Source organism: Achroia grisella, unplaced genomic scaffold, assembly GCF_030625045.1.
Source record: "Achroia grisella isolate CSIRO2021 unplaced genomic scaffold, CSIRO_AGI_Agris_v1 utg702, whole genome shotgun sequence".
NCBI lineage: Eukaryota > Metazoa > Arthropoda > Insecta > Lepidoptera > Pyralidae > Achroia > Achroia grisella.
The window spans coordinates 3,172,504-3,316,682 of record NW_026712999.1 but is presented as its reverse complement, the minus strand read 5'-3'; the positions used below and the strand labels follow the sequence as shown (position 1 = coordinate 3,316,682).

Sequence of the window (144,179 nt, the reverse complement as noted above, 5' to 3'; positions counted from 1 at the left end):
GAGAATTTATTCCAGTGTCGTCGTTACTCTAATTTTATATTTTGTAATAATCCCCAATATTGTAAAGTAATTAAGCAGATTTCGCCATTAAGGCTTACATTTAAGACTTTACGTAAGATAAATTAAACTTAATGCTTGAACGCAATAAGAAAGGATTACGGGATTACATTGTTTAGTAAGATTTTCAAATTTAATAAGAATATTATTTTAAGAAAATCCATCTTATTCTTACATTTTTTAGTATCATACAATCATGAAGAAATTAACTTGAATCGTGACATAATTAACATGAATGCAACACCTTAATAAACTTCATTATTTTATCGCAATCAAAATCAATACAGAATTTTCATCATTATGAAATATCCATGAGAATATTAATAAATTTATGAAATAGTTTGATAGGTGTCCTATTTTAAAAAGAAAAAATAACTTCGAAAACATATAAAATTAGGGAGCCAAAATTAATTATTATCATTAACTCCCATGAGACATATATCAGACTATCCAGAAACTTGATTACGCCACTTCATCGCTGGTACGTAATTGTATTTTTCCGAAGTTTGACTTCGGAAAGACGAGCGAACTTCCTTCCAATCTATCGAATAACCTCGGCAAACCTCTTTACGGCACTCGCGCCTCTGTAAATCAATAAGCGGTGCTCACTTCCTACGAACTTGGTAAACTCTTCCACGCAACTAAGTACGACTTATGTGACTGGTGACTTGTTGTAATAAAGAAATATTTTTGGTTTTGATTATTTTATTTTTCTACTCGATGGATTTATATTATTTTGTTTAATTTCGCTATAATTTGCATGTGTGAGACTACAAATATTCGGTGTGGAAACCTGACCAGCGCCGTTATTGAGTCTGGGTGTAGATAGAGATATCGCGACACGTGTTTCGCCTCTGAACGAGACATCATCAGGCTTTGAATAGAGTTCGGGTACAGCTCGGAAGCCTAGTGTTGACTCATCGGCGACCAAACCGTGACTGAGCCACGGTTTTGAGTCAAGGTTTGGTCAATTACAAAAATGAAACATAAAAAACAAATATTGTGCTAAATGTTAAGTTCACTAACTACATTTTTTAAAATGCGATTATGTGATAATAAAATATTCCTGCGTACATTACTAAAATGTAAGCAGGAATATTTTATTGTAAGCAACAAATAGAAACAGCCTATGTGACCGAAAACTTCTAATAATCAACCAAATATTTTTGATAGTTTTACTAAAATGATTCCTTCGATACAACTTATATGACTAATGGCTTGTAATAATAAACTAATATTTTAGTTACTTCACTAAACTGATGCCAATAAATTTAGTAAACTGTTTCGGGTAACTACGAGAAGGAATGGCTTTTTTTACTTTTGGCTTGTTACAGTAAAATAATGCATTTAGTTAATTCACTAAAATGGTGTTAATGAAATTTTAATAATTATGTACCTACGAGTACGACTTATGTAACTAACTGATTCTCCAATAATGAAAACACCGATATGAATCAAACTAATCCTAGATAATGTTGTATATGTAGTTAATAACGAAATATAAGCAAGTCAAGCAATGCGATGACAGCAATGCTCCTTACTACTCCATCTACGATACCAATACATTACCTTTTTACAAGGTATTAAATATATTTTAGTTTTAAATATATTGATTAAGTTTTTACAAAATAAGTAACGCTTATATGTAACATGTAATAGTATAATCACATATTACGATATAATCATCTGCTTCTTCCTTATCCAATTTATTTGGCATAATATGTTTTTCTCTTACATACATCCCTATTCGCAGATATCTCCTTATTTACTCCCTTTCTTACCATACAATCTTTCACACAGTCCATCCATCTCTTTTTTAGCCTTACTCGGCCCTTACAACCATCCACATTCATATGTAACTCCTTCCATAAAATATTACCTTCATTCCTACGCATTACATGCCCATTCAGCATATGTATGATAGTAGGGATATATAATAATTATTTTCTGTCCTGACTGGTCTGTCGTGTACTGCGAACTATGAACACCCGTATTTCACAACGTATGTCATACCTGAAATATCGGAATGTATGTATTCCTGGTATCTATCCATGCGAAGTCTGTAATTGTCTTATATTCATTTATTGATATAGTGAAACCTATTATGAACTATACTATTGGTTTTTTTTTTGGACTACTCTAATGCTGGCCATTATAGCTTCACTGGACTACGAGTGCAGTACGAGTGCACTCCAAAGAAAAGGAAGGTCTTATGGAGCGGCTGAAGGCCAACTCCCGCCTGACGGATACGACTTTAGACTGAGGGCACCGTTAGGGTTTCGAACCTCGGCTCAGGCCGTCGTAATTTCGATCCCCATTTGAATAGGACGGGGATCGATCAGTTAGGAGATTTGTACGTTTTGTTTCTGTGTACTGTTGGTTTCGACATAAACAAATAATTACATGTCATGTAGTTACTTATTAAGAACTTCATAATTCAACCACTGGAGTTTTTACATATCTCATTCTACAAAGTTAACAAGACATTCCGGTTGTACATTCCCACCTTTGTGGCTGGAATCTACGTCGGTCTACCGCGGTGCTTAAACAATCGACGTTAGACGTATGTATGTATGTAGTCGCGGTGAATAGCTGCTTTGTAAAACAAACTTCTACGTATTTTTCAACAACTTTAAACCAAGCGGATCGTTTGTTATCTTTTAAATTAAATATATTTTTATCTCATAAAATTAGCTTAGTATTTGAACTATTTGCAAATCGGTAAAGTCCTAAAAGTTTTTATCAAATAATGACATTCACACTAATAGCCTAGGAACGCAAAAATAAATCATCAGTTTTACTGAATAGGCTGTAAAATACTTTTAGTTGTATTTATTTATTTTCGATAACAAAAACACTTTGTACGATGTATATATAATGCTGTGAACGTGTAATAGATGCATACTCCTCGCTACATAATTAATTTACTAATCAATAATAAAAATAAAAAAATAAACTACTTAAAATTATTAAAGTAATAATATCACTATTAAAAAATAGGGTTTGATGGTAGAAGGCTGTAAATCTAGAGTTATTATGTATTTATTAATACTGAATCATAAAAACGAATTCCAAAAATTCTTTTTTTGGGGTGGGGTGCTATTTACATACACTTACTGACTTACTGAATATACACACATAATCTCATCTATTCAACTCGTCAAACCGTTTCGGAGGACTTTTGTTACAAACACTATGATAATTTTATACATTAGAAGATATATGTCCTAACTTTCTCTGAATAGCTCTAATAAAGAGATCCGATATAATAACAAACACTGAATTCTCTAGTCTATATGGCCAGTGTCTCTGGCGAATTAAGAGTTACTGCTATCACGTACAAGAGTTAGTGATTCGCAAGGCGAAATAATTAAGTTTGCTGTATACACCCCGCTTGATTCTGTGTAACTTTCTGTCGCATTTGAAGCGAAGCACGATCGTTTAGATTTATATTGAACTTGAACAGTTGTATGATGTTCGCACTCAATAATTGTATTAGTATGTACACTACATTTGTTTCATTATTTATATTATTCTTAGATCTTAATACGAATAATTTTATGGCAAATAAAGATATTTACCTCTCTCGACGTTTCGACTAGATTGCACTAGCTGTGGTCACGAGCTGACTGGAGTAACAGCGATGTCAATGTAGATAGGTTCGTTTCTTAGATTCGTTTCTTTTTTATTACATTAGTCATCCGCTTCACCTATGTACCTATTTGTGGATATGGTGTAGTTAGGATTAATAAATCTAATTGAATCCGTGAAAGTGAAAGTGTTTATATTATTTTTATTTCAATAAAATATTTAGTTTTACGTATTATTAGTACATCACGGAATCTTGCCACGTTTTATTTTTTTGAGTTCCCGATATTTCGGCACTGTTTTAACCGCTATAATCACGGGTAAACCTAAAACGTGATAAGATCCCATGGTTTACTAATTATATATATGAATAATGGCCGCTTCAATTTTAAAACTGAATATAATATTATTTTTGTTTATATTTCTTCGCTTTTGCATAACTTTTTTATAATAAATGCATATTTTGTATAAACAAGTTACATACACATTAGTAAAAATTCCATCAAATTCCGATTAAGCCATTTCTGAAATCATATGTTATACTCGTAAATGAGATATACAGTACATTAATATTTTAGCTACCTTGCAGTAAAACAATCCAAAGTTCGATGACCGCCGACGCAAACTATTTCTAGATAAATCAATATACAGACCGATCTAATTTTAGTACCTCCATGTACAGTTTTGCCTATCATAGAAGTCAAATAGATGTCAACTCTATTGTTCTCTAATGGAAGATAAGAGGTGTATGGATGAATGTCCTGTAGTTACTGATGTTGTTAACAGTAACGACAAATAGACAAGCCAAGTTTTTAAGCCAAATGTTACTCGTTACTACAATACCTATCGTTCCGTTACTAGTTACTTTTGTAACTACAGATAACTATTTAATTAGTGCGCAATAATTATTCCTATTTTTAAACCCCACTTGGTACGTTCTTGTCTTGTTTTTTTTTTACTAACTCTGATATATATCGTTGTATATACATATGTATTGTTGTTGCCTCTTCCCTTTGTAAATGTTGTATGTTTATACATATTTATATATAAAGGTTTAATTGTATTTTGCGAGGAGAACAATAAAGAATTTTCATTTCGTTTCATTTCATATACATATGTAATAGGTTTTTCGCATAAGATCTCAGACTCTTAACTATTTTGTGATAACGTCCTGCCACCGTTACCTTTGTCTTGCTTATTGCAATGACTTTTTTTGTTATTTGTCGTATAATTCATAAATGATAATAAACTATCTGTCTGTTTGTAACCTTTCACGACTAAATTAATAAATATACCATACCTAAATTGAAATTAACGTGAAGATTCATCACAAGGCCGAATATAGGCTATCTTGTATTTCAAGACAGACTAAATTGCAGATTATAACGTAGCTTATATAAGTGAAGCTCTAATTAATAGAATATATAAGTATATATTCTATTAACAAAAGAGTTCTCATTTCATATTTAAATAAATGGCCGTATAAAGTTTCCTTATTAATTTCCGTAATTTATTTCCATGGCGTATTTGTAATAATTAAGTAGGACTTAATTTGTGAGGCGTGAATTAGTCACCAGCTGTGAGGTTGCTCGTCCGTAGAGATATTTTCCGAATCCACTGGGTGAGTTCGAATTACTCATAGTCTCTAATTAGATACGATTTTATGCACTCGAAGTAAAATCGTATTCTAATTCAAGAGGTAAGGGACCTTTTTATGAAACTAGATTAATAACTGAGCTGACGGCCCACCTGATGATAAGTTGCTACTTACCGTCAGCTAGATACATTGGAGTTATAATAAAAATGTAATAATCTCAGGGCAATTCACACAGCGCCATCTGGACCCAAATTAAACTAACTAGAGCTTGTGTTATGAGCTCAACAATCATACTCATGAATTCAAATGTTTATACCGTGCGAGGAATCGAAACCGCGACTATCGGAAGTAAGGCGGTGTGCTAAACCGCTAGACTCCCGAGATAGTATTGAATGAAACGAAATAATAGTTTTCACTTACGGCTGTAACGATCCATTCTATTTTCTATTCTATTGGTTTGTATTCTACCTCTTTTATTTTTCCCGTTTGCTTTCTCTCTCTCTCGCATACATCTATGTATCTGCATCAATTACTTAACCTATCCAATCCCACATTTATATGATGAGATATCAAGTTATCATGTGACTCCCGTAGTATTCCTTATACGTTATTCCGGAGGATTAAAGTATCATGCCTTATAACCTAACCTCATAACATATAGCAAATTTCAATCGTAATACACTTACAAAACAAGCCGATTGGCTGCTGAAATAAATTAATAATACGAGTAAACACACTCATTTTTAAAATCGAGTTCCAATCGGGTTGTAATCGATAACAAAAAGTATCGATCACTAAATTGAGGACTCCAACAGTTCAGTGAGTAAAATAATCGACTTAAACTTGGTCCCGGCGAATTCATTCATTTAATTAAGACCCCGAATGAGTTTCTGTAAGAGTTAGCGAGTTCGCGTAAACTAATCACCGCGCGGAGTTTTGTGGTTTCCCTTTTATTGTGATTTGGGATGATGTAGATGGGTCTGATATGGAAGGGTGCCCTAAAGTTAGCGTATAACGAAACGGGTGTTAGGTAAAGGCCGAAATCCTCCAAATTATTGTACATATATCAAGTATATCTATATTATTGTATGAAGGATTATATATAGCAGTAAAATTTGAAGGCCTCTGTAGTCTAACACATTCTCTTACTTCTGATTGTCACGGGTTCGATTCCTCGAAGTGTCGAAACATACAGATTCATAAGTATGATTGTTTGTATAGGTCTGGATGTTTTCTATGTATATTCATGTACAGTATTTATATCAGTCGTGTAGCACAAACTCTGCTTGACTTGGGACTAGATGGCGCTGTGTCAATTGTTTTGAAATGTTATTATTTAATTTAAAAATTTAATTCATTATGCACGGGGAGTACTTTACATAATTTGAATAAATTTTCATAATCATCATTTTATATAAATATTTGTCCATGTACAGGAATTAATATTCAGGAACTTAAAACTTCTTCATTAAGTAAGTATCTGTTATCATGAGAAATAGCCCTTTAAATGTACACCCACACGAAAATAGATTCCAAATTAAATTTATTTTATAGAATGAAATTCCTATAAAATAAATTTAATTTAATATTACATTATGATCTACAGGCCGACGCTTCTGTAAAATAGAATTTATTAGGCATACTGGTCCTTGATGGTGTAGCGGATTAAACTAATGCATCACATTATAAGATTTCTGGTTCCATATATGCAAAATAGAAACATTCGTATTCATATAAAACTTTGAATGATACGGAGGTCGTCATGCAGACGTAGTGTAGCAGTTTAGCATACCACCTTATTTCCTTATGTGAGATGGTCGTGAGTTTCATACAGATGTATACATTAGTAAGTTTGTATTTCTATGTATATTATATTAAATAATTAGCTAAAATACTCAAATACATTTTTCTTAATAGGCATTTTTTTTTCTATCAATTGTTTGTTCCCATAACACAAATTATGTCAATAATGATTTCGTAATTATTTTTCAGTCTTTACTTTTTTTTACTACATTCAAATATATAATAGTTATACGATACATTTTATATCTCAAAATTATATAAAATTTAAGCGGACCGGACTGAAAATCGAAATCTAAACATCTAAACAAGGCAACATACCTTACTCACCATTGTACTATGGACATCGTCAGAGTTATTACATAAATAACTATGCACAAATGGTGAATATGAATTACCATCAGACGGACATCATAGATCTCCAAAACCTATTAAGGTCACCTCGAACGGCTCAGTGAAAACGTCACAAATCTAATTCGGTACGCTTTTCCGTCCGTCCGTCCGTGCGGGCATAAATCTAGTAAGACGGGAAACCGTCCCTAATAAATCTCGCAGTGGACACGGAATATTCATGAGGCACCTACATTTGTATGTGCTAGAACGAAATATTGGGGAGTCTCCACTCTTTACTTTATAAGGGACGGCCTGGCAAATTGATTTTCACTCCTGACTTATGTACTATCTTATAGTTCGTTCTGAAAATATTCACATAGCTTCATAGACTAGTAGTATATATATAAAAAGTCGCAGGTACTTGCAGATTTTGAATTTGCAGATCGCCAGACTACTGATAATGATTAAACGACAAGTGTAACTATAGGATCTATACGGCGCCATCTATTATTTTATATAAGAATTAATTAACATTAATATTTTCAATATTAATAATAATATTCATATTTCAATTTCAAGTAATTATTTGCTTTTATGTTTTAGTATTTCACCCAACTTTCGTTAGTATTTTGATACATGTATAACAACATATTCTATGAAAAGTTCATGGTTATTCCTCCAGCCATATTTACGTGGAAACATTAACAATCTAACAGACAATTTCTTTTCCCGCGGTTTTATTATATGTACCACATATAATATAATAGAATATATGAAGATATTGAATATGAAACTTTTACATCACAGTTTATAATGTTTTCCTAGCTTTTACCCCTGACTTCGTCAACTTACTTACTCAAAAAAGTGATGCCACCTATCTTCACATTTCATTAAGACCTGGTCGATTGATTAGCTCTGAAAAGGTAAAAAGACATACTTTCGTATTTATAATATTAAGAATAACTGTAAAGATAATTGAACTATTTTAACTGACGATAAAATGGAGCTCTAATGAGAACAACTGGCGAATAAATTATGTAATTGGTTACTTCACAAAAGTAACAATCTTGTGCATAAACAAATTTTTAATTACTTAATAATGTGATAAAGTTTTTATAAATAATCTGGCAGAAAATGTTTTTGATATTTTTTTTAATATTTCATGCCTATTGAGGCAAAATATAATGGAATATTATAATTTATAGTCACAATTCATATAGCCAAACTATGTTTATCACAAAATAACTTTAATTTGATTTGATTTAGTTCATTTGAATATATTTTCTTTAATTGAAAGACTATTTTTAAATACTCAATAGAGAAAGTGTATATTGATTATGAAATAGCCGTAACAGAAAATAAATTCACAAAATATTTTAATAATAATTCAGGTAATTTATATACAGTGAAATGAGTTTACAGTTTTTACTAACGAAGGACGTTTGAGTGTAGCTTGCAAAATGTGCATGTAAATCGCTGATATCCAAGTTTGGCTCCCAGCCAGCGCTAACTACGACTGATACAACTTGTTAAAGCAAATCTAGAGCGTCCATTTCTTATTCTTAATTGTCAGTACAGATGGCAATTTTACTTGAAAATTGAAAGTAATTATTTTGGTTCCTCTAAGCCGTTAAATGTTAAATCTTGTTGAAAAGGCTTTCAAACGGCCATTCTAGTGTTGCCAGCTTAGTAGTTTCACACTACTTTAATTCATTATATTCATTATCTGCGAGACATATAAATATAATTATAAATTAATCATCATTAACTTATAAGAGTAATCTTAGAATATATTCAAAAGTGATAAGTGTCAGATATAATATACCTTTTAAATCTCTCAACTGTTCGTATAGCATTTAGACTTTAAAATGTTTAGAATATTCAGAATAAATGTATATATTTAGTATATATTTAATGAAGTGTAAGTGAAATTTCTTTAGCTTATATATCAAGCATACTCCTTTTTTGAAAAGAAATGTTATTTTTATACCGAATAATTTATTGGTTTTTCTAATGAATTAATTAACATACGTTTTAAAATTTTGTGATTTTCCAATGGGTTTGGTATTCGGCCTAGTGCGCTTACCCAATCATTGGCAACGCTGTTTCAGATAAGCTAGTAACACACTGTAATTTATCTGGTGTTACAGGATATGGGCTGCGGTCCTCACTAAACATAATATGAGCAGCATGTTTGTTTCCCATTAAAATCAATTTCACAGCAATTTTGTGCACATTATACACTATATCCACAACTACCATTCCGGTGGATTTTTTTATTAAAATTGAAATTGATAGATATTGACTACCATGTTAGTCTCATCCTAATTTTATCTCAATAAAGTCAATTTTATTTTGGCAAATATTTCTAAATTAATCTGTATAGAGAACTATACAGATTAAGAGTTCTCTGTATAGATTAATTTAAGATTTGATTACGATTGAAGGGCTAGAAATACTTAACCAATGATCTTGGCGATAACAAATTTTATTCAAATTCGGTAATTTTTTATCATAAAAACACCCACCATGTACCATATCAAAACATGTACCATATCAAAATAACTAATAGTACATGAATACTAAAATAAAGTGAACAAGGTTAGGCTTTAGCTCTCTGAAATGTCTCACATTACTAAAGTATTGCAAAATATATTCCAACCGTGAATAATTGAATTATGACAAAGTATTAAAATGTATATTGTATAATGCTCTGTATAAATAGTATAATAATTTGTTAAATCATACTTATTGAGCAAAGCCCATTACTCACTTAACGATTAGGTAAATAACAAACGTGCAAGATAATAGTTGTTTTAGCACGGAATTTTCATTTAATGTTAGACATAGACACCTATATAAGCATAAAATCGGCTTAGTCCCGTTACAAAAATCTTCTCCTGTCACTTTATATTTCGGTCTGACTCTCAGGTAACAGATTAATAAATAAATGAAATTAATTGAAGAGACGCTAGTAGATTCGCTCTCAGGTGCATTAAATACTCATTGAAATGTGGCTGTGTCTGGTGTTATATTAACCACCACGTCAACTGGCAATAACTGCAATATATAAGCAATAATACGAGCTAAGTTTCTTCTCAATTCTTCTCATCTCGAAATTATTCCGAACTGACGCTAGATTTGATATATCATAAGAGTAATGTAATAGACCAACATGAAAAAAAATAATAATTTGAATAGTTGACAATATCTCAAAATGGGGTGAAGGGGTTGTAACTATTTGTAATACTCGCTAACAGTCATGCTCGCTATGAAGTTCAAACTTGTGACGGTGGTGGGCCGGGTCAATGTGCTCCCTCTAATATGGTAGAGTGCAAGAATGGCTGGCTCATCCGTCATACTCATGAACGGATGTTGTTTGTGGGACTGGCTCTGGACTGGCTTCGGTGATCTAGCAGTTTAGCGTACAGCCTTACTTCCGATGGTCGTGTGTTCGATTTCTCGCACGGCACAAAGATTTGTATTCGAGTAGTATGATTGCTTGTATCAGTCTGGGTGTTTTCTATATATAATATGTATGTATTTACAAAAAATATATTCGGATCAGTTATCTAGTACCCATAACAGAAGTTTTAGCTAGCTTAACTTGTGACTAGATGGCGCTGTGTGATTTGTCCTGAGATTAATATTATCATTGTTGTCTCATTAATTCACCTTTATTATTATTATTACTAAAAAATACTTCTGACTATCCCATCAAGGATTACAGCCGTCAAGGTACATACGATAGGTAATTAACTATATGTATTGCATGATATTATGTGTCAACAAGCGGACCGTATCATTGGCCGAACATGGACGTCTGTCTCACAGATAGATTACATTTCAGAAACTACAGCACAGCATGATTGGATCGAACATTGCTTTGAGCAATTTGTATTCGATGATTGTCTGACTGTGTTTGCTTCTGCTCCTGCCTATAGTTGCATTTAAATAAAAAAATAATTAATTTATGTAGAACATTTTAGCCACTTAAAAAGAATTAATACGAAACTCATTCATGTAGGATATTTTAACCGCTTATGAATGTCAAGTTTTTTGTATTTTTTTTTATCCTACTACCCTTTGCAGTTCCATCGTATACATAAATAGTAAAAATGGGAGCATTAAACACTCAGTTATAATGCTCTAACCAAACCCAATTTATTAGTTTAAAAGATTTTGTTAAAAACTTTCATCAGACAGACCTACATTTGTATTCTGTAATATGTCTACCCATTAGCTGAATAGGGGTTATGTAACCTATTACGGCGGGTTTCTTAGTATAAAAGTACTCATTTTAATTCCCATGATGCCTTGTTAATATGTGACTAGGGAGGGTATATTAGCATAAATATGGTGTAGCTCGTCGTAGCTCCGTAGCCCGTAGAACATCGTAGCACGCCGTAGCACATTGTAGCGCGTCAGCTGTATTCATATAATATGCTATTTTCAGCTATTACGACTGTATTTCTTCTTACAAAAGGCAGCCTATGTCTTTGTGATACGATCTACATTTATAACTTTTTTAGCTGTTTACTTGTTAAAAGGTTACAATATAACAGACTGATAGTCTGACTTATTAACATTAACTAATGATACATAAGTAAATCACAGACTCAACTTGTTCATTGCTTTATTTGACAACTTAATTACAAATTATGAAGTTTCTCACATTTTCCTGAAGCTTTTACATATGTAACTAAAAATATATTTATACTTTAGAAGTTCATGCATCATTCAAGACGTGTATGATATTTTTGTACAGAGATTACTTTTGAAAACCTACTTAAATAACATTATTTAACACTAGGAAAAGTTTTACCTAAGGTTCTCACGGGATCGAAAAATAACGTATAAGGCGAATTAACAATAATTTCATTGGTAGTCGTTCAAGATACAAAATACAAACATAATATCATTCCACACTAACATCAATCATTCAAACCTTGATATATTATCAAACTCCCGACTCAATCTCAGGCGCAATCCTAAATCATACATCAAAAAGACGCCCAATATTCCGCACCCATTCGAAAAGCCATAGAACGATATTTTCGCCGGACACCTATACATTAACTTCCGACCTCTCGAAACCAGTCAATAAATCAGCGGAGTGAGGCAAAACCAGCAATATACCGAGAAGCAATCGTAAAAGGTAAAAATACATCATTCAGCAAACACTAATCCATTTAACACGCATACGTGCCTCTGAATTTATAACCGGTAACCACGACCCTATAAATCTCACTCGCTCAAGCAGCACCATGCTTATATGGACACTGGAAACGTCATATTTCACTTGACAACCCAAAGTTTATTTTTATTATATGTATAATAGTTACGAGATTTCGTTTTCAGTATTCAATACGTAAGTCTTATCAGATGTGGATTGAATTCCTGAATTTATAAATCTTAATAACAGTCTAATTTAAACTTTAAATGACTGTGTATATAGTCTAATTTCGACCTCCGAACGGCCACTATTAATAATAAAATCATATCTTCTTCTATCATTTCCAGTTTTTCGAGAGTAGAGGAGAGAATGGCGGCCTATGGACAGCGACTCGAACAAAAAAGATATTATACGAGCAGCCAGCGAACGGAACGGACGAGTCGTGCGTATGTACCTAATACTTCCTGATTGGTCGACAGAGGTTTAACAGTTACGTGTTCACAACACTAGATAAAGGCTGTACCAAAGATTGGTTCAATAAATGAAATATAATATTGATACAGGTAGTTGGTGTATTTTTTTTAGAACTGAAATGACCAGAACAGAACGGTACGGATCGTATTGACAAATGTCGATGATGATGTGAAGGTAACGCTTAAAATGCCCACATGTTACTGGGTATATTTGAATCCAACGAGAGGCACAAGCCTATTGGGTCTCTGCACTTAATTTAGATTTTCTTATCGGTCTTTGTTTCTTTACACAATGCAATACTTAGATAAATCTCGTAACTCTGTATATTTTCACTAAAATTCATAATTACAAATACCCGATATAATTTTTAACTAAGGTAGACTATAAAAAACGGTTTGTGTTGATATCTTTGTCCTATTTTCGCCAAGCAGCCTTTTAGTTGAAGGGTAAAAAGGACTATACTAATTGTCATTCCAGAGGTAGTTCTCTATTATATTAAAATCTTAGTAGATATATTTGTATATATCATGCCTCATCAATAATGTCAGTACCTAATCTGACACTACAATCGTAACACAGTTTACGTAGATCAGAGGAATGACTTTTTAAAGTCTACCTCTGGTAATACAATTAGTATGGTATGTAAAATATATAGGGCTCTTCTATATGTTACATTCTGTGTTTGTACAGACCACGATATATTCTATGATGTTAGAATATTCACAGTAAATACATCACGAGTATCACGTACTCACACAGAGTACGGCTACGATTATTCCCCGCTGTGCTCCATTGTTGTATCCCATTAAACGAGCCACTCTTGCATATGTACATCAGGCACGAATAACTCATTTAATGTACAGAGTCAATTGTATATATTGTTACCAAGAGGTAGCAGCTACAATACAATAATAATAATAATAAGAATTTTTGGGAAAAAAAAAATAATAATAATAGGTTGCTGTCTCCTCTCTCTAAGAGGGGAGATGAGAAGTTTTGTAAAATATTAGTAATAATAAACTCAGGACAATTCACACAGCGCCATCTATTCCCAAGTTAAGCTACTTAAAGCTTGTGTTATGAGTACTAGACGACTGATAAATACATAGATTTTTTTTGTAAATACATACATCTGATATGTGTGTATTTATTTAGATAATACCCAGACCGATACAAACAATCATACTCATGAATACAAATGTTTGAACCGTACAAGGAATCGAACCCGCGACCATCGGAAGCATGGCGTTGTGCTAAACCGCTAGACTACCGAGACCGTCTATTTTGTATAAAAACGTTAAGACAATTAATTTATTATTTCACTTACATATACTTTTCAAGCTTTGAAACCATAGGTAGGTAAGACTGTTATAGTCAAATCAGAACTTATATCTTGTACTCAAAAATAAACATGATTATATCAAACTCCTAGAACATACATTTTATGTCATAATTAAAATTAGATTTAATATTTACTATTCACATATTTACTCCAAGTTTATAGTTAAAAAGTTAGTAAACTATTGCGGTAAATCGTAATGTTAACATTTATTGATAGTCTCATTAGGATGTTTTATAGCCGCATACCTATTGTCATAATTATAGGGAGTCGCAGAACATTTATTATGGGGGCGTTTTACATAAACGAGTTTGTAAATAATGTAAAACGATGTCGCGAGCGGTATCTGTACATCATTATGATAACATTAATGTTTATTGAAAAACCAATACATCACGACAATAAACGGTGGCACAGTGTTACTATCGTCACAGATAACATAATATCTATCGTAGAAGAATATGCCAAATTCATTGAAAAAAAGAAAGAGAAAGAAAGAAAAATATTTTATTCAGTGCAATGTAAAAAGATTGCTATCACTTTGTTAATAGGACATATTTGATGGCCTCGGAGGTTAAACGGTTAAGCATACCGTTTTACTTCCGATGGTCGCGGGTTCGATTCCTCGCACGGTGTGTATGTATCTTATATTGTGTTTTCTATGTATATTACTAGATGGTACTGTGTTAATTCTCCAGGGTATTATATTTATAAATTAATGGTAAAAATGTTAATATAAAACACTATTTAAAAAATTAACTGCGAGAGCAATATAGCTTAGTGGTTAATACTACTCCGATTTAAAATTGAAGGACGTAAGTTAAATATGTACGGCATTATAAATATTGTATGAAAACTTTAAAAACCAATTTTATATGAAAAAATATAAATATTTCTTTACGATCTTGTAAACTGTCGAAGACGGTAATATATATATATCTATGTAATATATTCAACATACAACACAACAAAGATGATGCAATAGAGCACTTATATTATCTTCTTTCTTTCTTATGTATTAACTTCTGCAGAAACCTACTACAAATATATAGAGCAACAAAATGATAACTGTATTGTGATTCTTATAGACTGTGAAATTACGTAAAATAATTTACACATTAAAAAGATAAAAACATCTTATGTAGCTTATCGCCAAGTAGTAGTCTATTCCAATCAAATTTAAAATGCAGAGGACGTAAATGTAGAATAAGAGTGATTAGACTTGCGTGTAGTTGCCATATAATAAAATGGAATATTGCTTATATATATAAAATATATTTAATATATAGAATAATATAATATAATTCTATATATATTATTAAATATATAATATAATTATATATATAGATTATAAAATTATATTTTACTTTCTGTTTTCTGATCAAAATCCCAAAATAAGTTTTCTGCTGTCTAATTTATATAATTCGATGTGTACTTTATAAATTTACCTCCAATCTTTATTCTGATTGCCATGAAATTTTGTTTTTTTTTTGTTCTATCTAAAAACCTGTTATTGGCTTTCTCTAAAAATGTAATTGTTGTTGATTACTGTATTGGTTTGTAAGCTGCTAGTTTTATATTTTCATCTTATTACTTACTGTATACTCTACAGTCAGAATTAAATAGTTATGTAACAAATAAATTGTATCACAACAGTTTGCCATTCCAGTTAGATAAAAAATATATTACTATTATTAATAAACATGCCAGTTCTAAACATCCACCTGCGTGTCTCCACTATCCTTCGGAATTCAGAGACACGATTCACTGAAACATGCTTTTAGTGCTTAATAGAGGCTTTGACGTCCTCCATTACACGCGCGCTACTACCAACGCTACAAAACGCCTCCCCGTTTGACGTAAAACTTGGAATTCATGATGTTTTGTAAAGATATAATTATACTAGTATTCTCACATAGCCCTGTCTGTATAACATATAAACAAATAGTTTATATATAGATGGAGGATATACATGCTGATAAAGTAAGTTTATATTATGTTATGTATGTAATTTTATTTTATTTGTCAACTTTATTCATTGCAAACAACACTTTATTCATTACCAACAGATAGATAGTTAAATAATCTTACTATATTATAAATGTGAAAGTATGTGAGTATAAATGGATGTTTGTTACTCTTTCACGCAAAAAATACTGAACGGTTTTTCATGAAACACGAAATATATAAGTGTATACATTATATTAAACAATATAGTGATATTATCTCAATCAAGGGACTACCGTAACTGGTCTGTTAGGTATTATAATAAGTTGTTAAAGTTTGTAAGTTATCTTCATTGCCAAGTTGAGAACAAAGTTCGTGTGTGACTTTAGTATGACTAATAAAGGGCTACAATTGTTGTCATAACAAATACATGTTTGTAGTGCTTTGGGAAGTGAAATTTGTGAAATTCAATTGTTTTAGATGGTTTAACATTATTTGTTCTTTATTATAAACCAACGGCGTTACAACCTGATTTAAATTATGTATATAGTAATATTAAAGCTAAATCCAAATATTAAATGGATGAAATAACTGAACAAATGAAATGAATGAATAAATAAATGAAATTTATTATCCTTGAAAATGGAGATATACCATTGATTGACCCTGACTATTAAGTCAGCCGCATCTAGTCCCACGGTTAGTAGAACTTTAGCTATGGGTACTAGACAACTGATATAACTACTCAGTTTTTTTTTAATACATACAGCATATACATAAAAACACCCACACTGATACAAATAATCATACACATGAATACAAAAATTTGCACCGATCGAGGAATCGAACCCGCGACTATAGGAATTAAAGAGGTGTGTTAAACGCTAAACCACCGAGGTCGTCTAATATAATATTATAACTTTAGTCAAGTACCTATCTATACCTAGTTGTATCTACCATGCACCTTACAGTACATCCCTGTCGCCAAGTCTCCCTGCTTGGCGTCTGTTTTCTCTTGGCTTTTTTCAAGTATTCCATTTTCGCTGGAACGGGACTACGCGACGGTTTTTTAACTTAATGAACGAAACTCCGACTGGAAACAGGTGCTTTTACCTTGTTTTTAGTTACCATTTTTTAGTTCTCCCGGGTAATGTAATGAGATTACCTCGACGTTGAGTTTTAAAGAATTTCGCAAAATAACAGATAATAAATGTCAATAAAATTTAGATATTGTGGATTTAAAAAAAGTACGTAATTATCAAATGTTATGTTGTTAGCTTTCCAGATACAGAATATAAAATGGAATGACAATTCATTAAATATTAATTGTGACAAATGTGATAAATATAATAATTTTTTTTTTATTTTTCATATCTGTAAATAAATTTATTATATTCTTCACTAAATAAAAAACTATCATGGAAGAATAATCTTATATATATATATAAATCTCGTGTCACAATGTTAGTTACCATACTCCTCCGAAACGACTTGACCGATTTTTATCAAATTTTATATGCGTATTCAGAAGGTCTAAGAATCGGCTACTATCTATTTTTTATACCCTAAGTTTCATAGTGATAAGGCTTGTCCACCATTAAGATTTATTTTTTATTTTTTGGACAAAATTTTTTATTTTTTTATAATATCCCATTAAAAAATTGATACAACACTAAATTTTCAACCTTCTATCACCAACCCCTATTTTTTAATAGCGGTTTTAATTTATTGGGCATAACAACGTTTCAATCAGCTAGTAATGTACATATATATGTTTCATAATTCTGAACGCAATACTCGACGTGTTCACATGTACAATAATATCATCACAACTGTTATCCCGGACGTCCGGGATCAGAGGCATTGTCAGTTGGTGACGTCATGGTGTACATAACACTTGACATGGTCATATTTCCCTTGATATAGTTAAATTTTGCGGCGGACTGTTGTATAAATGTTTGGTTTTGTTGTCAATATTTACTTCACAAAAAGTTAGTCAGAATTATTCATTGACACATTTATTTTTGGTGTCGGTTAGACTTTAACTTACGACTTTATGTTAATGACCCGGATAATGAACTACTACGAGACTATGACGCTAAATTAATCATTCTTATTCTTATTCAATAATAATAAATCGGATTGGAGAATGATCTAGAAGTAGGTCACATGATAAGAGAAATGGACAAGAATAATAACGGAATGGTATCCACGATATTAGAAAAATAGCCAGTCCAATATGGACTCGAAAAGGAAAGGACGAAACAGTATAGAAATCTTTAGAGAAGGCCTATGTCGGAAGACAAGCTGCACCGTTTATCGATTAGATACATTTATGTATTAATATTAATCATATGTAACAAGGAATAATATAGCAAGGAAGGCATTTTATTTTTATTTTATTAATTAACCTAGAACGCAACTTACGTACGTTACATGTAATGTAACTTCTTAAAGCTGAATGTCCCCAACCCCTCTTCTTACAAAACATGTCACTATGATTCTCTACAAGCACTAATTAAACCCAAAGAAATTTTGTTCATAGAATAAGGTAACTAATACAAACGTTTCACATTAACAGATTTTCTTTAAACAAGAGTCTTTTAGAACACGTAACCGACAAACTCAATCTTCACCAAAAAGGCCTATCTTTAACTCATTCATATGAATAATCCAAGATAGCATAGGAATTTGAAAAAAATATACAATACATTATAATTATAAGACCAGAGTAAATTATTTACTTTATATTTACTGTAACAATAGAGTCAGCCATGTACAGCGGAACGTAAATATTTACGGCAAAATTTCAATTAAAAGCATTGCTGTTGCCCTCGTTTGTGTGAGGGGAGACGTGAGGTCTCTAAATAGAGATAGAACGAACACTGAAGAATAGCCACATCGTAATTGTATTGTGCGCACTCACTCTTCTTAAATAAAGATCAATAACCTAATCATGGTATAAAAAAATGGAACTTCACGAGTACCTACGTACTAGTATTTAAATTAAAAAATGAAATTACCTCCAGCCGGGCAAATGCTGAAGGAGCACAGTTTCAGCGAGACGTAAGTTTTCCAGATCCTTGTTTTTCAAGTTTCAATCTATTTAATAGCGGTGGAAATGAAATGCCGACTGCGACTGTATTCTGAGCCGTACGATAAATTTACATATTCATGTATTTTTTTTTACATTAATATTTCTTCTTCATTTTCTTAGTCGGACACACTTAAGAGAGTGGTCATGGCTTACATTACAGTATCAGTGGATTATCTTCATTGTCCTCCTTGGTGATAGAGCTCCCCAAAATTTGACTTCATCTGGTACGGTATTTGGCTGTCCAAAAACATTCCATAATGGACTGCTCTATAGCCACTTTTACAACGTCACTTCATCACGTTGGTGATCGATCCCGAGATCGTTTGCCCTTAACGAATTAATTTTATCACTAACTAATACTTACACACTCATGTAAACTCCAAATAACATCGATGTACATAATATATTTCTATTTACGATTGGAATGCATATATTTACAGTATTCTCGATATCCCGATGCCTAAACATGTAAAAAACAAATTGAATGGAAGAAATATTTGCTTTTCTCCAATACTTTACTCTGCACAATGCTAACAAAATATGTAAATAAAAAAAACATCTCTATGGATATCTTTTTAATGAAAATATTTAGTAAACAAACCTGGGCATGTCTATCCAAATTAATACATAAAACACGCAAAAACATAATATATAATAATCAATTTTTTATTACTAACTGTAAAAAATATGTCAAAAACACGGCAGAATGACCTTTGGTCATAGTCTATTCGTAATGACAAATTAAGAAGTACAACGAACATAGCATTATATGTTGACAGGAATTCCTTTTTTATAAAACATACCAAAAATGTTATGAATATGAAATATAAATATAAATATGAAATATAAATTTGTATAGTAAACAAAATGCTTTAGTCTAAACATCTAGTAAAGGCTTTAAGAAAGATTGATAACTCTCACAGAAACTACAGATCCATTAATTATAATTTAAAATGTTGCACGAAACAAAGCAAAGACACTATAATGGGGTGCCTGAAAATAAAATTTGAAAATGTAAATTAAGTCTTTATAAATGTTAGCATATCATTTTAAACGGCGACTGACACTTATTTTTTATCTCCGTTTCAAAAAGAGGAGTGTTATACTGTTTGACGTGTCTGTAAGTCTGTGTATCTGTCTGTGGCATTGTAGCTCTTAAACTAATTGATTGTTGTTTAAAGCTAACGTAATCGATTTGGTTCGTCGTCTCTTCTTATTCAACGTTACTTAAAATTTGCATGCTTGAATCTTTTAAACTACGCAACGGATTTTGAAGCGGTTTTTTTAATAGAGTGATTCAAGAGGAAGGTTTATATGTATAATGCATGTACACCCGTGCGAAGCCAAGGTACGGTGAGTAGCTAGTAATTATATATTACAGAAGAAGGTTTGCAACGAAAAGTAAAAAAAAAAGCTAGTAAACAATCTTCATAGAAGAAAACTCATTATAGGATCGACCATTACAGTTAATAGTGGTGTAATTGTTATTATAATACATTAAAAGTCAAGCTGTGAATTTTCTTCATTATATACGTGCAAAACTACCTCTTGGTATTAAATAAACATATTTATTTATTGAAGAAAGAAAGAAAAAATATTTATTGAGTGCTTTTCAACAATGTTACAATATAAATTATTAATACAATATTATTCATGTTGCATAGCACAATTATGATATAATAAAATAACATACAATATGAATCTTATTAATTATAGCGACATGAAGTGTATTAGCATATTTCGATAGATATATTCTCTACCACTACGACATTTGATAATATTCCCTTTGAAGGTTTTCCATTTGACGGCGCTAAATCGGCACCGCGCTTACGTTAATGTATCGGCTGAAATAATATTTACGCTGCAAAAATATTTTAACGCAGCACGCGGAAAATGTTGCCACCGCATTTTTCCAACTTTCGCTGAGTTGTTTCCTCTTTGCTTACTTTTTTTTAATTTGCTGGGAAGTTGCAGAGTAGATTCGTAATTCGTTTTTTAAAATATATTTCGTAACGGTCTCATTACAGTCGATTCATATCCCAGTTTGCTGTATTAATCCTTGAAAATATAAATATAAACTAGTGTATATTATAAGTAAAGTAGTAGGTAGTTTATTAATAACCCAACTTAAGGTAATCCACACAGCGCCATCTAGCTAAGCAGAGCTTGTGTTACGATTACTAGACAACTGCTATAATTACTTAGACATTTTTTATTTATACATACATACAACATACATAGTACACAAAGAAAATATATAGACTAATTAATATGTAGTTGTATAAGTAACTAATATTTGTATTTAGATTATACATTGAATTAATGAGAGCTTAGATAGAGTGGAGCGTTGCCTTTATATTGTTACTCGGACTTATACCCTAAAGGTCGTTAATATAAAAATCTGGCCGATACCGAAAAGTAAACAAACTACTGTATGTTCATTAATATTTATGACTGATTGTAAAAAAATAATCCGAGAAACGGCGGTATGCTCGCTCCCTGCGCCTACCTAGACCCGTGAGGGACAATAATTGAAAGATATTCTTAGGGGAGATGGTTTTTATCCTCAGCATAGAGTGGATTTGGATGATATAATATACAACTCCAGATCCACTCTAGTTAGGTTAATCTTTTTGTTGTTGATTCAATTATAAAATATAAAAGTGTAGAATTAATCTCTTCCCTTATCTCTAGTGATACTAAAAACAATCCACACAAATAGAATACCAAAGACAATCAAGAAATTGTACGACAGATTCCACAGTTTCCGAGCGTGGCGCAGTAGAGGGTTTTATTTGTTTTATCCTAGAATCGATATGAGACTTTGCCAACATGGTAAGTTTGGATTTAAAGTTATAATAATTTTAATCCTTCAGTACTGGAATATGAGGCAAAAGAAAGAAGATCAAAACTGAATAACAAAAGTTATGTCGAAGAAAACTTAATGCTTTGATTGTATAGGTAAATTCTACTGATTTATATAATGTAGAATACGAATTTTAGGCATTTCAAAATAACGTCTTCATTCATTCAATTGTGTAAAATTAGATAGTAGCAATAATCCATTAATAACATTATTGACTGTCTTACTGGAAAAAGTAGTTGAATAGTCATAAATAATAAAAAAATAAATTTTAATATAAACAATTACTTAACATAATCGTAAAAGTATTAATTATCAGCTGTGCCCGCAGTTTTACCTACGTGAAATTTATAGCCCATATGTTATTCTGATGTATAAGGTATTTTACTGTATATTTGTACTTTGATGAAACATCAAAATCCGTTCAGTAATTTTAGCGTGAAAGAGTAACAAACATCCATCTATACCCACAAACTTTTGCGTTTATAATATTAATAAGATATTGCAATTGCAAATATCAAAAAAAAATATGGTAACGATTTAATTACACTCTATGTACGAGTATGCACATTATTTACGGTACTTCAGAAATGTATGCAAATATTTCACATTTCACTAGTTTTAACAAATGCATTAAAGTACCTATTACGGCTGCCAACGGCAGTGAAATAGGGTAATATAAATAAAATTACTTACCAAACTTAAAGATGTATTTAGTGGTAGCGTATATGACACAATGTGGCAAAACAATATAATAAAAAATATATGTCAAAAATTGTATATAAAAATATATGGTTTAAAAATAGAAATATCTATAAAAAGAGGTCTGTCGCCAACAGTACCAGTGAATTGACAAGTATTTGAAGTATGCATCGCCATTAAAAGTTATCTAGAATATTATTGTACAGTTTCCTGAAGTTGGGATCCAATACTCATTGTCTCGATTGGAGAATTTCCACAACAATTTTCCGAAGCTCAACACTCTTGATAATGTTCCGAAGAGTTGTCTCGTTTATGTCTCACACAGATGTAAAACAAATTAAAGAGTACCTCTGCTTTCTGTCACCGAGTATAAGCTGTGCCTGCAATTCAGCTTCAGAACAAATGGTTGTCTGGTATGAAAAGAAATAGTGAACATACTACTTTTATTATATGAGTTTTTTATTAAGTGAAAATGTCTTCAAAAGACCGTTCCCCCGTCAGAAGAGTGACGAAGGGGTGTATGGGATTCTTACCCACTAAAAAACCACATAGTGCACCTACGAGCGCCATTTCTATTCTATTCTATTCTATTATATATATATATATATTATTTTTCAGCTATAGCTGGTTTTTTAGAGACAAGGACGGGTTTTTTACCAAGTCACATGTTCTCATATTTTTATTTAATCAGTAGGAATGTTTGGAATTGGACTATTATTAAAAATTTTCTGACTATAGAGCATGTATCTAATACTGTAGATTTCTGGTGTTCAATGAAGAATGTTTTATTAAGATGCAGTTTATTTAATGAGTTGTGTAGAGAATTTGGGATAACGACAGTAGAAGATAAGATAATTGGAATTATATCAACATTCTTTTGGTGCCACATATCTTTTATTTTTTCGGAAAGAGGTAAGTATTTTTTAATCTTCTCGTTATGTTTCTGGTCGTAAGGTTTTCGGTGTTTGGTATAGATATGTCTAAAAGGTGAGTTGTATTTTCTTGCTTAAAGGTAAGTGTTATATCAGGTCTATTACATGTTATTATTATTATTATCATTATATGTGATGGTGGCAATTACTGTTATTTATTCATTTAATTTTAATGCACATGACACTATGGTAAAAGTACATATGGCGGACTTAACACCTTACTGCATTTTCTACCAGTTAACCATAGGTTGTGTAGAGAGAGTTGAAGGGGGTGCAAATATTATGAATGAGAAATATGTGTATACACAAATATATTATTTTGTTGATACCAGTACTGGTATTATTAAATGACGTAATAGGAAGGACTGTCAAAGTCACAGTGACACATTTGACATTGTGCGAAAAAAAGGCACATTTCGCCGCTGAGTATTTTTGAATCCACCATGGTAGGAGGCTACCCTACTGTCATTTCTCGCATCAATTTAGTTTGTTACATATACCTCTATCAACGGTGAGTCAGTAAGATATACAAATTGAACAGTTGTTTGGTATCTACAAAATGTCAGTTTATGAATTTTTAGATCTTAGGCGGGTACTAAACCACTATGCCACTACGTCATCTACATGTATGTTGTGTAGAAAAAGGTGGTCTATATATAAAATTTTATTTCCACCGTTACTTCCATCCACTACGCATCCTGAAAATATCCGTTTATTATGATTTAACTCGCAGCCCATTGAATTCGAGGGACAAAAGATTTACTCCCGACGAAATACTTTGTTGAGAAACATTCTACGATCGATGGCTCCGATGTTTTGTTTAAGTTTCTTTTGTGCCGTACTCATTGTATTTATCCTGTCTAGTTTTTTTACTCTTTATTTATATACTATGTTATATTTGTACAGAAATGTTTAAACATGTCAAAACACGCCTATTTTGTTTTGTTATTTATTTAACATATGGCAACATCCTTTCTATTTTTTGTTTCGTTGTTTTTCATTATTTTATACTTATGTATTATTTCAAAACAAACGTTTCCAAAATACAACACATTTAGAAATTGTTTTACTTGTCATTATCATAGATTTTATTAAAATTGTATTTCAATGGACTAATAAACTTCACAAGCGCGTAATGATATAACAAGTTTTAGGATACCATATTTATAATTACTATAAAGTATCCAAATAATATTCCACTATAGAGGTTAGCTCTCTATTGTTTCTGCCTATTTCTATAACATATAGCTGCATATATAGTTACTTATTTTTTTATAATTAAACAACTATATAGATATCAATAAAATTTGGCATCAACATCTATACGTCAAATTTTATTGATTATAATACGAGGACGGCCTTTTATTTCTAAATAGTAGACGAAGTCGCGGATACGAACTATATATTAGAATAATAATACTTACCTCAACATGTCCTCCGCAAGGCGTCAGAATTTGTGCAAAACGACGCTTCGTAAAAAGATGTCGAATACGTGACAAGACTGACCCCAAAGGCAAGCATATCGACGAACTTGATACAGGAGATGTCATGCTCGTACCATCGATTGTGTCCCTCATATTTTCAAAGGAAATATCAGTCCGTTTTCCTTTATAGGTATATAAAAAACAACTTTCTGTACCAACCTATTTAGATCTGTCAATTCGCGCGAAAAAGTTCATGATTCCCAAATAATAGAGTCTATTTTTGGACACTGGCATCTCCTCTGGCCTTCCTTTTAACCAGTACAATATCTCACTAAATAAAAAAACCTCTAACGTCACGATAAAAATTCGCAACAAAGCCAGAAAGGGCCTTTACCTTCAATCGTTTTTATATCAAATTCAACCTCTACCTCTATAGAAATAAGATCTATAAAAAATACTTTGTGCAAGTTGAAATGTAACAGCGAAGATGTCTGATAAAGCGGGCTCTATTGAAATCGGAAAAGGGTCCGAAAAGGTTGCCGCTTTCCAAACTGAAGCACCATTTATTTCGATCTTAAGTGACATCAGTTGCTACAAGCAGAGGATATTTGCAACGTAGTCCATACTTGCAATAATAAGTGCCGTCGTACACACAAATACAACATCCAAAATTTTTTATCATTTCATTATGCAGCGTTGCTGTCAAAAACAGCTGACAATAAGTCTGAAACACATAATGAGTTTAACAAAGGTAAATTTTAGAGGTACAAAGTCGTCGATTTGGTACGAAATAGCAACGCAAGAGTAGAACTATGGATGTTACATCATAATGTGATATCCATGCTGGCTTCCACATGATGGTAACATGAACACGAACAGCACTATGGGCATCACGTTAACATGTGACGCCTGTGATACTAGTCATGTGTTATCATTCCGAATACTAAGATGCCTATTATCCTGTAATTTCACTTTATTATTATTGAGTCTCACCATATCTGGTGAGAAATGATGGCGAGATCTATGTAGCGCGCTGATGAATCCGTGGTTATAAGTCTCCGGGAACTCAAAAGCTGGAAGTGTGTTCCACTATTTCGTACTACCATATCTCCAACCTTATACCCAAATACAGCTTATAAAGCGAGCTGTTTGACGTCTGAAATAGACCAATGTAGACGACGCTAAGGACTTTTTACAAAGTCTGCCTCGGTTAAATTACGCTAGTTTAAACTATAATATAGTCCTATTCCATAAAAGAGCTTTTCGCTTGGTGTAAACATGTTATAGAAGAAGTCATTTGCATCTGTACTTATTGATTACATTAATGTCCAGAATATAAAACTATTTTATGAAAACATAGTAAACCGAAATAATAGGTCTGGAAAAGTAATTTTCATTCTAATTTTGATATTGACCTGTATTCTCTAGACTCTGTAATTTGTAGTTTAAACAAAGACATAAACTGGATTATACTGTATTGTAACTCTTAGTAGTTGTCGCCTAGTAGTTTATATTCTGCCATAATTGATTTAAATTAAAAGTTTGAACATTATGAAGTTTCTATTATCAAAGAATATACTTCTTTAATCACAGGCAATGGCAGTCGCACAGGCAATAAACGAAAGAGTTTATATGTCTGTGTATGTCAAATACGTGTAAATATGGTAGTGTGTATAATTTTTTTATTCATTTAAGATTACTTATTTATAATCTTAATAAAATAATAGCATTCTGCATTCCTTCTCCACATAAATTATAAGTGTACAAAATTTCATACTGATCCGTCTGCTCAATTTTCGGAAAAAAGGGTACAAAGATTTTGCTTTACATATTAATATACGATTTGCTACAGAGAACATTTTCTTTGTACTATCAGTGCCACTGTATATTCCCGTTCACAGCTCCAATGCGACAGTGCTTAAAAGGTTCACTGGAAACGAGGCTGTGCCCTTCATTTCATTTCCTTTGCTTTTTATTCGCAGCTCACTGGATTCGTACACACGAGCTCATTTTCTGTCCGCAACCGTCACGATATTATGTTCTTATTCCTATACAATAAAAAAATTAAATTACTTTTTAAATTAAGGCATCATCAACCTAATATATTATCATCCAAATTACGGCAGTGTCTTAAGATGAAGGTTTACGACCAATGTGTGTTGCCAATAATTACTTACGGTATGGATACATGATCACTAACTATGAGTCTCATAAATAAGCTCAGAGTTACTCAGAGGGCTATGCTTGGAATTTTTCAGAGTGATCGTATTAAAAATGGCCTGAAGAATTGCGACACTCAAGTGGCAATGGGCAGGGCACATAGCTCGTAGGACAGATAGCCATTAGGGCGGTATAGCCCTCGAGTTCGAACTCAGCAGCGATTATTTTATATATATATATATATATATATATATATATATACATATATAAGTCATTAAGTTTGAGCACCTGTTTGTAACCGGGGCGGACCACTAGTTTTTAATAAATATTTATATTTTCTTCCCTCATTACTAATTTGCTCAACTAATAAGGATAACTACAAACGCAGGGTTCATATCGTCAAGCGAAAGTTAGCCTTCAGCCGCTACATAGTCCTTCCTTTGGTTTGGAGTGTCATCTGCACTCGCTCCCTATCGTCCGGTGAACTAGAAGTAAAACCCAGCTACAGCCAACAGCATTAGAGTAGTCCGTAAAAAACGCAGCGTTTATATACGAGTGTTAAAATGTATTTCCGAGCTGAACACTTTAGGAATTCGAGGTTTCAATAAATTTGATTGATCCAAATGTTAACGATTCTGGAAGCGGATCTCCCTATTTATTTATTCCGAAAGCGTAAAACCGGGTCTCGTGATAATTATTCGACGATCCATTAACCATATGACTATTGAATACGAGATATATAATTTAGAACACGCACCTTTTTGATACTAAATTTGATTTCTCACAATATAAAGATCACAGATAAAGTCCGAAACGAGCATGTAAGGAGCAGCTTCGGAGTGGTACCTATTACTGAAAAGCTTAAAGAATGTAGACTTAGGTGGTATGGACATATTCTGCGTAAATCTGAAAACCACATTGTGAGAAAGTGCCTTTCCATGGCTACAACAAAAAGAGGACGAGGCAGGCCACCAACTACCTGGTTGACAAATGTCCATAGGGACATGAAGGAGTTGGGCCTGTTAAATGACGATGCTTACCAGCGAAATGTATGGCACCCCAGGATTAGAAAAGCCGACCCTGAGTAACGGGAAGAGGCGAGGATGAAGAAGTAGAAGAAGAAGTCTACCAAATAAATATAATTATATTTGATGCCTTCGGTTGTCTACCGATTTAGCACACCGCTTTACTTCTAATGGTCACCGGTACAAACCGCACACGGCACAATCATGAGTATAATTGTTTTGTCGATTTAGGTATTTTCTATGTAATATATGTACGCATTTATTATATAAAAAATAGCATATGTATGTAAATATACAGATATAAATACACCAGTTGTTAAGCTCTGCTTAGCTTGGCACTAGATAGCGCTGTTTGAATTGTCTGCTTGAAATATTGTTATTATTATATATTCAACTTAAATAGCCAAACATTTTCATGTCATCAAGTATTATGCCCGCCATTTAGGTATAGCTAAACGGCGGGCATAATACACTGTAAGCCTAGACAAAGAGACTGGTATACCAATCTCTTTGTCTAGGCTTACATTATTAGGTTCAGTTTTGAATGACCCGTGTCGTCGACGCCGTTCGATTGTGGTCAGGGATTTAAAGTTGACGAGAACCATCTTACGAGTACGAAACTTTTGACCTTCGGTACGAGAACATTTTCATCCTTATACAAGTACTAGTGGACCCGCGGAATTTTGTCTGCATTACACTTGCCTAATTTTCATAATATCGTATTAAATTATAGACTATGCGTTATTCTGATGTATAAGCTGTATTATAAAGTTTCATCTAAATCCGTTCAGTACCTTTAGCGTGAAACAGTAACAAATATCCATCCATACTCATAAAATTTCACGTTTTAAATATTAGAAAGATGTACAAGATTTTTATTTTCTTTACCATCTAAAAGATTTATTATTTTTGTATTCTGTTATAAAATACAACTGTTAGTTATTACTAAAGTTAGTTATCACTCATTAAAATACCGACTTTAAAACTCAAGTTATGTATATTCATAAAGATTTCGTGAAAACTGAACAAAACCATTTTCCAACATTTATTGAGGAAATCATTCAAATTGAAACGTAAATTACAAAAGGCTTTCGTTTAAATGACCTTTTAGACGATTAACTGCTTTTCGCGTTTTATATGTGATACACGGAAAGCGATAATGTAGCTATAATTTCTATATATACAAAGCAATATATCCTGGCTTTTTTAATACTAAAATATTTATTATATAATATTTTCCTTAATTTGTCTCAAAACCTAAAATTACAGTACCTAGTGTATCTACTATGTGCCCGCGACTTCGTCCGCGTGGAACAGCATAAAATATTTAATACGTATAATTAGTAAAAATCACGGGATCTTACCACGTTTTATATTTATTTGCTGAGTTCCCGATATTTCGGTAGTATTTCAACCACCATGATCACGGGTAAACTGATAATCTAACACAAAAAAAACAAAAGATAAAGTTTTAGAATTCTAGCTTCAAAAATGAGGAATTAGCATATAAACTTTTATTCCCTATTTTATTTCACCCCTTAAAGGGTTTAGGGTAAAATTTACTACAAACTTTGATATCACGTATATATATTTAGTATATATAAAAACTAAGTTCTAAGTTTCCAAAACTTTAAAAATGATAACACTTCCATACAACCTTTCAACTCCCCTTACAACCCTTTTATCGCAGTAAAAAATAGCCTATGTCCTTTCTGAGGGTCTAGACTATTTGTGTACCAAATTTCATTTAAATCGATTCAGATGTTTTGGCGTTAATGCGCAACAGACAGATAGAGAGAGTCATTTTCGCATTTTTAATATTAGCGGAACTGACAGACGCTACAGCGTCTGATAGGTAAAGTAGCTTTATTTTCAAACCATACAGGAACTTGTTTAAATATAGAAATTTTCATTAAAAACATTTATTCATTCATAATTTAAGAGCTGTTCTTTTGTCGGTGGTGCTCCCGCCACCTTCCACGATCTTCTATCAGTCTTTTTAGCTGTTATACGACACGACTCCAACTTTTCCATTAACTTGTTTGATATGAATGTGTCATTAGAATCAGTCCACATAAAAGAATTGAAACTGTAACTATGCTAATTACCAGAGATCTTCTCAAAAATATCATTGCATATCATTGTCGCAGGAACAAAGTCTTTACACAAACACCACGATGAGATTAGCACAAAAAAAACTTCAGTTTCGATCCCATAATGGACGTCGGAGTTAAAAGCTTTAATGTTACTTTAAAAACCAAAGTATTCATTTAAAAAGCACTCCGATAGAATATAAAACGGTCTCATTTCGTATTGTAATACAGAACAGCTGTTCATGATTACTTGATAGACGTTTCGATATTTGTCTTCTCTTAAGAAGTTTGTTATTTACACGTATACAGTTTTTTTCAGAATAGTATTATCATTGTTAATACTCATTTTTATGATTTTCTACCTAATTTATTGTTAATCCCTCAGAGAAATTTTACTAATCACTAATATTATAAACGCGAAACTTTGTGAATATGTATAGATGGCTGGATGTTAGTTACTCTTTCACGCAAAAACTACTGAACTGATTTTTATATGAAAGTTTACAGTAATATTAATAACATTAGGAAGTACTATTATTAGAAAGTTACTGTTATGAATTGAGCTTATTTTGTAAATTATATAGTTGAGCAATATTTTTAATAGGGAAATTTTAAAAAACCGGCAAAATTAAAAAAATTCTATTAAAAAGTAACATCTATGGTCTCCCAATCAAACCACAGATATTACTTTTAATAACAAGAGTGATAGCACAGATAACATAATATTACATAGTGATAGTAATGAAAGATTTTATAAGTGACGAGGTATATAATATCAGAATAATATACAGAATAAAAATAACAACTTTCCAAATTAATAATTAGCAAGCGAATAAATTTGACATTTAGACAATATACTTTTCAGTAAATGTATTTGTGTTATATGGCTGTTGTAAATACAAACAGGTTGATAGCCTACATATCTATTCGGCACTTTGGTTGTGGAATAATAAGTTTAACATTTAAAATTAATACTGTTGTAGTTATTGTAAGATTATAGCCATGTGTCTCCAGCGTCATACGTTACGCTGATAGTGTCTTTCTAGAAGAACAGATACTGTCAGTCTCCAGTCAATCACCCCGTCAGTATATCTGTCGTGAATAAAGTCTGTAATTGTGAGTTATTGGTTTTTCGTAACTTGACCACGAGCTGTTAAAGGGAAGTAACGTTTGTCATAGTTTAATTATTAAATCCATAATCTATCTAAGCAATTGTTTCTTATTTCTAAGATTATAGAATTAACTCTCACTATGTAAATGTATTATGTGCAACTGTGATGCAATCGAGAATAAATAGCTATGTACTAATGTACTATTTTGTATTGTTGTAGCACACACATGCAGGTTTACCCATATTGCATTGCATTTGTTTAAATAATCGGTTGTGTTATACAATTTGTAATTAAGCCTATAGGTGTGTACTAAGATACAAATAAATTCTTACGAATATAAATTATTATCTATCTAAATTGTATTTATTATTGTATATATCGACTGAATATCTCCATCAATATCAATTTAATTTCAATAAAATTATTTATATTTCCATAAAATTTTATAAATTTAGCTACTTCCTGGAATTACTTCTAATTCCATTATCTCCGATTAGTATAACACGTGTCCCTTTTGTACTAATCACGAATAATTAAATTTCCTTATAGAAGTCCGTTCGTCCCTATCAGCTGAATTATTACAGTTCCACAAGTCATTTACTCGCATCTGTTACCTTTGAATATATTAAGTAACTAGCTGTACCCCGTGACACTACCCGCGTGGATTATAATCAGGTTACAATAAACAATAAACAAAATAGACAAGTGCCTAGAGGCTTCAAGCGGCTAGGAGCAACGTGAAGAAAATAATTATTTTTTGTGAAAATTTTATGAAATAAATTGTATTTTCAATAACAATACGTTTTTGCTTTTTTTCGACGCTTTGTACGTAAAAAGCCATTGCTTTCAATTTAAATACAGTGAACCAAAATTGTTTGAAAAATTTATATTAACGCCATTGTTAAAAGCTTGTAACATAACTTACAATCAATCTAAGAAACTTTTAATGTGAATAATTTTAAGTTTATTTACTACATATAAACATATGTCGCCTATGGCCTCCATAATATGCAAGATATTTTATGCAAATGAGTTTATAAGGGGAACAAAAGGATTATTTAAACTTGTCAAAACAAACGATCGGGAAATTTCCATTCTTAGATAACGTAAACATTTTCAAAGATAACACATTCAGCGAATTCATTGAGTTTGCAACACAAATAATATCAAACTGGGAGTTGTTTAACTAAGAAATAGTTCTCTACAATGGTGTAGGCAAACAATTCCCGTTTATTTAGTTCCCAACTTCATGATGTAATAGTATGAAAATCAAAGTATTGATACCTGTTACTAATCAGACAGATCGAAGTGTTACCTAAGCAGACTGTATACAAGGTCTACTTTACGTTGTACGCCACGCAGCTTGCTTTGTAAGTTGTGTTTCTGTTTGAAAAATGAAATAAAACTGTGACATTACAAAGTAGGTGCCATGACAAGTTCATGAACAAGTTCGCTTATGTAGCAGTATCACGAACGTCACATGGTCATGTAGTGCCTGGGGTACTCTCTAAGCGTTACCACAGATAATACAATATTACATGCGTCTTGAGAACTAATGAGGTTGCCACTTTCCAGCAGGTAAGCTGGCAACTTGTTTTCCATTCCAGTTATATAAAAAAAAAATTGTAGATAGACTTTTATTTGGTTCAAATATTAAATGAAAGTACAGGATGAAAAATTAAAAGAAAGTACAAAAAAAATATATAAAAATAAAAGCATGTACAAAACAAAATAAACGGTCTTAACCCTAATGCAATATCATCCAGAAAACCTTTGAAAAGAGAGCATGACTAAAAATAAATAACGCCGCCTTGTACATTAGTGGAAATAAAGCAACAAAAGAACACTAAATGTGATTTACATACAACTATGTAAATATATATAAAATATTATTATCTAAAGGTAAATTGTACAAAGTTGTCTATCCATTTGTCAATCCCATTTCAGTTGCAAAGCAGCTATGCGATTGGATATAGAAGTTACAGGGTACGCAGCATAATGTCTTAGTTCTCTGGAATGGCAACGAATGGGGGAAGAGGATTGTTGGTTGACATGGTACATTCATTGCTATGAATGTACCATGTCAGGTTTACCTCCACGCCATTCCCACTGGAAGCCATCCTGATAAATTGCAGGTGAATTAGTCACGATTGGCTAACTGACCTGACCTCATGTTCGTCTTATCATCCTCCACTGGTGCCATCGTAAACCATCAGTGCAGACGGACACAACTTTCCATTATCATCTGTTAAAAAAATGGTAATAAATGTATATATATAGATGGATGCCACTTACGAACATGCTGTCTGTAAGGTTTTTCATTCCAGTTACATACAAAAACACTATTATTTATGTATTGTGCTCACAAAAAGTGATAACTTAATATTGACACAAAGATTCATATACTCATTAAACTTACAAAAACTAATTGATAAAATTATCGCTATATATAGTCCAAACAAGTACTTATATCATAATGGTTAGAAATAGACATACAAAAATAAAATTTCCTCGAAAAATTAATTTCCTACATAAAAAATCCACAAAATTGTATTCCAATCAAAGTGTAAGTAATGTGAATTTCACACTTCGAATAACTCAATAAATAATAACCATTATAAGTAACGTCGTAGGCGACGGCGGGCAATGGGCGGAAATTTGTGAAGTTCAAAACGAAGTATACGGATGAACGTCTGAGACGCTCGGGACTTCGTTATAGACAGAGATGGAAAAGTTTATGAAAATAAGAATAAGTACAGTGGCACACTTAACCACTTTGAATTTTTTTCCTATGGATGGGTAGATGGGTCGGTAGGGGAAAATATTAATACAAAAAATTAGACGTTCATAAGTAGCTTAAATGTACAATCAATTTTACAACTGCGAAATTTTGTAGTGAGTGGAAATCACAATTTTTTTAAGTGTTCAACCGGGAAAAATAGTTGACGAAAATCCTGATATCACCAAGGTGCATGATGACCAAAAAAACATGATGTGATTTATAAAAAATATATTGCCGGTAGATATATAAATTTGACGACCTCGGTGGTCTAGATGTCATGTCACACCAATTTATTTCTGATGGTCGCGGGTCGATTGCAGGTGCGAACATTTGTATACAGGAGTATGATTATTTGTATCAGTCTAGGTGTTTTCTATGTATATTATGTATGTATTTACAAAAAAATCTAAGTATTTATATCAGTTGTCTAGTACTCATAACACTAGCTCTGCTTCCCGTGAGACTGGATGGCGCTGTGTTCATTGTCCAGGGTTATTATTATTATTATATAGTAATTATTGAATTTCCTCCCATTGTATCTCTGTCGGAAATCAACCGAGGGGCGCGTTTCGTTGAAGCGCGAAATGGGACGAGCGAGTTGTTAACTCGCTCTGTCTTCTAACAAAAAGGAAAGCTCCACTTCGCCATTGCTTTAATGTGTCGTTATTGGTATTAGATGTAGTGTATTAGATTCCTACTGTTTGTCGCTAACGACTACCATTTGATGATTCGTTGTTTGTTGTTTAGATACATCATCATCTCGTTATCCTCAGTGGCACAGTTGTTAACCCATCGCTTTAATTCCAACAGTCGCGAATTCGATTTCTTTTCTCAGTGCTAACATTTTTTATTATTTGTATCATTCGGTGTGTTTTATATGTAGGTATATTAAGTAGGTATTTTAAAAAATGTAACTGTATGTAATTAACTAGTGCACATAACACAAACTCTGCTTAGCTTAACACTAATGGCTATACTTACACATGGTGTGGGATATAAATAAAAAACAGCTAGACAGTAGTATCTGTCTGTTGTATATGACTGTTAGTAAACAGTTATAATCATGAAAACAAATGTTTGTGCCGTGCGAAGAAACGTCCCCGCGACCATCGGGACTAAAGCAGTGACTAAACCGCTGAACATCAGTGGGCGTCAAAATGTTTTGTTTAGTGTTAGTACTTTTGTACTTACATGTTCTTACTGTGCGCAACAAACAGTGTTTATTATTATTATTATAGCACGGACGGGATTAAAATTCAATCGTATTTACAAAAAAAGTAAAAGAGTAGAAAGTATCTACTTCCAAGTAATGTAGATAGTAATTCGTTATAATAGTGGACTGGTGCTGGGTAGCTTGTTACCCAACGAACTGTTACATTAAAAACACACGTTTGTATTTCACTACGGGTTATGACTGATTGTTGGTGACAGATCTTTTATAAGTTTTTATTATTTTGAACTATATTTTTTATGTACAATATTTGAATTTTATATTTTTTGTATAATTGTATAGTTGTGTCAAATATATTCAAAGCATTGGTGTGTAATTTATTTTTTAACTATTAATTTATTTTATCGTAAAATAAGACATTCTGCCATTGCCAACTGTATTTCTGTTCAAACGAATTCAAAACTAAAGTTGCAAAACAGATTTTTTTTATATGAGTTGATTGGACCTTGGTACGCCTATTTTCTAAATATTGTATATTGTTACTTGCATATTTTTTTATTTAAGATTCAAGATACATTTTGTTTCTTTTTTTAATTAGAAGAATTGGTCCAGTTTTTCATCATGGCTGTAATTAAACATATATTATAAATAATATCGATCTCCCATCGAGTTTATTTACAACTACTATGTACCTGTAGTTACTCCTTTTTTTTTCTTTTTATATGTTTATATGCAATGGTGAATAAACTATTTCGACATATATCTTTGTAAACTGTGTTTCGGCGATAGGGTGCAATTAGGCAGTGCAATACAGGATAAGATGCACTATATCCTAGTCCTTCTGTGTTGCCAACACATAAGTATCACGGGTGTCACACGATAACGTGATGCCTACCTTGATGTTCATGTATATAGGCGAGGATTACCACTTACCATCAGGTGGACGTCAGCACGGATATATCATATCATGATATAACATTTGTGGTACTACTCTTGCGTTGTTATTTCGTACCAAAACCATCTTACAAAGCAAGCTACTTAATCGACGAAGACATCTTTGTCTGTCATTCCAATTACATTAAAAATATATTAGGTAAATTATAAAGTTATTACATAATTACATATACAATAAGCAAATAATTTGTACTATATATTTGTGGTATAAGGTACAAGTTAACAATATGGTTTGTAACACACTTATGACAGTTATGCGACCCGTATGTTTTCATTGCAACCTACTTATTTACTTTATAACAGCTAAGAGTTTCAGCTTGCCCTACTACCGAGAGGATGAAGTTTGAACGTTAATAAGTATGGCTTTTAGTAATTTCCTTGCTTTTATCGTATATTACAAAAAAAATGAGTAGGTTTAAAATGTTACAGTGACGTAAATAAAATGTTGTTTTAACTATGATCTAGTTTCAAACTTTTTAATGTAATGGAATGAAAATAAAAAATGCCAATATTTTTATTATAGGAATATACAAACAAGGAGAGTATGCTCAGATATGACGACCGATAGAGATCAGTGGAAAAGAATGACATACTGCGCCGTCCCCAAACAATGGGATAAAAGGCAAGGCAATGATGAGTAATATACAAACATATATGTATATACAAGCATAGAATACCGAGATAAAGATAGATTTACCTAAATAGTCTTTGTACGAAGTCGTCTGCGTTTTGCAGGTTTGCTTAAGCCATATTTAAGTTGGAGAATGAAATAATGCTCTGAAATTACAAGATAAGTGGCATGACATCTTAGTCCTCTGAAATGACAACACATGAGTTGTATCACGGGCTTACATGTTAATGTAATGTTGTAATGTAAGTTAATGGTACCTGTCAGGATATCTGAAATTGAAATTCAAGAGAGACGAACTTCTGAGCATTTTATGAATCAGCATGCGGCAGCCGGCTCCAGCGTGTGGCAGAGAGGGAAACTCCGACCAGTAACAGGTACTCGTGACCCGGGTGTAGGATTAAGAGCCCCTTGCCAATGTACGCCAGCTTGTTTTTTTAGCTTGTTTTACTCATATTATAAAGGCGAAAATAACTCTTGTCTGTCTGACACGCTTTTACGCCAAAATTACTGTACCGATTTAAATTAAATTTAGTTCACAGATAGTCGAGACCCTGAGGAAGGACATAGACGTACTTTTTAATACGAAAAAAGGATTGTAAAGGTTTGAAAGGGGATACAAAAGTTTGTATGGAAGTATCGTCATTTTTAAAGCTAGATGCTTGAAAACTATTTTTAGGGTGTTGATTAAACATATATAAAGATGACATATAAAGTTTGTAAAAAAAATACCCTTAAGTTAGTAAAATGAAATAAAAGTTTGTATGGAAATTCGTCATTTTTGAAGCTACAACGATGAAAATTTTTTCTTTGACTTCTTAGCGTTAGATTAAACACTGCAAATAGTTTATTAATATATTTAAGTATTTTATTTGTATAATAACTAGCTACTCGCCTCGGCTTCGCACGGGTGTACATGTATTATATATATAAACCTTCCCCTTGAATCACTCTATCTATTAAAAAAGTTTCAAAATCCATTGCGTAGTTTTAAAGATGTAAGCATACATAAGGACGGACAGACAGCGACAGCGACTTTATTTTATACTATATAAGGATGAGCCTAAATGATTAAAAATGCTATCCAAAGGCCATTCTACAGGAAGAAGTCACGGGCACAGCTAGTTACATATATAAAAACTAAATGACTGTGAAATAGAATGATGTAATAAACGAAGAAACAGCCAGACTGTACTTCACTTTAGAGTTGCTTTCATTTGCATGGAACGTGTACCAATCTGTGTCACAACATGGCCGCACTCCGCTTAAATGGAGGACTCTGCTTAATTGGCGACTCTAATACGACGTAACACGCGAATGGAAGCTACCTGAGCGAGATAATTAAATAACTTCGAAGATTGCCATTTTACAATTAACGTAGCTGTATTATAATTACATAGGTTAATACGCATAGTAGCTAGTTAGCATTATTGTTATAGGAACCAAGTGTACTTAAAGAAAGATAGGTTTTGTAGAAAGTTCTCTGCCTGAGTACCTCAGTCTCACCGTTGATTAGTACGCTACATATTTTGGTCTGAAGGAGATATGGTAGTAAAATTTCAGGGTTCAGAGATATGATAGCCCTCAGGATTAGGTCTAGTTTGGTTTTGGATGGTTTCACACACCCATCTCGCAAGTCCAGGGAACTGCTTGGAATTTTCATCTCTGCCATGCAAGCAATGCATGGACTCGGTGAATACGTCAAATTCATGGATAGTTAAGAAGCTTGTAGAAGTCTCTCTTGACTTGGTTCGTCGTTTATTTGGTTGCTCAGTCCGCACCAAATAAGTGAAAAACTCGTGAGACAGTCTCGCTGGTCTAGCAGTTCAGCACATCGCTTTACTTGCTGTGGTCACGGATTCTGTTACACATATTAGTGCTGTGATCACGCATGATAGCTGTTGGTAGACCGTTTTCCCATATTATAAATATGTATTTACGAAATAACTGTATCTAAGTATTTGTATACGTTATCTAGTATCTTTAGCTCTACTCAGCTTGGGACTAGATGATACTATGTGAATTAAAAAAAAACTTGCAATAAAGATGCACCTGCTTGTTTATCATTAGTTGAATGAAGAAAATTCAAATACCTTAGGTTTGGGAGTTCTGAAAATATTAAAAAATGCATCATATAATCTTAGTTATATTGCACGTTGCTACAATTTCTGCTGCTTTATTTACTTTCCAAAATACAGCTTTCGCAGCAAGCAGTGAATGTTTACGTTGCCGCGATGTATTTACCTAACTCCATTCGCATTTGGCCTAGGCAATGGCGGACGTAATTACACGTCATAACTCTTTATTTTCGTATGTACCTATGTCTGTACTTATTAATTTATTTCATTTATTTAGTGTTACATAAATAATAGGACATAATTTAAAGGTATTACCAAAAATAGTGAAAGAGCTAACATCATGAGCAATAGATGGACATTTCATCATTCTGTTTCACAGTTTTTTGTTACATATAAGCTTTATATATATATGGAAAAAAGCTGGCCTTTTCTACATATATTTCGCCTATATATGTATGCAACTGCACCAATACGCACACAGAGATGTGACTGACTGAAATATCTCAAGAGCAGGAAGTCCCGGCGGACATTCGTAAATAAACATATAAAACTTGAATTTTGTTTGCTTCATTTTATTTGATATGTTTTAATCTTATTTCTATTATAAACGCGAAAGCTTGTGAGTATGAATGGATAGATGTTTTTTAATCTTTCACGCAAAATGTACTGTGGGCGATAAAGGAAACCGCAATTGTCGTAAGATGTATATATTGTATATAATAATATATTATATAAAGAAATACTACTAACTAGGGCAAGTAATCGAAACTGAAGGGAACAATAGAAAGAAGTGACAATTTAGAATAGAAATTGGTATTTGAAATATAAAGCCTAAAGTGGATCATAGACTAAATAAGTGGCCTGATAAGACTTTACAGTAGTTTTATCAAGATCTTTCAGCAGTTTTTGCATGAAAGAGTAACAAACATCAATCTATACTCACAAACTTTCGCGTTTATTATTTTATTAAGATCAACAACATATTTCAGTACCTTGTAAAACTGTAATGTAATGTATCGTAGAGTAGTAAGGCGCATTGCAATCACCTCAATACTTGACTTGCGCATATATAGTTACTATATATTCAAAGTTATCTCAAATTAGTTTGATTAGATATCCGTGGTTTCATTATTATAGAATCAATCAAAAATACAGACGGTTATAATGAACAGATGATGTACCCTGAAATTCACCTCCATTGCTCACCCTTCAAACCAACCGGAGCATAACTGCTAACCGTCAGAAATAGGTTTCTATCCCACATATTACAACCTACGCTGATAACTTTGTAGAAAGGCGTACTCTGGTTAATTTCATGTAAATAAATTTCACGTTCGACTAATCTCATTTTACGACTCCCATATCACTCATCAAATTAATGATTCAAATTCATCCACGACGTAATTAGTAAAATGATCAAATTTGATGTTATTTATCACTTTACTTTAACCTGAATCAATGGATTTTTTTGGTAATGTATTAGTATTATATTTGTTAAAATCTGTCCTCAATTTGCCAGAAAAAATATTCAAAAGTCTTATAAAAAATTTTCTTTAAAATTCATAGCGCTGACAATATTATCAGATTGCACAAAGATTGAGTGCGTAGCTGTTTTTATGTTGATTGTCCCATGCATATTCCTTCTTAATGTGTATTTACTTAGAACAACATTTATTTAAAAGGGCAACACTTTCTTGCTAGTCTTGTGATGAGTCTGCGTTCCAAATGAGTGGTAGGTAAAAACATATATTCATGTAGGACATTTTAGCCGCTTATAAACGTTAAGTTTTTTGTAATAATAAATTTTCCCTACCGTCCAATTCAGTTCAGTTCAGTATACATATTCAATTGAGAAGAACTACCAAGAAATTCAACTCAATATCTTTTTTTAAAAGCCAGTTTATATATATTACATACTTATATAGGCAGACATATCAATTCTAACAAAAATCCCGCGCATGAACAACTATTCCCATATTTATTTGCCATTTATTTGGTCATCTAATAAATTAGGTTACACCAATTTCTGTAATTCTTCCGCACCCACCCCTCCTCCTCCTTCCTCACTTCCCCACTCCTCCCTCACAGCTGATCACATTTTAAAAATTAAAACTTCGTATTTTCATACTGTAATTGAAATGTGACGTCACGAAATCTGAGTTCCAAGGGTGGTAAAGGGGTCCAATATTTCATGATGTTTTTATATAAAGTTTGTATTACAATGTCATAGTTTGTTGGTTCCCATTTATGTGGGAAATAATTTATAGGTGGCCTCTTACGTACCGGTATAAGAACCTTGAAGATCGAGGAAAACGTCTGGTTATATCCTCAGGGAATTGCAAAACTAATAGCCCACCTACATATAGTATATCTTTGCATCGCTAATACATATAAGCAATGCAGAGATGTGTATAAATAATACATCGACTAAAGATTTGCGATTTCATCGATATTAAATCGAATAAGTCTCAAATGGTAACTTTGAATACACAGAAAGGAATTTTTAGTACACATGTATAGGTGTAATAACAAATAATATATATACGGATTACAGTCGATTCATTCAAAGTAAACGTACATTTGCGGGCTTTGTTTTTTTTTTATTTTATATGAAAATAAATCAACAATTAATTAATTTAAGTATCAAAAAATGCTTTCACACTATAAAAACATTTTTCTCACAACCACTTCTAAGTCTATTTTTGAAAGGTCAGGTTTAATTTTGCATTTCTATACTAGTCTGCAAGTATTTAAAATAATACAAATACGATGAAATTTCAGAGATGCAATCAATTTAATGAAAGCTCAACCGAGAACTTCAAGCTTTACAGTAATGGCTTCTATCTGCATTAGACTAGGTACGAGTATTACCGTATTCCGCTCTGCTAAGCAGTTACTTAGCAGAGCGGCAAACGGTTATTACTTCATTCCAATATCAAATGGGTATAAAATATTAGAATGATACCCCTAATAAAATATTCCTTGTCTTATAGATGAAAAACAAAATACTAAGTACTTTAAAAAAAAAAGAAATATCTTCATACTGTCAAAGTATATGCTCAAAATATAAATTGTTAGTAATGTACAGGTTGAGATGATGTGATTACAAAAATGAGAAAAGGTCTGCAAGATTGTTCGCGCATTCCTGTAACTCTGAGGTTAAGAGAAGGAACAACTTGAGGTTTTTAGCAGGTAGGAAAGCGGCAGTACCTGTCTACCTACCCTAGGGCGGGCGGTTCCCAATGAGCATTTTCGTCAATTTTATAAAAAGAATGTTGAGGCGATGTATTTTAACAAAATGCGTGTGGATATGGCTGATATGCCCAAGATTCCTTCTTAACTCACCATGGCTGATATTGTTGATTACAATATCAGCCTGACATCATATCACCAATTGAGTAAATTTTAAAAATTCCTTTCCTAAGAGAGTTTAACAATGTCACACCCAATAGAGTCGCATTTAAAATAGAGGAAAAACTGTGACAAGAGATTGGAACAGTTCCTAAACAAGATACGTATCTACGTATCGGTGGAGGCAACCAACCGATAAATTACGCCAGACTTAAACTAAATTCAGGCAGTGACATGCAATCTTAATTGCCACGGCGGTATTCCAATTTACAACTATTCGAGTCGGGCTGGTTTATAGGGTAATCAGTTTTAAGCCCAATAACTATTCTCAAACAGTTCAATTTTGTCTAGGTAAATTAACTTTCAGGATAGGGTATGGAGATTGTTATATTCCTGAGCGGGGTTTAATACTTCTGTCAGACTTTGTACAGCTTTATTATTGTGGACAATAATAAATTATTTTTGAAAATTCTATATTATGTAATTTAAAGTGCCGTTGTAAAAAAAATAGGTTATATTTTCTTACTGTAGGTATGTACGAAACACTCACTGTGGGCTGCAGCTAAATCTTGTTCTTTTATTATGAGTTATGTGTAGTGCGTTATAGATTGACAATTTCTTTGTTTCTTTCCCTTTAAAATATAAAATTAGTTCCTAAAAAAGTCTAGGTGGCAGCAATGGGTCAGACAAAATTACCACGTAGAGTTTATGTACTAAATCACCTTTGAAATTACAAGATACGAGTGCATTTTAGTCCTTCATAATGGCATAACGTAAGGTACTAACATTATTATAATGACGCTCTTCGTGTATGCAGGCGACTGTTGCCACTTATGCCATTCACGTCTCAATCTTCACTTTCTCAGGAGTACACTATATATCGTTCACACATTTATGTGGTTGTAGCCCACTCATACTTAAACAATATAGGAAAGTATACACTATCCTGAAAAAATAAAAACCATCGCTCCCAAAAATATCCTTCAATTCTTGTCCCTGACGGGTCTAGGTAACTTTTAAAAAACGAGCACAATAGATCTATGCAGGTCGCAGTGCTACAGGTTCAAGCACCTGACAAAACCCTCAATAAAGAAATACCATCAGTTCACTTACCACCGTCTTGTTTGCCATTTTACATAATAGAAACTTGGTCATATTATAGTCACAAAGAAATAAGTACTTATACAAATAATGATAAAATACAATTTCATTTAACCGAACTTCATCACATTATCCGCTATTTCATCATCACTGTATTCGCATAATTATACCGACAATTTAATTCTGTGTCATGCTAATAGGTTTCGGTTCGCGCCAGAAGGCAATTTCACAAGACATGTCAGTTTCGATGATATCTTTGGTATTTAAACTGTATGTGTGGACCATGAGGCACAGGATAGTTTCTGTAATGCTGTAGTTTACAATTTTATTAAATATATAATATAGAAGTACTGTAAAGGTAACTTTAAAAATGCACTCAATTGTATTGTTAGATCACAATTATTAAACTTTTTATTTTTGGTACTTTAAAGTTATATGGAACAAGCTGAAAAATACCTAGACATATATATATATATGTATCTACCTATTGAACTCCCTGTTTAGTGACTGAGAATCAGCAATAACAAATAAATAAAAGAATATGTGTGTCAAATACTTAGTAGAGTGTGTAATGTTTTTATTGGATTATTTTTTTGTGCATAATTAGCATACTGCTAATATTTTTTTTAATTATACGATCCTTCTCTATATAACTTATAGTTGTGGGAAATGTCGTACCTCTCCGTCCGCAATTTTCGTCAAAAGGGTCACAAAGTGTTTGCTTCCGGTATTAATATAAGGATTAGATCTTTTTTATAACTAAGATAATTATATCCATCTAAATAAATTTATAAATAATCACAATATATACAAGAAATAGGTACATCAAAAACATAGGTAGAGTAAGTCACCGGTTGCAGCTACAAATAATTATAAAATAAGTAAAGTTCCTAAAATCTAACCAATACAATCAATTACTAAGTCCTTACCCGACCTACGGTCTGAAACTACAACTAAATTATAAATGAACAAATACATTACCGACTCTAATCCTAATGGACTCCACGAGGTCAGATTAATACTAAATCAGCAACTGACTCTACAATAATTATTTAGATTTAATATTTAACATAGGAGGGAGAGAGAAGGGATACTGTTAGCAATGTTATGACAATTTATCTACCTATCTAATGGTAGGTAAAGCACCTTGATGTAATATTACGATAAGGGGGAATAGGACTGTTAGTAATGGGGAATAATAACCCCATTGCTAGCAATGTACCATGTCATGTTGATCTCTACGCGGTTCCCCCTAGAAACCATCTCGGTACATTGCCATTTGCCAAAATGGGCTAACTAACCTGACTCCATGCTCATTTAATCATTCGTTAGCGCGGGCGAGTTCATCATTTCATTCATCCATAAAAAATATATTGCGGTAATAAAAAACTACGAGTAGGTATAGCACAAGTACCATAAATAAAACCTGTCGAAACGAACTTAAAAAATCAGTTGAGTATTATTTAATATATCACTTAAAATACATAAAAAAACGTAAACATATGTATTGTATATCATAGTTAAAAAAGAGATCATCGCAGCCTTACTTGGGGTTTACTGTTCGACTTCGACCACAAGGGTCACGAGTTCAAGTCTGGTCGACACCAAAAAAACTTTGTATGTTAATTTATATTCCTAAATAAACTCTGCTGTTATAGAAACATCGATAATAAACAAAGTTAATCAATCAGAGAGCCAGCGATATACTCCTCATCTGCCACGTTGGATTCTATACGCCAACAATTGAGAAACACCTTTGATTACCTTCTTTAGAATAATAATCTTGAAGATATATAAAATGTAGGTATAATACAAGAATGAATTCTCAGAAATTTTGAAGGTAAAATATATTTTACCTTCAAAATTTCCGAGAATTTGCCAATTGCAAATAATAATAATAAAATCCAAGAATAATATGTATTTAATTGAATAATCTATAAAAAATACGTCACTTTTTTATACCTTTAACATCGAAAACGTCAAACAAAAATGAACTGTAAAGACCTAGTATACATTCATTCAATTTAATTCTTATCAATATATGTATTAAGTTAATTCCCCGCTTCGCATTGATAACCTCTGACCGCAGAAACAGCGATTGCCTCTGTACTAACAATAAACCACAGGGGAATTACTCAGTCCTTTTATACAGTAAGATCCCTAGAAGGTCTGGAGTAGCTATTATGAGGAATGAAGATGATATCGGTTTGTATAAAAAGGAAGCTACAAATCTGAAATGTATCAGTCAACTATTGTTGGAATAACATAGAACTTGGTAAGTAATATTAGCTTTTTATATGTCTTGTAATTTGATACACTGATAGCGGACTTATTATATAAATCGGCTGAATTAGTGTATGGTGGCCTCGGTGATCTAGCGGTTTAGCAAACTTTATTTACGATGGTCGCGAGTTCGGTTCCTCGCATAGTATAAACATTTGTATTCATGAACATGATTGTTTGTAATATATATTTATTTACAAGCGTAAGTTAAACCATAATTTTTATTTGTATTACAGAAAAAATGCAGTCGCTGTACATTTTTGCTGGAATTTTGGCGGTAGTTGCAACACAGGAGTACATAGAAATCGACAGGTATGTTTACGCATTGTTGTTTAAAATGAAAAAAAATCTTAATACATAATGATATTTTTTAAATAGATATATAATGTGGTCCATCCTCCTGTGCTAATGGATACACTGGAAGTGTGACCAAGTCAGGTCAGTTAACCCATCTTGTTGAATTTACCACAATGGTTTCCAATAATACCTACTTTCTGTCTACCTCGGTAATGTACCACTGGACTACGACTCACATCGACCTATTCTATATATTTATCTATAGGTATATAATTAAAATATCAAATAATATGACGACCCACCTGATTGTAGTAATCCTTGACTACATACAAGAACTACGTTGACATCACGTTATCATGTAACATTAGTGATAACACTCAGGCAATACTATTGGACTGTGATGTCATGCCTTTTATCCTATAACTACACTGCCTAATTTACTCCCTACAACCAAAACACAGCTTACAATGCAAGGTGCTTAGCGGCTGAAGTGGGTGAAACTCAGGGTAGGATTTTTAGTTTAAGTAATGGTCTCTTTCGATGGTCGCGGGTTCAATTCCTAGCACGTTGCAAACATTTGTATTAATGAGTATCATTGTTTGTATCGGTCTGGGTGTTTCCTATGTATAATATGTATGTATTTACAGAAAACTCACTAGTCTAGTATCGATAACACTCTGCTTACCGTGGGACTAGATGGCACTGTGTTAATTGTCCAGGGTAAAAAAAGTAAGTTTGGATTTCATTTTCAGATATCCCGACTGGTACGTTCAACCGCAGGAAGAACATTTAAGACACCGTAGACAACTGTCCGTAGACAAGAGTGGTGATGTGACGTATGCTCACGGCAGTCCTAACAATAAAGTATTTGGGACACTGGGTTCCAGGGGTGAAAACTTATTTGTGAGTATTTATGTAGATTGTTTAATATCTTGTTACTTACATAGACTTATTTTACTTTCTCTAAACACCCAAAGGCAGGCTAGAAAATTGCTTAGCAATAAAACCATCTTTTAGTGTCTAGTTAATGTATATTTGCTATTTTAATTATTTTCTGTATTTTATGCAATAATGTTGTATAAATGAATAAATAGACAGTTTCATACCTATGTGATAAGATAGAGGTAAAGGATAAGGTACTTGCGGTCACTACATATAAAACAGATTTTTTTGTATGTAAATAGGATATTATACAATACTTAATATTATATCATATATAAATTTATCAAGATTCATTGATAAATTTTGAAGGTTCCATTTGTAATGATTACGACATAAGATTGAAATAGCTATTTTAATTACGCCATGCCAAATAGTCATTATTTTTTTTTATTTTTAAAATATTTTTTACCGTGTAAATTACTTTTTTTGTGAAATAGAAACAGTAATTTGATTTAATTTGTGTATCAGGGCAAGCTCGGATATCAGCACAACTTCATCAATGATGATCGTGGTAAACTAACGGGCACGGCGTATGGTACTCGAGTATTAAGTCCTTATGGGAACAGTAATCACCTCGGAGGTCGGGTCGACTGGGCTGGCAGACACACGGCCGCTTCCCTGGACGTAAGCAAGCAGCTTCATGGTCCTACGTCGGTGAGTCTTGCATAATTTTTAACTCCCAACACGAAAGAGGGTCTTATGAGTTTGACGTATCTGCGACATCGTGTTAAATGAATAGTCCTAATAACGAGACCGGACTTGTGTTACGCCGTATACAAAGCGCTAGACTAGGCTAACTCCGGCAATTGCGCTCGTAGATACATCGTATGGCTTTTTAGTAAGTTTCCCACACAAACCCTCGTCACCAGTCCGGCGTACGACGGTCTTTTAAAGATTTTTCCAGACGAAAAAAAATCTACTAAAAGATAGCACCGATTATAATGTGGTTTCGTTATTTAAACACTAACGGAATCGAGATTTTTCTTGGATACAATATATTAGGTTATTTTATTCGGAAACTACTTAATACTCTTATAATTTATCTTAGATATCAATCACACGGAACATCTAAAAGAAATATCTAAATATTTACTTTTTTTGCGAACATCATTGTGTCCCAATTTGGACTGAAGTCATGAGTTCAAATCTGGCTGTCATCAAGAAACTTTGTTATTTTTATTTATTAATTCCTTTGGATTCTGAATAATGCTTCGAATCTTGAATACTAAATAAAAGAACAATCACCGAGGAACAAGGTAGGCTCTCCAGCTCCTATTCAAATAGAGACCGATGCAAATGTGGGTGCATAATGTGAGAATGCATCTGACTACCCTAGTTGCGATAACAGTTGTGAAGTTATATAGTTGCTTAAAACTCATCAATCCACCTTGTAAGTTAGAATAAGATCAGGGTTAGGAGAAGTTAATTAAAAAATCTATTATTTTTACAGATTCAAGCGGCCGGCGGTGCTAAATGGCCGATTGGTAGGAACGGCGAGATGTCCCTTCAAGGTACTTACAACCGTTTTGGTGGTATGCAGGACTATGGCGGCAGACTAGGTTATATTCACCGTTTTTGAATGACTATAAGGTTAAAAATTCACAAAGCGCCATCTAGTCACAAACTAACGATAGTTTGTATTTTATGAATTATGCTTTTAATTTTGTATTATATAAATATATATTTAAGACACGAATTTAATGTCATCCATAAGTCACACGAATGTCATGTTTTTTTTGTAAATGTGACCAAATTTATGTACCCTCGTCACACTTTGTCAAACAATTAACTGCCTCCTCACGTACGACATCATTTATGGATGGCCTCATATAGCAAGCCGAAAGCCAGTGATAGTATTTCTACTGAAGATAAATAATTTTTGAGTAAATTAGGTTATTGCCTCTTTTGACGTTCAGTTCAGACTAAGTTGCATTAACCGTGATCACGAGCTGACTGAACATGACTACAGCAATCTCAATGTTGTTAAGTGTCAACAATTTTCAATTTTTAAACAAGCATACGCCCCATCTGATGGTAAACACCGCACCCTATGGACGCCCGAAACACTAGAGGTGTCACGTGTGCGTTGCTGACCCTTAAAAATCTTAATATATCATTGTTGAAAACCGCATGCTGTAGTCTCTCGAAAAAACCTCGGCAGGATCATTCCACAATCTAAATATACGCGAGAGGAAGCTCCTCGCGGGAGGAAGAATAATAATTTACCACAAAATTACTCGTCTTCAGTCCAGATTAACTATATTAATGTATACTAAATGCAAAAGTTTATTAGAAATTTTATATTTTGATCCATATATTTCACGCATATACAGTAAATTACAATAAATTATTCGAATAAATAAATGCTATGAATTTTATTTCAATCTTTATTTCCATCGTAGTAAACCTTAACACTAAATATATACAAAAATACTAAACTACAAGGTACGTCATATGTGTAAAACAATATTTAGTCTTTGTATAAAACGCCATAACTATAATAAGGGAAATAAACCCTAAATGCAATTTCTAGTCAAACTTTTATATAAGAAACCAAATTAAACTCCTATGCCATAGACATAAATTGAAATAGACTGCTGTATTTTGTGTGCAATTTCTGCCTAAATAAGCAAAAACATATTTAATTGCACTACGATTAAATATCGACTCAGACTTCTTATATTAAATCAATGTTAAAACTTTTTAAAGGCACAACTCTTTACAATTATATAATATGTTGTTTAATAAAAAACCAACTACCAAACAAAAAACTAATCGTGATAAAATTAATACAAGATCTTTTCCATGATATAAAACTTTCGATCGATTACAAAAATAATGAAATCTGTTCTGTATTTGATAGTAGTTAGATTGAAAACAAAATTTTAAAAAGTTGTAAATTTGGTTTTAATAGAAAAAAATAAAAAGCATAATGTTCGTTATGGATTCAGGTTCTTTCCAAGTCTATATCAATCTATATCTATATGTTACGCAATAAAATTAGGATCAAATCAAAATGACATCATATGATGGTATTTGTCACAGTATATATCGGTTTTATATCTACATATTTTTCTCCTTATTAAAAACTACTACAAGCAATCTTCTTTCAAATTAACCAAAAAAGTTTGATATAAAGGGATAAAACAATACAATTACTAGTTACAATTATCAGAAGTGTAACATTCTTATAAAAAGGAGAGATTTCGTCTCAATGTGACATTTCATAAATATTAAACATTATTTTGATTTGGTACTAATAGAATAGCGCTAAATGTTAGCTTAGTGGTCTATTAGAAATGTTGTTGTCAAAACAATCACTGAACTGTAAGGGCATTTCCGAGTATATCTTATTTAATCATGTCGAATATTCGCAAATAAATAAATATTTCAGGATGATAATTATGCTTTATTGACGGCTGATGGTAGATTTAGATCAAACAATGTTTATTGTAAACCTTCTTAGAGATTATAAAAATCACTGTAATGTACTGTTTGCAAACTAGGCTTGATTTACTTTAAACTAATTGTTTATTTATGTGACTGATGATGACTGACAGTCCACATGATTGTAAGTGCTAAAATTTATCTCTTTATATTCGACATGATTACTCAAAATACAGGAAACATACACACACACTGCACACAAAAATTCTAAATCATAATTCACAAGTAAACTAAATAAAAAATACAGAATAGACAATAGAAAGCAAAACAAAATAAAGCTATTTAAAGTTAACATAATATAATCCTATATAAATATTTCTTCACTTACCTAAACGAAAATTATCTACAAATTATAAGCGTTAGTGTACTTAATGTAATAAAAATTTATTTTTAAATGTATCAAACTTGTATTTTGACAAAAACAATATATTGATAGTTTAAACCGAAATGCTGTCGCTTCCAGGAACTTTATGAAAGAAAATTAAATTATGAGAAATAATAAAAAGAGAATGGGTTAGAATTTTAAGCTGTTTGGTTACTTTATCTTTAGACTTCTGATATAAGGAATAAATAAAAAGTAAAATTTCCGTAATAATTTTCTTATAACAATAATTAATATAATTATTGTTATATACTGTATATACAGGTTGTAATAATGAGTCGGTTTTGGGAGGAAGTATCAAAAACAGAAAAGTTACTCAAAATAATCCGTCATACTTTTAAATAGGTGTAGGGAAAGTACTATATTGTTTTAGCATTTTCAATTAGTTTTCATTAGTAACTTATTAAATAAATCTTAGTTCTTAAATTTAGAATAAAAAAAATTTTATAATTTACCTTACTGAACGGAAGGAAACTGCCTTGCGGTACATATAATCGACTTACCAATTCTCAATCTTCCTTAATATGAGAGATATCTTACTTTATATTAACACCAATATTTGTATTAATTTAATATAACGTATTACCTTTTCTAATTTACCATTCAGTTCTATCCAGGGCAGATAAACAATATCTGGTACTACCATTTCCAAAATGAAGACTTTCCTTTCACAAAAATTAGCTATCAATATTTAATGTACACTTTCACGGTATATCTACATGATGATTGATTGTTGAAGACAATTAGACCCTTATATTTTAACATATCAAATAATTTTAGTATTTCTAACACAAAAATAGACAACGGCTTCTAATTACACCTATAATATTACTCTAAATTTTGATATCTAATTTCATATTAGTTAATTTAGATACTAATTCGCCGAATGTCACATTTTTGTTAAAATACCCGAATTTATTGGAAATCTATATCTAAATTTGTACTATCACTTTTTTATATGAGTTAACTAGGTGTTACCCGCACCTGTGCTTGCGTACATTTTTTGATAATCTGTATATAACACGGGCATATTATAAATAATATATAAATTAATTGGCCGACCTTCTCAATGCGAAATGTTACATGTATTAAGACTTTCCAAGCTGATTAGATAATAATTACAACACAATTCACATGCACATAAGTGGTAGAAAGAATGTTGTAGGCAGTGTTAAAATGTATTGGAATAAAATGGATCATATTACGACAATTACCCAACAATTTCAAACATATTGCCTTCACATTGGATCAATGGATCATATAGCGACAATAAGACAATAATTACAAACATACAGCCTTTACATAATTTAGTTCTGTTATATTTGATCATTTATTAAGTGATATTCTATCCCGACCAATGGTGTCATATTTATACAGAGATAATCCTATAAGATATATATGGGACATAATTCTTTATTTAATCAGATTAAACGCAGTTAAAGCTGCAATTATTACTGCAACTGCAACTGTCACATGATATGTATATATATATAATCTCGAAACAATAAATTTCAATCTATTTAAATTTAGAAATATTTGCAAATGTTTGTTTTAAAATAAGTTGCATATTTAATGAACAATCTTAGCATGTTTTTATAAAATATCCATAATAAAAAAAAACCAAACAGGTTTTGCCATTATTTATATATTACTGTATATTCTTATTTATTAATTTACACATACAATTAGATACAAAAAGATTTTATTGTTCCGACACGTTTATCATTTTATATCTTATTTTGTTATGTCAAATTCGAAGAAAATATATGCTAAGATTGTTTATAAAAAACACATGAAAAGCAGTATATACAAATTTATTTACATAATACTGCATGCATTTGATATTATTTATTATTAAGATTCAAAGTATTGCAAAACACATGAAATGTTTTCAATCCCTTTGACTTACATACCTACACAAAATAATGTTTTTGACAATTTAATGTTAATAAATTTAGAAATTGTAATAAAAAATTATACCACTTTTATAACTAAGAATTCAGAAAATAATGGCTCTACTGCCCATAAATAATTTAAACTCATGATTACGATAAAATACGGCATTATATAAAATATTTTAATTGTAAAACAATTTATACACCAATATTCGTGTGTTTTGTTTTACAATTTTTTGTGGTAAAAAAATTCTATATAACAAAAATATATATAATAAACCTGAAAAACCTGCGACAACACAAAAAAATCTATAAAAATTCAAACCCGGTTCAAAGAATAAAAACATACATAATTTACTATCAATACGCAAATATATCAAATTATCAATGCTTCTAGAAATTCACTAAAATCTGTATTCACACAAACAATATACACTCAGACACAACATAATTACTTTTACTATAATAATTAACAGAACAAAAAAACTACTTTAAAAGTGTGTGTAAAAAAAATTAATACATCCTGATCTCTCTCATATTGTATCAAAATTTAAAAACACTAAAATTCCTTTGTTTCATTTGACTGTCCAATAAATAAAAAAAAATCCAGTGGTTATAAGTTATACTCAATCATTAAATATTCATAACGAAATAATATAGTTTTGTATATTGACAGGTAACACAGACACTTATACTTTTACCATGAGTTTGATACTCATGGTAAAAGTATAAATGCCAATATCTAAATTTATCTCTAAAACATAAGGTTCAATTATATTTACATTTACATTCTTATAATTACAATCATTTTTGCATCAAGCATTGTGTAATTTTAAGAACCATAATGCAATAACTTTGTAGTTTAAACTATTAATCCAGAAGCTAATTCAGAATTTACCATGCTAATCGTGATAGAATCATGCAAGTTATAGTTATTTCAAACGGAAATAAATGATGCCGGCTCGCACGTTGAGTTTATAAACAATAATATTCATTGCGTTATTTAAAATACTATAAAATAAATATTATTTATGTACACAAATATAGCAATGCTTATTACTAAACTGCAGTTAAAGAAAAATTACATATTTAGGAAAATCGACTTTTATTGCTTTGATTTTAAAGTATAATTTCCCAAATTTGTAATTATTTAGTTGTTATATTAGCTAATTGACAATTCTGTACACTTATATTTCTCATTTGAAACAAATTGAAATCTAAAATTTTCCGATGATCCATTTAATAGTTGCAATTACATACCACATATCTTGAATTTGCGACTATAAAATATTTAAAATGTAATTTCATATGAAATATTGATTTTAATTTATTACAATTTTAATAATTATTAGATGGCCTTACATAATAAGGCAGGTGACTCGGGGCTTATGTAATGTTGTTAGTAACAAGTCTCAAATTGTAACAGATTGTGCGATTTTCTATGAGTCTTATAAAAGTTGTAAAAGCAGTACGGTTTGCAATTACAACTGTGAAATGGTCTGTATATAGTTACAGACTTGTAGATTTTTATCTGTTTCATATGACAATTGTTAATAACATTTTTACATAATTAAGTCAACGGTAAGTATAATTTAGAAGTTAAGGGACCGGGGCTTCAATGCTGTCTTCCTTAAATACTGATGTGCTAATTTAGTCAGCTCCAGTTGGTCTTGGGTCTTGCCACATGCGAAGGTCTCCCATTTATCATCGTCCTATAAGATATATTTTAATAAGTTTTATATTTTAATATATTTATAGCAAGATTAGGGACATAAACATTTCGGAATTATAAACACATAAGTTAGGCTCAAAAAAATATGACTATTCAGGAGGGCTGGGAAAACTGCACCCAGTGGAAAGATTTGAGTACGGTTTTAAAAGTTATAAATCAGTTACGCTGTTTTTGAGATTAGCGCTCACAAATGAGCAGACAAACAGATTAAATTTGTAACAATCAATCGTGTTCTATTAGGTTAAGATAGTCTCTCAGACAGTTCTCATTTACCTCCCATGCACAGACAGTAATCAGTTATATTTTTATTCTAATAATTTAATGAATGTGTCAAATTTATGATATAATATTTTATTTATGTTTACTTTGTTAGTAGAGGACAGTTTTGAACTAAGGTGCTATGGTCATGGTTGTTTTTTTTTTTTGTATTAATTTACTAATAAAGGCTATAACAGAATAGCAGGCAATGTAACAGAATGACTCACTGTCCCCTCCGAGTTATAGACTGTTTTGTCTCGATTATTCCTTATAAATTTTATTACAAGCAGCAATTGTAATAGTTTATTATTTGCGTCAAATAAAGATGATGATTATTATTATTACATATTCTGTGACTCCATATTTGTTATTAAAGAAACTGAGATACAAACCGACATAAGTACAGCGATAAAGGAAGTTTTGTCCTCCTGTTCCTTGGGCTCTTGGTCGAACTTGATAGATCTTACGGCGGATTTCTTTACAAGTATCGGCTCACTCGACATACGCCGAATCTAAAATGGATATTATAGGTGCAAATATTGTATTACGATTATATTCTATTCTACCTAAGGCCATATTTTTTTTAAATTTCGATATCTAAATTACAATGGCAAGGCATGAGGCAAGGCAAATGCTTCGACAGCACGCGTAATACGAACATCTGCTTGATTGTAATTCTAACTATATAGAATGGCTAAAATCAATTCAAAGCTTGAAGGTTTTTTATCATGATTATTGTAAATATACCAAAAAACTTAATATATCAGTATTCTACTGTTTTTATGTCACGTCCATGGTGTGTGTGGAATTGGGGAATATTCGGAGTGATATGAACTAGATTTTCATTGTTCAATCAACAGTGTATGTGTCACAGGGTAGACGAGCAATACTGAATGTTAAAGCCTCTATCCTTACATATCACATCATCTATATCTTCAACTGAATAGTCGATGTAGGCAGGCGATCGTAAGGGTCTATATTAACTCCTTCTTGCAGTAAATAATACTTTTCTCAGTATATTGCATAAACACATATTTTGCAAATGTGTTTACTTTCAGCATTTTTTTTCAAGTAAACTACTTTATTGTTTTTAAAAGTTTTAATATTAAAGAGTTTTATGTAAAGTTCACTCTAGTTTTACTTCGGTAAGCCCACTTGATACGGTGTTTATATTATACGAAATATAAATGACATTCCCATCTTTACAAGATACTTTCTGTATCTAATAATCTGAGAAGTTTGTAGTATATATATTTGGAAGTATGAAATAGGATTTAACCGATTGATGATTTATTAGTATCTAGAGTGATATTTATGCATATTCTCGACATAATAGATTTTAGAATCAGTTCAGAAAAGTCAGACAATACTTGTTACATACAAACCGATTCAGTCTTTAAAATATACTACAAATAATACTATGAAAATCAATTCACTCAAACTCAATTACTATTTTCAAAACATATAATCATGCAAAATAGTTAGAGATTTAGGGTAGAGTTTTAAGTACAAGATAACCCAAATTACTGTATTGATATTTTGATTATGTTAAAAACGATTGACAAGTACATAAATGACTCGTGCATAGGTTAATAAGAAATAACAAAAAATAATGTATAAAATACGTTTATTGAAATAAAAAATGACATTGGATATCATTTGGACTTTGTGGATTGGATTACAAACAATATTGACAGTGACATTAGACTACTATAAAAAAATAGCAATAAAAAACACAATTTGTAATACAAAATGTTGCTATAATACAAAGAAAAAAAAACTATCACTACAGAATAAATTAAAACATTTTTAACATAAATAGTAACAAAAAACAATCGATTCAACAAGATAATAATAAATAAGCTTCATAAAATTAAAAATATATATACGTAGATTCAACACTGGTCTGTCAATATTGTGGACTGGAAATTGGTGAGGATCGGATCGAATAATAGGTAGGGAACACCAGGTTTTGGAATAATGTCATTTGCTTATTTCAAATAAAGTATCCTTAAGTATAGCTGCCGTTAATATAAAAAAAATGCTATAAATTTAACAAATAAAACGTGAAATAAATATGATTCATACACAACCAATGTGACAGCATAAAGAAAAATTTAGAGAAATTTTATCGGACATTATAAATTGTTAATATTTTAAACGCAAATTACAAAGCAAAAACTACCATTATTAGACATTTCAAAGAAATGAATACAGGGATAGGATGGGTGACCTAACTTAGGGATTTGTTAGTACCTAACATTGTTTTTCTCTGTTTCGAAATTACGAACCATTCTGCCTAATCTTCTTTTTAAATACTGCAAAGTCCTAAATGCCGTTTTGAGGCGATTTTTTTGTTACTACGCCAAAAATATTTTTAAATCTAACACCTAAGAAATTAATACTTGCAATTCTTAAAAAATCAAAGCTTGTACTTTAATTCTAGTAACTCTAAAACAATTTGGTGCATGGTAAACTTGAGGTATACTTTTTATATTAAAAACTAACTCTAAATTATTTTTAAACCTAACACTTTTACCAATATATTAATTAATTCACAACGATATTCATTTGATGAAATTTTCATCTTTGGTTACTTAAGTTCTAATCTCGTTATACGTTAAAATTAGTTTGGTGCACTTATTTATTAAAAAACATACCATTACAGCGACATGTTATGTATTATACAACGCTATAGTTACTCGAAAACCGATATTTAATACAATAAAACAAAGATATTTTTTATTAGAAATATACAATTAATTTTAAAACAAGCATAAATTCTTATAAAACAATCAATTTATATTTGTCGATGGTCCATGATGATGGACAACAATTGGTTGTCGGTTTATGAGGTGTCATAACAATAGTCCATATATCTCTATATGTACTTCACATTTAAGTAATTTATTCACTTTTAACAGAAAATCTACTTCAGTCTATTTCGTAATTATTTAAATTTGGTTCTGTACCTTGAACAATGCTATTAAAATTTAAATATTCGTTTCTTTTTAACTTTCGAGTTCGTAAACACGATTTAATGTCTGTTGTTACCAATTAATTATATATATATATAAATATATATATCTTGTATATAAATACAGAACATAATTAATATGGTAGTAATTAGTTATATTCATTTTTTTGTATTGGACGTTAATCTGTTTAGCTATGCTGTCAAATTTATTGTAATATTGGATATTTGATCTTGAAAGTCAACGAAAACCAAAAACTAACGTGATTTATAAAGTCAAGAAATAAAAATGGATTTATATATGGGATTACACAATTTATTACATTTTGTTTTATTTTAAACTGTTCACCAATACTTAAAATAACATGAATACTAAGCTTATCGATTCCCTTATGTCCAAACCCAGTATTGCCGTTTCAAAAACTTTGGTAGAAATATTAGATTTTACAAATATTACTAACATTAATATTTTGCAATTACTTTATATTGTATTGGTCTTGCGGCCTTTGAATATAAAACTGCCATATATATAGTTTTTCTATATACATATGATTGAATTATTACCAACCAAGTCATACAAAATATTTTATTATTTTTACTTTCAGTAGACCATTATACAAGTCAGTTTAATGTTTAATACTTTTAAATATTAGTAATTTTATTCAATAAGCGTATCGCTGATAAATGACTATGATACAATGACTTCGTATTACCACAATGATAAATGAGACAATATAATCATTCATAATTACTATTAAAAGCGTAATAATCATTTGAAAAGAAATCCCCAGTCTGATTTGAATCTTTATTCTCCGTTTGCCACCACTGATTCTCTTTATCCGCATATTCATTCGGCCGAACGTTATTTGTTAATATTTTATTAGTTAATATTGCGTCTATACGCGATGTAGAAGGCTTTTGACTCGTCACTTTATATATATGGTCGGCTAACGCGTTAGCTAATACTTCTTTAGGCGCTATCAGATTCGAATCGCAAGAAATATCGTTAGCACTTGTTATAGTTCTCAATCTATCCGCGTTTAGTCTAGCAAAACTTCTAGGCGATTCTACATTCGTTATGTTTTTAAATACACTAGAATTTTGCAGTTCATTGTCGTATACCTCTTGGTAGATTAATTCGTTAGGATAGGTGTTAGGTGAAGGATTAGTACGGAGTAAGGACCTGTGTTGTACCTTTGTTTTTTCGCTGATGACAGCTTCTATGTCAATATCTTCGTATTTGCTCGTATCGGGTGTGTTGTCAGTGCTTATCAGACTGTGAAGACTCGTGGATTCTTCTAAAATAGAATTCTTGACTATCGACGGCGGAGAGAACATTACAGAGCTGTCGCCCGCTAAAGTTTTGCTCTGTAACAAGAGAAATAACTTTGTAAATATATTTACGCCATGTATCCGAAATTTGATTATTCTTTATTGCACAATAAAAAGTGTACAGAAGGCGAGCTTAACGCCATATGGTATTCTCTACCAGCTAACTTTTAGGTAAAAATAGAAAATATTGTAGGGCCAGTGTGGAAGTGACATTAATACTATATTATATAAATAAATATATAATACAAACACATAAATTACACAGAATAAATAAATATTGTAACGTTTAATTAAATTTCATTCAGTAGTTTTTGCGTGAAAGAATAACAAACCATCCCATTCATACTCACAAACTTCCGCGAATATAATTTATTTATTAATTGTATGTAATCAATAATTATAGACAAAATATTTTAACAGCAATCCCTGCACTAAACTCAAGGCTTGTGTCACAGGAATCAGTAATGATTAAATAAGAAACTTTAACTTAAAACAGGCTATTTCAATTAATATTGATTAATTTTGTACCTAGTTGAACTGGAACCTGTTTTAAGTTGAAGTAGGAAGTAATTTACAAAGAATAATATTAATAAGATTTAATATACTGACCGGTGTCTCATTAATGAAGGAGACATCAGGCACGAGTGCGTGTACGTGTGAGTGCGGCGTGCTAGTAGCGGCGGTCCCCCACGCGGGCGCTAGTGCTTTGCGAGCTCGCTTGTGTCCTCCGCCGGTACCAGAACCTGGTACGTTCTCTTTGCCCGCCTGAGAACCTTCAGAACACCGTCGCTTGCCGCTGCCTATACCGGAATCGTTTACCTGTTGATACATAAACGACATTGTTATTTTCTATCACATTGAATAAAATTAAACTTTAATCGTACACAACACTACCCAGTGTTGTCTTTAACATTGAATAAGTTCAAATAGAGGTAAACTGTAAAAAGTCATCTACATGGATAAGTATTTTAGCTGCCATCTAATTGCTTTGTAAGGTGTATTTTGATTGTGTGATTGCAATGACATTACAAAGAGGCATCTATCAGGTGAATACCTGTCTGATAGATACATAAACAACATTATCCACTATTTTCTACATTGTAGAAAGTTCACTAGAAGTATACTATAAGAAATCATATGCGTATTTCAGCCCCCATTAACTTGCTTTGTAACATACAAACCAAGATGATGGGGGGGTGTTTCGGTTGTGGGACTGTAGACAGTGAAAGTAAATTACAGGATAAGATGCATGATGCATCTTACTCCTCTGGAATGGGAACGCATGAGTCATATTTCATCACGGTTGTCAAATAATAATGATAAGTGAAACTGCTTTGTTTTGTCCACACCTTAAATTTAAACTGACAATAGCGGCATGTATATTAATAATATTTATGGGCCCATATGTTTGTATCAACCTGAAGAGGTTGATACAAACATATGGATAATATTATCAATTTATTAGCGAAGGCTAATAAATTGATAATATTATCCAGTCTCAAGTAAATATTTGTTTATTACATTTATGGTGCTGTTCATATTTATAGTATACCATCATTTATTTAAATTGCATAAAAGATAATTTATAATAATTCTCTCATTCTCATTTAATCTAAATCAATCTTAAACTTATGTTTACTTCAATTTAACATAATCTTAAACAATTAAATACTATTTACCTGAACATTACCAGCATCTTGATCAGCAGTGGATGATAACAGTGAATCGCTCAAATGCACAGTGCTATCAGAATTCTCTTCCCTCTTGATCATCTCAGTGATATCTTCCACTAAGCGGCCAGGGCTTGATGGTTCATACTTCAAACCAGATTTCTTGCCAATTTCTGCCATTGCCAATTTGAACGGAGTTGGCGTCCTATAATAATAATAATTAAAATTTAAAATTTATTGAAGAGAAACATACATAATAATTATTATATATTAATAATAATATTGTAGATATTTGTGGTATATACACTGCTTCACTTGATGATAGTTTGCATCTATGAGTATGTCTGTTTATATTGGTATTATTCCAAAATCAGAACTGACTACAAATTCAACTCGTATTCTTTTCAAATATTGTTTACAATAATACACATTAATATTATTATTTACACATAGTGTATAATAAACTTACTTGGGAGTGTTATTCCTCAGATGCGAGTTAACAGGCGTTAAATTGGCAGGAGTTGGTGTATGTAAAAGCGGACTAGTCATCTGACTCCATTCCTGAAAATTATGAACACATTTTTATTTATAATTTCCTTATGTAGATACTTATTTCATGGTCATCAAAGTAGAATATAAGAGACACTTTATGATCAAAGACAACTGTCGAATGTTTCTATACTAAGTCTAGTTAAGAACCTTCCATCAATGGGCGCTTTTATAATTTAATGCGTGACATTATATATGGGTTTGAATTAAACAACGGTCGGAATTTGATCACAAGTAGCGAAGGTCGGAACGGTACTGGAAGCGGTGGTCAGGTTTCTACACTGAATATTTGTAGTCTCACACAAACAATGAATCTACATTATTCTGTTTAATTTCGTGACCCACATGGTAGAAGAATTAAACAAAATAATGAATAAGGAAACGAATTTCCGCAAAATAACACCTAATTCGATAAAATATGTTCTTGTTAAATGTTATTTTCTCAGACCTCTTTAAAAAACATTATGTACCACTATTGATATCGTTTAAAATAATGTTAAAAATAGATTAATTACCTTAGCATGTCTTAAAGGTGTAGAATCAAACTCTTGGAACGTGAGCGGCGCCGGTGAGTTGAGGAATTGAGACGGACTAAATGGAAGAGCCTTTATCGGTGTAATGCCACTGTCTCTAGATTCCAACCTATTTAACGTGTCTTGCCATGACTGAAATTAAAATATTTATGTATTAAAACAAAGTTTAAAGGATCCTGAGAAGATAAAAACCATCACTTCTAAGAATATCTTTCAAATCTAGGTAGCGAATTTAGAAAAAAGAAGGGCACAATAGATTTATGCAGGTCGAAGTACTACAGGTTTTAACAACTTAGAATAACCCAAAAACCTCAATAAAAAAAATACAAATTTTCTATAAACAAGTAAATAATAAAAGATCGATACAATACATTAACTCACATTAGGGTTGGGCGTGCTTTGTGTTTTCTTTGCTTTCCGTCGTAGTATAGGTGGAGGGCTGTTCGTTTCCAACGTCTTCTTCTTAGGCGATGTGTATACCGAGGGAACAAGTATCTCTTTACTCGTTTCCGGTTGTACTGCATATGTTACTGAAATAGTACCAGAAATTATATTAAATTAATATACTGATGTATTGTTAAAATATGTTTCGATGGTCTTCCGGTTCAACACACCGCTTTACTTCCAATGGTCGCGGGTTCGATTTCTCTCATGTTCCAACAATTTGTATTCATGATTATGATTGTTTGTATCGGTTTTCTGTGTAGGTATTGCGTAAGTATTTACAAGAAAAAATGTATTTCATATATCTATCAGTTGTCTAGTACCTATAACACAAGCGTTGATGCGCTTGGGACTAAATGTGAATTGTCCTGGATTATTGTTATATTCAAGTAAAAATTGTGTAATAGAGAAAACTTAAATTTTTTCTACACTATACTGGGGTCCCGTGTATTGAGATGCCGCTCAATTATGTTAAATAATTCAATATATACTTTTGTACTTCGGAATTAAATTACAAGGTACGGAATAGTATCACTGAAGTCACAAATTTATTCTGTAGTGATGTTCATCTATACAGGCAAAATTAATTCCATTTACATAAAATAATAAAAAAAATTACCAGCGTCTTGGTTGGCGGTAACGTTATCCGACGTCTGTGCGAAGTAGTGCTTCAGAGGTGAATTTGATGGCAACGATTCTATATTCACGAATCTGTAATATGAAATATAATTATAAATATAACCTATCATCGACAGAGAGAACCGAGGGACAAAAGATGAGTATTAAAATGGGTGATTTATGAATCTGAATTTTGTATAGAATTACTTGATTAGGTATGCATGGATCTTCATCATAGCATTGAAGATGCATCCATACTAGGCCTTGATCTGGTCTAGTGACTTACTACCCCCACTTGGTCCAGATGAAACAGATATGTTGATTAAATTTTTAAGGAAAGTAAGGCTTCTGTAAAAATGGCTAAGACTTGCTCTCTATCACGTTATATTCAAATATACACACTTTGTAAAACTTTGTGACTTTGTAAAAGTCAACGGTATTTCAATGTCACCTATTTCAATAATCAAGCAGCGTGCTTTGTAAGATATATTATGGCTAAATGCTAAAATAAGACAGTGAAAGAGGCATAACATATTAGTCCTCCAGAATGGGAACATATTAGTGGTATCACAGTAATCACATCATAACGTGAGCATGTAGACTATTGCATTCACCTCAAGTCTACAGTTGATAATCTCTCTACACTGTCTAATAAAGCAATCATAAAGGTTACTTACTTAAAAGGCGATTCAACAATCTCCATATCTGCAGGCACTAGTTCCCTCTCCGGTGTTTTAGGTTTCTGCTGTTGCAAATTGTTAAGTTGGTCCTTCAATAACTGTCTAAAGTGTAACATCTGTTTGGACGGCTGACTGGTTGTGGACGAGTTGCTCTGTGTCGATTCATTGAGGGGATCCGGCCATTGCTGCTAAAGAAGAGGTTGAACACATTGTAGTACAACAATATAATAAAACAAATGACTAATATATTTATAAACATCAGTAAAAAATAAATAATATTTTTGTCAAAACACTTGGAAAATAATAATTGTTTTGATTGTATATTTTGTATGCTAATAATATATTTCTGTTATAATATTTACCAAATATTCTATGGTAAAATTAGTTCCATTTCTGTCATTTGTTATATAACTATTCCGATTTTATACGAAATTTGTGGTGTATATTTGGTAATCTGAGAATAGCTTGTAGGCTATTTTTATACACCTTGGTGATAAAGGTGGCCCTAAATTTATAAGGAAAACCAATGTTTGCTGCGTCAGCTGTTTCCAACAAAAATGCTTCGAGACTTTGGTATGTGAGTGTTAACAACTTAATATTATAAAATGTAATCATATTACTAAGTGATATATATATAGTTGTAAAGTTACTAACAAGTAATAAATTTTTCGAATAGTTAGTGAAAGTCGAAGTAATGACAAAATGAAAAAAAAATTAATACAGACACCAAAAGAATACTATTAACATTATTTAAAACATTAGTTGTTATATAGTTTATAAAAGAGAATAAGATGTGGAACAATGAAAGCAACTAAATGCACAAGCCCTTGGTACCCACAAAGATGTTGTTTATGGAATGGAAGTTATGTTACAAAATGAATGAGAAATAAACACAAAATGTGGCATTGATATCAGTTGAATATTATCATGGCACGAAAATATATTGCCAAAAATGCATTTTCATGATAACAAAATTGGTAAGTAACTGCATAACAAATTTTGAACTGTTCATACTAAATTGATCACGTGACCTGAAACGTTTTCTAAATCCCTTTCAAATTCCCTTTGCTTATTTATTAAGGTGGTTCAGCTTAGAAGTCTTTAATCCTGTATACATTGTATTAAGGAGCAAATACCAGAGGTGGATAACCTGCAGGACTTCAGGGTTAGTAGAGGGTCCAGTATATATGATGCAGTTCCAGTATCTACTTAAAAGTCAATATAAAAACAACTGATATCAATATCCAGACAATTAATGAAATGAAAAAGACAAATGAATGACAAGTAAAATATTATATGATATTTTGATAGGACATTACTTTATCTACTCCTTTTTAACTTTGGACTCTTACAGTTCCACAGCCTTTATACTTATAGAGGTGTTGGCACTGTAAGGGTTGATGAATAAGTAATAGCTTTTTTTATTCTAACATTTGTATATAAACATACAACTTAAGACATATCACATAAGTAACGATATATACCTATATATATCTCAATATATTTAGTCTGTTGTAAATAAATTACTTGTCGAGCATAATATTTTTAAGAAAAATGGATTTTCAACAGAATTATAAATTACTTAAATGTAGTATATTCAAATGAATAATAAAACTAACGCAACTTACAGTATATATAAAAATAATAAAAAAATAAACATCCATTTTTCTGAAACATACATGTTCTGTCACTTTGTCTAATAGTACAATAAAAATCATATTAAACCGTTATTTATTCTAATAAACTTATAACAAATTAAAACACATGAAAATTTAAAATTAATATGTGTTCCAATTATTATTAATAATTTCAAATTGATAGCAAAAATAAGAACCATAGACAAAATGACAATTAGAAAAACAAAAATAAAACATAAAAAGCATAAAGCAAACCACTAACATCGTTATACACCGTTTGCACTTTTGGTTCGGGCGCACTAACACTTTCACTATATACACTAAAACTATCGTATGTGGGTACTCGTGGCTTTACCCTCGGCTGCCTCCGTCGCAAACTCTCGAAACTGTCTAACAGGTCCGGCTCGTATTTCCGTCGCATTGTTGAGTTCCAGTGGTTTTTTATTGCATTATCCGTCCTGAGAAATTAGAAAATATACATCAAACATAATAATAATAACCCTGGAATCCACAGAGCACAATCTTAGAAAACACATGCACACACATATTCTAGATTAAATCATAGTATCTTTTTATCTATACCCACGCATCGCCATTTAACATGTTTAAAATAAAACTTAAAATTGAAAAATGAGATCAAAATAGCTAAATGAATCATTATTAAAATACATTATTCTAAATTTGTATTGTTTGTTACTTTTTTACGACTTAAATAAACCTGATTAAATTTGGCGATATTTGGAATAGGGCATAGCCTACATTTTATATCAGTCAAATATATCTAAAATTATTTCTACTACAGCAGTACGTCAGCATCTCATCATTCCGATGAACCAAGTTTTTAAATGGCGACATCTGTACTCTATCTTATTTATTATTCAACGATCGGATTTCTCACCTGCCAGGCAATAGCTTCGCTATCTTAGCCCACTGGTTACCAAGCTGCTTATGAGCTTGGTATATAACTCGATCTTCGTGTTCTGTCCAAGCTGTTTTCTTTATTGAGGGATTGAGATGATTGTGCCAGCGCTCTCTGAAAATTTAATGGGAAAATGCTTAACATAACATACCTCATTATAGCTTTTATTACTAGGATAGTAGCATATATTATTATGAGGAAGCATGTAAGAAATTGGGTGTTGTTAAAACTGTTTATGTCGCAAAAAAACTGCAGGCCACAAAAAAAGGGCTAAATGAGGGTGACCAATAATTTACCTTTAAAAAATACTTGTGTACATCTATTGTATTTAAAAAATATATTAATACAATTTTATTTTACATAATACATAAATTTTATTTTACATAATACATAAGATTAAACTTTAAATTATTAAAATCAATTATTTACAAAAACAACGTAATTTTTATGATTATTTTGCAGTTTGATAGTCTTGTAACGTGTTTGAAAAATCACTAAGCGATTTTCTTAGCAATGCTTTCGGCTGAATTTGAATTTAGCGTGTAGATTAAAAATAATTTTGTATATAGATTAATCTAGACTATTCCTATTCTATAGGAGTAACTCTACTTTTACTCCTATAGAATAGAAGTAGTCAATCAATTAATCTAATCAATTCTCATTAAATTAGTTTACTTTACCTGCATTGTTTCCCTATCCTGCCCTTGAGATGCCGTGCAATTAGCGTCCATTTTTTTGGTCCGAATTTGGCTACCAACTCTACGACTTTTTCGTCTTCCTGCAATAATAAACATTTTATATAGCAACACATTTTTTTTTTAATTTGTAAAAGCTGAATGCCTTAAAATGGCAATGAACAACGCAACCAGCGGCCCTAAACAATTCGATTTGCTTCGTGTAGATCGTGTTTAATATAACCCAACAAAAAATAATCCATTAGTAAAAATAATCACATGGTCGAACTTGACACCTAAATTTCGCGAAATTTTACAATCACGAAATTTCTTTCCCTTCAGATTTAATTGTATCCAAATTATAAGATATAGATAAGCGCATCATATACGTTCACCATGTAAAACCATTTTAACGATCTGTCTTGGGTTTTCAGTGGACCGAATGCAACAATATTATTTGTTGACGTAGCCTTAAAACTCAGAATTCGTGAAGTGATTAAGAAAATAGACCCCGCCATTTTGAAAGAATCCATATCTGTATCGATGTTCGTGGTGGACAGATATCATTTATTATTTGTCAAATTTGGCTTTTTTTAATACTTACAATAAAAAATTCTTGTGTTTTGAATTACAAAACAAAGTTCTTCTTGAAAACCTCTTTATATAGGCGTCTGGATTAATTTCCTTAGTTAGTATGACAAAAGTTTTTTTAATTAGTAACGTATCCCTTTATAAGTGTGGATACAGATGGATTCTTGTATGTTAGCTTTGGAATATTTAAAAAAAGGGAAGTGTTTCGAAGAATATTAATATAGGAGCCAGTTGTTGCCGCTTATCACAATAACAGGAAGGTCCCCCTTATCACTTTACTAATTTATTGCGTCATAGAAACCAAAGACAGTTCTGACCGAGGAATATTGTGTATACATTTTCATATTCAAAATATTCTTAACGTGACAATGCTATGAAAAATTACTTTATATTATTTTCTTACAGCAGCGTATCAAATCGCTACATCATACTAATACACAGCTCATTAATCTAATCTATACATATAATAAAACTGTAGAATTCGAGATAGTTAATAGATTCGAGAATGCCTGTACATAGAAAAAAACGCCTAAAACTGAATCACGGGGATGTTAGAAGTGAAATAGAACATAACAAGATTTTTTTATTTTTTTTATGTATCTCTATCTGTTTGCGGCATCACCTAGTTATTAATATAGTTAATAAGTCATTACCTCTCTCGACGTTTCATTTTAATTCGGTTATTTTTTTACAGTAATCTATTTTTACATATTAATGTATACATGTAAAAAAAATATCTTAATGATTGACTTATAAATATGTGACTGACGAGCTAATTGTGCGCTGTATAATTAAGTAGGTAAGGCCTAAGGATAGTAGTTAATAGTTCTATTTACCGCATAAGTGGGCTGGCATGAAAATAAATAGAAAACAGATGTCATTTATACAACAACGCTTTGTATATCATTTTTCCGTTACAATTAAGCCTATATTCGAATAGCGTGATCAGGTAGGTATAGAAATATTTAACGAATATTTATAATTGTCCATATTGTAATCTTACAACTACTTATATATGAAGCACGAAATATATTAAAATATAAAATGACGTTAATCACGCAATACAATTTAGTAAAAACTTTATAACAAATGTTACAGATAAAATTGCCAATAACATTTTTTCCGGCTTGTAACAGCATACAAACCTATAGTAAGCCTTGAGGATAAAATAATTACCATGGCATATAGACATAGCATCAAGATCATTCATTAACGTAATAATTCCAAAATATAACATTGAATAAAAATGAAATCGATCGCTGTCTACACAAAAAGAATAATGATAATTGAAACTATCAATGTAATGGAACCCAAAAAAAATTTTTGTATATTGATAATTTTTGTCTGTTTATCTGTGCAATTGTGGGCGCTAAACTCAGAAACGGCTTAACTTTTCAGGAAATTATCTTCACTTAATATTATTTTTTCTCATATTCCAATTGGTTTACAAACAAAAAAGTTATAGGAATACCAAGTCGCAGGGCTTAGTTTGTGTTGAATGAATAATAATATGGACCTGGAATGGACAATTCACACAGCGCCATCTAATCCCAAATTAAGCAGCGCTTTTGTTAGGGATACATACTTATACATAGAAAACACACACAGTAATACAAACAATCATACTTATATATACAAGTGTTAACCTGCGAGGAATCCGACCCGCAACCATTAGAAGTAAACGGATCGATCAAGATAAACGATTCCTATTTCAAACAGAAAGAACTTGAAAGTTTTGGATTATGTACGAACCATTTGAGAGTTTAAGTTGCATACAGTATAATTATTTGATCGACAGGCAATGCCAACAATAAGTATAAAATTGCTTAATTTCATTCCTCAATAAATTATACAAAAATATAAGAACTTATTACGTCATTATATTACTTGGCTCTCAAGTCGAGACCTTGAAGATTCTCGGAACACATCTCGAGATAGATTTCTGCTGTTGCTGTGACATACTCGTATCATTTACATTAAGCTTAGCTTATCATTTTTTTTACCTACGTAAGTAAGTTACATGACACTAGTTGTTTGTCATTGTTCTGTGTGAATAAGTTTACTTTATTGTGATTTTTTCTAATAAGAACATGGTGGCGAATTATATTATATATATTCGGTTAATAATAAAATATAATATTAACAATAGCCATAAAACAACAATTTAATAAAAAAATAAAACCGACAATAAAAATAAAGTACATGTGAAATTCAAATTTAGTTGTAATACGTACCGGGTGCACAGTATTGAACACAAATAAGTAGGGAACAATCATTTATATATTAAAATATAATCTATACCTCTTTTACTGCAAAAAACAAATGACAATAAACTTTTTAAATATATATTTTTTAAACAGCAAATACTTGATATTATATATATATTATATTATTAGTCTATAATAAAATATATATTATATATATATTTTATTATAGACAAGAAATAATTGAAAAGAAATATCAAAGTACAATGTATGTAAAAACGCAAGACCGTATTTTATTCAAATGCGAGTGTTAGGTGCAATAAATTGTGAGATAATTTTGTGCGCAATCGTCGTATATACAGCTGAAGATAACTATTTTTTTTTCTCTTGGACAATTCACACGACGCCTTCTATTTGTAAGCTAAGCAGAGCTTGTATTATTGATAGGTACTACACAACTGGTAGAAATACATATACTTATAAATACATAATATAATTACATGCATGTTTCCTGTTCGTTCCTCTTGTGATGAGTCTGCATTCCGAATAAGTGGTAATAAAAAAATGTGACTATTCATAAGTGCTTATATTAAGTTTATTTAAATCACAAAGATAATAAAATCAAATCAGTTATAAATCTATTTGTTTGCAGTGTGCAAGGAATCGTAGCCGGAACATCGGAAGTAAGGCGGTATGCTAAACTACCGAGGCAGTCAATTGCTATTATTAATACTAATACTCTGCAATCTTAATATTCCAAATCGCCGAGACTACTTAGTATCCATTAATACCTACAATGATATAATGTCAGCTGATCAGACAGTTGTATTTCATATTTTTTGTACCTCCCACGCCACGCGTCCACCGGCTCACCTTGCTGTATAACGAATTTTCGCACGATACAGATGATTCTCTCATTGCTTTTTTTTTCCTTAAGCTTTTTTAATACCATTGAGAAAGATAGAGGCCCTGCAAGGATATTTGAGACCCGAATCCTACTAATATTTATGAATGCGAAATTTTGTTGGGATGAATGTTTGGTATACAAAAACTACTGGACGGGTTATTTAAACAAATTTTATACATAGGTATATTCTAGACAAATGCATAGAATACTTTTAGCCCGCTGCAGTGAGTATATACTAAAATAATAAATCGAAACGATTTCATTTGGAGTTTAATTTTAGTTTGAGGTTGTTTGTAGTGGATAAAATAAACAAAATACTTGATAAATTTTAGAAACTTACAAAGTTTTACAACAGATCTTTAAATAAACTACATTATCAGAAAGTAATAAACGACATACGCCATATTTAAATAAGGTTTTACTTATTATGACTTAGATATTTCATTAACTCACGGCGTAATTTTCATAAAAAAAAATAAGGTAACTGACAAAACTAATTGTAGCATTCTTTTGTCGCTAGCTGATTGCATAAAACGACGGTTGATGTAAAGATGTTCTAAGGATAGTAAATGTTTGCAGACATTTGTCAAGATGAAGAGGAAACGACAACGCATTTCATTTAGTTGCTCAAGACTGCGCAAATAGTAAATCAACTAACAAGTGGAAATACAATTTGAAAGGACACTCAAGAAGAATTCAAGAATTCCATTCTATAAACTTAGAACTAATAATAAAATAATAATGGGGAACAGAGACCTTGTTACCATTTAAGAAACCTAACAGATCAATCTAAATGCGGTTCCCTCTGATCACCAATCAGACCAACCAATAGTGGTCAATTTACACAATGGACTAATGATAAATGACTTCAGACCATGCTCATCCCATTATCCTCCACAGGTGCCCCGCTAGCGGATGCCGTTACCGCAAGTGTGTAAAACATCCTTATTCTTCAACTGAAAATTTCCAGTTTCTTTTTAAACAAAATATCTCGAAATAATGAGATTAGCACATGGACTTTGCACAAAGACATCTCGCCCTTTTCTGCCAGCCGCAAATTAGCTTCTTTATCTGTGGCGGTTGGACTAGACTATGACAACGTAATTACAGAATCCAAAGCAAAATATCTTAGTTCACCGGGATGGTTACGCGTGAGGGGCACTATGAGCAATATATGATGATGAGGCGTTGATGATGATATGATGATGGCTTAAAAGGTGGACCGCCAACATGATTGCCATTCTAGATACAAAAAAAAGACAATAGTCAATAGATAAATTAAACCTATTATTAGACATTGACGTTTATATGTAAAGGGCGTATATGTATTTTTATTCGTCACTCATACATAGCAATGATTACTATGTTACAAATGTAGAGTATAATCAATTATTTTGATCCAATTAATGAAATTTTATTTTAATTGGATACGCAATTTGGTAATGGATTGTACGTCATAAAAACTTTATGGTTTCCGTATAATAATAATTGTTCGTGTTTTTAAACCAATGTTCACTATAAAGAGTAATCATATACCACATATTACTATTATGTAAAAAAATATCTCTTCTTTTACCTTCTGATAAAAATAAAATTACATATTTGTGATATAAAACATAATCAACTTAAAATCATTGTTTATTTTTTCATTTTTACGTTATGTAGACTTATATGTACATATTACTTATACGGGTGATAATATGTCATCATAATACATAAGTTTATTTAGCAGTAGTTTTAAGCTAATTCAAGCTAATAATACTATTCATATATAATTACTACTTGCCTAGTCATTAAAAATAATAACAAACGAATATTAAAATATAATTTTAAAATAATTAACATGTGGTCTGAGACATTCATCCATCAAACAAACACGTGGAACGAAAAACATATTTGACCCAGTCAAGGCCACTAAGGATATAGTTACAAACAACTAATATATGAATACACTAAATTTAGCAATAAACATTACGTCAATTAAATTGCTATTAAAAAAACTTGAAATATTGGAAAGTGAAAGACATGACCGTAAGTACACCAACATAAACGACGAATTTTATAGTTCCCTAGAGCTAGCTTTGAGGGTGAACAAACTCCAGTCATTCTCTATAAACAATGTTTACGAATACTAAATAACATTTACAGGAAGGCATTGTTTTTAAAATTGTAATCAACAGTAATCCAAATATTGGAGCGTAAATAAACCTAAATTAGGAATATCCTATAAAAATATATATCACCCGAATTTATCAACTGAAACAGCCAGTTGAATAGCCAAGAGTAGATAAAACTTTGTAGACACAATAACATTTAGGCAATTATAACGTCTAGGCATTGACGGTTAGGCAATCTGCTTCTTAGTGAATTGGAGTATTAGGTATTTATGCCCGCAGTGGCATGTTACAGTTAGACAATGTGATCATAACCCAAAATATTTAGTAATAACAAAGTGTCTATTGCTGCGAAATAAGTTTGAGGCAATGGTACTTACAATCTGCTCACCACTGAGCAAATAACCACTACGTTAGTACGTTTTGCTAATTTTTATGAGGCATATCTGTATAGGTATGTACTTCTAAACATTCTTGGGTTTAGAGTGCCTCAACTTCCGCTTTGGCGAAGCTATAAAAAGTCGGCAGATCTTCAAACAAGAAATGAATTTAAAAACAAGGTTGTTTTCACAATATGTTATCCTCTGCTATAAATTAATTCAAATTTTATACGGTCATTCAAGTTCATTATTAAATATTCAAGTACCTTTAAGGTATTATTAAATATTCAAGTACCTTTAAGGTACACGCACATCAAATTTTTATAACACCTAGTTGTTTTTCTACTGTAGTCACGTATGAAATATCTTAAAGAAGAATACCTATGAGTTTCATACTGTTTAATTGAAATAACATAACAAATCATCATGACTAATATCCCTAATGGCAGACATTAACAGAGACATTTTTAACTATCGCAGTTGTAGTGAACGCAACACTCGCCCACATTTCATGGGGTAAATTTGAATATAACGTGGCAGTGGGTGAACCTACTCGCCTCTCTCAGATAAATTTTTGGTATCATATCGATGTTGAACGGAAATAAATAATTGAAGTAAATTACTCGTATATTTTATTACGGTCAATTTCCAAGTTAAACTCCACAATTATTTTAATATTAAGCATGATTGGTTGGTTAATGGTTTCAATACTACAATGTTTATGTAATGTATTTAATTATTATTAATATGTTTCAAACAAATTTGTCTTTTTTAGTCTTTTCTATAAAATTCATATAGATATTTTCGCTAATTGACAACCTATTCCTGTATTACTACAGTACGAAATATTAATTTAAGATATAAAGTTGTTAACTAAATATTTATAAGTACATGACAAACAAGTGGATTCAAAGCCAGTTTTAGCCAGTATACAGTATTATTTTTATAACAATTCTCCCTCTTAAAAGATCTTTATTACTTTGGCACACCTAATCTACATTCTTATAGTTAAAAATATAAGAAAGAAAACCGGTTCACGATGTTATAGATATGGAAATTACTTTTTTGTCAATTTCTATACATAATTTATATGCAGATCTGCGATTGCAGGTTTTCGTTTATTAATAAAAAAAAATTGAGCTGTCTTATCTCATTGCAGTCATTACTTCAGGAAATTTTACTCCATTTTAGTTCTATTGTTTTGTACAATGTTCTCGTATGGCTGTCCGGTTTTTAGCTAAAAACCGTACCAGATGAAGGCAAATTGCGAGCAGCTCTGTCACCAAGTAGGGCAGCGAAAAGACACCATCATGAAAGCCACGACCACTGTCAAGAGTGTACGTCTAAACAAGAAACTATGCACTCTGCGTATAATATAATATACAAAATACAATAAATTACCTTATGTTATAAAAAATGAGAATAGATTATCCGGTATATTTATTATCCAGTTAAAACAAATGTGGACAAATAAAGCCTAAAAAACTAAACTTGCAAAATGTAGATAAGTAATAAAAAAACGTCCGCCTCTCTTCCACGTTGCAACACCTAAAAGGTGCATATTATGTGTGTGAATTAATTAATATACCATAATTGTGTAATGCAACGTAAATAAATAAACCCGGACTGGATTACTAATCCGGGCTACATTCGCTTGAACCGGACCGGTTTATAAAACGCGGAAAGCATTCAGTGTGACAAATGCTTAATAACGCCAAAGTGTACATTGTAGTGGATAAATTTTGTATATATTTCATTCATTCATAACACGGATGTTAAATTTGAATTCCTAGAATGGTAATATCTTCACGTAGGTTCACCATTTATGACATAGTAAAATTACAAGCATAAGTTTGTATTGAAATATACATATTAAAATTCCTTGAGCGAGTTCGCAAACAATGGTTTGGTCATAAAATCTTAGAAAGTACATATGCCATTCTGATATTTTAATCACACCACAGATTTTATATCGATCGCAATTTTTTTTATTATTCAAGATTTTCTATAAGATGAACGTGTTTAATTCAGATTAGGCTACTTATATGGTCTCTGATCTATGTGTAAATCTCTTCAATTATGTGGGCTGAATGCATCGAATCGGATATAATACTCAATATTATAAGACCTACTTGTAACACTGTATTCTGCAAACAAGTGAAAAAAATAAGTGATTAAAGGGTAATTGTGTAAGTTTGTAATAACAAGAACTTAGTACTAGAAAAGTTCGTAATTCTACGGACAAAAATAGGTGCATAGGTACGGAATTACATATAGAACCTGTTAGCACTTGTTCTGTCTATGTCGTATCACATGGCATGACGATATAAGTATTAATAATAATAGCCTAGAACAATTCACAACGTCATGTAGTCCCAAGTAAAGCATAGCTCGTGTATTGGGTACTAGACAACTGACACAAATATGTACTTAAATATATTTTCTTGTAAATACATACATAATATACATAGAAAACATCAAGACCGATACAAAGTATCATGAATACAAATGAAACCTTGTGAAAAGTAGTACCTGCGACCATCGGAAGCAAGCGGTTTGCTAAACCGCTAGACCACCGAGGCCGTCAAGTAGATATAAATAAATAAGTATAAGCGACCCGCCCCAACTGTCGCATAAGGGCAATATAAAATAAGGTTTTTTATCTCTTTAAATAAAATACAGCTCATATCATTTGCTGGTATTGTAGGTTTCTATAGGTGAAAGTATATTTAAAATCGGCAAATAAATAAGTATTTTTTCGTTTCATTCATAACAAATATAAAATTCAATTATTTCCTTTTATAATAACCTTATTCTGGATCAGGATGTTTGTTATTCTTTCACGCAAAAACTACTGAATGGATTTTTATGAAACTACAGTAATATACCTTATACATCAGAATTAAATATAGGCTATAAATTGCACAATGAAATCACGTGCACAGCTAGTAGTTTATATTAGTGAACAAATCAACAATAATATCGATATTTTAATCTTGTTTTTTAAATACACATGTAAGAGGATAAAATAGATACTGGCCACCTATTTTTGGTATGAGCGTGTATGTACATATTTTATGAGGCATTAGTCTATGGCTATAAACATTAGCGTGCATACTCTATGTTCAGCAAGTGCAATATGACGGTGACTGACCGATGAGTCAGATGCTTCCTTCCTTAGAATCGTAGACTTAGTGGAACACGTTTATGATAACTAGCGATTCACTTTCACCTTCCTTGATGCAATTAAATATTTCTTTATATGTAGTGTAACTTGGTATAATTTAGTGTTAAAGGTTAAAAAAGTCATGCCTCCGTATCTTAACCTGTTTTTTTGTAACTGAGCATATTTTTAATAATAATAAAACTAAGCCATACGCCATGTAACCTCCATGCAACGATATACAGCTCCATGGTATTCAATGAATTTCAGCTATTAAGGGATATTTGTTTTTTTGTAATAAGACATAAATTTCCTGTTTTAATACAGAAACAGTTGTACAACATCTTAAGTCATGCAAGTCAAAAACTTAAGATATTACATAAATACACATTAATTACCGATCATTTAAGGAACGTCTCTGAGTGTGGTCGTAAGAGATTTTATTTGTATTGAAAATATACCGTAGTAGTGATATAGTGTAGATTAAAATAAATATTACAATAAAAAATATAAAGCAAATACACAGACTGATTCATTCATTGCTAGAAACTATTGCCATAAGCAATTCAAATTACCACGCGTCTCGCATGAATCGGATCAAGACACCTTAATTAGGATGAAGGGGACGCATGAGAAAAACTAGGTTCTATTATTAGAATACATCACAAGGTTAAGACTGGTACCAACCTCCTTGGTCCAAGGACCCTTGACTAGTTCGGGGTTGACGACCTTCGTCCAACGCTGTTGGCACTGAACGTCTGATCTGTCGGAAAACTGGGCCGCAATCAGCTCCCAGTTCTCACTGTACATCCTCACGTAATTTTTTAACCTCTTGTCCTGGAAATAAAACATACATTCCTTTAATCTGTGGTCACATAATTCGTGCCGGCAAAGAATACAGTAACAGCATTCCGATGTCTTTTCAGGGAAACGTAGTTAGCAATCTGGTTAGTGATCAGGTCAATATTTTCTTTTCTTCATACGAACTTATTGTAGACTTGTTACCATGGCAAAATTTTAGTGTTATACATGTGTTATTATATTTACAATAAAATACAGCCCTAGTTTTTTAATTATTAAATTAAAGACAAAATTAGAGTCGTATCATATCAGGATTTCAAAAGCATGATGGAAGTTCATGGAAAATGACAAAAGCTCACCGACAAGTGCGGCTCATAAATTGCGTGTCAATAAATGAATTAATGAATTTTACAGTTTAACAATACAAAAATAAAATATTTCTACTTTAAATTCTATTACAATAGATATATTTTTATTTTTACGGCTTGCAATTAAATACATATTTTTCTTTATTTCTAATTAATGTTATCTAATAAATTTTATTCATCTACCGATGATATTTATATTGAGGTGACGGTTACCGCTTTCCATGAGGTGTGCTTATGTGGTTGCCAAGCGGTCTTCCTTTGTCAAAGATGAGATATGGTAGTGAAATTATGTAGCACACAGACAACATTATAGTTATCATAAATGCCATCACGGTCGTAAGGGTCCATTAAAACTTAGTCTAACGAAATTCTTGATTTTTTACTCTTCCTCCCTGACCGTCCTTGTCGCTTTATTGTTATTTTGTTTAATATTTAACATATTTAATTTTTTATTTACTTAATAGAGTTTTAAGAGAACCTCTCCATTATTCGTGGATGATGAATCATAGATGTCGGTTACCACTTGACATCAAGTGCGCCGACAGCTGATTTGCCATTTCAGTCATATAAATATTATAAGAAAGTGTAACAAACCTCCTCCTTCGTCCATCTCCCTCTATTGATATTCTTCCGCGACCCAGTACTTTTGGTTGTAGCCGGCACATCCTCGTACACCGCAGAATCCTCTGAATACTCGCTCGTCTCTGAGTCATAGCCGCTTCGTCTGTTGACAACATATAAAGGAAATATAAATGAAGTTCAATCTGATATGATAGTACCGCTAGTTCCCATAACTAACAATGAGTATATTTGAACCAGATCTAATGAGTATATTTGAATCCAAGATAGCAGATGCCGAGATTCAATTTTAGACCGAATTAATTTTTTATTTATTATCGGTGATCGGTGAAAGAATCACGCGGCAGTCATTCAGAAATTGACACAAAGTATTTTTGGTAGCGACCAACTTGGAATTTTAAAAAAGTACAATATTTAAATAAAACTTAAAACTAACAATCCATTAACGCATTTAATTTAGTTGCCTTATAGGACTCTCAACTCACTCGACTCTCAACTCGCGCAAAAATAATTTTGATTTTCTTTCTTTAATTTTTATTAGTCATTATGAAAAATATTCTAACATTCGATACCTACGTTTTGTATGGAGCTATGGAATTTCATCTTAAGTGAAGTCTGTTATGAATTTACATATACGAGTAAACAAATATAAACCTCTATTTTAGAGGACTTCTCTAAAAGTTATTTATGTAAGGTAACAACCTTTTGAACCGCATACAATAATTAAAACACTAAACCATTTAGTTAACACTTCAAAGTTCAAAATTTACATATTTTACAACCTGTTTGAAATAACGATGGCTCTCAAAACAAAAGCTCTATTCATTATCAACCCTTCATTATTTTACCCAGGATGGTGGCAAACAGGCATTAGTTTCTACTTTATCAATCCTTATCTGTAGATAAGACGAGAAACACAGTTTTGTTTTCTGAAACGAAGGTCTTCAAACAGACAATGGTAAATTATTTCTACTTCTTCCTGGTAATATAGTAATGTTTATGTGAAAGTAGGTAAAGAAACTATATCAGGTAACCGTTAAATGAGGTTGCCGAGTAAAATTTCTTTAATATATCACACACTTTATTATATACAGTGTCACCTTAAAAAATACAGAGTTCGGAAATTCGACATTACAGCAATTGATTAAAGAATATAATCCAAAATTTGTTAATTTTAAGTTAATGCTAATTATTATTAAGTTTGCGCCGAACAATGAAAGAAGAAAGATAATAAAGTACTATGAGAATGAAGTCAGGTTAATTACTCATCTAAACTATGTAATTCACCAGGAATAAACCAAGATTAGTCGACCACGTGGAGATCAACTGACATGGTATTTTGCGAGCAATGAGGCCACTAGTACCCATTGTAAAAAAAAATAGTGTAATTACTATTTGATAGATAAATATTATTATTTTATTAGTCAGTATTTTATTTAATTAACTATTTTAACAACAGTATTAACATTACTGAAAATCCAAAGCGGTAATGTAACTCAATACAATTCATATACTTTATATAATTGAAGTGTAAGTAGATAATTTACACATAACAATTCAAGATACTTTTGTATGGATTCTGTGATTTTCGGCAGACTACAAACAAAAATAACAATATGACTCGTGATTTTGTTCAATTATCCTTAAGGCACAAGATAAAGGAATGAAATAACTATGTTCAGTATTCAGTCAGACAGAACCAATTTACTTAAATACACCATTTTAAATAAATTGATCCTGCCTGAATAATGAACTTAGTTATTTCATACAATACAATATGAGTATTTCAATGTAACATTCGTTCATTGGCGCCAAATTATTTTCCATTTCGTAAAAGATTACCTAAAAAACGACGAGTGTTTTGTTCAAGGGTTCTATACAAGAGTATTAATGCAAAACAATTTTGAACTGTATCCTTATTGGTACAAGGTATATTATTCAGTGATTTATCAATAAAAAGCCACAGGAAACGAAGGATCTACTTTACTAGCGAGAAACGAGTTCTCATAATAAGATGTGGAAAAATATCCCATACCGGTTTAATATCAATAATTCCTGATTCGACTTTCGATGAGGTAAGAATGGAAATAAAAAATGTAGACAATTTATTCATAGCTACATACTATCAGCTGATGAAGAAACTGGTTTATATTCTCATTCATTGTAGAGAAACATATATTATGTTGAAGGTCGCAGAATAATTGAAAACGCCATAAAAGTAAGAAATTACGACTATTCGATTTAATTATATCTTCATTATGTATATAGTTATATACATAATAAAGATACAATATAATACACACACACACACATAATAAAGATGTATAAACACTGGTAACACGGTATGCAGTAAACGTGAATTATTGTAGATGTATCCTATATATTAATCAAAGATGACCTATTTGTGTACCAAATTACTTTCGAATCCGTCCGGTAGTTTATATGTGTAAAAGTAATCAATATTCACTTATACATCGTCAGAAACTTACGCATTTATAATATCATTGAACATTATTCTTTGAGTATTGTTAAGTTATTTTAAACCAAAACTACATTAAAAAAACTTTTATTCATGGTGATGTAAGTTAAAAAAAGACAATGAAAATTATCACTTAATAATCACTATATTAACTCGAAGCAATTAAAGAGTTGCATTAAAATAATATCTTAAACGAAATTATATTAAAAAAATAAAAGAATTTCAAATAATCGAACAACATAGAACAACTCACTCATATAACATCCCGCCGAATTATCCGAAGAGAAATACGAAGATAAACCACTTCAAACGACACTCCATCGTCAATTTGTCACATAAAAATACATAACTTACACATTATCACTAACAAAATATGAAATTGCACAAATCTTATCGTTAATCCTCGAAGAGTTCCCGCCAAAAGTCCCAAATCACATTTCTACATTTATAAGCGACTCATGCGCATCAAACCTCACGACGAACTACATTAAATAAAATGAAGAAAAATTCCCTTCCCTTGTTCCCACACTCACACATTAACATTCACAAACACACCTACACGGACCACATACGTAAGCAAGACGTATTAAGGGTGAAAGGACAAAAACCCTGGAAGGGACGAAAAAGGGACAGTAAATTATAAGAGGTAGGCGAGCGAAAAGGATAGATTGTCAGGTACAAAAATCATACCCCGTAATGGGAACGTGTGACGCAATACAAGCGAAGGAAAGCAGGTGTAAGCAACTGGTATAGAAAAGGAACAAAGAAAATCGATTTTATACTTTTTTTATTGGATAGGTCAGAGTCCGACAAATGTTATGTTAGCATAGTACCATGGTAAGTAATCTACCTAAGATATACAACTAGCGACCCATTCCGGGTTCGCTCGGAGTCAATTACGTAAAACCGTCAAAATTTTTGTAGGCAAAATACATCGCATCCCATGGTTACTTGTTGATAATATAACTTCATATACTAAAAGATTTTTAAAATTGAACGAAAGACATTTTGAATAAAATATTTAAAAGTTAAATTAGTACCAGAATAAGAGCGAATTTCTGAAATAATATACCATCATACGTTCAAAAAAACGTACAAAAAAGAGTGTTTCCACCCATTTCGCAATGTGCGGCGGATGTTACGGTAATTTCGAACGGGAATTCGGTCTTGCCTCTTGGGGGATGCAAAAATGTTGCAAATGTTTCCAATCAGCTGATGTTTCAAAATCGCCAAATGTTTTGAGAAAAAATTTTAGCTTTAAATCGGCAAGTTAAACTGAAATGGTATCAGAAATACATATGTATCGTTTCCGGTTACTGATACAATGATAAGGTTTACTTACATTGTGAATGCAAGTGTAAGGGCATTGCCAGATACGAAAAAGTCTAATCAGAAATAATGTTGATAAGGAAAAATTTTCACACCGACAGCAAATCATTATTATTACTTTAGACCAGACAGATAGATCGAAATAGTTATAATGTATGTACCTACTTTTAAATAGTCTTTTTTTTCTTGATCACCCAGAATGCACATTCAACAAAGAATGGACAAGAAAATTGCCTCTTGCTCTTTTAAGCAAATGTGCAACTTCTAAGACTTTAAGAGAATACTAACTGTCACATAGCATGAATTGATTACAGTAAAATTAAAAAAAAAGATAGGTACTCGAGTAACAAAATAAATCAATCATAGTGAACAGAGCAGACATGTCCCTACAGACAGCATCCATTCACAAGTATAATGAATTTATATACTTACTATATTGAATCAAAAGTAAAAATAATATTGTAATGCTATTATATAATATAGTAATGCTATTGGCGAAGATTATTAATAGATCCATTGAATATGACCAGTGACATAAAATGACACCATTATTCTTCTTAAAATAAATAAATAAAATAAAAGTAGAATACAGTAAATATCGTGATATAATCTAGTTATATTGTTATCAAGTTACAATACGCGGAAGTTCAGCAATTATTTTAAACCTAAAATTAAAGAACATTACAAACGCTGTTTACATAATTAAAATAAAGGAAGAAGCCATTTCCACCTGTCCCCTATGAACAACTGATCTGAAGAGTGATTGTACAAAAAAGGAAATAAAACAAAACATATAGAGCATGTCAACGATCCACCGACTATTTTAGTTTAGAAGTTATAGGATATGAAATTAAGTTAACTTTTATGTAGATTCAAAATTAAGTTTTATTTCATCGATAATAAGATCAATAATTATGTGATTCACATATTATATTAAGTACCTAATATTACAGGAAGGTTCGATATAAAAAGTATAACCGTATAACCAGATAAAAACTTCATATACTTAAGTACTGATAAGTACACGTATATTAAATATTAAATCACGGTGAATTTAGTCGACAAACTAAAAAAATATATATAAAGATTTGTATGACTATATTTAAGACAAAATATCTACATTGGCATTGGACAGTGCAAGTAATGGAGAAATCTCTACTTTTTTTTAAATAAAATACAGGCAATATTATTTGCTGATAACATTATAGATTTTTTATATCATAAAACCTACATAGGTTTTATGACATAAAAAAAAATTTGAATATTTTTAAATTTATAATAAATTACAAACAAAAAGTCAAATGTTTACTCTTCATAGTTAAATTCCATAATTAAATTCCAGTCCTAATCAGTCGACCAGGTATAAAAAAAATAAACGATGATTTGTATTTCCGACAAAAATAGAACATAATTGTACCAATTTCTTTCGTTCAAAAAGAGGGGTCAAATGATGTTTTCCTCGCACACGACATAAAAGATATGAAATGTAGCAAAAAACAAGTCGCCAAGGGGTTCCTTGAGGAAATGTCCTGTTAACTCACGCATCGCCCGTGCTTCCTGTCCTGCGTTACGTCCCCTTGTACCTATTTCTGTGACTTCTTTATTATCACGTTTATTAACTTTCTTAGAAAGTCATTACAGGTTTAGGTTAGCTACATTTAAATTGACCTGAAATTCTTGAACTAATCTATATAGAACAAATATGTAACATATATATTTAGTAGAAAATATGTATAAAACACTACATTTCCGGGTCATAACCAAAACATCAAATTAATAAATCTCATAAATTATAATTTCTTTACAATATTTCGACTAAGTTAAGACTATTACATTAACTAATATTTTCTATGTTTTAATTTTACAAGCAAACTTTTCGTAATTATTAGTTTTAGATTCTACATATAAAGCGCATGTCTGCATTGATAATCGACCAATCGCATTTAGATTTATACAATAATAGTATATGTTTTGTAAATAATCTAATCATTGTGATTAATTTAATATTATAATAATGATAATATTAATAAAAATTATAAAGCCTATAATGTATACTGTAACATACATATAGCAGTCTATAGACTATTTGTGGACCCAAGCGTCTTGCTGTATTGCACATATCTAAGCTCTCGTATCGCACTCATTGAAACTTCTACGAAATAATGTATTGTTATAAGATGCGAGTCTTCAAGTTTCAAATTAAACTATTATGCAGTTCGTCGCAGTCGAGTCTGTAGACAAATACCACACATAACTTGAGATCTTATTACATACAGCATTGTATTTTTTATAATTTGAACTCTATGAAACGCTGTATAGAGATAATTGTAGTGCACGAGTATAATCAAACAGTGTTTGTAGTAATAATCGTTCATATTTAGGCCGATTTCATTTAATGAATGAGTCATATATATGTTTTTCATTCTATAAATAATGTTATAAGTATATATTAATAATACTAGTTAATTCATGTTAATGGCTGATATACATATGTCTACATTGTGAACGCAATTTAATCGAAATCAAATAAAAAGGTGTCAAATAATTCTTTACTATATCTACACATATAAATAAAATCGGAGTGTCTGATTGTAATATTGAAATAACCGTATTTTACTACATGCATATAAATATAAATAAGGTACATACTCCAAAATAACATTTTTTACCATTTTAGCCTGTCTGTCTGTCTGTCTGTCTGTTTGCTCCGGCTAATCTCTGAAATGGCTGGACCGACTATGATGGGATTTTTTTTGACATGTAGCTGATGTAATAAGGAGTAACTTAGGATATTTTTACTTTAGAAAAATAAAATAACATTTCACGCGAACGAAGTCGCGGGAACAGCTAGTTTTTTATATAACTGCAATGGCAAACAAGCTGTCGGCTCACTTGACGGTAAGTGATAACCGGAGCTTATAAACATGAACATCTCATCTCATTAAACTCAAATATTCCAGAAAATATTACTTAACTAAACTAACATTTTCAATAAGCTGGTAACAGAGATTTGCGGTAATATAACTTGCTAAAATCAAATAAAAACCCTCAAGATTCGAATAAGCGTGTTACTATTTCCTGTTCTTATATGATACAATAATTCTTAGGACAAATTTTTGTTTCATAAGTTTTATAGCAACGGAGTATAGTTTACATATTGTTTGTATAATATTGTCACCATTTATAGAGTATTTTGTTAACAATATTTTAAAATTAAAGGATGCTCGTAATTACTTCCACTTGATGGGAGAGTGTAGAGTTACAAAGGCCACGTCGACCACATGGTCCTACCACATAGGGATTCCGACACTGTTATAAATTGTGACTTGTTTATCTCAGTAGATTACGGTGTCATGTTGCTTTAGTTTTTTTAAAGTTGGCAAATTGTATTTTTTTAGTATTGTCTTGGCTTGGGGAATCAGCCAGGTGCTCATAAGCTTTGTCTTTTGTGTATATTGACATTATTTATTGCCTATGTTAGTCTGGAATAATATACATACTTTTCAATAAGAGAAAGAAGGTCATGAATCATAACAATTTTGAATAAATGGGAAGATCAGTAGAGCTTACTAAAACTATAGTGACCTTCCCAATTATTCAAAAGTATTATATACTATACATATACTTAGACAAAAATATTTTTTCTTACATTCACTAATAAATCGAGGTATTAAATATTTAAGAATATACGAATCTTTTAATAATATGATAAGGTATTAGAAACAACCAAGTTCACTATAATAGAAACCCTTCCCCACAAAGGTGAGATATCAAAAGAAACAGGTTCCTTGCAAGCATAGACAAATGGACAGACATTAATCCAAAAGGACGACTCACGTGGGATACCGAAAATAGATAATAGACTAAGCATGAGGGGTCGGATGCGAATTCTGAAAACACTTGTCTATTCATTACAGGAGCATTTTCTCACGCATGTGAAATCCAAATATAATCTGAGGGTCTACTAAGAAATGACTAATCCAAACATTTGGCTTAAAAATCGGATATATATCTTTCAGCCGCGCCTTTGTCTATGTGATCGGGTAACATGATTAAATTAAAATCCTATGACCTTATCCATTCCAAGCATTACCTTTATGCCAAATTTCAAGACGATTGGTTCAGAAGGTAGTGATAGCGAATATACTTTCGCAATACCTGTTACACACGATTCAGCCTGTTGTTTTTGAGATAATACCTTAAATTTAATTTAGATACATTTAACGATTTAGTAGTGAAAAGGTCACACACAACCGTATTGTCTAATTTATAATGTTCAATAACATTATTTACTCAAAAATGTACTTTACCCCTTACCAATCCAAACCAGACAGACGTCTGGTAGAAGTAAGAGTGGGATTGAAATAATGTAAACAAAAGCTACTGTATCAATATTAAATATTAAAAACAAAAAAAATTAAAATCCGTATTGAACTTCCGACTTGTATAAACTTAGGGGAATGTTTTTATAAATTCTAACGCGTCGCGTGAAGCGACCAAATGTCGCGGCGTATGACACATTCACGGCATGTGTGGAGTTTTTGCTTGTTAGCCTACTGCGACATGGTTTGTACCAAATCGTCTTAATTTTGTTTATCTGCACAGATAAGAATAAAAGCATACACCGAGCTCGGTCGGGCTACATTTTTTATCGAGTGTCACTGCTGCCGTCTTAAGTTATTTTACCATTTGAAGTAGAGGATTTAAAATTTGATTTTGCTGGTATTTTAGTGAAGTAAATCAGAAAAACCAGCATTACAAGTTAAAAAATATTTTACATGTTAAAATACTTAATTAGAAAAGGTTACTCCGATCGCACATAATAATAGTTGACAATCTTCGCAAATATACATGAACGGCGCTACGGAAAACTGTACTCTTATATACGCAACTCTTGCGTTGCCATTCCTGTGGACAAAGATATCATGACTTCGCATTTTTTTCTCATTGGAATGGCAAATAAATTGACGGCTCACCTACAGTGAATGGCAATCGTCGCCTATGTACATGAAGAAAACTACGCACATCTGTGATATGTCGCGCGTGCGTTGATATTCCAGAAGACTAAGACCTCGGATCCTGTAATTTCTATGTTATTTCACTCTTCAACTGAAACACAGATTTCAAAGCAAGTTGCTACGCGGAATACGGTGTCTACGCCGACGACTTGATACAACGGCGGTAAAAATCTAGTTATTACTAAAACTTACGTCATAATTAGATTTCGAATGCATACCTTTATATTCCCATATTTACTATTTACTAGCTTACTTTTAGCATAGTTATTTCATATTAACGCAATTAAAATAAAAATGTTTTTCATTCAATAATATAATATTGATAGATTTTTCGATGGTCCAAGTAGTAGATTTGCTTAAAAATATCTGGAACATTGCTATAATTAAATGCGATATGTGCTAAAGGGAGTAGTGAATGCAACAGCTGCTCTCTTTTAGAGGAATAATTGCCATCAATATGCTGTGAGACTTGATTATATGTCTAGTTGCAGTGTCCCTTCAAACCAAAGATGAACATACTATTACAAGCGACTACGGCTGCTTTTGCTTCTGCTTTTTCAATTACTGTTATCGCGTTACAATTAAGCTACCCGTAAAATATAATTAAAACCCGCTGTCATCTAACAGTGAAGAGGTTACAAAAACAGGCACATAAAATTTCGTATTTATAATATTAGTATGGTTATACACTTCGCGATTGTATTTACTTTTCTCGTGAAAATGTAACAAAACTTCATTCCTGCATACTCAAAAACTTTAGCATTTATGATTTTAATATTTTCAAAATACAGTGGTCATCGAAAATTATACAATAAGATATTTCAAACATATCAGGCGCTTTGTTCTACCCTGTACAAAAATCTAAAGAAAAAAAAAATAATACAAAGGTCCGCTAAGGGTGTTCACCTGGGTATTTCCCCTATACCTTAAAGATTAATGTCTCAAGACTGGGTACAATGACTCGCCCCCGCGCACATGGCCTGACATTTCTACCCTATGTTTTTTTATACTTCCTTCCCTCATTATGTCGTCTTACATACAATTACTGGCAGCACGCGCTCGAAAGGTGTTTAGAGAAAGCTAAAACAATTTATTTACCTCATGAATTTTCCTATTCCATTCTAGTTATAAGTACTACTCCATTAGTTATTTTTTATAGACGACATTTATTAATATTGTATGTGACATTACGAAGTCCTCCCACAATAAATTCATATGTTACTGAAATAAATGACATTTACAGCGATTTCATTTGCAGAGTTATAGCTAGAGTACAATGCCATAGGCTATTTTTAAAGGAACTATACTAACACAAAACGTGACCATAATTCATACAACCCAGTTTATGTGAAACAGATTGGAAGCGAGGGGCCTCTTGAGAGGAAGATTGTGTTTATTGTATGAGGTCATTGTTCCAAGCGCCAGGGTTTAAATTGCTGTCATTTGTTGTATTATCGCAAAACAACTCCATACATGAATAGAAGTTCCTTTGCCTATAGTATAAAATTAAAAATAAATATTTTGAAAATCGAACGTCCCGAAGTCAACGACCGTAGTGATGGGAATTCGTGTTCATAAAGAATGCAGTCTCGAAGAATCGAGTTCCGCAATGTCTCGATCGCAGACTGTACTGTATTCGTGGTTTGAATGCGAGCAGGTGATATGCCATCTGGCCTTTACCACGTGTCAACGAACAGCAAATTTACGATGCCGATTAGCAATTATCGGAAGTTTGATTTCGAAGCGGTACCTTGAACGGGATATCTTAGGGGTGCTTAATGTGTTATCTGTTTTGAGTTACTGCGTTTTAATAAACACTTCGTGTGAAACAAAGCTTTTTTGTGTAACTAGAATGGGAAACAAGCTGACGGGCCAAACCCGATGGTAAGCGGTAACCGTCGGCGTAATATATATGAACAGCACCAAGGACGACACGTTGTTATATAAGCCCGTCATACATATGCATTGCTATGACTTATTCTGTAATTTCAATAACTAATCTGGTGACATTAGGTATTGAAATTACAGAATTATATTTAAATTACAGAATTAATTAGTATTGAAATTATAAGGTGTTACAACCGAAACAGTTTACAAAGCAAGCTTCTTGGCCGCTGAAATAGGTGAGACAGAGAAACCAACTTACACGATTTCTTTTACAAGTCGTTACATGTTAGGTATTAATTGTATAGTTCTGATACAAGGTATTATAATAGACAAAATGAGAATGAGCATTTTCTTAAGAGATATTTTGAAAGGAGCACTAGTACATTATTCGGATAACAAGAGTATTGAGGATATTTGAAAAATTATAGAGAAAAAAAAGATAGTAAAATCAGGAGTATTTCGTTACGGATTGCTGTTAGATTACGCCAATGGCACTCTCATAACTCTAACAAAATATTGTTGCAGATGTAGCTATTAATCTTACAATGCCGTCTTATTTTCGTTTAAAACATCTCTTATAAAGTTATTACTATAGTAATGATTCCTTTTTTTTATAAAATGTGCCACAATATCGATTTATCGTAGTTGTTGAAATCGGCGGGAGTGGGTACGCGTGCGGCCGCCATCTGCGCCCCCCACGCACAATGCCACGTTGATTGCGGCGCAGCTGCGCCTGCGCAATGCTACCAGGGGATGCGCCTAGCCAATAACAAAGCGCCATTGAACCCCGCGATCCGGGATAAACTTGGTTCCGTTTGAACGGTATCATCCCTAAGGTGTTTTAAGCTTACGTGAATTGTATTAATGTTAGAACAATTATTGTAACTTAGTACGTTTATATAAGTATTCAATTAGAATAAATAATTCAATAAAATAAATTTATTATATTAAAGTTTTCGAGTATCTTTGCAATACCTTTAAGTAAAACACTTTAGAAGGTACGAAAAAGCATTTTCAATACTTAAAATTTAATTCATTCTTCAAGTCAATGCAAATAACCCATTTAAAGGGCAATGTACCTCTGAACTATAATAAAACCGAATAATAGCTATCCTATTCCCCTTTAGAGCACATAATTTAAGAACAAACAGGTTAAACCACCCCTTATTGCGAATATTTGGGTATTGACAATTATGAAAACTACAATTTATGGCGCATATTTAAATGTAAATAAAATAAACTATATACATATAAGTAATCGTTAAAAGGTAAGCAATACAAGTTGTGGGTTAAGTCAGAGATTGGAACTCGTTCATTGGATCTTGGCAGTACCTACGCAGTAAGAGAATCGTTCAATCTCTCGATCAGTTGATCCCATACAGAGATTGATAGATTTGTACATAATTTAGTATCCCATATTTCCATACTAATATTAAAAACTCCGAAACTGTCCGTTTGTTATTATTGTCATTACGTTGCTACGACTGCTTAACAAATCTTAATGAATTTTTAACATAGATTATATCACGAGGATTTATATAGGTTATCTTATGTCTCAAAAAAACAGACGTTGTCGCGGATATCAACTAGTGTAAAATAAGTATGAAGAAGTTACCAACAACTTAAGATATTGTACGAAAACGATCTAATCTATATATGGATTGATAAGACCAACATTTTGTTAGAGTTAGTATCTCATGGGAACGACGGAATTAAAAAGTACACGTCATCTGGTGAATCGCTTACAAATTTTGAGGACAACACGACATATACGTAATGCAGTGCCCCTCTTCACAAACTTACATGTATGCAAGCCCCTTTTTAGTATCGTGGGAAAGTGTTTACCTGCCTCATATAGCGTGTTCCACCCTTATATTAATTATGAGTGCAATAAATTACAATCAGTATTTTGATTTCATTCACGCGTGATTAGGTGTTATTGGATACATATTTTTTATATAATTTGAATTATAAAAGGGAAAAAAATATTACATATTAAATTATACTACTGAGCACGTACTATCGTTTTTAATCTAGAATGTATACGTATAACTTTACAATAACTTAGTTTATAAAGATTCAGTGATAAATGAATCATTCAATAACAAGGTTCAAGTCTACATTCAAGCTGATCACGTGTGTGACAACACAATAATAAATGTCAGAATAGTTGAAAAAATACAACTTATCGTTAAGTAAATTAATTTAGGACAAGACTGATAAACTTTGGTCGCACTAATGTCGTGAATATGAAAATGATATTCCATAAATTTAACTTGACTAGTACACGACCTCGGTGGTATAGCGATCTAGCATACCGCCTAGCTCCGATGGTCACGGGTTCGTTTGCACGGTACAAACATTTGTATTCATGAGTATGATTGTATTGGTCTGGGTGTTTTCTATGTATACTATGTATACATTTAGATAAAAATGTATTTAAGTATATCTATCAGTTGTCTAGTGCCTATAACACAAGCTCTGCTTAGCTTAGGACTAGATGATCGTTATAAATTGTCCTCTGGGTTATTATTATTATAGTAAATAGCGACGGCGTAAATTCTTAAATGACACTGGCCGACAATTAAACTTTAAAACCTGCTGAATCAATAGACTACGACGGCCGTAAAGTATAAATAAAGTTCCCAGGCCCTCATCCTTAATTCAACCGAGCATGACATCACGTGCAATATGATCGTCACGGTCCTTAATAGCTAAACGATTATCATTAACTGAATTAATTTGAGATGTAAACTTAATTGGTGTAGTGGAACCTGTTATATGGTCTAGTAGCTGCTTACTCTGCAGTAAGAACATAATCATCTTCTTTTATTGTTTCATTGATCATTTAGGGTCTACCTCATATGTTTTTGTATTCATTAGACTCAAGATTTAAGTTTTTTAAGAGAAATTAGAATTAGTTATTAGAATCTACTGGTGATAATATTATAGTATTTTTAATATAAATAAATATCGAATATCTGTTAGTAGTGACTATGCTAACAATATTCTATGATGGAATATCGGTTGTGTATGATAGGATGAGGCCAGATCGTTTAGCGAGTTCGTCCTGATATTAAATTAACTACAACATTTTTTACTAGGTTTAATGCATTATGGTGAACTTGTCAAGATACTTACATTGCTAGTAATGGGCCATTAATCCCCATTACTAATAATCCCTATTCCCCCAGATAAATATACGTAAATACATATAAGTACTTTTATTATTTTTTTATTTAACAAAAGAAGTAATATAAAAGAAAGTTACGATACCAGCTTTAAGGCGTGATATTAAAATTCTAATACAAAATATTGAAGTCCGTAAAATTGATTTTTATACTCGCTTACCATATGTTCTGCAGGAACATCAGTCGATAAGGGAGACCCTCACGTATGTTAATGTAATACACCAAGGTGTACTTAATACAGTGGTAATACATACGTATACGTAACATAGGGGTCTGAGACAAAGTTAAATTGTATTTATAGCCCGCATAGTGATATCTGTAAGTGTTTTGCTGTAAACTATTTTATCGCTAGGGTCGTGGTTTGTTAATCATCTTTCTAATATTCTTAGAATATTTCTTAGTTAAATCCCTCTCGTTGAGATAAATTGTTAGGTGCCATACAAAACTTAAAGCAGGTAACAAAACCCGAAATCTCGAAATTTGACAAATTGTGAAACTGCGTGTGGGGAAATCCTATTTCTAGTACCCAATGGAGTCATATTTAGTTAAGTTTTATAAAGTAAAAAATTCTAAGTAACTAGAAAAGACCTAATAAGGTTTTAGGTAAGTTGAATAATCAAAATATTACATTAATTGTACTTGAACAAAAACTGTCTTAAAAATAATAAATTTTCTGTAATTAAATAAGATGGACGAACCAAAGATTTAAATGCAATAAGATAGAGAAACCATAGATTTATTTATAAACCGATACTTTAGAAACAAGTACAGAATTTTTGCCTAAATTTACATCACATTTATATATATTTTGTATGCGAATATGACAATCACTTATTTCGAGTCTGAACGTAATGATGTCATTGGTGTGCCGAGAGAATCGCAAGACTTATAATTTAATATTTATGATTTTATTAACTTCAGTCGTGACTAAGAGTATATTCTACAAGTATTATTAACTAAACTAACAATCAATGGAGCGGTCGGAGACTAAATTAGTCAAACAATTAGAACTTGGGGAAATAATTATTTCTTTTAAGTAAAAAATATTTTAACTTACGAATTATTAGCTGATCAATCTCACTTCGAAAATTAACCACAATAGTTTCCAGGGACATAGAGATCAAATTTGCAGCTGGTAACAACAATGTACCTGATATATCTGACAATGAGTCAAAAGATCTCATACAAGTATTTATAAAAAAGCTATTCTAACTATGGTTACGTGAAATTTATTCCTATTTATTAGCATACTTCAATTTCAAGGAATCCTCTGACGCATTGTGATAAAAAAAACCTCATTTAAATTTACTTACAATCTACAGGTTTATCTACATGCATATGTAATGTGATGGGACGCAGCCGGCATAGCACGCGCAGGCGCAGCTTTTTCAAACACCTACACACGAGTTAAATCGCTTCATTCATCCATTGTGATGTTTTTGCAACGCCACTATGTGATGTATTAACTTCACTTTCAAATCGTATATCGTATAAGAATATATATAAGTTTCTGGACATTTCAATTTTGATAACTGAATTAAAAAAAAAACATTATCTTAGAAGAAAGCTAAGGAAAAGACAAGATAATGCTAGCGACTTTGTTTTGTACTACTGACTACTACTAGCAATAGAAGATACAAGATGGTTTAATAGATTTATGTGTATAAGGGAGGAGAACCACAGGCAATAAAATTTCTATTTTTACAGATTTTATATGTTATGCGTATAAAAAGGCTTGATGAACTTTGACACGAATACAAGAGTGCCCATGTTACTTATTCGTGGCAGAAAAAACACGTCAACCATTGCAAATGTGTCTCGTCTATAACAAAGGAACTAGGTTCGTAGGGACTTTTGTTCAATAGACGGATCTGAGAAATAATAGGTTCCCCCAATTTCTTGAGTCCCCCTTGTAAGTGTATACAATATTTCTTCTGTCGTGCGTCAAACCAGCTGGTCTATTGAATGCCTTTTTTTTCAAAAGAAAAAATACATACGTCCTTTTCTTGAACCACGTGGTAGGAAATTCGACTGGTTTATAGTACATTAACATATGCCCGAGAATTCGTCCGAGTAGAATTAGTGCATCAAATAGGTTTATTTTTTCTTCAAGCATTCATCAACAAAATTATAGTTATGATTACTTTTATAATTACAATAAAAAGCCTGGGCAATCTGCACAGCACCATCTAGTCCCAAGCTAAACAAAGCTTGTCAATTGACAACTGATAGACATAGAAAATACCCAGACAATACAAACAATCATACTTATGAATACAAATTAGACCATGCGAGAAATCGAATCCACGACCATCGGAAACTAAGGTGCTGTGCTAAACCGCTAGCAACCTAATCCATCAAACCTTCGTTTAGCATACCATAGTTTTTATAATTTTGGAATTCCTTAGACATAAGTTCCTCCACTATTTGAAGTTTTATATTCGCGTCAAATTGTGACCCATATTCTTCACAGAAGTGCATTCTGTCTCTATTCTATAAATTGATAAAAATTGTTTCCCTGGTATAGCCGTGGTCAGAGTCACCAAGTTAATATGGCATTTATAACTTTAGTATGGTAGTTACTTTGATGATTTACACGTAAGATAGCTGATGGCTTAATATTATATCTGCATGTCTTCGTGCTAATTTGATGGTCCATAAATTGCACGTGAATATGTAAGCTGACATTGTTGATACCTTTTGATACATTATTCATATATCGAATACTAACTTATACTTTTATTATAGCGTGTTATTGAGAGAGAAAAAAAATACTGAAATGTCAACGTAGCGGCGTAAAAAGTTTAAAGTGGAGTTTTAATAAATACATTACAGATGGTTGTCAGTATGGTAGTACATTAGGAGCAGTTGTTTCTATCGTGTGAAAGTCGTGCACTGTCCTGCATTCACCCCTGTTAAATTGGTGCTTGTAAATAGAAAACTACTAGATAAGGATGGGCACTTGAAATCGATGAACGTTGGTCGATAGAAGTATAAGTAAATTGTAGTATTACAGTAGAAGTAAATAGTAAACTCATTTGTTGTATTATTTTGGCTTTGTAGCATTTATTCCCAAATAAATAAAATTTATTTATATAAAAAACTTAAACGAAAATATCTTAGGATAATTAATACAGCACAGTAATTAGCACAGTTATAATAATTAATTATTTTTAATATTACAAGGACTGTTTTGCTATCAATGAGGTTTATGTCTTTAATTGTTTATTCAGCTATACACTAGCCAGGTACAAGATAGAGCATAAAATCTGGTCAGCTAGACCTGGTGGCCTGTTCCTGTTTAGTTTAGAATCCACTATCGATAGTCTTATTTGGAGTAAATAAATTATATATTATTATATAATTTATTTACTCCAAATAAGACTATCTATTATATCTATATAGGTATATTTGACATATCATAAGAGTCTGTAATAAACCTACATGAATAAGAGATATTTTAATTTGGTTTAATTCATAACAGTTCTCGTCTTAGTAGCTTCCTTTCATCTGAATAGATAATCAAGGTCCTTTTAATTTATGTGTGCATCATTAACAACTGATATTTCCGAAAGAGTTAAACTACATTTATCTAATTTAATCTTTTGGTGACGCTTAATTTAAATATTTTCAACAGCATATACGCAAATCCGAGTCTTGTGTTTGGGGCTGTTCAAGTATTACGTAAGCAGATTTATTACAATTATTTACCCCCCATCCCCCTTGTCAGCAAAAGTAAGCAAAGCTCTTACCCCTCCCCCCATGCTTACGTAAACATTTCTCAATTAATGTATTGTTTTTTTAACAAAGACAATGTGAGGGTTGCCATTCGTGTAAAAAAGTAAATTACGACCGATGACGTAATCATCATACAGACTCCCCCACCCCCATGTCATCCAAAATAAGCAAAGAAAAGACACCCCGCCCCCCTATAGTGCTTACGTAATACTTGAACGGCCCCTTTACCGGAATATAATTTTTATTTTATACTTTATATTCTATTTATTTTATATACATTATTAAGCTACAGAAATTAACAAAGTTCAATAATTATGAAAGATTTTCACGTCCTCTAAATCTGGGATTTCAATTATGACGATATTTATTTCATCCCAACACGATAAACTGAGTGAAGACATTCCAAAAGACACACCGCTCGCAATTTGTGATTAATTATGTATTATACTTTGAAGAGATCGCACATCACAAACAATAACTGGTTGGGCGAGTTCTTACATATCGTTCTCGGAGCCGTGCATTTCACTTAAATAAACAAAAGAACCGCCTTTTAAGTATCTTTGGACCTTTCCATTTTTAATGTAAGTCAATGCTGCCGACTTTTAACCAACAAAAAAATGGGAAGTACAATTTCATCATTTATCCGAAAACATGTAACTATAGCTACTTCTGAACTGATTATAAATGTTTTTTTTAATGTATTAGATAAAAAAATCTAAATTGTATAACTGCAAATATGTACTCATTATTATCATAGGCGATTTTAACTTTCTCAAGACAACTCCATATAAACATATAATTTGTATTTATGACTATTTCATGTTTATTTGTAATAAATATATTTTATATACCGTAATATAGTGAGGACAGTTAATTATAAGAAATAAGTATCGATAAAGGGACATCACTGGTTAGCACCTTGCCAACCATCTGCCGATGCACGTGAAGTAATTAAGGCTACCTTCAGGGAACCACCCTCCGTCGTGGTCGTTTACCCCGCACAAGCACATAGGGGTGGAATGGTCATTGTACTCACGCTCTCACGGTGACTACGGTATTATGTAATCTTCTTTATTAATCATATCAAATCAATGTAAAAAAGATAAATTATTATAAGTTAAAGTCAATATACTTTAATCATATAGGACATAACTACATAACTACATACTTTTGTGCATATATACTTTCAGAAGTGAATTCTTAAAATGATGGCAATGTACATGCATGGCTTAAGATGAAGGAACTGGAGCAACGGACACGAAAATAGCGCCATTGTTCTATACTATTTATATAGATTTATTGAATTTTAAATAGTAATAATTTCGAAAGATTGTAGATCCACACTCAAGTATTGTGTAGTCTCATTAAAAATAATTCACATACGTGGGTAAGGAAATTATTATATTTCTAAATACATATTTTATAGTTAAGTCCAATTACTAACCACAATTGTTAAATTACTACGTGTCAACAGTTAAAATAGATTAAATGCCATAACGTAACACGATAACCATAGACTCGCGAGTCAATGGTTCTCAACTTTGAGACATAAAAATACTACTTAAGGTCTAGAATATAGTTTGGAATGTTAAACACCATAGAATGAATATTAAGACCAAAGAAAAAAAAGCCAGCACATTATTTAAAAGTAAATTAATGTAAGCCCAGAAGTTACGTTAAATTTATCTAAGGAGGCGGAAAGTAATCTTGGTTAAGTATGGTTTTGGAACTTTGATCTCACAAGCAAGAAGTTGGCTTAAAAACTAATCTGAATAAACAAAAAAATTACTAAATTGTAATTAAGTATAGTAATAAGAATCTATTTATATGTCAAAAAAACTATTTACAAGGAGTTTTTATTTTAGTACTTTTAGTTTAGAGTGAATAAATAGATGGACTAAATATAATATAAAATATAAATATTTGGGAAGTGACACAATTATACTTTATATTCTATTCTATTCTATTATTATCTAGTTTGGTCTTGACCGGAAATTACATTAGACTTTGAGAGCCTCAGGCATTGATGTTATCAATATAAAACAAAATTATTAGACCAAGGTCGAATGCTAACGCGTTGTGCAAAGCCAGCTAAGCTCACAAATTTTGAATGAAACCGCCATTCATAACTTCATTCAAACTTCAATACGCGTGCTAACTTACTACTTCAGAATGCCAGTCCGCCCACTCAAGAGATCTATGTTATAGTACACTCGACTGGAATTTTAAGGTACTGTCAGAAGAATAATCAGGACCACAGATTATATTATTAAAACAGGTAGATCCGGGTTTTTTACAATCTTTCTTATTATTATTTTTTATTAGCTGTGCCCGCGGTTTCACCCGTGTTAAATTTTAATAAAAAATAGCCTATATGTTATTCTGATGCATAATAGCTATATTACTGTAAAGTTTCATGAAAATGAGTAAATACTACTCAAACTACTGCGTGAAAAAGTAACAAACATCCATACTCACAAATTTTCGCTTTTATAATATTATTAAGATATACTGATGAGTTAGAGACTGCCTAGTGTTTATTTGAACGATGAAGTTGTGACAGAAAAAATAGACTGTATACAAGAAACCGCGCTTGCAGATAAAAATGTTCACCGTTTGTTCTTCTAGCATAAAATACAATAAATAAAATAGTCTGCCTCGGTCAAAAAATTCATGATAAAATGTGATTTTTTTACATACTTCACTAGCTGACCCGCGCAACTTTGTCCATATTATCCTGATTTTTGCAACATTTTTAATTGCAACTTCGATCCTATTGCTCATGGCGTTATATTCTACAAATGGTCTATTGAACACTAAAAAAATTCTAAATTGATCATTAGTACCAAAGATTACCCTGAAGATACAAACTCACAAAATTTACCTATTTATAATATTAATAGGCCCCTGCTTCACACAGGTATATAATACATATATGCCTTCCTCGTGAATGACTATCTGTTCCTAAAAACTGCATTAAAATCGAACGAGCGAATAGACAGCGAAAGCGACTTCATTTTTATACTGTGTATAGAAACGTTTACGGAACAAATTCTTAACAATGAAGCCTATATTATTTTTTCATCTCTAGATGACGCAAACACATAAGAGTTTAGGCGGGCCTTTCGCAAACTATATTTGTACGTGAGGCTCGTGAGGCCTTGATATTGGTCGGATTCAAGGTTTCGAAAAGCACGCAGGATAATCCGTATGAGTTGAAGGTCGAACGAGTCGGTATATTCAAATTCGCCTGCTTCCAAATACATAATATACTATTATTGAGTATTTACACGGTTAAATACCCTGTTTATTATCTCAATATGCACTAAATCAGTTTCTATCGTGTACTGCATTTCAAACTAAAAAAAAAAACAAATATTAAAGCTAAGTTTAGAGTGAATTGAATGACCACCAGCGTGTACTATTAAATTTAGCCACGGACCCGGTGGTCTATCAGTTAAGCACACCGTCTTACTTCTGATGGTCGCGGATTTGTTCCTCGCACGACGCAAATATTTATATTCAGAAGAACAATTGTTGTGTAGGTTTATCTGTTTACTACGAATATTAAGTATTTACGAAAAAACATGTAGATAAGTATTTCTATCAGTTGTCTAGCACCCATAACACAAGCTCTGGCTAATTGGGACTACATGGTACTGTATGAATTCTTTAGAGTTATTATTATTATTAATGTCATTCAAAAGAAAAAATGCAGGATAAAAAAAATACCAATAATATGATAAATGACTAGCAATGGAATCACCAATCTCTAATAACAACAATCCCCTCTCCGGAGGACAAGATACAACTGACCATTCAAGGGTAAGATATCACAGAAATAATAGATTGTTAAAAAATCTACTTTGAGGGCAGCTTTTTTAACAATTAAATACCGGGGGAATGGTTTTGTTAGTGATAGGAATAGCGATCCCATTCCTGTTTGTACTACCAGCAGGTCGATAATGACAAAAAAAATATCACGTGCATAAGATTCCTACAAGAAAAAAAATTATTAAATTTGAACGGTGCAATAGAAATATTAGGTATATTACTACACCTTATACCTAGAATGATGGAAAGGATAATGTGAATAATTGTGAGCAATATCAATAAAGCCATATTAATTATTTAATCTCGGTATAAAACCAGCCACTATATGAGACCGTACAGTATAAAGGTTTGTCAAACCGCCTGTAAGTAAATTCATAACCTAGAACAGCTGACTGTGAAAGGAATAGGTGGACGTTACTAAACCTGCTCATCCCTGGGTAGGTACCACGTTTCACAACTCAGTCCATGATGGAAAACACCACCAGGTGACATTGGTGGGCAGTCACGACTCTCAACGACGAAATAGGCCTTAGGACGTACCCTAATAAGCAGATACCTAAATTACTCAAGTAGTAATTTATACATATCTTTTTGCTTTTAAGAATTTACATCTTGGGCTACTAATAAGTTCAAATAATGTGGAATTGTTTTTAAAAGTTTATAATTCTGATAATGTCTAGTAGGCAATTGTAAGGCAGTATTATTTTAAAATGAGAATAAAATAAAAACTCACTTTCTACGACGACCGACGTTGCTGTTATCGCTCGGAAAGTTAAAGGATTCGCCAAAAATCCGATATTGCAAATCTTCTCCGTCATCGATTTGATATTGCATGTCTCACAACAATTACGGGGCGTTAAGACGAAATAAACCACCCTTATGTTTACTTGACTTTAGAATCATCATTATACATAATAAGATCGGCACTTTTTATTAAACATTGAGAACATAACCATAAATTTTGCCGCCAATTTCAATAGAGATCTACACAAAGTCATAGATCTACCTACTGTCAATATTAAAGTTATATTTTTTTTCTATGCAGAGAACGCAAATGAATCTCGGCTGTTACACGCGCGGAGCCGGACTGACTGATTGAAATGAATGACTTGAATCGCCTCGCCGGTCGGCTCGAAAGCGAGGGGCCGACACCAAAGTTGTCGCCGTCCTCGTCTCGCTGCGGGTTGTTTCATAATGGTCGAAGAATTCCTAAGTTATTATGTTGTTCATTTTAATGCGGGTTGTCGATTATTTGCAGGTGTAACATAATTTAAATATGTAGTTATCTATTAACTAGCCGATAATTAGAAGTAATATATATATATTATTTAGTGTAAATTGATAACAACTTTTATACACCACAGTTTTTTAAGTTAAGAAAGTGTAGAGTTTCAACAAATAGCTACTTCTACACGATATAACGATACAGTAGTATGTAGGTTGGGGTGAAGAGATTTTTTAATCGATGATTATGAAATTGTGCACCTGTCTGCGCTAACGCTTTACCCTAGCAGGGCACCAGTGGACGATGATAGGATGAACATGAGGTCCCGTCAATTAGTCCATCGTAGCAAATTCACTAGGAATTTATCAGGAGAATCCAGTTTAGGTCAACCTCACATAGTACATTGCTAACGATCGAGTTAATTAATTCATATTACTAACAAAGTTGTAATTGTGAATTCGCCTCGATGGGCTAATAGAAAAAACTTCCCATGTTAATCTTATTTTTTTATTACAGTGACGTCAATTTAACATACGGTCTATCTGATGGTAAAAGGTTACTGCAGCCTGTGGACACATCTACTGCTCCCTGCTAACGTTTACTGTTAGTGCAGGCGGGTGAAACACTTTATTACCCATTAAAAAAATAATAGGTTAGGTTAGGCAGCCCCAGTCACCACCAGTTGAGGTAGTATAAATAAAACTACATAATATCAGTCAAGTACCCTGCCCTGCCCAGTTCTTCTCGTAGGGCCTTAACGACTAATCGTCATGAAATTCAATGTTTCGATCACGCAAACTAATGATATCCGAGACTTCATACCCGTCATAATTACTGCAGCCGTTTTTACGTGAAACCTTTACACACAAACATATATAGATATATACAGACAGTGCCTCGTTACGATTTTATTATATGTAAATACTAGCTGGTACCTGCGACTTCGGCCACGTAAGATGTATCTTGACAATATCTTACGAAAGTTTTATAAGTATGAGTACATACTTATAGTTGTAAGACGTCCGATATATATACTCTATGGTCGGGTAAAACCGAGGTGGGTGTCACTAGTACATATATTATAAAAAAATCAGAGGTCAAATGCGTGACGTCATACGCGATTATTGATAAAAGTAAGTGTCCAGTTCACACACCGGACAGACCTACATACATACGTACACGATAAACAATAACATGTTATATTTATTTACATCAAAAAAACATTTTGAAAATACAATCAGATACGAAAATACATGTTTTAATCTTATATAGGTTACCAATTACCACCATACTCCTCCAAAACAGCTTGTCCGATTTTTATGAAATTTTATATGCATATTCAGTAGGTCTGAGAATCGGCGACTATTTTTACTTTTTGACAAAAGTATTATTTTTTATAATGTGGCATTAAGAAAAATATAGAAGCCTAAATAACCACCCTTCTACCAACAACCCGTATTTTTTAATTGCGATTTTAATTTATTTATTTATTGCAAAACAGCGTTTGTGGCGTCAGCTAATACAGGTATATATTTTTTCTGTAGCTTCTTTCTTAGGACATAGGATTGTCAATTTACTCCTAAACGACTAGACCGATTTTATTTATATGTGTGTATATTTTAATAACTTCCTAAATGGATTGAAAACACAATTCGATTCGATCAATTATGACGGGTCAACACGGGTAAACACTTCTTAAACTGGTGAACAGTTTAAGAAGTGTTTAATATTGGACTGTACTGACTTTTTTTATGTAACTGGAATAACAAACAAGCTGACAGCTCAACTACTACTACGATTAATACAAGGATATGAGGATTGGGAAATGATGTCAGAACAGATGGTAGGCAATCGTTGCTTAAATAATTAACAGTACTACGGCTAATATGACATATACTTCATGTATTGCCATTCCTGACGAGAAAGATATTATTTTCTTTTCATATACACACATATCTTACCCTTCAACAGTACACAGCTTACAAAACAAGCTGATAGTTGCAGAAGTAGGTAAGAGAAATGAACTCGCGCAGGCCATTTTATACAATCCCTCTATTCAATATTTGGTAACGCTACAGACATACATACTTATAGTACTTAATACCTCAAATACTCAAATAGATGAATACAAAAATATATTATTTAAAATATTAATAAATATGAATATAAAAGAACTCACTCCTGTTTGATAATAACATAGTCCTCTTCTGCTTCTGTAGATAACTTTGCTTGTAAATTTTTTAGTTTCTCGATCTGAATCTGCATATATGATTTGGTTTCATCCTCCATACTGAAAAAAAAGGAAGAATAAAAGGTGCTGCTCAATTGTAGATTCTCGTTATCTATACTTTTAAGTCCTTCTTTTATATTTAAGAAAGTCTATAGATATAAAAACCGGTCAAAAAGCTTTGTAGGTCGGACAGACTCGAATACGGGTGAATAATTCTTTTTATTCCGTAAGCATGAATTCACATTAAATAGGTTTAAGAATACAGAACAAAAAATACAAGTGGCATGTAACTGTGAGCATATTTTTGCGAGATTTATTCTCTACACTACAATAACATTATAGGTCTTATTTCTCAAATCAAAGCGCATCCGAAGAAGTGACAGTTTGTAACCCAAAAGCATTAACGACAATTGGCGAACAATTGATATCCAAACAATAGATACGTCTAGGTCGAAAATATAGATACAACTTTCCAACTGCATATATTCTGCAAACTTTATTAATGGATGATAAGGTTATGGTTTCTTTTTTTGTGGATAATGGAAAGTGGCACTACTCTAACGGTAGGTATACGTTGCAGGACACCATTGGAGGCTCATTGTTTCCATTCGTTAGCTCCAAATTTTGCCCCTAAATTATGGTATTATAACGACAAATTATCTAGACAAATTTTAGAACAAAAGAAAGTAAACCAAAATACCTCGCTAGCACACTAACAGACTTATATTGTCTTCCTGCAGTATAGATAGCGAAAAAAAAATTAAACAGCTAACAGAGGCAATTATGAGATTTATTTTTTGATGATCATGGAATGAATGCTTGCTCTAAAGTTGTTTGCTAGTGGGGCACCATTGGATGATACAATGATAATTTGGATAAGTCAGTTAGCCCATCGTAAATTCATCACGAATTAACCAGTTTCCAAGAGTGTCTTTCCGTGAACTCTCTTTTTACTTTGTTATAAAGTATAAAGATACTTTGATAAGTGTACTTATTTAAATAATATCGATAGATTAGAGTGGTGAACTAGGGCGCCATTATTTTTACTCTGTAGTATATAAAGTAGTGAGGTCATCTGTACTAATGATATAGGTTGGCGGAGCAATAAACTGAAGGATAAAAATCTACTGACTAATCGTCCAATAGCAAGATTGTAATTACTTGTATAAAGTATGTGGTGAGGATGACCTACAAGCTGTAAGCGCAATTTTGGACACAGCCTTACTTTCGATGGCCGCGGATTCGATTCGCACAGTACAAACATTTGTAATCATGAGTATGATACTGATTATATCAATCTGGGTGCTTTCTATCTATATTATGTATTTAAAAAAATTATGCAAGTATACTATCAGTTGTCTGGGATCCTTAATAAAAGTTCTGCTTAGCTTGGCTAGTCCCAAGCTAAGCAGAACTTTTATTAGGGATGATGATGGTGCTGCGTAAATCGTTTAGGGTTATTATTACTATTATTATTGTATCACAAGGACGAGCATAGACAATATTTTATCTCAAAAAAGAATCTGAAAGGGGTAAAATAGAAGGTGAAAGTTTTTGCAAAAGAAGATGCGGGTAATAGCTAGTGAAACATATCATATAAATCTCTAAATATGTCTACAGGGGCCAGGTAGAGATATGTACCAAATTATAGTAAAGATAGAGACCAAAATATAATAGGTAAACTTACTATATTTTGGTATGAGGCCACGGTCCACGTTCGTGGCGATAGCACTATTTTTTCTGAGGATATCTTTGTAGGAACCTTTCTCTCATATTTGGATATGACAACTAAAGTGAATCAGATTCTAACTTGTTTCGGCTTTTGTATATATGTAATAGTTTTGGGTCATAATAATTTTGTTTTCAGGGACGTTATATAGAAAACTAACTTTCAGCCGCGTCTTTGTCTGGATGTAATGGATTATATCCTATTTTTCATCGTGATTAAATTATCTTCACGTTCACTTCCGATTAGTCATCAAAAAGTAACAAACTGACAACAAGTCCCATTTAATATAATAGTATGGACAATATTGTAAGGCAGTAGAAATTAATGGTTTTGTATTCAGTGTTATCAATGACTACTAGGAACTGCACTATTCTGAAATATAACCCTACTTCTCATTGACATGTTTACCAAACAATAAGGATATCTACTGAGTAATAATAAATTGTTGATTTATACACATAACTGTCTTGTATAATATGTACGCTATGTAAGTAGCAAAAATAACGGCATGGCCGAGTTTGTAGTGTTGCATAATCACAATGGACGTCGACATTGAACCATATTAGTGCTCGAACGATATTGGGCGTAATCAAAACAATTTATAGTTCTGTTTTCATTACGCTACAATTGTAGTTTTAAGTTCATACTTTCCTTGATGTACCTTTCCAAGATTTCTTTTAAATTTACCTTTCAAAAAGAGAATCCGTTAAATATTCGAAGTTCCAAATTCGAAGTAAATACGTTAACGTAATGCAAGGTACTACAAATATGCAATCTAAAATGGTAGACTACACTTGCAGCATATCTCTCATTTTCATATATATCCATAATTTAATTTATCTAATCATATAAAATACTTGAAAAAAAACGGATATTTATAAGAAAGTAAGTTTTGTGGTTAGTTTCATCCATAATGACGACATTATCGATCGACAACGTACCTTGAACGCTCATTATTCTCCATACACTAACTACTGAGATAAATAAAGGTAAAAATTAAAATCTTTATCAATAAATATATTATTAAAAAGTATAAATTACACAAAATTGCACAGGGATGAAATAAATAAATATTATTCTTCGAAAAATTTACAAATGTACACGATTCGTTAGAGTCGTTATTACAATCCAAATACAAAATTAGCTATCTCAGTCCCACCATTGTATGCTTGCAGACATAAGAAAGAGATAAACTGAGAGCATAAATAGAAGACAATCTACGAACCAGAACCAAGGCCGCCATTTTTGTACAATGAATTTTACAAATATAAAACTTGTCTGTGGTCATAAATATTTATATTGCCAGTAAAAAAAAAAACTGAGTAGTAGTGATTACTTACTCAGTGCTTATTATTTTAATAATACTGTGTACATGTATTCTAGTCCCCTCTGATCGATCCCCCGTCCAATTCAAACGGGAATCGAAATTACGATGGCCTGAACCGAGATTCAAACCTTAGACTAAAGTCGTATCCGTCAGGCGGGAGTTCGCTCCATAAGTCCTTCCGCGGGTTTGGAGTGCAATCTGCACTCATCCCCTATTGTCCGGTGATGCTATAAAGGTTAGCTACGCCCAACACCATTAGAGTAGTGCGAAAAAAATTATGTACATATATATACAATTGTACATCCCATACGTTGTCTAAAAAACAATGACGGAACACTGTCTGATGGTTTTGTTGAATACCTAAAAATTTCATTTGATAGACAAAACCTCATGTTAATATTCTTCCCTTCTGCGTCTCCAACTGAATTCATTAACACTTAGGTATGTAAGTAAATATTCCTTTTAGGATAAGTGGGTATTACGAGACTTATTTAGCAGTGGACTAGATAACTATATGTAAATGGACATAAACTTAGATAGATTAATTCAACCATTGCTGAATCAAATAAGCATTATCTTTGAATAAATTCTATAACTAATTAACTAATATTATAACTTTCCTTATATTATTAACGATAACATCAGAAACCAAGATATCGCAAAATTTTCTCGAGTATTTTTATAATAAAATATTGTAGAACTATAACTGTAAAAATGTATTATGATGACAGAGTATTTATTTGGAAATATAAGTAGACATTGAATTTTTAATAGTAAAATTGTTAGTTTTATGTAAATATTATTGAATCTAATTGCTCAATTTCCCATCTGCAGTTATATGTTAGTACTGAATAAGAAACATTCATGTTATTATAATATAATGAGTACCTCTATTGAAATGACAACTAGCAATTCGTATAGTATAGCACAGTGTATTATTGTATTATAAATACTTAGGATTAGAACGAAATCATTTTTATTAAATCTGTTAAAAATGTTTAGTTTTATTTCGTATTTTATATAAATAATATAAAATTCGAAATAAAACCGCGTTACACTATCAAAGCAATGTTTGCTATAGAATAGGCAACACTAGCATTAGCCACTTAAAAATAAAACAGAGATCTCTATTGGTTTTAACCACCCGCGAATTTTCTTGCTTAAACTTGACTTACTTTATTTTGTTTGTTTACAATAATAGATAGCAGGCTTTGGCAATGAAATTCCGTGCAGTGATGGTGGATGCTGGACCTATGAGAGAATTTACAAGTTAGTAATCAAAATTCGTGGAACATTTTAGTTTGTCTTGTATTGCTGTTTAATATTAAAATCTTTTGTGTCTAATACTTTACAGATATAGTTACAACAATATCAAAATTATCGAAGGAATGTGTACTAAGAATAGCTAGTGATCAACTGTATTTTATCGTAAGCGATGAGAATAGTGGTCCAGCACCTCCAATATTGTGGTGTGAGATTCCACAATCTATATTCTTCTCAGAGTATCAAATGGTTGGATTGGATGAAGAGCATAAGGATATCTATCTAGGTTTCAGTTCAGGTGATATATATATTTCATATTTATGTAAAATCACTCATCATCTACTTACTTTAATTATTTTACAAATAATTATAAAATATTGCTCAATTTTCTGTAAAGAAGACTGTCACTATACAACTAGTATACATCCAATATTTATTTACACCATTACACTTTTGAGAGAAACTTTTATTGTTTCTTGACAATAGAGTTATGCTGGAATTCAAATTGAAAATATCTTTATTCCTGTAGTTCTATTACAGACTCTTATGATGTGTCAAATCTATTGTCAGTTCGGAATGATTTTGAGATGAGAAGAACTGACAAGAAACTCAGCTCTTATTCTTTTCGAATAAATGTTGGACATGTTTAAATAATACAGATACATTTTTTAATTCAAATTTGGGAGTATAGAGTGATCACCAGCATATACTATTGCAAAATCAAAAAGTTTAATCAGTGTTTGTAACCTGATCAGACAGGTCCCCAAGCAGCACCTGTTCACAAGTATGATGGATGAGCCAGCCATCATTGCACTCAACCATATTAGAGATAATTGTTTCAAGTTACTGCACTACATCATTTATATTATTTACAGCAAAGGCTGTATTTGAGTTCAATGATCACATGTTTGTTATTCAATCATGCTTAAGTAGAATTCTTTTTTTTGTAATGGATTGTTAAGGAATGCTGCACCTACTTGTGTTAATAGATATCTTTAACAGGTTACTTTTACATGGTGAATTCACCAGTAACTGATTCACTTTTTCCAGAGGGATTTTAATGAATTATAATGGTATGGTTCAATTGTATTCACTAACGGTATACACTCATGGAGCACCAATGGATTGATGATGGATGGATGAGAATGTAGTCAGGTCAGTTAGCCTGTTGTACTGAATCAACTATGATGGATTCTTTTAGGGACTATGTTGATGTCCAGCTGGCAGGGTTTAATGCTAGCACTGGGTTTTTTACAATTCATTCTCCATAAAATTCAAACACGATCGAAATTACAATTGCCTGAGCCAAAGTTTGAACTCCTAGCAGTGCCATCAGACTAAAGTTTTATCTTTAGTTATATCGTTATCATATTTAGCTGCTTTATAACTACTTATGCTTTGGGTTTGGAGTGCAATCTTCATTTTCCCACTATTGTTTGGTGAATCTGTAAAAGCCAGTTCTGGCCAGCATTAGAATAGTTTGAAAAAAATAATTGGAATGGGTAGCCCCATTACTGAAAATCCCTTACCCTGTTGTCTCCTTTGCTGGATCTAAATTATATGCATCCTACTATAATGTTTAGATTTACAAAAAACTCTATAATTTCAAAACTTCCATTAAAAGATTTCAGTTACTACGACTATTGAAGTAATAAATATTAATTTGCAGGTAATTTTGCAAGATCACTCATAATGCTAAAATCTGCGAAGACACTAAAAATTAAGTTAACTAAGAAACATTGTCCATGTCTTACATTAGATATTGAAGTGGTATGTACTATAAAGTAGAAGATTATTAATATTTTTAAATTGCCTATATCACATAGTAGGAACTACATGTTACCTGATTTTTTTTATAGGTAGAAGATATCCTATGTTCTTTTGGTACAAATTATTCTTCCATTTTCATTAAGCCATTTAGTTGTGAGGTCAATAAAGAAACAGATATAAAATTAGTATCTTCTTCTTCATCATCAGCTTGGGGTAACCCACCATTAGGCATATGCATTTGATCCATTTCCACACTGCATGGTTCATGACCTATCAGTGTCAAAGTGGTGGTTACTTGTCCCCAGAACAGCTGATTGGTGGTTGTCTATTTTATTTTATTTATTTATTAAAACTTTAATGCACAAATAGAGGTGCATATGGCGGACTTAACACCTAGAGGCATTTTCTCCCCGTCAACCATAGGGCAAACAGAGATTCATGTGGATTCAGAGATTCATCTATTAACATTAGTATATGTATATGAATATTAAAAAAAATTATCTAACTTCAAATATACAATATGTATTTATTTAATTGTAAATAAGAAATAACTTCTGATTTAAACTTACAGCCTTCAGCTTGTTCTCAACAGACTCGACAAGTAACACATGATATCCCAGTTGTAGTTATACCAAGGAAGATGTGGTCAGATTTCCATGAACCCAGAACTCCTCAACCAGATGTAAGTTAAAATTAGCCACTTATCTCGTTTTTTATTTTATTGTCCAGATCAGTTTTACTTGTGATCAGATATGAAAGAAGACTGTTGTTCTTATAAGATTTCTGCTATATGTTATACCTATACAGCATTGGATGCTAGCAGTGGATGACCGATCATCATGGAGATTTTTGGGGGAGCCCTTTGTTCAGCTGTGTGTATCTTTCAGGCTGAAATAAGGATGATGATGATGATGTATACTGATTTACTGTAGTGCTAACAGTATTACTTTTAGAATTCTTTTATATTGTTTTTTAAAAAATTCTAATGATTATATATGATTATTTCAATAGGTATCCATAGAACTGCCAGCACTCAAACAACTCCGTACAACCATTGATCGTATGAAAACAATGGCAGCCGAGGTGGTGATACGAGCGTCGGCGGAAGGTAGACTTACATTACAAATCAAGACTGACATGGCCAAAGTGTCTACGAGGTTCAAAGACTTGCGAGTTGAAGCTTATGGAGGTTTGTAATAATATTATTATTTAGTGTTTGTTGCAAAATGTATTTTTTGTGGATTTATGCCATTTCTTTGATTTTCTTTAATGATTTAATGATGATAATGGAATTGTGCTTCCGCCTACGGTAACTGTATACGCTGGTGGGGCACCAGTCGAGGATGATAAAATAAAAATGAGGTCAGGTCAGTTAGTCCATCATGACAAATTCCCCAGGGATTTATCATGTATCATCCATTGGTTTGTTTCTTATTCCAATTACATTTTTAAAAATACAATATCAGTCTATGGGGGGAGAGGATTGTTAGTAATGGGGAACAGTGACATCCAGTGCTAGGAATTTACCATGTTACGTTGACCTCCACGCGGTCATCCTGGAAACCATCGTAATTAATTTCTAGCTAGTGAACTACGCCACGATGGGCGAACTGACCCGATCGCATACTCATTATCATCCTCATTCAACATTCCATAATCATCATTAGCTATACTGCCATACAGTTTCTAAGTTCATACAATCACAAATTGTTTACGAAAATGATTTAAGACCTGTATATTATTGCGGCTTAATAAATTTCTTTTTTTTTTCAGGTCCAATAGACCATTCAGACTCAGAAAGCGAAACTCAAAGGAATGAAGACATGTCAAAAGTGTGCCACTGTCGGGTGGATGCAAAGAAATTATCAATGTTTCTCAGTGCAGACTCCATATCACACAACCGTACAGTATGTAGTATAGTGCACAAGAAGTTAGCAATATTATGTTTACAGACTGAAGAGAATGTTAAATTGCAGTGTTTTATTACAGGTATTGTGTATTGATTAATCTTATTACTTAAAGGATTTATATTTAAAGTGTGAACTATTCCGCAACCAAACTGTATATCCGAACTCTATTCAATGCCCATTTCCGTATTTGATCACCAATAGAGGTCGTAATGTTTTCAGTAGCGATGTCAATACGAGTCGGGTCTCCCGTATTGACTATTTGTAGTCTCACACATGCGACCTATGGTGGCGAAAATAACACCTAAATTGATGGATTGCATCTGCCGGTGAAATCGTCCGGGTGATATGGAAATGGACTGAAATTTAAGTGACCTATGCTTATCTTTAGAAATAACATTAAAGATATGTATTAAAACTGATGTCTATACTTCTGAATATTATTGGTACATTGGGTAGTCATTTTGTCCTTTGAGAAATTATAAAAATTCTCACACAAAATTTCATCTAGTTTTATAGTCACGCCAAAAAGTAATTGTTAACGTTAATTGCCCACCTGATGGTAAATGGTGATCATCGCTTATGAACAGTCCATTTCTGTCTAAATGTGCCAATTTTAGATCTGATTTATCAGTCCAATTATAGACGTCTTCCGACTCCGAAACCTAGTCACTATTTATAATTAATCTGGAAGAACATTGCGAAAATATGTGTGCTCTGAAAGTTTTATTATGTATGTTAAAAGAAAATACATATACTTATTGAGAATTGTCATACCTAGCTTGGGGACTAGATGATGCCGTGTGAATTGTACTAGGTTATTATTCTTAATTTTGGGCAGATATAAGCGTTTGTTAATGATACACGTTATATATTTTTGCAAAAATAAATAATACCATAATACAAAAAAATCTTTTATTTCACTGACAATAATCAACTGTATAATTATTATTTTTTAATTACTTGCTATTAAAAGGCTTGTATTATTATTGATAACGTTTTAAAATAATAATAATACAAGTTTACTATACACTAAATGTCAAATTAGATATTTTTGTAAAATTCATAACAAGTATTTTATTACTTACACACTGACTTACATACTCACCTACTGAAAAAGTTTTTCTTTTCTAATAATTATTGATACGGAAAAATAAAAAGATACAAGGAAATTCGTGAAAAATATCTGACTAAAGGTAGATATACTGTTGTGGCTTCAAATCAATTCTCTAACATTACAAATCGCTAATTATATGTTAACTGGAAGGATCTTTCGTTGTCCCTCCGAAGTGTGTCGTGTGTGGCCTTAAGTTGATCCAGTTTCGTGGATATCTGTGCTATGGAGTTATCTATCCATTGCATTGAAGACATGTGCGCGTTGAGAATCCGTCCTATTTGCACAATCTGAAAATAAAAGACATTAAATTGTCTCATTATATAACAATATAACTTCAACAATGAAGTTCCAATAAATATATCAATGAATAAAATTACCAATGACCTTTTTTTCTTCGGCCATTCAATTTATCTAATTTCCAGATGATTTTTAATGCTTTTACTTGAGACGACCCCATATATTGAATATATATATCATCATTACATAGTGTTCGCGCCATTTATAAACATCGAGTGGTATGGTATTATTCCCAATATCCTCATCCCTTTCCCGCGCACAGTATGTAAACTGAGGTCCCACGACCTCGACCTCGACTATTAACGGTTAAGACGTAATGGTGATATCTCGTCCCGATCGCTCCGCTTTACATTCATTACTATAATATATTGATATTAAAATAAGTAACTTTGTATGCGTGCCTGCGTTTAACTTAGTATTCATCGAGTGCAGCAGCTGTGCAAGATTATACTTACTGGATCATTACTATCTTGACTTCTGTTTGTTTCATTCAAATGTTCAATGACTTCCTTCAGATCTTCAGACATTTGACGCAGTTGCGTGTCTAGACTTTCAGCTAATGTATACCTGTACAAAACGTAACACATATTAAAAAAAATGTCATCAATGTAATAATTGAAAGGTGTAAATATGTACAAACTACTGCTGTGAATTTACGTCACAAACAGTTGCTATAATTATTTTAGTAAAGGTACTAATAATATTTATGATTGCTATATTGAATGGATTGAAGCAAGAATTCAATCTCGATCATCATTTACCGACGGATCCATTTGCTAAGAAAAAAAAAAAATAAATAAATATAATCACAGCAACACAAATATGGTTCTAAATTAATAATTGTTAATTGTTTAATATTAATAACACAAGTTATAACTCACACTTTATAATTTCTATATTTAATAATCCAAAATGATCCAGAATTACTTTAGACACTTAAAATATTTTATTAAATTCAAGTACTAACATGTGCTCTCTTTCTGGATCCCTAAGTCTGTCCCCTGAATCTTCTAGCAGTTGCTTCTCTAGTGGTGCTAATAAATCTTCCAATTCTTTTTGTTGTGCTAGAACGAAGTCCAACTCGTGCTCTAAGCTCTGTTGCTCATTCTTTACAGTTTGCACTGCGTCATTCAGTTCCACTATCTGAAAAGAACAATTTATACTAATACAATAAATATCATAATATCTAAAGTTTTCATTTCATTTAGAAAATTCTTTTAGTGTTGGATAGCCTATTTATAGAGAAAAGAATTTAGGATTTGAACTTCACGCTACGATCAATTGGACCGGACCCGCAATGAAATATCGTCTGGGTGTTTTATATTATATAATATGTATTTTTCTATTATATGATATGCATTAGATTAATAACACTTTGATCCCGATTCTAATTTATAGTTGCATACCTTCTCTCCATTGGCAATAAGTAGTCTGTCCCAAGCATTAATCTGGGTCGCTTGGTTGATGAATGTTTTCTCTTGTTCCTCCAATTCTATCGTCCATTTGTTGATGTTTTCTTCGAGTTGAGCAAAATTTATTGATGATATTTGGGCAGGTGGTGCCAGTGCTGTTGTTCTGTATACAATTTACATATAGAAACTTAATGGAAATGATATATATATATATATATATAGCGCACTTAAGAGTATATATCGACTTACATATGCACTTATGACTATATATTATAGGGAGGAAGAGGATAGTTAGTGATGTGAATGTAGTTGCCCCTGGCAACTATTGTGATAAATTCATGGTGAATTTCCCACGATGGGTTAACTGACCAGACCTCATGCTCATCTTATTCTCCGCTGGTGCCCCGCCAGCGTACATCATTAACGCAGACGGGAGCACTATTCCATTATACCAGTAAAAAAATATAATACTGCATATAAAAACTCACGTAGTGACTGTTGTTAATGAAGGCATAACTGTTGATGTTGTAGTTTTACCCAACGCTGTTATTCCGGAGGGTGCAGTGGTTGATGCTGAAAAAAAAAAACATGTGCTGATATTCAATATATGTATAATTGTAATAGAGCTGACGATGCACCCGATGATAAGTAGCAATAGCCGCCTATATACATGAATAGCACTAAGAATTATTTTTATTTTATATAATGTTTCTTTTTATTTTATTATGATTTAGCATACAACCCTAAATTTTCTCATTTCTAGCATCAACCCTAATTTATAATAGCGATTTTAATTTATATGGCAAAACAACGTTTGCGGGATCAGCTAGTGTTATAAAATTGTTATTATTAATATTATGTTATTCATTCCATAACCTGCCATTAATTAATATAAATATTAAAAAGATTTTTTGCGTGTTGAATAGACAATGTCAGGACTACCATCACAATTTGTATAATTATCAGATTTATTGCAATAAATAATTTAATTTAATTTCAAAAACTTTCAACAAAAACCCTGGGTAAATAGGTGATTAGTGACCGAAATAGGTAGACCAGGAATTCCTGAGTCGCAGACCTCGTACTTATAAAATTTACCTAGACAGAAGACGTCACTTACGTTATATTACAACATTATTAAAAATACATTAACTTCATTCAAAATTATTTGTTTTAATGCTATTTATTATTAGGAGACCAGTTTCTGTACATAGTCTTCAGGCGCATATAAAGAATATTTTTTAAATACTCTATTTTATTTAAATATACTGAAACTAAATGTGAAATACCAAAGTGACATTAATGTCAATTTCACATTAAAATTCAACATCAAAATTTCGAATATAGTAAGGTTGTATAGATGTATTAATAGTTGAATTTACACTTACGGTCTTTCACGCACGAAAGTCATCAAGTCAAGTTAAATCATACAAGTAACTAATAATAATAATGTCTAAATATTACGGTCAACTCAGCTATTAAATTATTATTAAAATATCCCAGTTATATAATGTGTACAATTGTGCCTGTATATAGCCTATGACTATGATCTGTTAATGAACACTGAATTCTACATACCCACTGACGCAGCAGCTGTAGTTACAGATTTTGTTCCAAAACTAAGCCCGGCGCTAGTGCTAGCTGCGCCGAAATTAAGACCACTTGTAACTTGAGTAGTTGCTGCTGTTGATGTACCAAAACTCAGCCCTGTAGTTGCTTGAGAACTTGTAGCTGGTGTGGTGCCAAAACTAAGCCCAGTTGTAGCAAGTCCTGTTGAAGTCTGTGCTGTTGTTTGGGCACTAAAATTGAGTCCTGTACTACTAATAGGAGCCGCGGATGTCGTCCCAAAACTAAGGCCGGCAGCAGCTTGACTAGATGTTGTGGTAGTACCAAAACTCAGCACAGTTGATTGACTCGTCGAAGCTGGTGTCGTTCCGAAACTAAGCGTTGGTTGGGCAGTCGTTGCGACCGTTGTACCAAAACTAAGCACAGTTCCAGGTGTTTGGAAACTGGAGGTTGTAGTTCCGAAAGTGGGAGCTATGGTACCAAAAGTGGGGGCAGCTGTAGACGCTTGCGTGGTTGCAAAGCTCAAGCCAGTTCCGAAGCTGGTCTGTTGGGGTTGTTGGGGTTGTTGTGGCTGTTGGGGTGGTTGGGGTTGTTGAGCCGGGGGAGTTGCGAAGGAAAGACTGGGCGCCTGTGCGGCAGGTTGAGTGGCAGCTGGTTGGCTGGTTAAAGAGAACGCTGGGGTTGTCGAACCAAACGCCGGTGCTGAAAAAAACAACCAATACATATTAATATTACAAAGAGGTAAAATATTAAGGATAATCTAGACTAAACCAAAACTCTCCGAACAAATCAAAACAAACATTTCGAAATTAGTTTCAGGGTACACAACTGAATAATACATATATTTACAATATCTCACTTGATTTATTCTCGTACATTCCAATTACACAGTGTACTGAAAATTATTATTATTATTATTATAAATTGAAATAAAAGTAGAAATAGTAATGTAGATAGTTACACCTTACCGTGGTCTTGCGAGTAACTGAACTACCGTAATTGTGTTCGAGTACAAGAAAACTTATCAAAATAAAGCCAGTGTGCCAACGAATCAAAAGAGTCACTAACTCACAGTTTTATGACTCTTTTTTTGAATACATATTTCTTATTTACCTAATTATCAAAAATTAGCAGGATATAAATTTATAATTATAATTTTCTAAAATACTATACTGAATAATAATTATTAAACTGCATGTTATTAAAAATATTTTACATTTAAGTTTCGAACGCTAGGCAGTCAATTGAGTGAACTAATTTTGGTTTTAAAATATAGTAACTAATTGAGTGCATTAAGGCACTCAATTAGTTACTATATTCTGTTATAAAATTTAAGTAGACCATTAAGTAATGCTTCTAATAATCACCAAATAACTACATAATGTATTGAAATTATACGGATTTAATCAAAGTTTACCTAACACTTAAAAGTAACTATCATATTTTTAAGATGGAACAATTTCTAAATTATAATTACACGAGAAATATTAGTCAGTCAATTGAGTGTCTTATTTTCTGTTTGTAAATTATTAATTTATAAGATTAAAGATATCTTTTTTTTTACTATTTTAATTTTATTTTACTATAATATATTAAGAAATAGCATTTAATAAATTTATAGATACCATAATTTATTTTCATAAGTTTAATGACGGGACATGGAACAGACACGCACAGAATGAGAAATTTCTAAATCATACTAGGGCTGATATATGATATATATGTATCCTAATATTGCTATATGTACGCTATATTCAATTTGGAGAATTCATTGATTGTAATTGTAGATTAGACTAGCTATATTTTTTTTACTGTATTTAGTATACATTATACGTGCTACTATGTCTACGTCACGTTAAATTTTCTAATATACTCCGCTCCTATTAGTTGTATTGTATATATGGATGGTATATAGTTTATAGCTATTTTCCTTGATAAACCGATGCGCATTCATCCATAAAAACTGTTCAGCTTTATAATACTAATATAGATATGCCCTAATTTTCTCTAAAAGTCAGCCGGTATAGAAAAATCAATACCTTGAAATGGGACTTCAAAACTGAAATGATAGTATCATAGTTCTCTGGAATGCAAACACATTAGTGGTATCACGGGGATCACATGAGTACTTAATGCTGCTCGACTGCTAATATATACAATCGACAGTTACCACTTACCATCAGGTGGGCCGACAGCCTGGTCCCCTTTTCATAATACAAAATAAACTGACTCACCTGCAGCGGTAGTCGTCGCGGCACCAAACGCTGGTGTAGTGGTACCACCACCAAATGAGAAGGCCGAGGGTTTGGCTCCAAAACCAGATGCCTGACCGAAAGCAGACGGGGCTGGTGTAGAGCCAAAGTTAGTTGCCGTTGTCGTGGATGCGAGGAAACCAGGTTGGGTTGTTTGTGGTGCTGTCGATGTTGTTGACTGCAAATAAATAAAATGAAAAGTCTTTTAGACCTGTGATTTTCTTTCTTTAAGATTAATTATATTATAATAATAATCACAGCGCCGTGCTATGGGTAATGAAAAATTTACTTAAATACATTTTTTTTCTAGACATACAAACAATCATACCCATGTAAGTGTAAATAAATAAGTGTTACGTATCTACCTATATTTGACATATAATATAATTTTTAAATGTGAATTCATTAATTCTATTGTATAATTTGTATATTACTAAAATACATGCCATTGCCATACAATGCCAAAACCATAGCGAAATATGCAGACAATTTTATGAATACTGACATTCTTTTAATGTTTATACCATATTTCATGCAAATAAATACATTTAATTTCATTTCATGAATACAAATGTTTGCAACGTCCGAGGAAACAAACCCGCGACTGTCTTATGTAAAATGGTGTGATAAACCACTAGACCGCCGAGGTAGTCATTATATTATTTATAGCAATACTGACCGTGGCTGCTTGTTGTGGCGCCGAAAATCCAGATGTAGGCGTCGAAAAGTTTATTGCAGCCGGCTTCCCGAACGAGAATGAACCCGATCCGAAAGAAGTATTCGTTGGTGCTGCTAAAATGGACAAATATATAGCAAGTATAAGAAAATGCATTAACTCAAGATAATAATTATAGAACAATCGACTTTAGAGATTTGAAAATTAAAGTGGATTTCCTTAACTTTTTTTTAAAATTCATACACTTTATTATGTTTTACGAAACTTTAATATTACAACAAAATTATATTCAAATAAAATATGAAACAATATAGCAGTAACATATATAAATTTGGTAATAGAAAATTACGGTAACAATTTACCTTGAGTCGCCGCCTGTGGTTGTTGGGACCCAAAAGACAGATTCTGTGGTGCACTCTTAAAAAAAAACAATAGTTTTATGCAAATATACCCAGATGAACATCATTCCATAAAAAGGAGTACCTAATAGCCAAAATGAGAGATATTTGGAAACATCGACTGTACTTTCCAGTGAGGGGAAAGCTTATTATTATTAATGTGGACTCATGACCCCATTGCTAGCAATGTACCATGTCATTTGACCTCCACGAGGTTCCAGCTTCCATGAGGATCATGATAAATTCATGGTGAATTTACCACGATGGGATAACTGACCCACCAGATCTCATGCTCATCCTGTCTTCCTCCACTGCTGCCCCGCCAGCGTAAACCGTTAGCGCAGGCAGGTGACCCATACCATTATCATCCATTAAAAAAGTCCTTTCCAGTGCCATTGAAGGTAAAGGAGTGTAGTGCTAGATTGCCTTAGGGTGTGTACATTAGTGCGTTTTTTTATCATTAGGTAGGGTAGAATAGGATAAGGGTAGAAAAATGAGGATACCTGTGCAGCTGGCTGGCCAAAACCTGGACTGCCAACTGTTTGATTTGGTGGTGACTGAAAACCACTGAAGCTAACTGGTTTACTGGCTCCAAATGCTGGAGCTGTGCTCGCCGTTGATGGTGTAGAAACTGAAGAGAATTATTTTTATAATAATATTGCTTCTTTATTTTTTTACATGTGGCATACAGTGAGAGAGATCTCTTATTAAATTGATAGAATACAAATAATTCTGAAGAGTTTACCTGAAATATTACACTTTTTAATTGTACTATTTTGTATTAAATGTATATTTGAACACAATTTTAAAATAGTGGTAGACAAATGTCACATATTTTTTTTAGTATTAACATATTATTTCTAGTAATATTGGCTATATAATAAGATTAGATTAGAAGACAAAAATAAAGCCACTAATGCCATAAAAAATCCATGAGCTAATTAATTGCTAAGCCGCAATGAGTATCTCTGCACAAAGGTTGACTGGGAGAGAAGGCTATAACATTAAGTATACCTTTTATACCAAATTTTATTACTTACTATTTACTAAACATTATACTTACATAGTGAAGATGTGGGTGCAGTGGTTTTAGCTCCAAAGGCAAAACTCCCAAAAGCAGGCTGGTTTGTTGTTGTCTGGGCTGTTGGACTGGTAAAGCTGAATGCTGCCTTGTTTTCTATCAACAGGAGAGATTTATAAATTATACATGGTATACAAAATTTTTTCTCTTTTTCTCTCTATCTACAATCAGCAATTAGCTTATATCAGATTTGTATGTACCTTTATTCATACACCACATATGACCGAACTTTCTTTTCAATTGCAAAGATGTAAATAATTACTCAGCTACACTTACTTAAGTTATTTTAGAAACATACCAGTGTTTGTAGATCCAAATAGAGGCTTTGATGCATCACCACTTCCAAATGCAAACCCTGTTAAAAGATACTGAAATTAATAAATATCAAGAGATAATCGGTATATGTGTAGTGTATTATTTATATATTAGACAGCTTGTGAGCATGGCTAGTGCAAACTATTTAGTTGAAATGTCGAAAGGGATAAATATTTACCATAAAATTATTTCTGTTAAAACTAGATTAATTCTATTTCTAATTTATACAATGTCTCTCTGCATAGATATCTCGACCTAGGTGGTCTAGGGGTTTTGCACACCGCTTTATGACCAATGGTCACGGATTTGATTTCTCGCATGGCACAAACATTTGTATTCATGAGCATGATTGTTTGTATCGGTCTGGGTGTTTTCTATGTATAATATGTATGTATTTATAAAAAAAATATCTATGTACTTGTATCAGTTATCTAGTACCCATAACACTAGCTTTAGGTAGCTTAACTTGGGTCTAGATGGCGCTGTGTGAATTGTCCTGACATTATTATTATATCTTTGTTACCCCTATTTTTTATGTAATTGGAATGGCAAACAAGCTGCCCCTCCATTCTATGATAAATGTTGATGGTATGGCCTATAGACATGAATAGCACTACGGACATGTTTATATTATGATGCCACTCATGAGGTATCATGAGTTACCATACTGGATGACTAAGATGTCATGTCTTTTATCCTGTAATTTCACTGCCTGATCTGACCCTTTAGCAAGCTGCTTACCGGCTGGACTACGTGACAGAGATGTAAAAAAGCAGGCAACTTCATATAAAGTAAATTATGGTATATAAAATGAATTTTAATATGCATGTCATTAGTAAAGATAACCTATAAAACTGCGTAATTTTGAACAAACATGTCTTAGTTCAATCTAATTATGTATTAAAAATATTCTTGAAAAATGTTGATAAGTAAAAAAGACAGTAAGATTTAAAGAATATATTCGTATTTACCGGTACTTGGAGTGGCTGTACCGAAAGTACCGCCAGAGGTTGTTGCCGTTGAACCAAAGCTGAAACTCATTGTTATTTATAAAAGTACTTCTCTAATTTTTAAATAGACGACGCAAATATTGTTTAATCACTCATTAAAATCATTAAAATTATCTGAAGAACTTATTTTAATATAATATTCAAGTTATAAGGATAAAATTTACACAAACAAAACAAATGTCATTTCACGAATGCTCTAGTAGCGCCATCTGTCCATGACTGAATTTAAATTTGTTGCCAGTTTAGTTAATACATTTACCATTATTAAAAATAAAATGTATTTTTAAGTTGCTTTTGTTTGTCACATCGTATGCTATATAAGCAAGCACAATTAAGAAAATACTTGATTTTTTTTTTACTGTAATAGAAATAATATATATTTATTTAGCATGAGTAAATAACCACTACGTTTATCATTATAATAATATGTAGAGACTTAGATAAGTCAGATATACCAACATTAGTTTCAATCCTGTCCCATTCTGTGATATTTTTTTGAAACATATTAATGACTAAATGGAATAAATCGATAACAATGACAGGTATTTTTTTCATTGACCACTAAACGTTAAATTCACACGTATTATGTATGTGCATTTAAATATCATTGGATGGAATCAGTTTCGGAAGCATATCGGGGGCTCACAGATAAAATTTAATAATTTTATAAGCTAAATGTTCATAGTATACTTCATAAAGATAATAATAATTACACTACAGATAAATTATGTAGGTACCTAATGACATTATAGATAGCAGTAAGTAATGGAAGGATCTTTTAAAGGCTACCTACATTCAAAATGCAATTTTAATATTTGTTTAGTAACCTAGGATGTATTTGAAACAATTTTCTTGTAACACTCATTCTTTAAACTCCATTAACTTTAGGTTTCACGGCGAACAAGTTTTTATTTATATTATATATTTCAACAGCAGCCCCCGTTAAGGTGTTCTTTAAACTTTATCTATTTGCTCGACTCCTAAGGGTCTTAGGGACAATAGCCTAAGTGTAATAAAACCTCCTAAAAAGTTAGTCAATTAAAAAAATATTTCAAATTTCTGAGATAAATGTTTTCAAACAAACAACTTCACAATATTATATTTTAACTATTAGATAAGTTAATATATCTGATCAGGCTAACAATCTATATTCATTCAGTCAATCTATATAAAAGCGTGTTTGTACGTAACTACTGGCCATAAAACCAGTTTAAACACCCAAAATCTAGGCCTGGCGCTGCGCCAGACCTCGCAGCGATAGTAGCAAATCATCCCTAGTGCCTATTCTATGTAAACGACGTGTAAACAAGCCAGATTGTAAAGAACGAGTGTTGGATTTATAGTTAAGTCTAATTGTTCGAGAATACTACGCCGGTTACCTCGGTATAGTACTCCATGTTGCGGTACGATATAGATGTAAATGTTTGCATTGTATATTCGACCATAGAAAATCAAGCGGCGTTCTAAAGCGCTGGACTGACGAGGCTTTTAAAAATGACACATAAATTATAAAACTTTATTCAGATAAGTATAAAGTCTTATGATATATTTATTTTATGCTTTTGTCTCTGTTAGTGTTGACCGAGATAGATTTTGTACAAAGTAGTCTGCGTGAGTAGGTTCCTCACATATTTCTTTGAAGCAGCTTTGCTTTGTAATCTATGTTTGACAGTTATCATACGATATACGGTCGTAATTACTGAATATGGTGATTTTTATATAAATGGTAATGGAATGGTGCTAACGGTTTACGATATCGGAGCACCAGTGCAGGATGGATAAGATGAACATGAGGTTAGGTCAGTTAACCTATTGTAACAAATTATCCGGAACTTTTCACAAGGGTGCATTACTAACAGTGGGTTTTATAGTCCACATTACTAGTAATCCCCTTTTTTCCACATCTATCGAGGTATTACATGTTAGTCAGGAATGATGTCGTAAGCAGACATTCCACGGCAGGTAATAGAAAAAAATAGGTAAGTACAGTTTGACGCTATCGGCTTTGGTATGATTTGGACTTGCTTTGTTTATGCAACTACTATCCAGTTCAATTAAACAGCAGGTATTTGTAGCCGCAAAATGTTTGAACGTTTGCAGTTGTTAGTTGTTCATGTAGACAATTCAGGATACAAATTTTATTAGGGTAGACAATTATTTATTAAAAATATAGCCATTAATAAATAATTGTCTACCCAACATCATTATGTATGAGCACTTTTATTTAAGACACTGGTTATAATTAAACAATGTTATATCTAGGCCTAGGCACGAAAGGCACTGGATTAGCGTCTGGCGAGAGGAGTAGTCTAACATTCACGTTGGCCCTCCTCCATCTGTTCCACATAACATAATGGTCCTTCCACAGTAGGTAGACGGTAACTGAATAACCACAGAGCACTATCGCCATGAAAAAGTCCATTGCTGTTTCTGTGATCCTGTGTGAAATGCCTGCGAAAAAAAACGTGATTAAACAATAATAAATATGTAGAAAAACCTTCATATCAGTTTTAAAATAGTAGGTTTATATCTGCTTTGTCCTTTTAGGACCGGCGTAATATGTTTGTCTCTTTCATTCATTCCTGTTCGTAGTCATTTCGTCATTAAATAATTTCTTGCCATATTATGTTTCACACAGTCCATTTCTTTTTCCGTCTTCCTCTAAGGGTACAGGGAGTTACTAGGAAGGAACTATCCATATTAATAATGTTACACTCATTCAAATATTCTCTCTATTCGTACCCATTGGATGCCCATACCACAGATAATATAATATTACATCCCATACCAAGACAATGGATTACTCTTCAACTTCATACTTCTACGACACTGGCGCTACTTTCATACATTTATTATGTCAATATGGTTATTCCAGATGAGGTAGTCAGAAGCATTGTCAACTATATGGTGTTTTACAGATAGAATAATGGAGGAATCTAGGGAATTGTTTGACGTAACTACTGTAACGTTCTATCAAAACGCTGTTCGCCATTAACAATAAATTCATCCTCACAATCCTCTATAGAACCTAATTGCCAATGAATGGTGCCCTTCCAGATGAGTCACCTCTTACACTCAGATTGTAGCATGAACTATTTTGCTGAGGTTTTCTCTAGAGACTACAGCTTGAGATTTTTCATAAAAGAAACACTAAGTTTGCTCAAGGGTTAGCAACACGCACACACCCCCGGTGTTTCAGGCAACTGACAGTAAACGTTTACCACAGCCACAGATAAGATAATATTACATAGCACAGCTAACCGTTAACTCGATAAATGTGCTATCTATTACTAAAAGATTTTTTCTAATTATATAAAAAAATTGTTTTATTCCATTCAAACATCGCTCTTACACAAACGTAATAAAAAGCAATAAAGCAAAATTGAAGGTCAGAAGAATATTAAAAAGAAGCCTTCCTTCAAGAACAATATTATGATTAAAATAAAGTCCTGAAACAAAAGTTGGCCGTTTTAATTATAAGAATTCAGAGCTAAGATGATGTTGGTATTTTTAATTATCTCTACATTGTACCGACATTTTGTAGTGAAATAAAAAAGTTATTTGAACCTCAAGTGCTCTCGTGAATCCATAATAAAAATGCTAGTATCATTCGACATTATTATCCAACACAATCAAATATCACTGAAATTAAATAAAATAGGTATAAACATAAAGCGACGAAATGTATACCTATATTAAAGAGAGAGTACGAATTTTGTGAAATTGAACTCTTTTCTTTCCCTAACAGTTATGGTGTGAAGATGAATAGATTACAAATATCCTGTCTTACTTTACTGCCACTACAATACAGTTGCCTCTATGTATAATCGTATAGTATACATAAGTAAAATTGTATTATGTATAATACATTATGTGTAAACAATATTAATTTAGAACTAAATAGTGTTATTGATATTTCAAGAATAATATTATAACATGTACATATTTGTTATCTATATCAAAAGGCTAATGAAAATTTTATGTGCAACTAAAATTATTCAGTTCGCATGTAATCCTCTTGTGACGATATTGTCGAACTCCTTTCTTTATGGGTGACATTAAATTCGTCGAGAAGTTTCGTCATAAACAAGACATGACAACATTTGTCGTATTGTTAGCATTTACTTCTGTAATTATTTTAATTGCCCAAAGAAAATTTAATCAAGAACCGGCAGGAAAATTCTTTTCTCCTTTTACTGGTATTAGGTATTCGGTGGTTTTGTGCTCCTTGTGATAAATCGAGCCTATTAATTTAAATTCCTTTGCCATTACTGTAATGACAAAAAAACGAATGGTTAAAACTCAATTTACGTTACAATTGAACAACGGTTTCACGTGTAAACATTTATTTTGTTACTGGGTCATTAGTAACGTTCCCGGATAATAAGCGAGTGTTACGACAGTACCTACAAGTACTCAGAGAGCGAGATAATTCCCGACTAACACCCCAGATTCACGTGGATACAATTATAAAGAAGTAATCTTTTATAATAAACCACAGCAAAATTATTCAGTGGTAAATTAGCAATGTGTATATAAAAATGATTAAATATTTATAATTTATTTAATAATATATATATATATATATCAGTTAGGCATATGTTGCATTGCATTAAAAAGAAAACAAAGTAAATTCGTATTCTGAGTGATGTAGTTTCTGGGTCAGTTAATAACGATAGTACTAATTAATCAAATTCAAAATATCTTTATTTATGTAGGTCTATTACAGTCACTTATACAGATCGTACATTAAACTTGTCATACACAGTTTAATGTACGACCTATATGTGTGATAGTGTAATGTCCCCTTAAGTAATAGGTAACATAGCTAGGAAAACAAACCTAAATTGTAATCTTACATGACAAAGACTATAAACATAATAAAATAAAATTCCGAATTAATGGCCAATTCATGCGTATTCTTTGTTTCACTGTCTTATCTCGACATTTTAACGTTAAGTCAAACTGCCTGGCGACTGGGGTTGATGCAGCCGTTTTTAGCAGTCTATCTCTTTGCCTGTTCCTCACGCTTGAAAAATCACAATAGGTATTTTTAGATACATATATATGTATTTAAATAGTCTAAAAAATGAAATAAAAAAAATATATAACACACCTTCCTCTTTTCTAGCACCTGCAGCTAGCTTACCAAATTTGTTGCCCTCGATTACAAAGTACTGTGTGCCAACGATGCATACCGCGAGTAGGCCAGCTGTTACGGTGGATAGGAGCCAGAATATGAGGCAGTCCGACTGTGAACAAAAATTAGCCTTATTTATATACGGAATTTGATTCAAATCGCTGCAATGCTGCTTTAAGACGGACCCAAAGGTACATGTGTAATGTATCTCATGTAATCTAGCCCATATGTGCCTACTGTGGAATGTAGTAAATAAATATAATAATATTTAGTATGTCGATCTTATTTAGTACCTCCACTTATATTCTAGATCTTTAAGTTTATGAGTTTAAGTTTAACCTATCCTATGAGACTTCATATGTCAAATAAATAGTTACGAGTTCTAGTTTACTAAATGGTGTAACTTCATATTTCAAATAAAATTTACTACTAACTCCTTAATAATCTATAGCACTTATAGTAAATTAAAGTTCCTTACAGATTAATAAAATTTATTAAATCCATATCCATATTATCCAGTCCAGTCTTCTCATGCCATGCCAGCCAGATGTCATGATATGCATGACATCTTAGGTGAAATAGGGTATGAGAGTATCAATAATTTTCCAAGGGATAAAAACTCATCATAACAATAAAAAAGTACTCATAAGTCTAAAATGTAAGAGGGTGAGGGCATCGCTTAGTTAAGTATATGCATTAAAGGACTTTTATTTCTCTGGTGATGTATGTTTTCATTGGAGTTAACTACAATTCTGTCAAAGATTAATGTTATCGTCCAAAAGACAGATGTGAGTACTTCAAGAGTAAAACAATCTTAATAGCTAGATTTATTTATAAGTTAGGACTATGGATTTAGTTTGACAGTGTTGTATTACAAGAATATATCACCATATCTCGTCTGATAAGAATACTAGCTTTAAACGTATGTCTGTTCGTATTACATGCTTTTTAATCAAATATTCAACAAAGATTTCTGTTTAGCGCAATCTATGTCTATTCCGAACTGATATTGATGTTTCTTTTAGTAATCCAAAAAGTTTAACATATTGTAGGTATAAGATCTAAATATTTTATTGTAACGTTTGTTTGGTTTAAATTAAATTGTAGTATTAATATTTACAGCAAAAGAAACACTTTTTTTATTAAAACGTTTGTATTTCAAAGATATGTGAGATCGATGTGTGATACTGAATTTATATATGTACTATATGATACTTCTTTATATTTTATTTGAGCAATCAAAACTCTGTGCATACAGTGCATTCATATGACTAATTTATATGCTTGATGCAAGTGTTTCTGACCATCTTTTCGCATCACGTCTAAGTGATCTAGTCGCTCTGTCGCAATAGGCATAACCTAAAATTCTACTATACAATAGAAATAAATAAAATTCAGAAAAAATATCAACATGTCACATCAATATGAAATTATCTTGAGTAAGCTAATATAAGCGTCGACGCGTGAACCATACTAGCTCAATAAGTGACAGGCAATGGACAGAAATCCAATATGCGCGTGTCGCCTCATGTCAAGTGACGAGTCAGCCATCTTGGGTTGCGGTCGCCGCGACCTTTGCGGTAGTCCTGCGCATAACAGTTCGCGGGTCGGAGCGCTCAGCTTCTAGTTCGTTCGCTCCCAACCTATAAGTTTTGGTTAGGCTCCATTGTAATGTAGCATGTTAAGTCGACCACTAGAAGTCGTTGTAGTTATAGATTGGGCTAAGTTACCTAGATGAGGATCCTATTATCCACTGATGCCCCACCAACGGAACTGAGTGCACTCTTCCATTATCATACATTAAAAAAAAACTGTGCGCCTATAATATTAAGTTCTTTTCTTTTTAGATTGTCAATACCAAGTATTTTAAGCATGATCTATATTTTTTTTATCTAAGGAATAAATTGCATAGGATAGGATAGAACTAGTTCGTATAGTCGAGCTGATTCGAACTAGTTCATTGACGAACTACACAACTCTACTCTGCGGTCACCGCCGTGAAATATTGTTTCGTAGGCTAGAGGCGCTGCAATTTCAGATGCGATAATCTATTTTAGTGGTTGTTTTGAAGAGATGACATGATATATGATAGTAATAAAATTACCGAATATATTTTTATTTATAGAATAGCACTGTCTTTAGTGCTGCCAATGTGTTTAGAGGAACAAAAGAGTCAGAAAGTAACATTGAAGAAGTCCCAATAAAAAACGAAACAGTAAAACTGATGTTTGATACAAAAAAATATAAAGGAAGCTGCTTAGCGATTGAAATAGGTAAGTCATATGCGTATCAGATTTTTGACAACGTTATACTATTCACAAACTCAGCAAAAAGTCAAATGTTATTAAAAATTTATGCAAAGCACTTTTGTATTCATAACATCGATGCAACTTTAGCAACTGAAAGGTGTATACGTGAAACTTGATGTAATTATTCCCGTGAAATTAATTCTGTGTCACTAGTTTCGCAATATAAATTAGGGTTACCATATTAGATCAAGCACTTATACGTTTCTTGAGAATGAAGCTCGAGTGTTGTATACAGAGGCTGACTGAACAGCAGATTGTATCTCGAGCGTGTTCATCCGTTGACGTGATATAATGTGACATGAGCATATTGAGTTTCGTGCCTATCCCTCTTTCACGTTATCACGTTGTAGCTACAAACGGAGTTATGTAATCCCACTATATAAGGGACCACTCATAAATTACATCACAGTTTAAGGTCGCCAAAGTGTGACATTCTGTGACAAGGAGTAGCGGAAGAGGTCATGCATTTTGTGAGTTTACACTTCAAATTTAAGAATTAAAGTACTATTATAATAAATTAATATGAACAAATTTAAATACTCTATAACATTTAATAAAATTGCACAATATATTATGTTTTACTAGTGAGTCCTTGTCACACTTGGTCACAACTGTGATTTGAACAGAGGGAAGGGTCAGAATAATTAAATTCGTCTAACATATGACCTCAAAGGTTAAACCATACTATTGCTCAACAACATTACATTTTGTATTAGCTTACCTAAGAGTCATAAAAATAGGGAGCAAAATAATTAAATATAAATTTCTTCATTGTTATAAGATTTTTTTTTATTTCAAACAGAAAATTCTTTGTTTTATATGTAATTATTGTTATATGTAAGTTGATTATTTAGGTTTATATACAGGAACTCTTTCCAGTGGCGCTGACCTTGTCAATTGGGATAAAAGGTACTCCACTTGTTAGTTTAGTATATGATTTATTCATGTTCTAAATTTCATCTGAATTCATTCTGTACATTTTGCGTGAAATAGTAACAAGCATCCGTCTATATATATCCCTCCTCATACACTTTTACGTTTAAAATTCTAGTACGATTCACATTTTCTACATTCGCTCAATAATTACCATAGCATATTTCTTTAAAAACAAACTCTACTAAATATATAGGTAAATAATTTACTTTAATATTAGTACACATATTAAGTATTAATTTAATATTAAGTACACTAAGTAAATATACAAACTGTTGTATTTTGAAATATTTGCGTTTGTAATAAAAGAATTAAAATATTGAACAGAAATTTTGTGTAGTGTACATTGTACATTTCATTAAGCTATTAATTACATCGTATCTAAACTAAAGCGCGGAATTAATTGACACTAATCTCGGTTATGATTAGGCTTGATCACACATTATGCGATTTAGAAGATTATCACAATATTGTAATATAGGTTACATTGTTACCACTCCGGTCTATAAATTATCAATAAAGGGTCATGTGCCCTGTAAGGCTAAATAATCTGATTTTATGCTCATCTGCATAGGCGAGTGCACCATACGATTATCATTTGGTAAAAGAAATACTGTAAGTCAAGAAGAATAAACGTAGTAGAATAGAAATAATCTTTACTCAAATAAACTTAATTTAAGCATAAGCATTTTAAATAAAAATTTTTGCCGCCACATTAAAAATCCAGATTCGCTCAAGTCAAGAAGAATAAACGTAGTCAGTAACTTGGCCAGTGGGTTGTCATAGATGTATATATTAGATTGGTTTGTTATATATTGCCATTACGGAGGAAGATTTCATTCCTCTAAACCCTTGAATATCGCTCTTCAACTGAAACATGTGTTACAATGTAAGCGGCTTGGCAGCAGAAATAGTGTGGCAGAGGTACAGACTTCACGACTTTGTACAAGATTACTTCGGCGAAAAAAAGATAAACCAAACATACTTTCCAGACTGTTAACCCAGAAGGAGACAAAGATATTGCCCACCATTGATATATGTACGTCATACGGTGGAAACAAAACCAGACATACCCAATTTGGTCAGAATATTTAACCCTTTTAAAACTGGCATGCATAATTTTAAGATAAAATTTAAAACGATTTTATAACTTCCTATTGAAAACGATTGTATTCATTTGTTCACTTAATAACTTGTTAATTTAGTACTCCTAATTTGTTTTGAAAAGTTTATTCTATCAATTTTTTAAAATTATATTTTTATAGTCTCCTTATTATACTTTAGACACATGAAATTTACCAAATCCATGGGATATAAAAAAATTATTCAGGTCTGAAAGGGTTAAATACAAAGTGGTAGGGAGCGAACCTACTATCTCTTCTTAGATTCTTTCTTAGTATAATAACGGTATTGAGGGGAAGGGGATTGTTAATAATGTGGACTGATAGCAATGGCTAGTATTATAATGGAATGGTGCACCCGTTTGCGCTAACGGTTTACGTTTGCGGGGACCAGTGGAGGATGATAAGATGAGCATGAGGTCAGGTCAGTTAGCACATCATGACAAATTCACCAGTAATTTATCACGATGGTTTCCAGGGGGAACCGCGTGGAGGTCAACCTGATATGGTACGTTGCTAGCAATGAGATCATCAGTCTACATTACTAACACTCCCCTTTCCCCCCAGCAATGGCTAGTAATGCATCATGTCAGGTTGACCGCCACGCAGTTCCCTCTGGAAACTGTTGTGATGAATTACTGGTAGATTTGCTACGATAGGCTAACTAACTTGACCTCATATTCATCTTATCATTCTCCTCCACCCCGCCAGTACTAACCATTGGTGCAATCAGGTGCACCATTCATTATTAGTTAAAAAAATAACTCTATACCTTCACCGCAGATTCAATGAGAAATATTAATAGATACACAAAGTATATTTGAAAATAAATAGACTTTTGAAATTGACATGTTTTTTAATGTATCTGAAAAAATGGCCGATTCACTGTCGTTCAGCGTGCGACAGCGTTTCCTGTTATTGATTTAGCGACATAACTCGTAAGCGATCTGTCACTTGGTGAGATAACGTCAAGTAGAGCGTGTATCGCAACTCAATTAGATATAGTCACGTGATATTACAGAACAAACGAGGCATCTCACCCTAGTGACATAACAATGTCACAGATTCCTGTTAATTACAATTTAATATAAGTACCTAATTACCGATGTAACTCAGTGCTTTATTGTTAGGTATACAACCAGATTCACGAGCAGTTTTGTATAATCTGTTAACCATATTTAAATAGAGTTATTAATTACTTATTGTTTGAGATATTCATATCTGTCATATTCTACCTTAAAAAATGTGTTATAACCATATCTATACTGTATCATATATGCTTACTGTCAGTTCTCTACTTCGACCCCAAAGAGTGCTTGCCAAGTCGACTAAGAAAAAAAATGTACTTCTGACTGATATGACAATTTGTTGATGATCCGGTGAACTATTCCATGAGACTAACAGTTATAAAGGTTTATTATTATTAAAAATTAATTGATATGTATTTGTTATACATTTGTATGTGTAATTAATTTATATAGCAAGCTGGAGTTGGTGGGGAGATCCAAATACTATTAATTAATATTTATTTGTTAATTAATGACATTTCGATCTCTCTCGCAGCTATAAATTGTCAAAAAAATTATTAATATTTTTATTCCTCCTGAAATGGAGGAATAATTAATTAACATTAATAGATTAAATAACATTTTCGAAGAGAACATTTTATTTACTTCTTCCATTGACTTATATTTTTGATGATGAAAGAAAAATCTCATATCTATCGTGAAGAGGAACTTTCTATTTATATTGCGAAACATATAACATAAAAATGCTTTTTATACAACCATTAGCTGTCATTATATTTTCCCTACATTCGCGTTAGATATTTCATATTATACAGTCTGAAATAAGGCTGTAATATGTGATTAATTTTAATGGATGACTTCAATTTTGGAGCGTCGTTACATACCAGAGGTTACTTTTACCACAGATAAGATAATATTAAATAATTTTACTGACTTGAGCGAAAAGAGCAACACGCCAGGTCTTGCTCGTTCTTTTTGTGATGAGTCTGCTTTTCGAATGAGAGATTGAAAATAAGATATATGACTATTCAAAAATGCTTATGTTAAGTTATTTGAATAATAATTTTTCCTATATCTTGTTTTTGACAAGTGCATAGTTTTGTAATAATATGTATATCTGCTTGGATACTTCAGTCTCATCTATTTCAGCCGTAAAGCATCTTGATTTGCAAGAAATGTTTCGGTTTGAATGGCACACAAGGTAACAACCACTTGATGATAAGCGGTAACTGAGATACCACGCAGAAGAGTCATTTATAGATCTCTGGTAAATCTGAGCCTTCAAAGTGGAACAGTAGCTTAGTGAGCTAGTTAGGTGGCAGATACAGCTATGACAAATAGCCTGTAGTCAACTTTTTATAAGGTTCTTTCTGCTGTAAAAAATAAGCAACATCTTTTCAATACAGTCCTACCGTTAACCCACAATTTATGTTCAAAATACAATCAATACAGGGTAATGTATCCAAAACCGTGACGTGGGCATAGCAATAAACAAACTTTTACGACATAAATGGCCTTTTAAAAGCCGGGTCGGGCGATTTTGTGTCGCCTAAAAATAGTGAAAAAAATTGAAGTACCACAAAATGTGAAGACGAATCGGCGTGCTGTTGGATGGTCGTAAATGGTCCGTGGGGAAAGACCAACGCGTATTGAAACTACTTTTTTATATTAATGTAATAAAGTGGCAAAGCAAGCTGACGGCTCGCCTGATGACAAGTAGCTACACAACCAGCAAGTAGCTATACAACCAGGTAGACATTGTACAAAGTTGTCTTAGTCTCTCCCGTACCTCCATCTCACCTATATCAGCTAACTAAGATCTAGCTTGTTAGTATATCCTCTAGTCGGAGAGTCAGATAAAGTAGTGAAATTATACTATGCTTGTGTGTCATTGCAAATACAAAAAAAAATCTTGTCACATCTACTTTAAAATACGAAACATTCTTTCAATAGTGTAAGAGATTGTTTATATACCCTACAGTTAAAACATCTGTTAAAAACTTCCTCTATAGACATAAAAAAAAATTGTGAAACAAATAAAAGAAAAAAAAGCGATAGAGTCGGCTCGCCTTTTGTTTAGTACTTTTATGTAAAGTTATTTTTTGTAAATATCTTCCTGTATACAATAAATAGTTATATTATTATAAGTAATATTAAAATACTATATAGTATACTAAAATAATATTACACACGGACAATGTGATTATTATTAAAAAAGGAATTTATCTCACCATTATTGTAATATTGAATATGAAAATTTGTACTTAAAAATTATCAAACCACACGTAGAGTTTAGAAATAAGATTGTATTGACTAATTGGTCATGGATTCGTAACTGATTGTGTATACACATACATTATAATACAACCAAGATTAAGTGAGTAAAATGAAGGAAACAACGACAGAAATCCATAGTGAATCTTATAGACATACTTTTAAGTTAGAAATTTATAAATTCAACACTTACACATACACACTTTTGTAAAAGAAATTTAGGCAAGCAGGAATAATTTATCAAATTTTGTAATAGAAGATAAACTATACGTAGTAAATAATAGGCTACGGTAAATACATTCAGTCAGGTCGGCAATTAGTTTCTTTTGGTCATTATTTTTCTAAAAATTTTATTTTAGAAAAATAAAATAAAATTCCACTACAGTTACTTCTTATTACATCAGCTACCTGCCAAAAAAAGTCCTGTCAAAATCGGTCCAGCCATTTCAGAGATTAGCCGGAACAAACAGACAAACAGACAGACACAAAAATTGTAAAAAATGTTATTTTGGTTATATTCATATGCATGCAGTAAAAAACGGTTATTTCAATATTACAAACAGACACTCCAATTATATTTATATGTATAGATTATTATTTCATATGTATGTTAGTCTATAAGATATTTATAACATGGCTCGTCACTAGTCTGAACTAAATGAACAAATGGTATAACACACCGATTTACTTGCGATGGTCGCGGATTTTCATAACTATAATTGTTCATATCTGTATCTTTTCTTTTATTTTTTGGAGGTGATTTGATTTAGTTTTATTATTGCGATTATATGCAATTTCACTAGGAATTAACGACGATCATTTGCAGGTGGGACCGCGTGGAGATTGACATAGCATGATATATTGCTAGCTATATAATCATCATTTAACATCTGATATGGCGACAACCTTTTTGCGATACCTATTAAATAAAAAAAATAAACGTTCAGCTCGATTATATGGATAACATGTAATAAAAGTCTGTTCTATAAAATAAGCGACAAATTTTAACTATCTCGAAAACGTTGCAGAAAAACAGCGTTTTCAAAGTTCACTGTTGTATTACCTTTATGGCACGTAAATGGTAACGCCGCCCTCTATAGGCGAGTCGAATGGTTCCGTGTAAATGTGCTCACCTGCAAATGGCTCCTATTCCGCGGGTTCCCAAACCATAGTCGCAATGCTTGCAGCACTGTATACCTCGGAGTACGAATTGCGGGATAACTGGAATAAAATGAAGTTCAATTGTTTAGATATTTGCAGGATTTGTTTCATATTTTGATATTGTTCATGTTTTCATATATATGATTTAAGGACCTTTATAAAAGGGTTTCAATTTAGATATGACGGCTTATAGGGATCAGTGGAAGAATCATTACTGCGCAGATCCCAAATAATGGGATAGGCAAAGCAATGATGATTAAGAATATGTAGATGGCGTATTAGGTAGGTATAGGTATAGGTTCCTAGATCGGATAGTGAGTTCAAATCTGGCTGACAATAATAAATGCCAATTTTATATTTTTTTAGTGATTCTGCGTATACATGTGATAGAAACACCAATAACAAAGGAAATAATCTGAGGGACATACTTAAGACTCCCCTTCTCCCAGGTTTGATTCAAATAGGTACATCAAAATGTGGGTATGTTTATAGACATGTAACTGATTAACTGATATGTACTGATAACAGAACGGTCAAGCAGCTTGTAAACTGTGTTTCGGTTGATAGAAAACTTGCTATTTCAATTACGTAAAAAAATATATGCTTAATATGTTTGTACTCGACAAAATGTAAAGCGAATTTATTAAATCAAATCAAAAATAATTTATTCATGTATAATATTTTAAGGTGCTTATGAACGTCAAGTTTTTTGTTTTAATATTTTTCCATACCGTCCAAGTTCAGTATACAGATTTAATTGAGAAGAACTGGGAAGAAAGATAAGTTTTTAAGCCAGTTTATTGACATTACATAATTATATAGGAGTTTATGTCTAATATTATATGAAAATCCCATGCATGAACAACTATTGCTATGCACGTTTGTCATTTAAGTAATCGTTTAGTGAGCACTAAAGCCAGTAACTTCTTTGCACATTGCATCAATACAATTATGTTAATTACAAAGTAAACTTCATTCTTCAGCCATTGTATAATCTTTTTATTGAAGTAAATTACAATTATACAAATTCCTGAACCGCAACTCAAAATTTTAATCTGCCCATAAACGGCGCGCGCTTGCTGAATGCAATTCTCAAGAATTTGTATTTATGCGCTTTAATATCTCAAGAATGTACGAGGATAGTTCTATGAAATTACAAATGGGAATTTGTGCGGTGTTACATTCGTAATAGAAGTTAAAAGCAGTTTGCACACAGTGCGGCACAACTTGCAAACTACCGTTTTGGAAATACTCGTACATAGCATTGAGAATTATAAATCTACTAGCTGTGCACGCAGTTTTATCCGCGTGTAATTTATAGCCTATGTGTTATTTTGATGTATGAACTATATTATTGTAAAGTTTCATTAAAATCGATTCAGTAGTTTTTGTGTGAAGAGATACAGACATCCATCCATCCATACTCACACTCAAGCTCTCACTAACATACATTCGCTATTATAATCATTTACTAATATAAGTAAGATATACATATGTACCTAATAAGATATAATATATAGAGAATTGGATATATATATTGAATTTATTTACATCAACAGATACACATACATATTTTACAATATAGCATAAATTAATGAAAAAAATAAGAAAGAAATATAAATATATAAATTTTCCCGAAATAAGAATAATCTATTAATATTAGAAGCACTTATATGTGGTTGCCAATTTTATAAGTTACGTTTTCACGCCTTAATGTCTTAATCAGTCAAAAAATGCGATATATAGTATCGCATTTTTTTGTAGAAGTATCTATAATAGTTGTGAATTTGATTTTATTCCTGTCATTAATTATGAAACGGACAAAGTTGCGGTTAGGAGATGGTCAGAAAACAAAATTCTTGGTACCGGTTATTAAATATTATTTATTGCACTTAAATACATTTTTTAGACATATTAATTAGAACTAATGTTAATAAAGGAGGACTTATCTCTAAAAGAGATCTCTTCCAGTCAACCCAATACAGCGTGGCATAGAAAGTCTTGAATGTTAGTTATTCATATATTCATATTATTTACGAATTACTTTTTACTAATCATTAGTAAAAAGCTAGTAATATTATCGTCTGCTTTTCTTGAGATAAGACAGCATATGTCCCTTTTCGTGATATTTTTGATGTGTTCAACTGTTTAGTCGTAAAAAGGTAACAATTATAATGATAGACTTATTATTGCATTTTAATAATATTAATGTGATTATAATTTTAATATGATAAAGATTCAAGTAACTGACGTCCTTATAACTAGATATATACTATATACATAAATTTTTAAACATTAAAAATGATTAAACAAGTAACGCAGCAGAAAGTAATTCATATTTTGATTCCCGAAAAATATAAATATCAGCAAAAAACATATCCAATTGTAACTATCCAATCGAGAAGTAGTTATAATTGGAACTCGAATTAAAATGGCCGACGATAAATTTGCCGGCAACTTTCGAGTCGATTCAAGTATCGAACTAAATCGGTCGCAATTTATAGATACCTGGTAGCAATTGGACGATTAAATTTATTGGAAAACGAGAGATTTTTCTGCGGCCCATTATTTAATTAATCAGTCTACGAGAATTTGGCTGTAGAGATATAATATATTTAAAAAATATACAATACTTAAGCAAACATTACAGGTACTACATAAGTAGATAGATAAAATATTTATTGTCAACATTAAACAAATTACAATATATATAGTATAGTTGCTGATATAAGCACAACCTCAATGAGGTGCACCTATACAACGTTGGTAGCCAGGCAGCCCCAATACCTCATTAAAAAAAACTACTTGCGGGTTTATCTCATTCACAGGCATTATACACAGTGAGTAGCAGTTACTCACAAACACACATTATTTTTTTTCTTTTTTATGCAATTAAATGGCGCAAAATGACGTCCGTGATGGAAGTAAGAGGCAACCATCTTCTATATACATGAATAGCACCACGCATACTTCATCACGTGATGCTCGTGACACTTCTCATGCTATTCTGGATGATTACGATGGCATGCCTATTTACCCTGTAATTTCACTGCCATACCTCAAACGAAACATTACATTACTGATGTTCTCACTTTCTTTCACTCAATAATTCATTTCACAATTAATTTTTCTTACAATTACGGAAAATGAGCACGCGTGGCGAGGCAGTACGTACTGTAATAGAAAAAGGGAGGAATAAACTAACGGGTTCATGGGAATATGCGCCTATTTCAACGGGCATATGGTTTACATTAAACACACTTAAAATAATAATAGATAAAAAAAAATCGGATAAATCTTATTAATATTATAAACGCGAAAGTGTAAGTATGGATGTTTGTTACTCTTTTACGCAAAAATTACTGAACGGATTTTGATAAACTATTTCACGCGGGTGAAACTATCGACACAGCTAGTATTATAGAAATTGCATTTAATTAATACACTACACCTTAGTACCCATCAATTAAATGAAACACTTTAATTAATTCAATTTAGTATAGAGCCGTACCAGTATAAGTGCCCGAGGCGAGTTGCTAACTTGGGGATAGCAGTGAGTTTTAACAATTGGATATTGTTTGGATTTAATGTTTTTAACCGACTTCAAAAGGTAGTATTTCAGTATGTTTATACTTTATATACGTGTTACACAATTGCAATTTGATTTATGAAATTATTATATATATTTATCAAATTGCAATTATTATTGTGGAAGAGGCGATTGTTAATAATTGGTTTCATTATAATAAATAATAACTGTAGACAATTTACACAGCGCCGTTTAGTACAAACTAAGCAAAGCTTGTGTTATGGGTACTAAACAACTGATATAAATACATAAATATATACATAATATACCTATCAAACACGAAAACCAAAACAAACAATCATACTCAGGAATACAAATGTTTATACTGTGCGAGGAATCGAACCCATCCAAAGTCAAAACCGTCAGACCACGGAGAACTTCAGATCAATTTATCCTCTTAGGTGGATCACATCACATTGGGGAATAATATATTGTAATGGAAACTAGTAACCCCATTACTAGCCATCAGATTATCCAGCTATGCATGCCATTCTTCTGGAAATAATTATGTTTAATTTTCTGTGAAATTCCCATGATGAAATTGACTTGATAGGATGATGAAGTTTTGTCATGACTCGAAGGACGTGATTAAAAATGCCCATGCTATCATTTTCCTGGTGGATGATGGTAATGATTACTATTATTAGAGCAGTTATCGTTATTCTATTCATAAAAAAAGACATCATTTATACGTCCATATTCATTATCGAAGTTCCTAGAAGTATACTAAGTATGATTTTACGCTATAATGTGCCCCTTACCGATTCCTCTGTTCACCTTACAGCTACAGATACAGTTTGACATATGTACTTGTTATACATATACACCTATATAAGTATACAATGTAAATAAACTGACTTAAAAAAAAGACATTCAGTTGAGATTCTTGACCGTTCTTCTTAAATGAATGTGTATGTTGAACTGGTCGGTAGGAAAAAATATTAGTACATAAAACTTGACGTCCATAAGAGACGAAAATGTTCTACATGATAAATGATTTTTGGTTTTATTTAATTTGAAGTTAAAATCAATTCTAAATATTACCTGAATCCACACAATTCGCAGTGATTCCTTCCTACTTGGTTCAACCATCTTTCCAAACAGCTCAAATGGACATTTGCCAATGATCCCTTACAATTGCAAGGCGAGATTAATCTGTAACATTTCATATTTTTACAAAATAAACCGAAATATTGTAATATATAAAGTTTTTGCTTTATGTGTATCTTACATATACTATAAAAATTCTCGTGTGACAATGTTACTTACCTAACGTAACTTAACTTAACTTCCAAGAAACAGCTTGACCGATTTTCTATTTACTATTTTTCATATCCCTAAGTGTTAAGGGTTGTCCATCCGTAACATACTTTTTATTATTTTATGGACAAGTTTTTTTTATATTTTATAACGTGGCATTAAAAATACATATAATACTCCAATACAACGCATCTCCTTTAAATCTTCATTAAAATTATTTTACTACAGTTATTTTTCTACCCTCTCTATCGATTTATAGAACTTAAGCACAACACACAAACATGAGGCTAAAACTAATAAATCCATAGAGCAGGATTGTGTTAATTGAATATTAAGTAGACTAAAGGTTCTTCGACCCAATGGGTGATCCTAATGGCAAAGTTTAACACTTCACGGGCCACGTGACTAAGTTATTAAGCTGATTTAATGAAAATTCTACTAAACTACTAAATAGTAGTAAACTGTGTGAATATAGGGTGATTATTTATATCACCTACGGCTTTATAGTACTTTATTACTTCAATTCAGGACGAATGCAAATATGATTTTCTGTTCTTAGATTCTAGGGTACCAACGCATATGACTTTTATCAGTCTAGATGTTAATATTTTGTGGATATACAGCAGTAAATATGTTTGCACTTGATTTCATTACAGTCGCACGTAAAATATAAAAGTTACTTAGCAACAAGAACACTAATTTTAAATGTGATGGATTACTCTTCATTCCACAGTCAATGTGTCGAATACGGTCCCTTAATCCATTACATTTAAATAATATACATAATATAAAACAATATACAGAAGAGTAAACAGTAGTAGTAAAAAACATGTCCAAAATTAATCTCTGTTCAAATACTAGTTACTAATTATAATTCGACTTAAACAAGAAAACTAATTTGAAATCTGATAGATTATACTTTTTAATTCACAATCAATGTGCCTAATAATACGTAATATAGTGATATTTATCTTCATAATTGTCTTGTACAGTAAATAATATTTACTATTTGATAACACTGAGCGAACACAAATACACAAATTACAATAAAATTTGTTCAGTTGAATAATAAAAGCTATTTTGTTTTCCGCATGTAAAAGCAAAGGAATTCCCAACATACAGCCAATACATATGTCAAAAGAAAGCATCGAGGCATCTGATTAGTGTTTTCTGGGTACGTGAACCAGATCATTTATTTTAAATGTTAAGGAAACAAATATATTACGACGATAAAATTTCTACTAAAATTCTTTGCATTCACTTTGTGTTTATAAAAATCTGATTCGAGTGACATGAATTTTATATCATGATAATATTTACATAATTATTACAACTTGTAAGGAATTATTACTTAAGAAAATTGTGTGTATTTCTAATGTGAAACATGTAATGAGTTAGGACCGAACAAATGTTGGCAATTGGATTGTAAAAAAAATCATGCAATAAATTGAACCCATGGGAAGACGGAACGGGATGCTAGTATATTATAAATTTAGTAGAAAATATTGAGACGAAAATCAAGTGAATTCTATATGCGCTTACGTCGATGTTACATTTCCCCTCATGTGAAAATATTTACGAGAAAACTTGTGTGGCAGATTCGAAGTTTGAACGGAATAAACATTCAAAACTACGAGTATATCCAAAGTTTCTAACCTTTCCCGTCCACGTGTCATACAAATCCTGCAAACATTTGAACCAATGCTTGAGAGTGAATCTCTTTGCGCTAAGCAAAAATCAGATCGCTCCGATAAACTTCCGGATGTTTTCTTTTTATCTGAACCAACTTTGGATTGTTTCAGCTCAACTGGACCTGTGTTTGTTACGATCACTTCATTTGGTATGTTTGTTACAGAGAAATTTTGCGTTTGAACGTCATTACAACTGGTATTTGGTACTTGTTGAACAACTTCATTATTTATTGTAGGAATTGATTGTAAATTATGAGAGACAGGAATTTCGCCTATCATTACAGTATTAGGCCCGTCTTTGTTCATTTTGAAACAAGAGGCCATAAATTTTTTTAGATCTATAAAACTGGTCGTGTCATCTTTATTTGTATTTTGTTTTTTATCCAGTATTGATATTTCGAGTTCTTTTACATTTATGCCTTTTTTGATATCGCTTGGTGTACCAAAATTGAGTGATTTTAAAGCATCCGCTACGTCTTTATTGGTTATAATTTTTCTTAGGCTGTGTTCGGATTTAGATAGGCCTGGCTTAGCCTGAAAAGCAGGTCTAAGGATATCTGGCACAGCTCCAGGTAGAGATGTCGATCCCGAAGGTCCAGCATCATCTCCTAATTGTACAGAATGTTCCTTATTATTTTCACTTTTAATTAGATTATCCTCAATACTCGTAGATTCTTCGTCTGTTTCATCTTTTGCTTTATTGTCCATTAAAATTAGATAGACATTTGTATTTTATAATAAATAATATGAAAACAAATAGGTATTGTACAAATGATGCAGTTTTTAGTAAATAAGTTGACATTTCAATGACAAACCTATTCATTATTTTCAAAGTCTGTAAAGGCGCTATTTAAATAGTTTTTAATTAAGATACAGCGTTATATTTTTTTCTCATAGTTTATTTGGAAACAGTTGATTAACAGTAGAAACATTCTATTATTGGGTTTAAAATTAGATTTGAAGTGAATATGAACTGCTAACATTGTAGAAAAATTAATACGGCATTAATGCCATAAAAAAGAATATTGTTAAAATTAGTATGGGTAGATATTGAGTAGGTTGATAGAACCATATTTTGTATAATGTTCTTCAATACTAGTAGCAGCAGAAAATGGGAAGAGGAATAAAGAAAGCAATTGTAAGTAAATTTACCACAACATTATTTAAGCAAACTAGTTTCTGATGTAGAAATAAAAGCAGATCTACAAAATGCGTTTACTCAGTTGATTTAAGAATTTTAAATTGTTGAATGAACTACCAGCCGTTGTTTTCTCGAGAGTAATATTTATTAGTAGAGAGCTATTTCAAGAAGTATGTATTATGGTTTCTAAAGGGACGTCAAAGCGACGTGATGCCCATGGTCCATAGACCATGGGGTATCACCATGGCTACGGTAACCGTTTACCATTAGATGGGTCGTATGCTTATTTGCCACCTACGTAGTATAAATAAAGCTATATTTTTTAAGTCGGTTGAAAATTACAGACCAGCACAGTAGATTAGTTGTCAAACATCTGAGAAAGCATGTTTCCATGTCACCATGTATATTGGAACTGTTAATATAAAATATTTCTTTCTTGCGTTGATGTTTGACTTAAATTAATTTGTATTTCGATTCTTCGGCCTCAGTAACATATTCTAAATAGCTAATTTAATTAAACCAAAGCTACAAAACCTTTGACTCGAGTTGTCTCTAGTGAATACCAGGGCAAATACTGGCTGGGATATTACTGAATAGTTCACCAGTGGTTCTCAAAGTTGTCTACATCAGGGTCCACCTAAATAAAAATTAGAAACTCATGTGTAATTTCTAGGCCGTCTTAAAGAATTAAAGAATTTTAGTGATACTTAGTTTTAATAAAAATATAATATTTTATATGCATTTAAAATTTCAGTACTTCAATACTCGGACTGTTATTTTAATGCCATTGATGTAAATGTTTATTTTTAACCACAATAACTTCTGCATTAGTTTAGTCCGTCTGACTGTACGGCTGTCGGCCTGTTTGTTTAGTTGGTTTATCATTACACCTCTTAATTGTATTATATTTTATATTGCAAAAAATTATACACAGCTGACCAATTTGTTCGGAACTAAAGAATAAAAATTCAGAACAGACAAAAAAATTTGCGACTCTAGAAATGTCTGTAATAAATATTTAATATTATTGAACTCCTATTTCTGCAACAACTCTTGTCACATTGTTATCGCGGTTAGCAACATACATATTAAAAGATTAAGTTGAAAATTGGGATATTAGCATTCCGTCAGTCCTTTCTTCGGAACTTGGGACATAATGGTTCAAAATTGAGATATTAGTGAATATAGTTGTGGCACATAGTTTGGTAAGAACTGGTCAACACACATCTAGATTTTGCTGGACTCTGGTCCGGACAATAGTCGGCGTTTGCGGTCGTTTTAATCCTCGGATTAGAGGTAGATAACGTAGTGTGAGCCTGAGTCG

The 144,179-nt window shown here is 32.0% G+C and overlaps 5 protein-coding genes across 13 annotated transcripts; 2 read left to right on the top strand and 3 right to left on the bottom strand.

Moving 5' to 3' along the window:
• The first annotated feature begins 45,927 nt into the window (after positions 1-45,927).
• On the top strand, positions 45,928-49,600 carry LOC131850162 (gloverin-like). Its single transcript, XM_059200336.1, has 5 exons — positions 45,928-46,059; positions 46,304-46,379; positions 47,117-47,267; positions 47,775-47,960; positions 48,757-49,600. Exons 2-5 carry the CDS (start codon positions 46,309-46,311, stop codon positions 48,883-48,885), a joined length of 537 nt encoding a protein of 178 aa, XP_059056319.1. The 5' UTR covers positions 45,928-46,059; positions 46,304-46,308; the 3' UTR covers positions 48,886-49,600.
• A 2,669-nt stretch (positions 49,601-52,269) lies between these two features.
• LOC131850097 (myb protein) lies at positions 52,270-105,907 on the bottom strand. 7 transcript variants are annotated; one of them, XM_059200263.1, is made up of 17 exons: positions 105,759-105,907; positions 103,038-103,148; positions 78,173-78,302; positions 77,097-77,246; positions 67,057-67,154; positions 66,356-66,490; positions 65,720-65,915; positions 63,818-64,008; positions 63,142-63,233; positions 62,460-62,608; positions 62,061-62,210; positions 61,466-61,557; positions 61,006-61,201; positions 59,936-60,145; positions 59,189-59,362; positions 55,413-55,532; positions 52,270-54,742 (listed from the first exon to the last, which is right to left on the bottom strand). In XM_059200263.1, exons 1-17 carry the CDS (start codon positions 105,779-105,781, stop codon positions 54,623-54,625), a joined length of 2,337 nt encoding a protein of 778 aa, XP_059056246.1. In that variant the 5' UTR covers positions 105,782-105,907; the 3' UTR covers positions 52,270-54,622. The 7 variants fall into 7 exon arrangements, with proteins under 7 accessions (XP_059056246.1, XP_059056239.1, XP_059056240.1 ...); XM_059200256.1 differs by lacking the exons at positions 52,270-54,742; positions 55,413-55,532 and having other exon boundaries at positions 58,099-59,362; positions 105,759-105,906; XM_059200257.1 differs by lacking the exons at positions 52,270-54,742; positions 55,413-55,532 and having other exon boundaries at positions 58,099-59,362; positions 63,818-64,005; positions 105,759-105,906.
• Positions 105,908-107,296: 1,389 nt separating this feature from the next.
• On the top strand, positions 107,297-111,328 carry LOC131850139 (checkpoint protein HUS1). The gene is made up of 6 exons (XM_059200310.1): positions 107,297-107,413; positions 107,499-107,705; positions 109,077-109,177; positions 109,749-109,859; positions 110,189-110,366; positions 110,951-111,328. The coding sequence occupies exons 1-6, from the start codon at positions 107,362-107,364 to the stop codon at positions 111,178-111,180; spliced, it is 879 nt and encodes a 292-aa protein (XP_059056293.1). The 5' UTR covers positions 107,297-107,361; the 3' UTR covers positions 111,181-111,328.
• Positions 111,329-112,285: 957 nt separating this feature from the next.
• On the bottom strand, positions 112,286-121,409 carry LOC131850125 (nuclear pore glycoprotein p62). Of its 2 annotated transcripts, none has more exons than XM_059200293.1 (13): positions 121,170-121,409; positions 120,182-120,238; positions 119,866-119,979; positions 119,306-119,433; positions 118,767-118,821; positions 118,408-118,520; positions 117,711-117,906; positions 115,489-116,178; positions 114,399-114,483; positions 113,905-114,073; positions 113,466-113,641; positions 112,954-113,065; positions 112,286-112,488 (listed from the first exon to the last, which is right to left on the bottom strand). In XM_059200293.1, exons 1-13 carry the CDS (start codon positions 121,237-121,239, stop codon positions 112,330-112,332), a joined length of 2,124 nt encoding a protein of 707 aa, XP_059056276.1. In that variant the 5' UTR covers positions 121,240-121,409; the 3' UTR covers positions 112,286-112,329. The 2 variants fall into 2 exon arrangements, with proteins under 2 accessions (XP_059056276.1, XP_059056277.1); XM_059200294.1 differs by having other exon boundaries at positions 118,408-118,517.
• A 1,977-nt stretch (positions 121,410-123,386) lies between these two features.
• LOC131850126 (E3 ubiquitin-protein ligase MARCHF1-like) lies at positions 123,387-142,500 on the bottom strand. 2 transcript variants are annotated; one of them, XM_059200295.1, is made up of 5 exons: positions 141,680-142,500; positions 139,808-139,918; positions 135,147-135,234; positions 126,325-126,460; positions 123,387-123,659 (listed from the first exon to the last, which is right to left on the bottom strand). In XM_059200295.1, the coding sequence occupies exons 1-5, from the start codon at positions 142,420-142,422 to the stop codon at positions 123,451-123,453; spliced, it is 1,287 nt and encodes a 428-aa protein (XP_059056278.1). In that variant the 5' UTR covers positions 142,423-142,500; the 3' UTR covers positions 123,387-123,450. The 2 variants fall into 2 exon arrangements, with proteins under 2 accessions (XP_059056278.1, XP_059056279.1); XM_059200296.1 differs by having other exon boundaries at positions 126,358-126,460.
• Between the last annotated feature and the right edge of the window lie 1,679 nt (positions 142,501-144,179).

Excerpts from the sequence above, each read along its gene's own strand:
- LOC131850126 (XM_059200295.1), bottom strand. The coding sequence starts at position 142,422 with ATGGACAATAAAGCAAAAGATGAAACAGACGAAGAATCTACGAGTATT. Across the intron at positions 135,235-139,807 it reads TGCGAATTGTGTGGATTCAG|TTATCCCGCAATTCGTACTC; the intron begins GTAATATTTAGA and ends ATTTTATTCCAG. Across the intron at positions 123,660-126,324 it reads AGGTGCTAGAAAAGAGGAAG|GCATTTCACACAGGATCACA; the intron begins GTGTGTTATATA and ends TTTTTTTCGCAG.
- LOC131850097 (XM_059200256.1), bottom strand. The coding sequence starts at position 105,781 with ATGGAGAATAATGAGCGTTCAAG. Across the intron at positions 103,149-105,758 it reads GAGAATAATGAGCGTTCAAG|TATGGAGGATGAAACCAAAT; the intron begins GTACGTTGTCGA and ends CTTTTTTTTCAG. Across the intron at positions 63,234-63,817 it reads ATTGTTGAATCGCCTTTTAA|ATTCGTGAATATAGAATCGT; the intron begins GTAAGTAACCTT and ends TTCATATTACAG.
- LOC131850139 (XM_059200310.1), top strand. The coding sequence starts at position 107,362 with ATGAAATTCCGTGCAGTGATGGTGGATGCTGGACCTATGAGAGAATTT. Across the intron at positions 107,414-107,498 it reads ACCTATGAGAGAATTTACAA|ATATAGTTACAACAATATCA; the intron begins GTTAGTAATCAA and ends AATACTTTACAG. Across the intron at positions 109,860-110,188 it reads CCAGAACTCCTCAACCAGAT|GTATCCATAGAACTGCCAGC; the intron begins GTAAGTTAAAAT and ends TTATTTCAATAG.
- LOC131850125 (XM_059200293.1), bottom strand. The coding sequence starts at position 121,239 with ATGAGTTTCAGCTTTGGTTCAACGGCAACAACCTCTGGCGGTACTTTC. Across the intron at positions 119,980-120,181 it reads ATTTGGATCTACAAACACTG|AAAACAAGGCAGCATTCAGC; the intron begins GTATGTTTCTAA and ends TCCTGTTGATAG. Across the intron at positions 118,521-118,766 it reads ACCACAGGCGGCGACTCAAG|CAGCACCAACGAATACTTCT; the intron begins GTAAATTGTTAC and ends TGTCCATTTTAG.
- LOC131850162 (XM_059200336.1), top strand. The coding sequence starts at position 46,309 with ATGCAGTCGCTGTACATTTTTGCTGGAATTTTGGCGGTAGTTGCAACA. Across the intron at positions 47,268-47,774 it reads CCAGGGGTGAAAACTTATTT|GGCAAGCTCGGATATCAGCA; the intron begins GTGAGTATTTAT and ends TTTGTGTATCAG. Across the intron at positions 47,961-48,756 it reads AGCTTCATGGTCCTACGTCG|ATTCAAGCGGCCGGCGGTGC; the intron begins GTGAGTCTTGCA and ends TTATTTTTACAG.